This window comes from Rhinolophus hipposideros (genome assembly GCF_964194185.1).
Source record: "Rhinolophus hipposideros genome assembly, chromosome: 10".
NCBI lineage: Eukaryota > Metazoa > Chordata > Mammalia > Chiroptera > Rhinolophidae > Rhinolophus > Rhinolophus hipposideros.
In genome coordinates this window covers 87,604,375-87,747,032 of record NC_138056.1, presented here as the reverse complement: position 1 = coordinate 87,747,032, position 142,658 = coordinate 87,604,375, and the positions used below count along the sequence as shown (strand labels likewise).

General features: G+C 43.6%; 1 protein-coding gene and 1 pseudogene across 2 annotated transcripts; both read right to left on the bottom strand.

Annotated features, from left to right (window-relative positions):
• Nucleotides 1-21,283: 21,283 nt before the first annotated feature.
• LOC308503479 (large ribosomal subunit protein eL29-like) lies at nt 21,284-74,591 on the bottom strand (annotated as a pseudogene). Its single transcript has 2 exons — nt 74,284-74,591; nt 21,284-21,776 (listed from the first exon to the last, which is right to left on the bottom strand). The product of its transcript is annotated as a large ribosomal subunit protein eL29-like (transcript).
• Nucleotides 74,592-96,221: 21,630 nt separating this feature from the next.
• Nucleotides 96,222-123,299, bottom strand: OAF (out at first homolog). The gene is made up of 4 exons (XM_081063028.1): nt 122,574-123,299; nt 106,141-106,275; nt 105,043-105,223; nt 96,222-97,300 (listed from the first exon to the last, which is right to left on the bottom strand). The coding sequence occupies exons 1-4, from the start codon at nt 122,835-122,837 to the stop codon at nt 97,035-97,037; spliced, it is 846 nt and encodes a 281-aa protein (XP_080919154.1). The 5' UTR covers nt 122,838-123,299; the 3' UTR covers nt 96,222-97,034.
• Between the last annotated feature and the right edge of the window lie 19,359 nt (nt 123,300-142,658).

The following is a 142,658-nucleotide window of genomic DNA, read 5'->3' as shown; positions in this document are numbered from 1 at the left end:
AAGGTCTCATGGATGATTATCTTTTCTAATCCAAGTGAACTCTGTGACATCCCTGCTTTAGATAGCAGTAGCCTCATTCTGGAAAGAGAGAGCCCCTTCTAAGGATCTGGAAGCCCTTCACACTTTCTTTACTTGGCTTTATCTCCCAACCAGGAGGTGTGGGGACAAGTGTTTACCTTTCTATCTCATGGAGGCCCAGAGAGCTTAAAAGATGGGTATAAAGTTATATAACTAAACACTGGCAAAACTATGACAAAGGAATGGTCCTCTGACCCTCCCTTGGTGCTTTTTCTGCAAAACAATACTGTAAACATTCCAGATAGAAGAGAAAATAGATCACACAAGATGAAGAAAATGGTGTTCTGGCCCCCGCATACACCTGGACTTACTAACCTACTGTTTTAGGGTCATGCGATTGGGTATGAGGGGACTGGGTATCATCCTTAGCCCCTTCCCCATGACATTTTTACATAGCTCTCTCTGGGGGGCAAACAGCCCTACACTAATGAATATATAACTGGTGATGAAAATGATCAAAGCTGCTGTCCCAGTTGCGTAATTCGTTTGTGGAAAATGTTTCATAAACATTTCACAAGAAGGAGGATTTCAAAGCATGAACATCTCTCAACCTGCCTTCAATTACAGGCAAGTTTTTTTTCTTTTCTTTCTCTTCCCCCCATAGTCCCCCCCCACACACACACACACACATTTCTGCCTAGCAGTGAGGAAGAGTTTCTGTTTTGTAATTGATCTATAAATGGTTGGAAAACGTGTTGCTCATGAAAATATCCTAAAAATTTATCTCAAGTGGTGGAATGGGGAGGCAGGTAACTCATCTCAGGTGAAGAAGGCTGAAAACTATCCAAGCCAAGTGTTGGCTGGATTTTCCTTTGGAGGACTCTCCTTGCTCCGTGGCTTGTGGCTGTTCCCTGTGACCAAGGTTCCTGCCTCTTTAGATACCTCTGGAAGTATCTGGGTGTGATGGCCTCAGCCTGTCCCTGGTCTCTAGACAGACCTATGACAGACCAACCTAGATGCACCTTTACCCATGCACACTGGGACCTTCTCCCCGACAGCACCAAATTTCTAGACAAAGGAGTGATGCACGACGGGAGACATGGACGCTTTAATAAACTAAAGGCTCCTCAGGAGGCTGGGCCCACTTGGAGTTGCTACCTCCTGAAAAGAAACTTCCCAGAAAAAGCATCCTTGTTTTTCCTGCTTGCACCTACTCTGGAATTGCAACAAGTTTATAAGTCATGCTATTTAATGCTTTGGCTTCAGTTCTTAGGACATAGCATTGCTAGTGCTAACACATATGAGAAAAATCCCATTATTTTAAGCCAATAAAAGTTTTCTTCTCCTTCTGGCATGTAAGTCCATGAATTCAAGTTTTAAAATTCTAGGAAAGGGGTTGTGCCCTCATCGAGGACGCATCCTCACAAATATTTCATGGTGTAGAGAAACTGAACAACTTTAACCACTGTATTACTTCACGGCACTCCTGAGATTCCAGCAGCAACCCCTGCAGTTAGGAGGTGGACTGATGGGAGTTCTCTCTTTTGATCCTGATCCCCTTTGAATCAGAGTCTTCTGATTCTTCTAGTAGAGCACAGAACTACTACTGTCTTGGGAGGAGTATCACATAGAACTGTCGATTTACCCTCAGAGAGGGCTGTTCTGGCCTCTCTGTAAGAGTAAGTAAGTGAAATGGCAGGAAGTAGCGGGTACAGTGGGGGGACAAAAGGCTGAGCATGGTCTTTGAATCAAACTCTGAAAACCATTTCTGAGTCCAGTGGCTATTCTTGGGAAGTGTCTGGTGTATGAATGCAGTTTGTCCTCACAGTGGGTTCTTCTGCATACACCTGGGCTGCCTATCATGGAAGGACTCTGCTGTCCTTTTCAGAGCAAGGGATGATTAAAAGAAAAGAAGTGACACCCAGGAACAAGCACAAAGCTCAGAATCAACAAGGAGACCTGACTTTGGGTTGCATCCCTGCTTCTAACTAGTTGCATGATCTAATATTAAGTTACTTCACTCATTTCTCTAGGCCTAGATCACTCCTCTATATTAGGAAGGAAATGGACTAGGTGGAATCTACTCGAGAAATTTATAATGTGTAAAAGAGAGAGTAGGAGCAGACTTGTGAGTATGTAAGTATGCTTATTGTATCACTAGATGAAAAGACAGGCTTGGAGATGTTAGGGAACTTGCTTAAAGTCACACTACTGGTGAATAATAGAACTGAGATTTCAATCCAAATCTATCTGTACATAGTTCTACATAAACCTAACTCACTTACTGTTTGTGATGGAATCACAGAATCATAGACTCTTCAAGGTAGCTTAGTGCGGATTGTGCCAGGTGCATGGCAGACATTCAACAAGTGTTCATTCTCTTCCTTCCCCATTAGAACTGGAATGAAATGTAGTTATCACCTGGTCCAAATGGTTAATTCTACAACTATGACTCCTAAAGACCAGAGTGGGGAAATAACTTGCTCAGGACAACACAGCTAAAATTGCAGCCAAGTCAAGCCTGGAGACCAAACCAGGGCCAATTAGGACAGATCTCCTAACAACCCACCCAGTATTTAGTCCATTCCATTGCACTGCAGCTTGGCTTCTACCTTTTCTAACACTTCAATGTTATTGCCTACTCGGACTCCTATAATAACTCTAATCACATTGCTCTCATGAGATTTAATCTCAGTCAAGAGAAAAGTCCCCACTCAGAGTTCTCAATTACACAGGGTAAGGTTTAGTTACAGTCGAAAGACACATCTATTTGATTTGATAACATAATGTACTTGTCTTGGGAACCAGCATCGTGTATTTCCTTGACTCTCACATGTATGCATTAACTCCAGTGGTTGATATTTGTTCTTTCCCTCCTTTGTTATGAGGAAAATCAGTGGGGAAGGAAAAAAGAAAAAACTCAGTCATGCCATGAAATCCCCATCTCAGTGTATATTTTATTAATGAAAATTTCTAAAGGAAACTTATGAAAGAAAGGGCAGATGCCCTGCTCATCCTGGGCACAAACACACACCCACCCACAGCCCCAACTTGTGGTTGTGAAGCACTACACAGGTTAGTTCCATGAGCATCAGCTCAAGAAAGAGAGAAAGTAATATTTTTTTAGCACTTTAGAGATTAAAAAGCACTTTCAAATGTATAGTCATTTATTTTTCATGATAATTCAATGTGAGAAATAATCTTATCAAACTGTTTTTATAGATGTAAGAACCAAGACTAGCAGGATTTAAGTAACATGTCCACTGTTGCACAGCCAAAAGGAGCAGAGCCTGACTTTCCACTTGGGTCTTTCGTCTTCAGACTCTCCCCTCTTCTGCCTATACCACTTGGTGATGTAGTCCCTCTGGGCTCCCACCCAGAATTTCCCACCCAGAAACGTGCTCCTGACACATTTCTCCTCTGTGTGCCATTTGTTTCCACATATGGTGCACACTTGGTGTAAACATTTCCACACGTGTAGTATGGGAATTTCACATGCCTGTGAGGCCTACATAATTATTGAAAAGTCAAGTTTGCAACAAATCTGAAGAGGATTCTCTTTGGCATTTCCTGGGTGACTGCTTGTGACCTGGAAGCCTGTCCCTGAAAGTCTGAGAATTGGTTATAAATGCAAGTAAACAATTTTCTCTGGTAATTTTCATCTTTGGGAACAGTCTTTTAGTAAGGGTAAGGTCCTTTTTTGTATTCCCACGGCACCCCAAAGTGAGACACCTCTTATGGTCCTATGACCCCACGTCTGCTCTGACAGCAGTGGGATAGACAGTTTCCCACGTAGCATGCTTTAAACATAGATTCCTTCCCCATAAAGGTCCCCTTCCCAGTTCAGTTCAGTTCAACAAACATTTAGTATGCACTTGTTGTAAACCAAGAGGAACAAGGTACACAAAGATGAATAGGGACCTCCCAGATCAATTACGAGATGGCAAGTAAAAAAGTAATCACCTAATAAGCAATACTTACAGCGACCAGAAGTATGTACAGTGGTAGCATGGAAAGACTGTGATTCTCTTAATCAGGGGAGAGGATAGCTAGAAAACGGGGAATGAGATAAGGAAATCTCCAAAGAAGAAAAGTCCTTCTGAGCAGCCCAGGGAAAGGCAAAGAACGGCATGCCACACAATGAGATATCACCTCACCCCAGTCAGAATGGCTACATCAACAAGACAAATAGTAACAAGTGTTGGAGAGGCTGTGGAGAAAAAGGAACCCTCATACACTGTTGGTGGGAATGCAGACTGGTGCAGCCCTTATGGAAGGCAGTGTGGAGATTTCTCAAAAAATTAAAAACAGAATACCCATGTGACCCAGCAATCCCACTCCTGGGTATCTACCCAAAATATCTGAAAACATTTATCTGTAAAGATATATGTGCTCAGATGTTCATAGCAGCTTTATTTATTATTATTATTATTATTTTTTATTTATTGTGGTGACAATTGTTAGTGAAATTACATAGACTTCAGGTGTACAATTTTGTATTACATCATCTATAAATCCCATTGTGTGTTCACCACCCAGAGTCAGTTCTCCTTCCATCACCATATATTTGATCCCCCTTACCCTCATCTCCCGCCCCCCACTCCCCTTACCCTCTGGTAACCACTAAACTATTGTCTGTGTCTATGAGTTTTTGTTTCTCATTTGTTTGTCTTGTACTCTTGCTGTTTTTGGTTTATATACCACATATCAGTGAAATTATATGGTTCTCTGCTTTTTCTGTCTGACTTATTTCGCTTAGCATTATACTCTCAAGATCCATCCATGTTGTCACAAATGGTCCTATATCATCTTTTCTTACCGCCGAATAGTATTCCATTGTGTATATATACCACAACTTCTTTATCCATTCATCTATCGAAGAACATTTTGGTTGTTTCCATGTCTTGGCCACCGTAAACAAAGCTACAATGAACATTGGAGCACACATGTCTTTATGGATAAATGTTTTCAGATTTTTTGGGTAGATACCCAGGAGAGGGATTGCTGGGTCATATGGTAATTCTATTCGTAATTTTTTGAGGAACCTCCACACCGCCTTCCATAACGGCTGCACCAGTCTGCATTCCCACCAACAGTGTATGAGGGTTCCTTTTTCTCCACAGCCTCTCCAACACTTGTTACTATTTGTCTTGTTGATGATAGCCATTCTGACTGGGGTGAGGTGATATCTCATTGTGGTTTTTATTTGCATTTCTCTGATGATTAGTGATGTTGAGTATTTTTTCATATGTCTATTTGCCATTTGTATGTCCTCTTTGGAGAAATGTCTCTTCATGTTGTCTGCCCATTTTTCAATTGGGTTGTTTGTTTTTTTGTTGTTGAGTTTCATGAGTTCCTTGTATATTTTGAATATTAGCCCCTTATCGAAGGCACTGTTTGCAAAAAAGTCAAGAACCATATGATTTCACTGATATATAGTATATAAAACTGAAAACAACAAAAGAACAAGTCAAACAAATGAAGAAACAAAAACTTATAGACACAGACAATAGTTTAGTGGTTACCAGAGGGTAAGGCGGGGAGGGTGGTGGTAGATGAGGGTAAAAGGGATCAAATATATGGTGATGGAAGGAGAACTGACTCTGGGTAGTGAACACACAATGTGATATATAGATGATGTATTACAGAATTGTACATCTGAAACCTATGTAACTTTACTAATAATTGTCACCCCAATAAACTTTAATTTAAAAAAAAGAAGAAGGGCATGCCAGGAAGTAGGAGCAGCTTGTTCAAAGTCATACAGGGCAAAACAGTGCTTCATGTTCAGGAGTGACAAATGGCTCAGCACTTCTGCAGCATGCGGTGGGAGAGGCCTGGGCCAGCTGCCAGGGCCCGACGACTGAAGCCTTGTGTGCCTTACAAAGAGTTTAGACTAGACTCTGGGGGCACAGTGTAACTAGAGTAAAGGGGAGTGACATGCTGAGATTTTCATTTAGTTCAATTATGCTAACAGTGGTGTGGAATATGGATTTGAAGGAGCACAAGGTATGTTAAAAATATACAGTGAATACTGCTGCCAAGTGCCATCCAACGGAAAGGCAGGGATCTTCAATACAGGAAGTGGTGCATCGAGCCTTAGTAATAGTGTGTAAAAAGTTTCAATTTGTTCGGTGCATTCAGTCAGATATGAGCTACGGTTGAGAGAAGGTGTGTTTTAAAGTGTGCCATAAATCATCCTCCAATCATGACAACGCTCTATGTCACACATCGCTTCTGCTATATACAATTTCTGTCAAATAAAAACATTAAGGAGTGCCCTCATCCACCTTATCCACTGTATCTGGCACTATGTGACTTTTGGCTCTTTCCCAAAGTCAAAATTATTAAGGACATCAAGGCAGACATGACAACACAACTGTCATGGATAGCAGTTTCCAGAACTGCTTCAGAAAGTGGCAAGAACGATGGGATAAGTGTTCGAAGAGAGGGAGAGTGTTTTGAGTGGAATTAATGGCAATGTGTCTTTTATCATAAGATATTTTTTTATTTAAACATTCACCGTATTTTTTGATCATACCTCATATAACTATGAACAGGGCAACTAGTTAAAAAGCTGTTTATTGCAGTCGTCTAGGTAAGAACTAATGAGGACATGACTAAAGTCAAAATAGCAAGAATGGAGCAGAGGAGACAGATGAAGAGTTTTTAGGATAGAAAATGTATTTCCAAGCCTAAAGATTTATCCTTTATAACAAAGGACTATTTATTTCAGGAATTCTCTGTTGAATGCCTGCAGGACTAAAAGAACATAGAAAGAAATCTGAAAGATCATAGCCAACCAAATTGCTAATAATAGATGGAGTGGAGGGTACTTGGGGATCTAGAAAGCATTCACTTTCTAAATTACATATTTCTGCAATGTTCAATTTTTAAAAAGCTAATTATTTCGCTTAGCATTATACTCTCAAGATCTATCTATTTTACTAACAATTGTCATCCCAATAATTTTTTTTAAAAAGCTAATTATTAATTTTAAATTAAAAAAATTTAAGATTAAAAATAGCAAACACTCGAAATTTCATATATATGTACTGAACTTTTTAGTTTACAAGGTGTTGTAGAGTTTTCCTTTTGCCGGGTGAAAGGGAAGTCTTGAAAAGTTTAGGGGCACATTATCTAAATAAACAAACACATTTATATAGATATGTGTGGTATGTGTATATATGTATGTGACTTTTTAAAAAAGCAATCCATCTCATTCTCTCACTGCATCTTGAGTCACTGTGGCCTGCAGACCTTACTTATGTATTTTCAGATGTTCTACAGTTTACAGAGCATTTTCAAACCTATCGTTTTAGTTGATTTTCAGAATATTCCCATGAGATTCAAAAGGCAGGTAATGTTATTCCCATTTTACAGTGGAGGAAAACAAAATTCATGAAAGGTAAAAGATTCATCCAAGGTACATGGCTGAGATGTGGTTTGAACCCGAATCATCTGATTTAAAGTTTAACACATCTTTCAAATTCCTAGGATTTTTCTGAGGAAGGTTTCCCAAATAAGTGGAATTTCAAAGTCACTGAAATCTCTCCCAAAGCCTTTGTTTTAGTTTTGGATAGATATTTTTTGGGTTTCATTTTGAATAGATATCAACCCTATTTTCTCTTAAAGAGTACCTAAAAGATAATTTAGTCAATGACCCGAGTCATAATTGTGAACTCCTTTTAAAAGCAATCATGCAGTTGGGGATACTGAAATGTTTGGCCTCTGTTGGCTGTGTCGCTAAATTGCTTTTTTTGTAGCTCTGCTTTTTCAAGGATTTTACTTCTTTCTCATAACCAGGTTTTTATCTGCTACTCTTGGTATGCTTGTTTCTAGCAGGCCTCTATTCCAGCTCAAATTTGCAGCTTTTATTTGCTAAGGGCTAGAACAACCAGATAAGTAAGCTTTTTACAACTATTTCTAAAATAAAAGTTTAAGACTCTGAGAAAGGGCCTGGCTTGAGGTCTCATTTTACTTCTTTCGGATTCTCAGCTGGGTTCTAAATAGGTGGAGCGGCTAGCTCTCTGGATAAGTGAGGCACTGCAGAAGCTCTATGTAGCTCTCTGTAACAATGGGCTTCTGGTTTAATTTCTAATTAGTACATTATCTATCCTATTAGCCTGGGACAGGGCTCCATTTTGTGAAACCCACACAATGGACAGTGTAAGCTACATTATCTAAGACTGGGAAGCAGTTAACAAATTTGTTACCTAAAGGCTGAATGAACTTGAGCCAAGGGACTCTCTAAAAGTGTATCTATTCCTTTGTTTATAAAAGGGAAATAACTTCTGATTCTTACCTAGGTCTCAATGGTTAGTGTTAAATGTCTGTAAAACCTACTCCACAGAGGGCTTTCCTTTTTCTGTCACCAAAACAATATGACAATAATGATTCTGCACATTTATTACCCGGTAGACCTATCTTACTATGGCCTGCCTAGCACAGAGCATAATGCCTGTCACTTAGAAAGTGCTTATTAACTATATGGGGAATTAATGCATACTTTCAACAATCCTAGAATATAAGAAACTGACTCTCAGAGAAATCAAATGATTTCCCAAAGACCATACAGCTAGGAAGTGACAGAGCTACAATTCGAACCTGGGTCTGCCTGAATTCAAAATCAATCCTCCTTCCACTATGCACAACTGACTTAAAAAGTCATGTGAAACTAAACTCATTACCTTTTATACAGGGTTCCTAGAAATGAAATCAGGTGAATGCTGTCGTGTGTGTGTGTGTGTGTGTGTGTGTGTGTGTGTGTGTGTGTGTGTATTGTCCCTAGACGTCAAAATGGGGTCATATGGGATGAGAGAGAGTTGATTAACAATGGCTCACTGTGGTCCATGAGGGACATCTGTAATGTAATGGCATGCCACAGGACTCTGCTTATGATCCAGTCTTGCTAAGAATGTTATCAGTAACTTGGGTGAAGATGTAGTGTATGTACTTATTAAATCTCTTTATGAGGAGCAGGGCTAGTTAGTACCTTGAAGAAAGACATCAAGATTTAAAAAAATTTTTTTTGAAAATATAAATGGAAGGGAAGTGATAAGATAGAACATAAAAGCAAATGTAAAACTCCTTTACTTAGAATATGAAAATTAACTGTACAAGTTGAGACAACAGTTTATATTTAAAAAGACTTGGGAAGTGTAAACTGACTCTAAGAGCATGTAAGTTGACAGTCTAAAACAATCTGTAGGGTAGGTGTACTAATAGGAGTAGAGTATCAGGGGAAGTTCCCCTACTTGACCATGTAAGTGCCATGAGGACAGGCCTACTACTGTCTTATCTGTTCCTGGCATGACTGGAATCAGGGCACAATAAAGACATAGTGCATGCTCAATAAAAATTTATTGAATGAGTAAACAGATGAATGAAGGAACAAATGGTCCCACTGTACTCTGGCCTAGATAAATGTCATCTGAGTATTGAATGTTGTACACTGGTGGATATTAAAGAGGTTGGTTGGCAAACTGAAACATATATACATAAAGGCATCAAGGTACAAACAAGTTCAAGGAGTTCATCATAGTATTGTTAAAAAAATATTTGAAGCAACCTAATACCTATCAATAGGGCAATGGAAAAGTAAAATTACATTAAAACCTTAGACTCTTATGTGGCCTTTAACAAAAATCATACAACTCTATATTTACTGCCATTAAACAACCTATAAATTTTATTTGGAAATTTAAAACGAAAGTTGTACACGGTATTATTTATACCTATATACATATATGCACATAAATATACATATATGTGCATTTTAAAAACTCCACATTTATATGTTTCTATTTGTACCCATATCCATGTAAGTGCAGAGAAAAAAGTCTTTTAGACACACACACACATACACACACACTCACACTCCCCACTGATAACAGGAGTTGCCTCTGAGGAGAGTGCGGAGACTGAACAGGGATCAAAAGTCTTCTTTTTTATGTCTACTATTAAACTTTTGTACAACAAGAAAGTATTCATGTATTATGTATATACTTGCATTAAGTAAGGCAATCAGAAACTTGATATGTGGAATCATTTATGGAACTCTGGATATTTACATAGAAAGGGGAAGATTTCAGGGTGATAGCTCTTCCCAAATATTGAAGGGCTGTGGGTGAAGGGGATAGACTCAGGCCCTCAGGCAGTGACCACCACAGGAAAGTCAATCATGGGTCTAATAGGAGAAAAAATGGCATAATATTGCAACTCACTGAATCCTGAAGTAGGCTGCATTCTGGGTGGTGAGTCTGAAATTCCTGGGAGAGACTGGGGCCATCTGACAGGGGTGTCAGCAGTAGAATGTATGCGCCAGGAGACAGGTTAGGCTGGAACCACTAGGCTTTTGAGGTTCCTGACAAATAAATCATTTTTTCTCTTTCTTTTTTTGGGGGGAGAGTTCTGATAGTTTATTTTGCCAAATAAGAATATTAAAATAACTAATATTATCTATTCAGATTATCATTTCATTATATACAATTAACATTTTAACATAAAAAATGCAAAATCTCAGACTGTAAAAATTGAATATATTTAGCCTTATAAAAATTTGCTACATTTTCTTCTTTTAAAATGTCACTGCAGACAGTGAAACTTAAGTTGTAAGACATTATATTATGAATAAATAAGTATATTAACACAGGATAGAAGGAAGAAAGCCTTTGTGTCAGATAGCAGAGATCTGTGGAGCCCTTATGGTTACAGGGGACAGATGATTTGAGGGACACTTTAGCCCTAAAAGTTGATGTGTCTCTGACTCACCCCAGGGTTAGAAGCTCAACCCAAATTTGTTCCCATAGTTCATGAAAAACAAAGTCATGGTGCTATCAGGAGTCACTGGATACTAACAAACACACTGTTTCCATTTAAATGGCCAGAAGAGGGTAGACCCAGGAATACCACACTACTCCCTAAGGGCCCTTTTTTGGCTTTGGATGAGTAGCTTGGTGCTGAACTCCCAACCTCAAAGACTTTCAAAAACTGGGCTGGTCAGAGTCCTAGATGCAAAAGCTGGATCAGTAGACAGCAGGCCCTAGCGCCTAGTGACCACTGAGCAAACGGCAAAGATGCTTCACCCAACAGTTCCTGGGTCCCAACCAGAAGTGGCAGAGTTGGGAAATACTTACGTGACCTGACTGGATGGAGCCCACTGCATTTTTTTTGCATAAACCCAACAAGCTCACCTTCTTGAGAAAGGGGTGAGTGTACATCACTGGCTGAGAGAAAGACAACAGGGAATAGAGCAGCATAAGAACAGAGGCCCTGCAAAGCAGAGATGGGAGTTCATGGCACCCAGGATGGAGGGATGGGTGGGTAGGCGGATAGGTTCATTCCAACTATCAATCAATTCATCTGCTTAGGAAACCCTTATTGAATGTTTACTCTGTGCCAGGCACGGCTGCACTATAATAATAAAAACATAGATTCTTCCCTCAAATATTTCAGTCTGGTAGGGGAGGCAGACACACACACAGCAGAAGCTTGTCAATGTAAAGAAGGCGGAGGAGATAGTCCCAGAGGGCTACCTGGAGAAGAAGACACTGGAGCTGAGTTTGGAAAGAAGAATGAGAACCTGACAGTAAGATGGGGAGTAAGGGGGAGAGCAGGGGAGATGCCAGGGCTCATTCAAAACAGAATCAAGATGCCTGTCTATTCCTCTTGTTCCTCCTTACCTTCAGGACATCCAGTCATTTCAAAGAGGATTCTCACTGTTTCCTATAAGCACCCAGGCAGTACTTGGAAGTCCTTAGGACCTGGGAAAGAGGGGACCTGGGGGCCTCTTATGAAGTTGGATTCCCTAGATCTTATTACCTGAAAGGCCTGCCTAAGCAGGATGGGGCAGCCCACCCTAAGAACGCTGGGTCCTTGCCAAGTTCCCAGGTCCTAGGCAAAGTCCCGAATCCCAGGACCTGCCAAAACCCACCTTGCTTTATGCCAGAAAAGTGTCTGTCCCTCCCAGGCCCCTGGGCAAGGCCACGCTCTGGCAAGTACCCCACTAGCCAGGAAACTGCCCTCTCTGTTCTGCCAGGCCCAGCGTAAGGGGAAGCACCAAATCCTCAGAAAGGAAGTTGGTTCTGGTTCACATCAGAGAGGAAGAGAGGAAGGGACTCCTTGTCTTTGAGCAGCTGCACTGCTTCCCCCTCCAGACAGAGTGATGTTAACCCTTTCTGGCCTGGTGGCTCTTGCCCTAGCAGCTCCATTGCTCCTCTCAACCTAACTCAGAGCTAGGGCCACAGAAGTACTCCACCACTGGCCCCTGCAGGAATCAATGCTTACCCCACATTGACTGGGTGTTCAAATCTTTCCGGGCCTGATTATCAGCAACATAAGTGGCCTAAAAACCCATTTCCCCTCAGATAAATATATTCACAGTGATGGGGTAAAGTTTAAAAACGTCCTTGTTAGGATCACACACTTTCTTTGAGAAGATGTCATCAAGGAAAGCAAGATTAATATATAATTCACTTTAAGCAAACCCCATGGATGATGTGTGGCTCTAACTGACCATAAAAGGACATTCTTTATTCTATGAAAAGGTTCAGACTAATATTCATTTAAATTGCAGACTCTCTTGGTAAAGAAAAATAAAATTTAGTTTACACAATTTTGACTTATGTACAGTATTTCAGGAACCACTCTTTTAGGTATAGTGAGGCATGCTTGTGTTTACCTGGAACAGAGCAAGTCTGGCATATTTTTATTTTTTTATTATTAGTTTCAGGTGCACAAAACAACATAATGATTAGACATTTACACCCCTCACAAAGTGATAACCCCAACAAGTCTACTACCCATCTGACACCATATATAGCTACTACAATACCACTGATTATATTCCCTATGTTGTATTTTACATCCTGTGACTATATATATATAATTATAGTTGACATTCAATATTATTTTATATTTGTCTCAGGTATACAGCCCAGTGGTTAGGCGTTTATATAATTTCTGACCTGATCACCTCGGTAAGTCTAGTGTCCATCTGACACCATATATAGTTTTTATAACATTATTAAGTATATTCCCCATACTGTACTTGCAGCATATTTTGCTAATTATTGCTCTAATAATAAGCTGAGTCAGGTGAAAGGGCACAGGTAAGAACACTCAAAGGAAGGAAGGACAGCATTTAGGGGAGTCTAAGTAGAACACCATCTGGAAAAAGACCTCAGGAACCTCCCAGGGGCAGAGCTAAGAAGAAGGGGCAAATAGGAGCCAGGCTGATGTGAAAAGGGACAGCCAGAAACAGTACTGTTGCAACAGCAACAATAACTCGTGCTGCTTGAGCGCTTACGATGTCCCCGTCACTTTCCATTCAAGATCTCAGTTAATACCCTCCTAATAACTCTATAAGGTTGATGCTATTATTTCTCCCCCATTTTACAGAGGCAGAAACTGAGGTGTAGAAGTGAGTGATGAGGTCACACAGCTCCTGTTGGTAAAGCCAAAAGTCAAACCCATGTCTGTGTGATGCCAAAGCTGGACCTCTGACCACTACACTGCCATCTGCAAGCCTAAAACTAGGGACATCCTATAAGCAGCCCATGCCAATGAAGTCTGTGGAGAAAATATTAGAAGATACCAGCGCAGGGGAGGGGCTGCCAAGCGAGAAAACTAAAGCAGGCTGTGAACCAAGGATTCTGGAGGTGTGGAAGCCGGGGGCTTTTAGTGGCCACACAGGGGACAGGGAGAGGCGTCTTGACGCCTGATCTGGACACAAACAGCAGAGTCCAGGAGGCTCTGGGGGTGAGGAGGGCAGCTGCAAGTAACAGCATAGGCTGGGCTTGGGGACAACAGACCAGCACTGCATAAAGTGCCTATTATCATGTAGACATTGGAAAAGTAAATCAAATAAATCCCAGCTCTGCCACTTAGTCACTTTCCCATTTTGAGCCTCTATTCCTTTATTTGTGAAATGAGAATAATACCTGCTTTACATAGTTATTGTGAGAGGGAAATCCTATTGGCTTAATGGAGTCCTCTGTAGGTTGTTAGCAGAGAGGGACATGAAATGGGAAGTGATCTTGTAGGGAAGAAAACAGGTACATAGAAACGGCTCCTGTGCCCTGAGAGTAGCCTCCAAAGCCACTCTTGGTCTGGACATTTTTGAGGTAAAAAAAAGTTTATTTTCAGCAGCAGCTGTTATTCCGGGAGAAGGAGAATCTCCTGGTTACGAGGCTGCCTTGACAGCCCTCTGAGTGAGGGGGCAAAGGGACAGCCAGGTTCTACCCCCTGCCCTGCAGGCATACACACAAGCAAACACTCTTCTCCTTTCACCCTTCTCACGCACAGGCCCAGGGAGGTACTTTTCATGGGGCCAGGGGAACCCTCTGGGTGGGAACCCTTCTTTACCCCACCCTTTACTTGGCAACTTTCCCTGAGCCTGCAGATACTATCTCTGACATTCCAGCTGGCAAGCTCCAGCCATGAAAGGTCTGATCTGCAGGAGTCGGTATGGGTGAGAGGGCTCGGAAATGTGGAAATGTACTGTACAAATGTCAAATGAGGGGCTCTGGGTAACTTTAGATCATTTCTCATTTGCAGGAGTGTGCTTTCTTTCCCCAAAGCAGCCTGGTACATGTAGTCAGACAGGCCTGTTGTATATCTGAGCTCCACCTTGGGTAAGTTACTTAACCTCTCTGAGCTATAGTTTCCCCAGCTATATAATGGGAATAATAATGCTTACCTCACTGGGCTGTCATAAGGATTAAGTAATATCAAATAAGATATAACTTTATGTAAAGAGCCTGGCACATCCCATCATTCTTGGTTTGAATCCTGGCTTTAAGCAAGTCCCTTGACCTTTGCCAGCCTCAGTTTCCTCTTCTGTAAAATGGGGATTATAAAAGTTCCTGTTTGAATAATGGCCTTCGAAGATGTCCATCTTGTAATGTCTGGAACCTGTGAATATATTCCCTTATGTGGCAAAAGAGACTTTGCAAATGTGATTAAGGTTAAGGACACTGAGATGGGGAAATATTCTGAATTATCCAGGTGGGCCCAATCTAATCACATGAGTCTTTAAAAGTGGAGTCTTTTCTGGCTATAGTCAGAAAGCGGCGACAACAGAAAGGTCATAGAGATAGGCAAGGAAACGAACTTTCCCATACGGCCTTCAGGAGGAATGTAGCCCTGCTGACACTGAGTTTACCCCAGGGAGATCCATGTCTGACTTCCAATCTCCAGAACTATTAAGATAATAAATTTATATTGTTAAACCACCAAACATATAAACAAACTACTACTCTGGGTTGCTGAAAGATTTAAGTGAGATACTGCTTGGGAAGGGCTCAGCCCACCAAGAACCTGTTAAACTAAGGGTATTAGCTTTTTCTGGATTGTCTGGGGCCAAATCCACCTTCCCTTTCAAGATTCCTGCTCCAGACTCTTGTGTGACAGGGGGAAGAGCTGGCCCTGCTTTTAGTCTCACCAGCGTCTGCATCTACCAAAGGCAACTCCTGAAATCTCCAAAGAAAACCCCCTCTTGCATTCCTGCAGATCAAGGAAAGGGTTCAGACACTGTCCTCTCCCATGGCTCTCCAGCCCACACATGAGGAACAGTCCATTTCCACTCCCCATCCGGTTGCACCCATAGGCTTGTGTCAATGCTGGAGTCTGAATGAGCTGGACACCAGGCCCAGGAACCCAGAAGGGTTTTGTGGTGGTGTTTGGGTTGTCTGGTAAACAGGGTTTACCAGGGAGAGGTCTCTGAAGAGCCCACAACTATTCCCATTCCTATCTGCTCTTCACTGTCCTATTCTCAATAAGGCTTGGTCCATCCAGTACTGCGGCTGTTGCCAAGGCCACAAACAAGCAAGCAAGAAACAAATGATTTCTGAGCCTCAGGCCAAAGAGCCAAGCATGGCTTGCAAAGAAGGACAAATTCTCACCTCTCCAAAGGCAGAGACACTTATCAACTGCTTCCCACCCAAGCTTGGGTGGTGTGTGTGTGTGTTTGGGATGGAGGGGAGGACTTAAATTTAGAGATCATGAATCTCAGAAAAAATTACCTTGCTAGTAACATCCACAGCCCATTTAAGCTTGTCCAAGCCCAGCTCAGCAGCCACACAGGGAGAGAAGAGGAAGAACAAATTATGGGTTCTCATTCATCAGAAAATAATAGGAGCTAATGTTTATTGGTTGATTACTATATATTAGAGACTATACTAAGTCATGTATCTTAACTATAATTAATTCTTACAACATGCCTAGGAAGTAGACACTATTACTGTTCCCATCTCCAGAAGAGGACATGAGGCACAGAGACAGACAGAGGCAATCGGCTCAGTCACTACACAGGACTGACTCCTCTAGGAACGGCAGGGCCATGGAGTGGGAGAAGCATGCAGTCTGGAGTCTGGCAGGCCTGGCTTTAAATTCTCCACTTCTGGGCAGTGAGATTGTGGGAAAATTCCTTAACCTTTTACTGTTTCAGTTTCCTCATCTGTACAATTGGAATAATCACAAGTACCTCACAGGGTTGATGTAAGTATTAAAGGGAATAGTGGATATAAAGCATTTTGTACTCAGTGCCTGCACATAGGCAGGATCATTGTCTTAATGATTATTTTTTTTATCGTCTTAACTACAATAAGTAAATGATTTTGCAGAAGGGAGGCATTTAATCTCACCAATTATCTCCCACTTGAAAATGCTTCTCTGTATCTACCTAGTCACTCAACTTATTCCCTATTGAAACAACAATGGTTCACATATCCCTTGTTCTAACATTTTTAGGAAATTTTCAGATCTTTCTCCCTCATTGGATAGCAATTAAGTTCTCTGAGATCAGGGCTGTGTGTGTTGTTTCTGGGGTGCCTCTTCTCAGGGCCAGGGGAGCCTCCATTTGCCACTGCCTTGTATTTCTACATGGAAAGACTGCAGCTAGAGGAACATCTCACTCTCTGCCTCCTGGTAGAAGTGACCTATCTCCATGGTTTGTCTAGGTCAGGTTTCCTTACTGGGGATGATAGCTAGCCAGGAAGTCATTTTCTGAAATCTGTGGGGTGGTTTTTCTGGCAGTCTTAATAATTAGGAGGCTCGATTTGCATTTACTTGGCAGAGGTATTCTAGGCATCCTGTAACGAAGAAGAGAGCACAAAACAAGAAACACTTATGCCCCATACAATTTTCATATGACTTTCAAATGAGCCATCAGACATTTGTGTCAGTAAATACCTGCCTATAATCATATGAGCCTAGGACCCTATTCCATTTTTTATGCAAGCACAAAGTATCTTTTGTACACTTTTAATATGTATTGACTTTTTCCATGAATGCCTTTTTCTGCATAAATCAAAGAAACATTATATTTTGTTTGAAGGTTTACCAAGAGTGAACATTTAGGAAAATGAGCTGCCAATACGGCATATCAACATCAGTCTGTATTTGTGTCTGTCACATTCGTACAGGCATAAGCATGCTACTATCACGTTAAACCTTCTAAGGGAGTGTGCCCAAGGACTTACTTGCTGAAATACGTATTATTTTATTATAAATTGCTTTTCATTCTCCTTTTATTCAACTTTGAGTATGTCACTAATTTTTATTTTGTTTTCTCTAAATTTTATTCTAGGATATTAAAGGGGCTTTACAGAATCCTTGTTACATAGGACATTGGGTCCGATAAGGCTGAGAACCACAGGTTTAGAAGGAAGTCGGTGTGTGTAGCTTGGGCCCTTTCTAGGACCTGCCTGTTGGCTTGGAGAGTACTTTAAGGTCTGTTCTCCACCAGCTGTATCTGTGCCTGGTGGATGTATTTAATTCTGGAATGAAGTCTTTGAAAGCCCACTGTGGACTTATATCAAAACCATGTCTCCACTGCAGCTCTATCTGTCAGGCTACTGTATCTATTTTTTCAACTGTGTTGGTGCTTTGGAGGAGGTAAAAACAAGAGGGATATTATGCATCCACACTCTAAAACCCAATCCCACTGCTGAGGGTTGAACAAAATATGGTTTGCTGGTTCCTCATCCTCTTCTCTCTCTTAGTCTGCCTGTTCCCCAATAATCCTTCCTCTATCTGAAGTATGGAACAAAAAGCTGGATCCTGCAGCAGAGGGAAAGAAGCCTCAGAAGACCAGAGTCTCAAATCCTTAATTTTCATCTTTCAAAGTCTTTCACAGGGATGTGTCAGAGTCTTTCTCTGGCTTATTGAGACCACTACCCCAGCTCTTTTCACCTGCCTAGCTTTCTTAGACTCACTGAACCAGCGCATGGGCTTTATCACAATGTGGTGGTTGGGGGGAGCCCTCCCTGTTCACCACAGCGTCTGCTTCATTTTCTTCCCACCGGATGGGAGCTCCTGTGAGCAGGGATGTATTCTACGCCCCTCTGACTCCTCAATACCCAGCTAAGTACAGGTTTACGGAACTAAGCAAAAACACAGTCAGTTAATTTACTCCCTTGCCCTCTCCCACACAATTGCTCTGGTGTAGCTCTGAGGCTGAGGTGGAGGTATGGTGGGGGGGGTAGGGAAAGGGGACTTAGTATGCCATCACTGCAGATCCTCACTCGCCAGCTTGAGAGTCTGGTCCTGCCTGCCCTTTATCTCCCTCATGGGCCTCCCTGGAGAAGCATCTCCAACATTCTGAATCCTCAGAGACCTTCCTTTCCTTAGGCTGAATTTTGTAGATTTTTATAGAAGATGCTCCATTGAGCCAATTAAACACTGCAAATCAACATATACCAGGAGCAGCCAGAGAACCACAATAGTTCACATTCAAGAAAAGAAGGAAAATCCCATCTGATTTAAAGCTAAATACTATATGGGGCATACTAGGACAACTGCTCTGGACTAGCTGGCATGCGGTCCAGAGAGAGGCACAGGAAGTAAGATATTGGTATATTGGTGCAGGTGAGCTGAGAATGCTGCCAAGCCTACGACTGAGCTTGGCTACGATTAGGCTACTGATTCTCAGCTTTGGGGCAGGAAGCTAACAAGGACACCTGCTCACTTACTTCAGATTTTCTTCTGGCCTCAGAGAACTTTCAGGCGGTCTTCTATCAAGATGGCATTCAACAACATAGATGGAAATACTGCTATGATCATGGCCCTGGATAATGAGGGGTCCAGAAGTCACTAGAATAAAACAGCATGAGGCTCCCCAGATGTAAACCTGTCATTGTGGACTCTCCAAGCCCCCTCAAGCCAATTCTACCTCCCAATGTCCTTCTGAAGCTAGATATTGGTCCAAAGAGCAGGAAATGAAAGTGGAGAAACTCCGTGACCAGGAGAGCTGTCCCCTGGGCTCCTAAACTCATCAACAGGGCACTCAGCCCTGTCTCCCTCTCCAAGGAACTTTTCTCCTCTTCTAGGCTAAACCCTCCCCTTGGCACACCCTTTGTCCGTGTTCTCGCATTCCTGTCTCCTATACTGTATCTTCTATCTCTTCCCTGGCCCACATCCACCAAAGTCTCCCTCATCCCCCAAAGGTTTCTCTTCACACTGTCTCCATTTCAGGCCCACACTTCATCATGGGTAATTACAAAATCTGACAATTAAGTTCGCGAACTTGTTGCACCGATGTTGCTAACTTTTTTTGATACAAGAGGGATTATTCATTATGAATTTGTACCAACTAGACAAACAGTTAACCGAGTTTACCATTTGGAAGTGCTGAAAAGGCTGCGTGAAAAGTTAGATGACCTGAACTTTTCACCAACAATTTATGGCTCTTGCATCACGACAATGCACCAGCTCACACGGCACTGGCTAAGAGGGAGTTTTTAGCCAGTAAACAAATAACTGTATTGGAACACCCTCCTACTCACCTGATCTGGCCCCCAATGACTTCTTTCTTTACCCGAAGATAAAGGAAACATTGAAAGGAAGACATTTTGATGACATTCAGGACATCAAGGGTAATATGATGACAGCTCTGATGGCCATTCCAGAAATAGAGTTCCAAAATTGCTTTGAAGGGTGGACTAGGCCCTGGAATCAGTACATAGCTTCCCAAGGGGAACTTGGAAGGTGACCGTAGTGATATTCAGCAATGCGGTATAGAGCACTTTTTCTAGGATGAGTTCGCGAACTTAATTGTCTGAACATGTATGCAGTTCTTGTCTCCATCATTTCATTAACCCCTATTTAATCCTCAACTGTAGCAATTTTGCATCTGCTCTCACCATAGACACTATAGACACTAGGATAAGGCCATCACTGTTCCCCTCACTGCCAAACCATCGCTCACTTTCAGGCTTTGGGCTCTACAGTACCTCTGCATGATCTGATGCTGTTAGCTATCCCCACCTTTATGAAAATCTCTCTTTTGTGAGTGTGGTTCTACTCCCCATCCCTCTGACAATTCCTTTTTAGTCTCATCTATAGGCACCACTCCTAAGCCTGCCCCTTATGTGTTCCTTCTCCAGGTCTGTCCTTGGTTCTCATCCCATTCTGCACACCCTTCCTAGTTGACCTCATTCCTCCCATAACTTCAGTTAACATTGTTCAATGGTGACTCCTCACTCTGAATCCTGACCAGTCTCCTGGGCTGTAGATCCAAATTTCTCACCATCTATAGCTCATTATCTGCCCTTCTTCTTCCTTTAATCATCTGGACAAATTCACTCCACCTCTTGACCTCTTGATCTCTGGTTGCAGTACAAGTTAGAAATCTAAGAATCGTGCTAGACCATTTTCTTTCTTTTATTCCCATATTCAAACTGTTGCCAAAATTCTCTTGATCTTATACCAGAAATATCTCTCAAATCTGAGTCTCTCCACGCCTACTGACACAGTAATAATAATAGCAAAGACTTACACAGTATATATATTCTAGACACTTGTCTATGAGGTACACACACAACAACAACCCTGTGAGATAGATACCATTATTCCCCCCATTTTATAGATGAGAATAAGGAACGCAGGAGTTGAAGCACTTGCCCAAGCCCGTACAGTCAGGTAATGCCAAGCCCAGGATCCACCCCAGGCAGCCTGGCTCTGTGTTTGTGTGGCTAACACCTTTGCTGTAATCCCTCTCCTTAGGGTTCCCTACACCTTCCTACCATAACAGCATTTCATCAGGCCTCTCTTGCATCAGTCCATCATTCACCCTTCCTTCTACTCGTGCTTGAAAATACCTAGTGGCTCCCTACTGCCCACAGGATAAAATTCTTTTTTTTTTTGGACAGATCCTGCCTCAGCTTTATTTGTCCAAATAGCACAGGAAGACATCAGCCCCATGCAGACAGCAGCCCAGGGGTCACACCAGTACTTCCATCCTCACATTGGCAGACAGAGGCCTCTACTCTGGAACCTTTGTGGGGGCCTAGGAACCTTTGGGAGCCAGAGCCTGAGCTGGTGGCAGAGCTTCAGCTGCAGGCGCGGGTAGGGCCATAGTTTAAGCCTTGGCCTTGGCCTTTGGCTGGCAGAGCCTGAGACCCTTGGCAATGTGGGCTTGAGCACATTTCCCAAGCTTGTGGTGGGCAATGTAGGCAAGACAATTGAGCTTGTGGCTGCTGCCTTTTGTGATCTTGGGCTTGACCTCCTTGGGCTTTCCGAGGGCCTTGATGGCCTCAGCCTGTGAACTCAAGGCCTTACCATTGTTGGCCTGCATCTTCTTCAGGCCCTTCTTGTTGTGCTTCCTGGCAAAGCACATGTTCCTCAGGAACTAGGGATCCACCCCCTTAAGAGATTCATATCTTTGTGATCGGGGTTTCTTGATGCCGTTTCGGTGCCATTTTCAGGACTGGTTGTGTGTGGTATTGGACTTGGCCACGTCTGCACCCAAGCCCACATTTCCCACAGGATAAAATTATTTGCTGGGCATTCAAAGTTCTTCATAATCTGGCCCGACCCATAGCTCCAGCCTCATCTTCCACCATCTCATCCCATGCTGATCTTTTTTACAGTTCCCCTGAAGCTATGCTCTTTTATAACAGTGAGCCTTCCCACTCACTCTCTCCTATGCCTGGAATATTTTTGCTGCCCCTCTCTGCGAGTTCAAGACCCCTACTTTTCTGCTGTCACCTACTTCAGACATCATCTCTTTGGTGATAATCTCAGGCAGAATCACAAAGCTCAGCACTCTTACATTTATCATAGAACTCATTGCATAGTATTGCAATTTATCTTCTTACAAATGGCACCCTCTATCTAGAGCTTAGGAATAATTAGATATTCAAAGAATGAGTGGTCAGCTCCAGACCCAGCCTGCTAGGTCCTTCTGTCTCTGCCCCTAAATTTTAAGTGATACTTTTCACTGGATCACACAAGAGCATAATGGCTGGAAAGAATCCATATTACATATTTCCCCTCACTCTCTACATTTCAGGGTGTAGAAATAGACACTCTCTTCCTCATTCTCTTCAAAGTAAAAATAAAAGGAGAGTGCAAGTTAAACTAACCAGTTAGAACATGGCATGAGAAAAATGATGGGGCCATAACATGCAGACTACAGGGCCTTCGAGATCATCTAATGCAAACTTCTTCATTTTATTCTTGAGGAAACTGAGGCCCAAAAAGATAAAGGCAGCAACTAGTGAGTGGCAGAAACAGCATTTGACACCCAGGACTTCTGACTTCTTGTCCAGAGATCTGGCCTTATTTTGTTGCCTCACAACTTTGTCTTAACTTTCCTAGAGACTGATGGGAGGCCTTGTTTCTGAATCCCTGGGTCTTCCCACAATTACCCCCACACAGTCTCAGGAAGTTAACAGTCACAGCATGAAACTGCCTGATGAGCCAACATCTCTTGCTCATGTAACTTCAGGACTGCAGTTTATCCAGCACATGGCTGCAACTCCCAGTCGTACCAATTAGCTTGGGGACTTCTAACAGGAGCTTCACCAAGGGTCGTGGCTCATCCTTTGCACTCCTGTGGCTGTATCACACAACGAGGCAGTTACTACACAAGGACTCTTTCTTCACCGCCCCACTGTTCTACTTCCCATTTCCTCCCAGTTAGTCATGGTGAGGTCATCATGCTTAGCCTCTGGCTCCTAGGCCACTCCCTAAGGATGGTGTATATGTACAGGAAGAGGGGAGTTGAGAGACTGCAGAGGAGGATGTGGCAAGGCATCATGGGAAAAACAGACTCTGGAGTCAAAGAGACATGGGTTCAAATCCTGACTGCCAGCTGGCCAGTAGTGTGACCTTCAGCAAATTACTTAATCTCTCAAATCCTTCGCCGAAAAAGGTGGGGCACCTGGGAAGCAGTTTCTTTACTTGTATAATGGGGATAGTAACACTTGGTTTATAGTGAGAATTAATGAGATAAAGTACCAAAAGCACAAAGCCTTGCAGTCAGAAAATGTTTTATTTACATTTTACAAAACAATGGTTTATTTCCCTTGTTTTGAAGTATGAGGGAGTGACTGTCACTGAGAAATCCTGTAAGCTTGTAGGTGGTGAGTTCATGTGAATGTGAGCATGTGGGTGTCAGTATCTGATGGCATCTGTAGGACAGAGTGAGAGGGAGCAAGGAGGAACCTTAAGGAGGGCATGGATGTGTGTGGTTATGAGCAGAGAAGAGCTCCAGTCTAAGGGTGTAAATAAGTGTGGCCTGGCTGAGACTTTCTTCCTCAAAAATTCCCCCTCTTTAAAGAAAAAAATCTGACATGTCTGTTCTTGTCAGTAACAAGAAATTCAAAATCCCTTCCCAGGGTGGAAGGGAATGACTCCAACCACGAGGCTCATCCAAGGAAAGCAAACGTACGGGAGGCCCACTCCTGTGAGAAGCCAGGCAACTTTCTCTCAGCTGGTGGGGAACCATACCCCAAAAGATGTTCAAAGGGTCAGGACCCTCTGTAGACTGCCCCAGGCCAGAGAGGCTGCCCCCAGCCTTGTCCTAAGCATGAGGGTTTCCCAAGCTTCAGAAAGATCACACAGGTAGCCAAACCCACTGGGCCTGTGGAGTGGGTCACCTCTGGCTGGGCTGGTGGCGTCATATATTGGTGTGGGAGGGCTCCTCCACATACATCTTGTCCAAGAACCTAGGACAGTGAGTAGTAGACCCTAGGCTAGAATCCTCAGACCTCAGAACAGAAAGCACAGGGCACAAGCCATATCCCAACCTGTTTACAACTCTCCCTCAGGATCACAGAATCCTTGGGAATTGCCTCCATTCTCCTGCCCTTGAAGAAAACCTGGCCCAACTATCCCTTAGATAAGAATCTGTCTCATTTAAAGACTTTGAATGAGAAGCTGATTCTACATTCTTCCTCCTTTGGTAGCTGTTACAGTGTTTTATAAACCCCATTGGTTGCAAGTCCTTTCTCATAGCCAACCAAGATGACTCCTTAACTAAAACCTATCTCTGTTTTAGGTTTTGAGTGTAAAAGGAGAATAATTGGCTTCCATTTGTTAGCAAACTTCCCCAATGAACGAAATTGCAGGAGTTGCCTGCCTAAGAGGTTTTGGCTTAGGACTCAAGATTATTCCTCTCTGACTATGAAGAATGTACTCAGAGTTAACTGCCTTGTAGGAAATGTTAATAGTGACATCAAACCACTCTACAGATAAAGGAGAAGAACATACTTGTATGTCTGAGTGTCACCCCCAGCCCACCCCAGACTTCCACGTAAACCTGGGCTCAGATGATCAGAGTGGGAAGGAACCCTCGTGGTTACCCAATGCACCAGCACACTGGGACTATCTACCCTTGCCCATGGCTATCTCCCTCTCCAGCCCTCTTTTCTCTGCCTGACTAACTCTGACTCACCCTTTAAAGCTAGATGCAAATATCACCTCCTCCATGAAGCTTGCCCTGAGATCCCTGGAAGAATGAACTGTTCCATTTCTGTTTGACACCATGCTTTTTACATACCTCTCGTAAGGCATGAATGAGATTGTACTATAAGCATTCAGTTAAGAGTCTCTCTATCTCTCTCCCTTACTTTCCTTCTATCTCTACCCCCCCCACTTCATACTAGACTGTGAGTTCCTCCAGTGCAGAAACCATGTCTTAATTTTCTTTGTATTCCCACAAATGGCATAGTACATGTTTTCCCCAATCCATGCCCCACATTTGTGAAATTTTTCAGCTGTGAAAATTCAGACCAAAAATATTAACTTGACCAAAGTTATATAACTGATTAGTGACAAAAACAGGACCAAAACCCAGGCTTTCTGATTTTGTATCTAATTCTCACCTCTCTGCCTCACTCTGGGGATCACCCCCCGTTATTGTTTCCTGCTTTCTCCATCTTAGACTTCCTCCTCCCAACAAAATCTCCCACCTTCTGCTTCTGACATCACACCCTGTCGCAGCTTTCACCCCCACACTTCTCATCATCCTCTAAACTTAAGAGTAAAGTCTTCTTCCTGCACTTCACCCTTCTTTTTACATATCCATCCTGCAGTCCATCCAGCACTGCCTTATTGCACCCGAAACCCTCCCTGATTAACTCCAACACACCCAACTTGATTTCCTTCATAGGCAACCAGTTTGTTTCTACATTGTCTCACTGAGCTGGGTCATGTACTCCTTCCTGAGCGCTTTTTGTTCTGTTTCCCCTGTTTTGTCCCTCATCTTCTTTCTGTAAATCAGGACTCCCATGAAGAATCCAGATATTCCATTCTTTGTACCTCCATAAATTACTCTACACACAGTCAGTCCACATAAACAGACTTGCCCAAAAAGCAACTCAGGTTGAGCTTTGACAGGAAAAGAGTTGTTTCTTATATTCTAGACCACATCTGGCATGTAGTTGATCCTAAATAGGTACTGCATTTGTCAGTACTCTTTTGAGGGGATAGTGAAGAGGAGACTCAGATATAGGATCGTGGGTTGGGGGAAGGGTTGAAGGCAAAGGTCCTTTAAAGGCCCTTTCTAATCCCAAATGGTATGAGTCTCTGAATAAACACCCTCAAACTTTACTTAATCATTGTATCTCCCTCACCTGACACAGTATAAATGATCCCCAAAATTTATAGAATAAAGGATTTCTTCTGAAAGTCCTTACCTGCCTGTTGAAATCTAGGCCATTTCGATCATTTCCTGTAAGAAATAAAAAAGAAAATATTAGTTGCTAGCAGGATTAGAAGAGACTAAAAGTTAGAGGGAAAATAGGATGTTGGGAGAAGCTTGTCTTTACTTTGAAAAAGAACACCTGCTTTCCCTATGGTTAGGATTCTCCTGCTTATCCTGTTTTCTGGAAAGGTCTTTGGAAAATCTCTTCCAGGGATACAGATAACCAGAGAAAGGGCACACTGACTTCTCCAAGGTCACAAAGAGTCGAGTGGGATTAGAATTTGCCATACCAGAGTGTGACTTCTGTGGCTCTCTCTCAGAAAAAAGCTATTACAGACACTTTCATGGGTAAGCAAGAAATGACCAGCTATCGTGTTTCCCTGAAAATAAGACCTAGCTGGACAATCAGCTCTAATGAATCTTTTGGAGCAAAAATTAATGTAAGACCCAGTATTACTTTACTATAAGACCCGGTCTTATATTAATTTTTGCTCCAAAAGATTCATCAGAGCTGACGGTCCAGCTAGGTCTTATTTTTGGGAAACACGGCATGCATTCTAAAGGAATTGTCTCAAGGCAAGAAGTCCTCCCACTTCCTAGCCCTCCAGTGGTAATGACACCTAAATCATGTCAGGTAGATAGGAGTCAGTCCTTTCCCCCCCACCCCCCGCAACTTTCTTGTTCTGTTCATCTTTTTATTTTTATAATAAACATTGGGTTGAAAAAGTAAATATGTGCTTAATAAACTTTTGTACAGAAAAAGTATAAAGTAGCAGAAAAATCATTCTGCTAAAAGGCAACTATAATTAATATTTTATGGTCCTTTTTAGTTTTGTTTTTCCTCATTGATATATACCACTCTGTATAGATTTTTTTAATTAAAATTTATTGGGTGGCAGTGAATAGTAAAATTACATAAATTTCAAGTGTACAATTATGTAATATGGCATCTATATATCACATTGTGTGTTCACCACCCAGAGTCAGGTCTGTATAGATTTTTATCATGATTTTTCCAGTAAGCATCATAAATATTTCTCCTATACTATTATGGAGGATCAAAAATCTTACTCCTATGGGTGCAAACATAATTTTTAATGTCTACCTAAAATTCCACTCTATGGACACATCATGATTTGCTTAAATATGAAACTATTGTTTGGGAAATTGTTTCCATTTTTGCTATAATAAAGTTTTCTATTATGATAGCTCACTACGGCAAGGGCTGACAAACAACCTTCCTTTGGGCCCCATGGATTGTTGGCTCTATAATAGCAAGGAAAATGATTATTTATCCCAGACAATAAAAAGCTAAAGAAGTTCACCACCATCTAGCCAGTATTAAAAGAAATGTTAAAGGGACTCCTTTTTTAAAATCATCTTTATTAAATGTATTGGGGTGACACTGATTAGTAAAATTAAGTAGATTTCACGTGCACATTTCTATGATATGTCATCTATATATTGCACTGTGTGTTCACCACCCAGAGTCAGTTCTCCTTCTATCACCATATACTTGACCATCCTCTTCTATCACCCCCCGACCCCCGTTACCCTCTGGTAACCACTAATTTTTTTTCTGTGTCTATGAGTTTTGTTTGTGTGTTTGTTTTATTGCTTTCAATTTTATATGCCATGTATGACTGAAGTCATATGGTTCTCGACTTTTCCTGTCTGACTTATTTTGCTTAGCATAATAATATCAAGATCAATCCATATTGCTGCAAATGGCAGTATTTCATCTTTTTTTATGGCGGAGCATTCCACTGTCTATGTATACCATATCTCCTTTATCCAATCATTTATTGAAGGACATTTTCGTTGTTTCCATGTTTGGTCACTGTGAATAATGCTGCACTAAACCTAGGGGTACATATCTTTATGGATAAATGTTTTCAGATATTTCAGATATCTTCTGGTAGATACCCAGAAGAAGGATTACTGGATCATATGGTAATTTGATTCTTAAGTTTTTGAGGAAACTTCATACTGTTTTCCATAGTGGCTATACCAATTTATATCCCCACCAGCAGTGTATGAGGGTTCCTTTTTCTCCACAACCTCTACAACACTTGTTATTATTTGTCTTGTTGATAAGTGCCATTAAAACATGTGTAAGGTGGTATCTTATTGTGGTTTTGATTTGCAATTCTCTAATAGCTAGTGAAGTTGAGCATTATTTTCATATATCTGTTGGCTGTTTGTATGTCTTCTTGGGAGAAGGGTCTGTTCAGGTTCTCTGCCCATTTTTAAATTGGATTGTTTGTTTTTTTTTGTTGTTGAGTTACACAAGTTATTTATATAATTTGGACATCAGCCCATTATTGGAAGTGTTGTTTGCAAATATCTTCTTCCATTTGATTGGCTGCCTCTTTGTTTTGTTGATGGTTTCTTTTGCTGTGCAGAAGAATTTTAGTTTAGTAGTTTTATTCATTTATTATTGCTTTTACTTTAAAGAGACTTCTTGAAAAAGAAAAAGAAGATGAAGAAGAAGAAGGAGGAGGAGGAAGATGAGGAGGAAGAGGAAGGATAAAAAACATGAATAATAAATGGCAATAACTGTGCACCTGTTAATAATTACTTCAAATGTAAATAGATTAAATGCTCCCATCAAAAGATATAGAGTGGCGGGATGGCTCAGTTGGTTACTGCATGAGCTCTGAACAACAGGGTTGCCAGTTCGATTCCCACATGGGCCGGTGAGCTGTGCCCTCCACAACTAAATTGAAGACAATGAGCTGCCACTGAGATTCTAGAGGGGTGGCCGGATGGCTCAGTTCACTAGAGTGTGAGCTCTCGACAACAAGGTTGCTGGTTCAATTCTCGCATGGGATGGTGGGCTGTGCCCCCTGCAACTAAAGATTGAAAATGGTGACTGGCCTGAGAGCTGAACTGCGCCCTCCACAACAAGATTGAAGGACAACTACTTGGAGCTGATGGGCCCTGGAGAAACACACTGTTCCCCAATATTCCCCAATAAAATATATTAAAAAATAAAAGACATAGTGTAGCTGAAGGAATAAGAAAACAAGACCCATACATATGATGTCTACAAGAGACAAAATTCAGCCCAAAAGACACAAACAGCCTGAAAGTATAGGGATGGAAAAATATATTTCATGCAAATAGAAACAAACAAACAAACAAAAGCTGAGGTAGCAATAAGACAAAATAGACTTTATAACAAAGGCCATAGCAACAGATAAGGACATTTCACAGTAATTAAGGGATCATTACAAAAAGAGGATATAACCCTCGTGAACACTAATGCACCCAACATAGGAGTACCCAAATATGTAAAACAACTATTCATGGACCTAAAGGGACAAATCAACAGTGATACAGTAATAATAGCAGAAGACTTTAACACCTCACTGACATCAATGGATAGATTCTCCAGACAGAAAGTCAACAAGGAAACTTAAAAGCTTAAATAATTGGCCTTAAATGGCAATTAGACAAGATGGATTTAATTAATATTCTTAGAACATTTTATCACCAAAGCAGCAGAATATCATTCTTTTCAAGCACACATAGAACAATCTCTGGGATAGACTATATGTTAGGCCACAAAAGAAGTCTCAGCAAATTTGAGATTGAAATCATATCAAGCATCTTCTCTGATCACAATGGTATGAAAGTAGAAATCAATTATAAGAAGAAAACTGAAAAAACACACAAATACACAAACACATAAATAACATGATACTAGACAATGAATGGGTTAACAATGAGACCAAGGAAAACATCAAAATGTACTTTGAGACAAATAATGATGAAAATATAGCAACCAAAAATCTACGGGACACAACCAAAGCAGTTCTAAGAAGGAAAGTCATAGCAATATAGGCTTATCTCACAAAACAAGAAAAGTCTCAAAGAAACAATCTAACCTTACACCTGAAGGAACTAGAAAAAGAAGAACAAACAAAGACCAAAGTGAGTAGAAGGAGAAAAATGATACAGATCAGAGTGGAAATAAATGAAAAACAAATAAAAAACAATACAAAAGATCAATAAGGGCTGGTTCTTTGAAAAGAAAATGATAAACCTTTAGCCAGACTAATAAATAAAAGAGTGTCCAAATAAATAAAATGAGAAATGAAAGCAAAGAAGTGATTACCAACATCACAAAAACACAAAGGATCATTAAGAATATTATGAATAATGATGTTATCAAAACAGACAATCTGGAAGGGGCTAAATTCCTAGAAACATACAATCTTCCAAGACTGAATCAAGAAGAAAGAGAAAATCTGAACAGACCGATAACTACTAATAAAAATGAATCAGGGAATGGGCGTCATCAAAATGGTGGCGTGAGGTGAACCTCTGTAAAGCTCCCCTAAAATTTACAACTAATTGAACAACAATAACTCCACAAAGGACTCCCTGCACAGCAGACAGGCAAGACGAACAAGCCCACTACTGAATTCACCTAAAGGTGGGAGAATCCCGCGAGCGGGGGAGGAGGGAAGGGAGAAGTGCGGAGATGGAGCCGAGCGGGCACAGTACGCAAACCTGGCTTAGTGCTCCGAGCTTGCTGCATCCTGGAACTACCTCAGCTGTGGGAAAGGGAAGAACTCGGACTGCTAGGGCTCTGCTTATGGCCCACAGGGCTAGGGGGCAGCATATAACACAGCTGAACCCAAAGCTCACGACAGAGACCTCGGAGAAAAGACTGAGGGAAGAAGGCTGAAAATGGTGGTTTAAGCCCTCACTGCCGAGCAGAGAACGGAAGCCTTAGGCACTGAGACTAGCGGCCCCCTCCTTACCCTCCCAGAGCTCGCCCCACCCCCACCGACCCGGTGCTAGAAGCAGAACAGTAGCAGTGTCAGATCAAAAGAACAGAATATTTGGTGTTCTGAGAACTGTGGACCCCAGACACAGATTCACAGCCTATCTAGTTCCCACAAAGGGGAGGGAGCTGTGGAAGCGGGACTGGCTATGGTGGTGGTCGCCGCCATTGCTCTTGGCCACCTCTCACAACTCACCCTGAACCCAGCCCCACCTATCTAGACAGATCCCTGCCAGGGGTAAACAGAACTGCTGAAACATACGGGCTCTGACTCTGGTGCAGAAAGAGCTTTGCAACTTCAAAAGCTCTCCTCATCCCCACAGGGACGTGGCGCCCTATGACCCAGGCGAACTGTTAACAGAGGAGAAGCCTGTTTCCCAGGGAATCCTCCCATTGTGTGAGACACTGGAATAGTGCAGAGAAAACTACACAATAGTGCACTACTGTGTGAGAGAGGAAAAAAAAGGATGCAGTCGGAGAGAAAATAAAACATTCTACCAACAAGTATTGGTATATGTGCTGCCGAAGCGAGCACGACCAACAAGTATTGGAAAACAAAAGAAAGACCTCTTCCTATGAACCTGTTGCAGAACCCACTCCTATTGATGTCTAGGAAGAGAAATAATAAATCAATAATTGCCATCAATAACCAAGGCAACAAGAAAGAAAGTGAAAAGTCTCCAGAAAAAGAACTGAAAGATATGGAAATACGTGACTTAAATGACAGAGAATTCAATTTTGCAGTTCTGAAAAAATACTCAACGAGATGCAAGAAAACACAGAAAGCCAGTTTAATGAACTCAGAAACGCAATCAAACAACAACATGAGCATTTTACGAAAGAGATTGAAATTTTAAAAAAGGAACCAAATGGAATTCCTGGAGATTAAGAAATCAATAGAAGAAATTAAAAATAAATAACCAGCTTAGGTAGTAGGGTTGACCAGATGGAGGAAAGAATCAGAGACATCGAAGATAGAAACCTGGAAATTACACAGATGGAAGAAGAAAGAGACTTGAGAATTAAAAGAAATGAAAGAACTCTACAAGAACTTTCTGACTCCATCAGAAAGAGCAATATAAGAATAATGGGCATACCAGAAGGAGAAGAAAGAGGGAAGGGAACAGAGAATATATTCAAACAAATTGTTGATGAGAACTTCCCAAACTTGTGGACAGAACTGGATCCTCATATGCAAGAAGCAAATAGAACACTTAATTACCTCAATCCCAACAGGCCTTCTCCAAGACACATTGTATTGAAGCTGTCTAAAATCATCGACAAAGAAAGTTTTCTCAAGGCAGCCAGGGAAAAGAAGATGTTAACTTACAAAGGGAAGCCCATTAGATTATCATCAGATTTTTCATCAGAAACTCTACAAGCCAGGAGGGAGTGGAACCAAATATATAACTATTGAAAGAGAGAAATTATGAGCCAAGAATAATGTATCCCGCAAAGATATCCTTTACATATGAACGAGGAATAAAGACATTTGCAGACATACAGAAGCTGAGGGAATTTTCTAATACACGACCTGCACTACAAGAAATACTAAAGGAGGCTATTTGACAACCATCAACAGGGACAATTTGTGGCAACATAAAAAAGAGGAGAGTAAAGACCTGAACCGGAATATGGGAATGGAGAAAGTAACAGTGCTGAAGAAACTGGAATACTCTAAATATCAAACTTTCTTTTACATAAACTTAAGGTAAACCACTCAAAAAAAATCCAGAACTGAAATACATACTGTAATAAAAGAAGAAACAGAGAGAAACATCATAGAATATCTCCACACAGAAATAATAGACAACAACAAAAAGGCAAAGAAACAATGGAGACACAGCCTTACCAGAAAACTAAAAATAGAATGACAGGAAATCCTCATGTATCAATAATCACCCTATATGAAAATAGACTGAACTCACCAATAAAGAGTCACATGTATCAGACTGGATCAGAAAACTAAACCTAGCCATATGCTGTCTCGAGAGACACATCTCAGATACAAAGACAAGCACAGACTCAAAGTGAAAGAGTGGAAATTGACACTCCAAGCAAATGGTATCCAGAGAAAATCAGGTGTAGCCATACTGACATCAGATGAAACCGACTTCAGGGTGAAAAAGGTAACAAGAGACAAAGATGGACATTTCATAATGGTAAAGGGGACTATACAACAAGAAGACATAACAGTCATCAATATTTATGCCCCAATCAGGGAGCACCAAAATATACCAAGCAACTACTAACAGAACTAAAGGGAGGAATTGACCAAAACACAATTATACTAGGGGACTTAAATACATCATTGACAGCTATGGATAGATCATCCAAACAGGAAATAAATAATGAAATAGCAGCCCTAAATGACACATTAGATGAAATGAACATCATTGACATATATAGAGCACTTCATCCTAAAACATCAGACTATACATTCTTTTCTACTGTACATGGAACATTCTCAAGGATAGATCATATATTGGGACACAAAATCAGCCTCAGCAAATTTAAGAAGATTGAAATCATACCAAGCATATTCTCTGATCACAAGGCTTTGAAATTCGATATCATCTGCAAAAAGAAAGCAGGAAAAAACACAAATACATGGAGATTAAACCACATATTTTTAAAGAACGACTGGGTCAAAGAGGAAATTAGAGGAGAGATCAAAAGATACATAGAAACAAATGACAATGAAAATACATGCTACCAAAATTTTTAAGATGCAGCAAAAGCAGTTTTAAGAGGGAAATTTATATCATTACAGGCCTATCTCAAGAAACAAGAAAATACCAAATAAATAACCTCATGTTACACCTCAAAGAACTAGAAAAAGAAGAACAAGTGAAACCCAAGGTCAGCAGAAGAAAGCAAACATCAGAAACAAAAATCAGAGTAGAACTCCATGAAATAGTGAACAAAAAGACAATAGAAAAAATTAATATGACAAAGAGCTGGTTATTTGAAAAGATTCACAAAATGGACAAACCCTTGGCTAGATTCACTAAGATAAAAAGAGAGAAGACACTAATTAACAAAAACAGAAATGAAAAAGGGGAAGTTATCATGGACAACACAGAAATACAAAGGATCATCCAAGAATACTATGAAGGACTATATGACACCAAATTCAATAACCTAGAAAAAATGGAAAAGTTCTTAGAAACATATAGCCTTCCAATGCTGAACCATGAAGAACTGGAAAATCTAAACAGACTGATCACCAGTAACGAAACTGAATCAGTCATCCAAAACCTTCCCAAAAGCAAAAGTCCGGGACCAAATGGCTTCACTAATAATTCTACCAAACCTTCAAAGAGGATCTACTACCAATCCTGCTCAAACTCTTCCAAACAATTGAAGAAGGGACAGTACTCCCGAACTCATTTTATGAGGCCAACATTACCATGATACCACAACCTGGTAAGGACAACACAAAAAAAGAAAACTACAGACCTATATCTCTGATGAATACAGATGCTAAAATCCTAAACAAAATTCTAGCAAATCGAATACAACAATGCATTAAAAAGATTATTCATCACGACCAAATGGGGTTCATCCCCGGGGCACAAGGATGGTTCAACATCTGCAAATCCATCAATGTGATACATCGCATAAACAAAATAAAGGACAAAAATCATATGATTCTATCAATTAATGCAGAAAAAGCATTTACAAGACACAACATCCATTTATGATTAAAACACTTAATAAAATAGGTACAGAATGAAAATACGTTAACATAATAAAGGCCATATATGACAAGCCCTCAGCTAATCTCATAATGAATGGTGAAAAACTGAAGCCCTTTGCTCTACATTCAGGAACACGACAGGGCTGTCCCCTATCACCTCTGCTTTTCAACATAGTGTTGGAAGTCCTTGCCAGAGCCATAAGGCAAGAGAAAGAAATAAAAGGCATCCAAATTGGGAAAGAAGAAGTTAAATTATCACTCTTTGCAGACAACATGATGCTATATATAGAAAACCCTAAAGACTCCACCGAAAAGCTGTTAGAAACAATCAACGAATACAGTAAAGTTGCCAGCTACAAAATCAACGTACAAAAGTCCATTGCATTCCTATATACTAACAATGAAATCTCAGAAAAAGAAATACAAAAAGCAATTCTCTTTGAAATTGCAGCAAACAGAATAAAATACCTAGGAATAAACTTAACCAAGGATAAGAAGGACCTATATGCTGAAAACTATGAGACAGTTTTTAAAAAAATTGAAGAAGACACAAAGAAATGGAAAGACATTCCATGCTCATGGATTGGAACAATCAACATAATTAAAATGGCCATATTACCCAAAGCAATATACAGATTTAATGCAATCCCCATCAAAATCCCAATGGCATTTTTTAAAGAAATAGAACAAAAAATTGTGAGATTTGTTTGGAACCACAAAAGACCCCGAATAGCCAAAGCAATCTTAAGAAAAAGGAACAATGCTGGAGGTATCGTACTCCCTGACTTTTGCTTGTACTAGAGGGCTAGAATAATCAAAACAGCATGGTATTGGCAGAAAAACAGACACATAGAACAATGGAATAGAATTGAGAACCCAGAAATTAAACCCCATAAATATGGACAGATAAATTTTGACATAGAAGCTAAAAACATACAATGGAGGAAAGACAGACTCTTCAATAAACGGTGCTGGGAGAATTGGATAGCCACGGGCAAAAGAATGAAACTGGACTGCTATCTGTCACCATGTACCAAAATTAATTCAAAATGGATCAAAGACTTAAGCATAAGACCTGACACAATAAACTGCATAGAAGAAAACATTGGTACTAAACTTATGGACCTTGGGTTCAAAGAGCATTTTATGAATTTGACTGCAAAGGCAAGGGAAGTAAAAGCTAAAATAAACAAACGGGACTATATGAAACTTAAAAGATTCTGCACAGCAAAAAAACCATCAACAAAATAAAGAAGCAACCGACTGAATGGGAGAAGATTTTTGCAAACAAGGAACTCATGAAAGTCAACAACAAAAAAACAAACAACCCAACTGAAAAATGGGCAGACAACCTGAAGAGACATTTCTACAAAGAGGACATACAAATAGCAAATACATATATGAAAAAATGCTCAACATCACGAATCATCAGAGAAATCAAATTAAAACCACAATGAGATATCACCTCACCCCAGTCAGAATGGCTGTCATCAACAAGACAAATAGTAACAAGTGTTGGAGAGGCTGTGGAGAAAAAGGAACCCTGATACACTGTTGGTGGGAATGCAGTCTGGTGCAGCCGCTATGGAAGGCAGTGTGGAGGTTCCTCAAGAAATTAGTAATAGAATTACCATATGACCCAGCAATCCCTCTCTTGGGTATCTACCCAAAAAATCAGAAAACATTTATCCATAAAGACAGGTGTGCTCCGATGTTCATTGTAGCTTTGTTTACGGTGGCCAAGACATGGAAACCAAAATGTCCTTCCATAGATGAATGGATAAAGAAGTTGTGGTATATATACACAATGGAATACTATTCGACATTAAGAAAAGATGATATAGGAACATTTGTGACAACATGGATGTATCTTGAGCGTATAATGCTAAGAGAAATAAGTCAGACAGAAAAAGCAGAGAACCCTACAATTTCACTGATATGTGGTATGTAAAACTGAAAACAACAAAAGAACAAGACAAACAAATGAGAAACAAAAACTCATAGACACAGACAATAGTTTAGTGGTTACCAGAGGGTAAGGGGGGTGGGTGGTGGAAGATGAGGGTAAGGGGGATCAAATATATGGTGATGGAAGGAGAACTGACTCTGGGTGGTGAACACACAATGGGATTTATAGATGATGTAATACAGAATTGTACACCTGAAATTTATGTAATTTCACTAACAATTGTCACCCCAATAAATTTTTAAAAAAAGTAAAAAAAAAGAAAATGAATCAGTAATCAAAAAACTCCCAACAAACAAAAGTCCTGACCAGGTATCTTCATTGTTGAATTTCCCCAAACATTCAAAGAATTGACATCTATCTTTCCCAACTATTCCAAAAGACTCAAAAGGGGGGAAGGTTCCCAAGCTCATTTTATGAGGCCACCATTACCCTGATTCCAAAACTAGACAAAGATATAACAAAAATATAAATTATAGGCCAATATCCCTGAAGAACATAGATTAAATATCTTCAACAAAATATTAGGAAACTGACTCAGGAATACATGAACAAGATCATACACCACAATCAAGTGGGATTTATTCCTGGGATGCAAAGTAGGATCAATATCCACAATTCAATTAACGTGATACACCACATAAAAAAATGAGGGACAAAAATCATATAACCATATCAGTAGATGCAGAAGCATTTGACAAAATCCAGCATCCATTTATGATAAAAACTCTCAGTGAAGTGGGAAGACAGGGAACATATCTCAACATAATAAATACCATATATGATAAATCCACGGCTAACACCACACTCAAGAGTGAGAAAAACTAAAAGCATTTTTCTCAAGGACAAGACAAGGATGTCCACTATCACCACTGTTATTTTAGTTTTTCCTAAGAAGGAAATTCATAGCAATATAGGCCTACCTCAAAGAACAAGAAAAGTCTGTTTCTCCTTGATTCAGTCTTGGAAGTTTATGTTTCTAGGAATGTATCCACTTCTGTCATTGAGGTGTTAAAGTCCCCTGCTGTTATTACTGTATCACTGTTGATCTCTCCCTTTAGGTCCATGAATAGTTGTTTTACATATTTAGGTACTCCTATGTTGGGTGCATTAGTGTTCATGAGGGTTATGTCCTCTTTATTTATTTGTTTATTGGGATGACAATTGTTATTGAAATTACACAGATTTTAGATGTACACATCTGTATTACATCATCTATAAATCCCATTGTGTGTTCACCACCTAGAGTCAGTTCTCCTTCCATCACCATATATTTGATCCCCCTTACCCTCATCACCCACCCCCCACCCCCTTACCCTCTGGTAACCACTAAATTATTGTCTGTGTCTATGAGTTTTTGTTTCTCATTTGTTTGTCTTGTTCTTTTGTTGTTTTTGGTTTATATACCACATATCAGTGAAATCATAGGGTTCTCTGCTTTTTCTCTCTGACTTATTTTACTCAGCACTATACTCTCAAGATCCATCCATGTTGTCACAAATTGTCCTATTTCATCTTTTCTTACCACTGAATAGTATTCCATCGTGTACATATACCACACCTTCTTTATCCATTCATCTATCGAAGGACATTTTGGTTGTTTCCATGTCTTGGCCACCGTAAACAAAGCTACAGTGAACATTGGAGCACACATGTCTTTATGTACAAATGTTTTCAGATTTTTTGGGTAGATACCCAGGAGAGGGATTGCTGGGTCATATGGTAATTCTATTCTTAATTTTTTGAGGACCCTCCACACTGCCTTCCATAATGGCTGCACCAGTCTGCATTCCCACCAACAGTGTATGAGGGTTCCTTTTTCTCCACAGCCTCTCCAGCATTTGTTACTATTTGTCTTGTTGTTGACAGCCATTCTGACTGGGGTGAGGTGATATCTCATTGTGGTTTTTATTTGCATTTCTCTGATGATTAGTGATGTTGAGCATTTTTTCATATGTCTATCTGCCATTTGTATGTCCTCTTTGGAGCATTGTCTCTTCAGGTCCTCTGCCCATTTTTCAATAGGGTTGTTTGTTTTTTTGTTGTTGAGTTTCATGAGTTCCTTGTATATTTTGGGTATTAGACCCTTATCGGAGGCACTGTTTGCAAAAATCTTCTCCCATTCAGTTGGTTGCCTCTTTATTTAATCGATGGTTTCTTTTGCTGTGCAGAAGCTATTAAGTTTCATATGGTCTCATTCGTTTATTTTAGCTTTTACTTCCTTCCCTTTGGAATCAAATTCATAAAGTGCTCATTGAACCCAAGGTCCATAAGTTTAGTACCAATGTTTTCTTCTATGCAGTTTATTGTGTCAGGTCTTATGCTTAAGTCTTTGATCCATTTTGAATTAATTTTGGTCCATGGTGACAGATAGTAGTCGTTTCATTCTTTTGCCCGTGGCTATCCAAAGCTCCCAGCACCGTTTATTGAAGAGTCTGTCTTTCCTCCATTGTATGTTTTTAGCTTCTATGTCAAAAATTTTCTGGTTTTATTTCTGGGTTCTCAATTCTATTCCATTGGTCTATGTGTCTGTTTTTCTACCAATACCATGCTGTTTTGATTATTGTAGCCCTGTAGTACAAGCAAAAATCAGGGCGTGTGATACCTCCAGTACTGTTCTTTTTTGTTAAGATTGCTTTGGCTATTCGGGGTCTTTTGTGGTTCCAAACAAATCTGATGATTTTTTTTTTCTATTTCTTTAAAAAATGTCATTGGGATTTTAATGGGTATTGCAATAAATCGGTATATTGCTTTGGGTAATATGGCCATTTTAATTATGTTGATTGTTCCAATCCATGACCATGGAATGTCTTTCCATTTCTTTGTGTCTTCTTCAATTTCTTTAAAAAATGTCTTATAGTTTTCAGCATATATGTCTTTCACATCCTTCATTAAGTTTATTCCTAGGTATTTTATTCTTTTTCATGCAATTGCAAAAGGAATTGTTTTTTGTATTTCTTTTTCTGAGATTTCATTGTTAGTATACAGGAATGCAATGGACATGTGTACGTTAGTTTTGTAGCCAGCATCTTTACTGTATTTGTTGATTGTTTCTAACAGCTTTTTTCAATCTTCTTAAATTGGCTGAGGCTGATTTTATGTTCCAACATATGGTCTAACCTTCAGAATGCTACATGTACATTAAAAAAAATGTACAGTCTGATGTTTTAACATGAAGTGCTCTATATATTCAATTATGTCCACGTGTCATTTAGGGCTGCTATTTTGTTATTTATATTCTGTTTGGATGATCTATCCATAGCTGTCAATGATTTGTTTAAGTCCCCTAGTATAACTGTGTTTTGGTCAGTTTCTCCCTTTAGTTCTGTTAGTAGTTGCTTGGTATATTTCGGTCCCCCCCTGATTGGGGGCATAAATACTAATGACTGTTATGTCTTCTTGTACAGTCTTGTATAGTCCCCATTACCATTATGAAATGTGCATCTTTGTCTCTTGTTATCTTTTTTACCCTGAAGTCTCTTTCACCTGATATCAGAATGGCTACACCTGATTTTCTCTGGATACCATTTGCTTGGAGTGTCAATTTCCACTCTTTCATTTTGAGTCTATGCTTGTCCTTGTAGCTGAGATGTGTCTCTTAGAGACAGCACATGGTTGTGTTTACTTTTGTGATCCAGTCTGCTACACTGTGCCTTTTTATTGGTGAGTTCAGTCCATTTACATTTAGGATGACTATTGATACATGAGGATTTCATGTCATTCTATATTTAGTTTTCTGGTAGGCTGTGTCTCCATTGTTTCTTTGCCTTTTTGTTGTTGTCTATTATTTCTGTGTGGAGATATTCTATGATGTTTCCCTCTGTTTCTTCTTTTATCACAGTATGTATTTCAGTTTTGGATTTTTTTTGAGTGGTTTACCTTAAGTTTATGTAAAAGAAAGTTTGACATTTAGAGTGTTCAATTTTCTTCAGCACGCTTATTTTCTCCATTCTCATGTTCCGGTTCAGGCCTTTACTTTCTCCCTTTTTATGTTTTGGTTGCCACAAATTGTCCCTGTTGATGGTGGTCGAACAGCCTCCTTTAGTATTTCTTGTAGTGCAGGTCGTGTATTAGAAAATTCCCTCAGCTTCAGTATGTCTGCAAAGGTCTTTATTCCTCCTTCATATCTAAAAAATATCTTTGCTGGATATATTATTCTTGGCTCATAATTTCTTTCAATAGTTTGAATATTTGGTTCTACTCCCTCCTGGCTTGTAGAGTTTCTGCTGAATAATCTGATGATAATCTAATGGGCCTTCCTTTGTAGGTTAACATCTTCTTTTCTCTGTCTGCCTTAAGGATTCTTTTTTTGTCATTGATTTTAGACAGCTTCAATACAATGTGCCTTGGTGAAGGCCTGTTGGGATTGAGGTAATTAGTTGTTGTATTTGCTTCTTGGATTTGAGGATCCAGTTCTGTCCACAAGTTTGGGAAGTTCTCATCAACAATTTGTTTGAATATATTCTCTGTTCCCCTCTGTCTTTCTTCTCCTTCTGGTATGCCCATTATTCTTATATTGCTCTTTCTGATGGAGTCATAATGTTCTTGTAGATTTATTTCATTTCTTTTAAGTCTCAAGTCTCTTTCTTCTTCCATCCGTGTTATTTCCAGGTTTCTACCTTCGATGTCACTGATTCTTTCCTCCATCTGATCAACTCTACTACCTAAGCTGACTATTTCATTCTTCATTTCTTTTATTGAGTTCTTAATCTCCAGAAATTCTATTTGGTTCTTTTTTAAAATTTCAATCTCTTTCGTACAATGCTCATATTTTTTTGTAATTGTGTTTTTGAGTTCATTAAACTGCCTTTCTGTGTTTTCTTGTATCTCGTTGAGTTTTTTCAGAACTGCAGTCTTGAATTCTCTGTCATTTAAGTCACATGTTTCCATATCTTTAAGTTCCTTTTCTGGAGACTTTTCACTTTCTTTCTGAGCTGTCTTGTTGCCTTGGTTATTGATGGCAATTACTGCTTTATTATTTCTCTTCCTAGATATCAACAGGATTGGCTTCTGCAACAGGTTGATAGGAAGAGGTCTTTCTTTTGTTTTCCAGTACTTTTTGGTAGAATTTTTTATTTTCTCTCCAACTGCAGTCTTTTTTTCTCTCTCACTTGGTAGTGCCATGTTTTCTCTGCATTATGCCAGCTTCTCATGCAATAGGGTAATTACGTGGGAGACGGGGTTCTCTTCTGTTAATAGTTTGCCTGGGTCACAGGGAGCAGTCCATGTGGGTATGCGGAGAGCTGTTGAAGTTCCAAAGCTGTTCCTGCACCAGATTCAGAGCCCGTATGTTTCAGCAGTTCTGTTTACTCCTGCAGGTATTGACCCAGATAGGTGGGTCCAGGGTGGGGTGAGCTGTGAGAGGTTTCCCAGAGCAATTGCGATGACCTCCACCACATCCGGTCCTGCTTCCACAGCTCCCTCCCCTTTGCCGGAACTAGTAGGGCTGCGAATCTGTGTCTGCGGTCCACAGTTCTCAGAACAGCAAATATTCTGTTCTTTTGATCTGACACTGCTACTGTTCTGCTTCTAGCACAGCGCAGGTGGGGTGGGGCAAGCTGTGGAGGGTGGTAGGGGCAGCTAGTCTCAGTTTCTATAGCTTCTGTTCTCTGCTCGGCAGTGAGGGCTTAAACCACCGTTTTCAGCGTTCTTCCCTCAGTCTTTGCTCCGAGGTGTCTGCCGTGAGCGTTGGGTTCAGCCATGTTATATGCTGTCCCCTCAGCCCTCTGGGCCATAAGCGGAGCCCTAGCAGTCTGAGTCCTTCCCTTTCCCACAGTTGCATTAATTCTGGGATGCAGCAAGCTCGGAGCACTGAGGTAGGTCTGCATCCTGCGCCCACGGCTCCATCTCTGCACTTCTCCCTTCCCTCCTCCCTCGCTCGTGTGATTCGCCCACCTTTAGGTGAATTCAGTAGTGGGACTCTATGTCTTGCTTGTCAGCTGTAGAGGGAGTCCTTTGTGGAGTTATTGTTGTTCGATTAGTTGTAAATTCCAGGGGAGATTTACAGAGGCTCACCTCATGCTGCCATTTTGATGACGTTTCCATGTTCTCTTTTTGGATTGAGCCCTTTATCACTATGAAATGTCCTTTGTCTCTGGTCATCGCCTTTGTTTTAAAGTCTATTATGTCTTATATAAGTATTGCTACCTCTGCTTTTGTTTGTTTCTTTGTTTACATTTGCATGAAATATCTTTTTCCGTCCCTTACTTTCAGTCTGTTTGTGTCTTTTGGGCTGAATTCTGTCTCTTGTAGGCATCATATATATGGGTCTTCTTTTGTTATTCCATCATCTACACTATGTCCTTTGATTGGAGCATTTAATCTGTTTATATTTGAAGTGATTGTTGATAGGTGCACAGTTATTGCCACTTTATTATTCATATTTATATTCTTTTTTTCTCCTCCCCTCCTGATTGTTCTTCTTAAGAAGACCCTTTAACATTTCTTGTAATACTGGTTTGGTGGTGAACTCCTTTAACTTTTTCTTGTTTAGGAAGATCTTTATCTCGTTTTCAAATTTAAGTGATTACCTTGCTGGGTAGAGTAGTCTTGGCTTTAGGACTTTGCTTTTCATCAGTTTGAATATTTCACACAAATCCCTCTGGCCTGCAAAGTTTCTGTTGAGAATTCAGCTGGCAGTTTTATGGGAGCTCGCTTGTACGTAACTAACCACCTTTCTCTTGCTACTTTGAAGATTCTCTCTTTGTCTTTCACTTTTGTCATTTTAATTATGATGTGTCTTGGTCTGGGCCTCTTTGGGTTCCTCCTGTCAGGGACTCTCTGTACTTCCTCAACTTGTATGTCTATTTTCCTTTGCCAGGTTAGGGAAGTTTTCTGTCATTATTTTTTCAAATAGCTTCTCAATCCCTTTCTGTCTCTCTTCTTTTTCTGGTACTCCAATGTTATGCTTGATGTTGTCACAGAGGTCTCTTAAACTACCCTCATTTTTTTAAAATTCTTTTTTCTTTTTGTTGTTCTGATTGGGTGTTTTCTACTATCTTGTCTTCCAAACCACTGTTTTGATCGTCTGATGTATCTAATCTGCTGTTGATTGTGTATTGTGTATTCTTCATTTCTGAGTGGTTGTTTTTAATGATTTCTATGTTCTTTTCATGCTTAGCATGTCTTTGTTGAAGTTCTCACTAAGTTTCTTGATTATCCTTATAACCAGTTCTTTGAACTCTGTATCTGGTCTATTGCTTGCCTACATTTCGTTTGGTCCTTTTTTGTAGTTTCATTCTTTTCTTTCATTTGGGACATGTTTTTTTTTTCTCTCATTTTGGCTGCCTCTCTGTGTTTGTTTCTATGTATTGAGTGGATCTGCTATATTTTCCAATCTTCGCAGAGTAGTCTTATGTAGTAGGTGTCCAATGGGACCCAGTGGCGCAGTCTCACTGGTCACCTGAGTTGGATGCTTCCAGGAGTGTCCCTTGTGTGTGTTGTGTGTGTCCTCTTGTTGTAGTTGAGCCTGAATTGCTCTTGGAACATGAGTCAGTGGGATTTACCCTCAGGTTTATGAGCTGTGAGGACTGGCCATAACCACAGTGTATGTACCGGGGCTGACCCCACGGAGAGGGATTCACCCCAGAAGGCTCTGGTACTTGCTGAGATCACCCTTTGGGTGTGCTGTTTGTGGGACTAATTGGGTGGTGCTCTGTTGTGGTCTGAGGCTGGCCACTAAGTGTATTCATTTTGGGCCTCTTGGGAGTGGCTCCTATGCAGGGCAAGTTCAGCTGCTGCTTGTGACCAGTTCAGGGTTAGTTGTTAGGAGCAACAAAGTGATTCAAATTTGGTTGCTGCCTGTGCTGAAACTGGAGCCACATGGCAGAGACCATGTTGGGATCCAAGGCTGGCTGCCACCAGTACCAAGCTTGCGGCAGCTCAGAAAAAGGCCCAGGGCATCCTGAGTCCTGCTACTACCTGCTGGCTGTCTGTAAGGCTCAGGCATTGGAAGAGCCTCAGGTAGTAGGTGATTTGCATAAGTGGTGTATCAGGGAATCACCAGGGTCTGGCAAGTAGTGTTCACCGGGTTAATTCCAATTTATATTCGGTGCCAGTGGACCACTCAGCAAAGGCCATAGAGCACACCACATCCAGTTGCCATGTGCCTGGGACTTGAGGTCACCAAGAGTTGTCGATGAAGACTACAGCATGGGGCAATGTCAGCTGCCTGCCACCAAAGAAATCTCAGGTCCTGTGTGTGTGTTGAGTGGGGCAGGGTCCCAGGCAGTCACCAGGTGGAATGAGTGGAGTTCACCAAGCCAATATTGATTCAGAGTTAGAGCTGTGTCATGCAGATTCAGATTTATCCGTGTCAGGGGAGGGGTCAAAACAGGAAAGATGCCTTTTGTTCACAGTCTGTACAGGAGACTGGCTCAACACAGGGACAATGGCAGCTGTCCCTGCAGCCCTCATCCTGGAGCCATACCACTCAGTTTCTCCCTGTATGTCTCTGGCACTTTCCGACCTGCTGTCTCTCTGCCAGAGCTGAGGGTTAGTGTCTGGGAGCAACAGAGTCTGTGTGCAGGCCCTTTAAGAGCACACCTGGGTATCCAGCAGCCTTCTTTCTCACCCCCATGGATGGAATCTTCACTGATTTTTCACAGCCAGATGTCGTGTGGTCTCTTCTTCCTGGCACTGGTCCTCAGGGCTAAGGAGCTTGCTGTGGGGCTGGGATCCCTCACTCCTCAAGGGAGATCTCTGCAGCTGAGACATCCCTCCCAATTCTCAACCACCACACACGGGTATGGGGCTGACACATTTACCTCTCTGCCCCTACTACCAGTCTCAACATTGCTTCTTCTTTATATCTTTGGTTATAGGACTTTTGTTCAGTTAGTCTCCAGATGCTTCTCCAGGTTGACTGTTCTGTAATTCAGTTGTAATTTTATTGTGGACATGGGAGGAAGCAAGCACAGCACTTACCTACTGTGCCATCTTGACCAGAACCCCCAGGACCCAAACTTTGAGAGTCTATGGAAGATCATTGCAAAAGAGGGCTCGGGACCTAAGGCTAGAATAGGCTTGTATGCTGAGGAACAGAAATGGGGCCAGTATGGCCAGAGAGAGTAGATGGGGTAACCAGTCATGAGATGATGTGGATCTAATAGATCAGTCATGGTAAAGATTTCAGCTTTCATGCCAAGGATATGGGAAGCGATGAAGGGTTTGGGCAGAGGAATAACATGATCTAAGTGTTTAAACCTGCAGTTATCCACTGTAGGGGATAAGAGAGTAGTAAGGAAGACCAATTGGGAGGCTGTTGCAGTGGCTCAGGTGAGAGAGGGCCATAGACTGGCTGGAAGGGTAGCAGAGAAGGTAGTGAGAAGGGCCTAGATTTAGAATATGTTTTGAATTAATAGCTGACAGTACCAGCTGATGGATGGGAGGTAGGGTGCAAGGGAAAGAGAGGAATCAAGAATGATTCCTAGGGTTTGGGCTTTCTCGGTAGAGTGAGTGGTGGTGCCATTCCCTGAGATGTGGGTGACTCGAGGACTACTAAGCTGGTAGTAGAAAATCAAAAGCTACCTTTTGTGGGTGAGTTAAGCTTGAGATGACAATTAGATACCCCAGGGGAGGCAGAGAAATGAGTTTGGACTCAGGAGAGGTTTCAGGTCAGAAGTACAAATTGGGCAGTTATGAGCTTATAGGTGGTATATAAAGCCACAGGACTGAGTGAGGTTATAAAGGAACTGAGTCTAGATGAAGAAGAAAATAGGTTAATGTTGGGATGATGATGAGGAGCCAACCAAGAAGTTGGCACCAAAGTAGGAGGAAGACGAGACAAGTATGGTGTCTGGAAGGCAAGAGGAGAAGGTGTTTCCAGAAGGTGGAAATGATATGCACATGAACAAGACTTAGAAAGTGAGAGAAACACTGCAGAGCCGAAACAGTTTGACTTGGGGGGAGTCATCATGTTTGCAGACAAAAAAGGTCTTCACTTTTATTTTTGTGAATGCCATTATGTTGGTTGTGAGACCCACAAAATGAAAAAATGAGGAAACAGAATTCAGAGATTAATTTTAAAATTCACCAGCCAACAGAATGAACAATTTCTTATGTCCAAAAGTTTTTCGATGGCCTTTTTCAAGAGGCCGCTCATCTTGAGGATGTACCTACTGCACTTGGAGCCTGGTGATGGAGTTTCCCTTTCTCATAAAATTCATTCTGCACTGGTATCTGCCGAATTTTACTTGAATCCTGGGTTAATTGAATGGTTGGGTTGGAGGTGCCTGGGCCAGCCAGGGCTTCCCAGGAGACTGACCCCATGATACTCGAAGAGAGCAGAGGTGGCACAGAGCTCAATGCTGGGCACTTAGTAAGGACTAATCCACAAAGCAATTCCTATTCTGATTCCGCTCCTAAGCAGGTAAGAGTGTTCTCAGGAGACATGGCTTTCTTCATGGCCTACAGTCCATGAGAAGGTGCATTTGAGGGTCTAGTTTGAGACTGGGTGATATACTCTAGTAGAGGCATTAGTTAATATTCGATAACACTGTTGATTCTATCTCCAGATCTGGCTGAGGGGGAACTGCCTCAGCCCTCATTTTACTTCCAGTCTCGTTCCTGCTTTTGTCCCATGGTCCACTGGACTTGTTTGACCTGGCACCCCTCCCAACCCAGCCTACAGAAAAGGCCTAGGAGGCGGTACCTGGGAACTTCATGCCAAGATCTGGGGTTCTCTGCTGCTCACTGGGGTTCTGCTGCTGCCCTAATGCCCTAATAGAAAGGTGACTAGAGAGTCATTACAAGGACTCAATTTATTCATCTTTGAAACAGTGAGGAAGGTGCTCTTTTTTCCCAGAGAAACAAAGGGATACAATTAGTATATTGTGTGAAATACTGGTTCACAATCACCAAACTACTTTTCTGCCCCTTTAAGATGCTATATGGAGGAGCAGCGGGGTATACGGGAAAGAATCCTGGACTTGAAGTCACAGGACTAGGGTTCAAGCGTTGGCTCACCACTCCCAACCTGTGTGACCTTGGTCAAGACAGGAAGTTCCAGAGCCTCAGGTCTCTCAATGGCAAAATAAGGTCATAATTCCCATTCCAGCCACTTTCCAGGAATACAGGAAAGCTCAATGAGATAAAGCTGATGACTGTGCTTTGGAGGCTGGGAAGCACTATCCAGTTGCAGAGCTGGACTCCAGACATCCTGGACTATTTTTCAAACATGGTGAGCCTGTCCTATGTTAGGGACACTTTACACTCTGTTACCTTGACTGGAATGTCCCTCTCTCCCTAGAAAACCTGCACTCATCATCCAAAACCCAACTTGAATGTCACATCCTCCATGAAGCTTACTCAAAGCAAAATAAGGGATTTCCTCCTCTGTTTCCACATCTTTTATTTATATCTCTTATGGCACATACCCCATTTTTTAGAGTGTGTCTGTTTCCCTCATGTAAGTGTGAGACCCTAGGGGCCAGGGTTATTATATTCATCTTTGTACCTTGAATGCCTAAAAGTGTCCAACACATAGTAGGTGCTTAATGACTATGTGTTTGACCCAAATTACTAAGACACTGCTACAAAAATGAATCTTCTATTCAGAGCTTAAAAATTGCAAGTACCACCATTTGCAGAAACCTGAACACATTCTATTTCCAAGCCCTGGCTCCCTCTTTGGAAGGCAGTAGCCACTTGCAGAAAAAACAAAGCAGGACACACACACATATGGGGCAGGAACCTTATTTTTAGAGTTGGAAGGACACTGTAGTTCAACCTCAGAGGGTAAGAAATTTGCTAAGGTCACACAGACTCAGAGAACCTGAATCAGGACCAAAGCTCGGATTTTTCAACTCCTATGCTTACACAGTTTTCTCAATAAATGCACTGCATCCAGTGTTCAACACAGAGAAAACTGAGTATTAGACTTTAATCAACAGCTTAGATATATAAACAGGATAAACAATGATTGAATTTGGAAGTGATTCAAAGCAGAGAGGGAAATTAATACAGAGAACTGGATAATGAATCAGGATTAGAAAATATTTTGATAGGTTCTAATAGGAAGCCAAAACCAACAAAATAAAATATTAATGGGAATTGATGTAAAGCTCTGCATTTAGGTTAAAAAAATCAACTGTATAATAAAAGATAGGGGAGGGTAAACCATACACTTAGAAATTAAGATGGTAAATTTTGTGTTTAATTTTTATTCTATGTGTTTTCTATTCCCAATAAAAATTAGAAAAAAATAAACTGAACTTGTTTTTTAAATTAGGCAATTCTTTTTTGACAAATACTCTAACCCAGAAATCTACTTTTCTAATTCACATTGTATAGTAAACTAAAGCAATCAAATTGCCCAAAAATATGCAGTACATTTAAGATTATCTGCTATGTGTGATGCAGCAATCCTACTTCCGGGCGTATATCCAAAGGAAACGAAAACAGGGATATTGAAGAGCTACCTGAACTTCCCTGTTCACTGTAGCATTGTCCAAATAGCCAACGTATGGGTACCACCTAAGTGTCCATAATCAGATGACTGGATGAATAAAATGTGGTATAGTATATATACAATGAAATATTATTCAGCCAAAACAAAGAAGGAAATCCTGCTATTTGCAACAACATGGAGGGATCTTGATGGCATGCTAAGTGCAGCGAGCCGGACAGAGAAAGACAACACTGCATACATGCACGTTATGTACCACTTGTGGAATCTAAACGATAAAAACAAAAGTGAAACTCATAGAGACAGAGTAGAAAAGAGGTTACCAGGGGCTAGGGGTGGCGAAATAGAGAGAGGTTGCTAAGAGCGTACAAACTTTCAGCTGTAAGCTGAATAAGGGCTGAGGATCTAATGTAAAACACGGTGACTGTCTAGTTGATAACACTGTGTTGTATATATAACTGAAATATGCTAAGAGAGAACCTAAATGTTCTCACCGAAAAGAAAAAAGAAAGATAAACATGTGTGGTGATGGAGGTGTTAATTAACTAGATAGCGGTAACCCTTTCACAGTGTATACATATAGTTCTGCCAATTAAGTTCACGAACTTGCCACCGTGCGCTTACATTGGCAGCCCTGTACAAACAGCTCGGTAAAGTTTCATAACCTTGGTCTATCAGTGTCTCACAGCTGTGTTCCTGTCGATGTGTGGTGGTGTCTTGCTGAGTAGCGTTCATTATTGTTATTGCTTGTTTTTGTGTGTCGTCAGGAGAATATCTGAGCTTGAATTAGAGCAATGAACAAACATTAAATTTCTTGTTAAACTTGGCAAGAGTGGAAGTGAAATCAGGGACATGTTAGTCCAAGTTTATGGGGATAATGCCACGAAGAAAACGGCAGTGTACAAATAGATTAAACAGTTTTCTGAGGGGAGACAACACGTCACTGAAGAAGAGAAGTCAAGGTGGACAGTAGCAAGCAGAACTGACAAAAACATGGCAAAGATTTGTCGAATTGAGTGTTAACATCGTCGGCTGTGAGAAGCATAGCAGACCAAGTAAACATTGATAGAGAAACAGGAAAATCTTAACTGAAAATCTTGGCATAAGAAAGGTGTGTGCAAAAATGGTCCCGAAGTAGCTCACCGATGAACTAAAGCAAAAGAGAGTTGAAGTTTACCACGACCGTTTGGAGAGGCATGATGATGTTTTGGGTCGTGTTATCACTGCTGATGAAACATGGGTGTACCAATACAACCCTGAAACAAAGTGTCAAAGTGCACAATGGAAGTCAACCAATTATCCATGACCATAAAAGTTTCCATCAGTCCAAATCGAGAGTTAAAACAATGTTGCTAACCTCTTTTGATATTAGAGGGATTATTCATTATAAATTTGTACCAACTGGACAAACAGTTAACCAAGTTTACTATTTGGAAGTGCTGAAAAGGCTGCGTGAAAAAGTCAGATGAAAATGACCTGAACTTTCTGCCAACAATTCATGGCTCTTGCATCAAGACAATGTACGAGTTCACACGGCACTGTCTGTGAGAGAGTTTTTACACAGTAAACAAATAACTGTATTGGAACACCCCCCTACTCACCTGATCTGGCCCCCAGTGACTTCTTTCTTTACCCAAAGATAAAGAAAATATTGAAAGGGAGACATTTTGATGACATTAAGGACATAAAGGGTACTATGATGACAGCTCTGACGGCCATTCCAGAAAGAGTTCCAAAATTGCTTTGGAGGGTGGACTAGGCACTGGTGTTGGTGCATAGCCTCCCAAGGGGAGTACTTCGAAGGTGACCATAGTGATATTCAGCAATGAGGCATGTAGCTCTTTTTCTAGGATGAGTTCACAAACTTAATTGTCATACCTTGTAAATCAAATCACCACAATATACACATCTTATGATTTTATTTGTCAATTATACCTCAATAAAGCTGAAAAAAATCTATCTGCTACAATGTGAAGCCTAATAAAGAGTTTTATCGCCAATACCAATAACCAACCTCAAAGTGAAACTAGCAATAGAAATAATCACAACTAATACATAAGGTGATTAAGAATTCAAGTGTGTAGAGTTTAAGATACTTGACCATCTAAATATCTATACTCTGCATTTTACATTTTTAAAGAGGCTAAATCTCCCAAAGAAATCTAATATACCTCCCCAACCAAAAAAAAGAAAAAAATGATTCTCATCTGTTTATTGGCAGAGATGATTTGGAAAGAAGCATACTGCAGTTTCTAGCGGGTAAAGGAAGATAGTTGGTGTCAGAGTATCTCATGTGAAAAAAAAAAAAAACAATAAAAGAGATTTTATTGACAGAATCTCAGTATTAGCCCAAAATGTGTTGCACATGGGTGATTTAAAAAGCTAACACTGTCCTATGCATTAGCAGACATACAGATCACTGAAGAACTCTGACTGAGAGCATCATGCCCAGTTCAAGTTGCCATTTTTAAAAAGGGACCTCAATGAGTGTGAGGACACAGATGGTATGGAGTCCAGATATCACACCAGATGAAGAAAGGATATTTAGCATAGAGAACACATGCCTTCAGATAAAGCCTTTTTCATAGCATTGCCATGAGAATTAAATGAGAGATTTATATTTTTAAGTGTGATAATGGCATTTTGGCTAAAGAAGGAAAACAGAATTCTTCCTTATAGTGACATGAAACCTACTTCCCAGCAGCTTCCACCATTGGCCCTTGTTCTGCTCTTTGGAGCTGCGGGCTAAACCTGCTTCGCTTCCATGCTAATATTTGGGGAGGAAGGGAAAGTCCACTGACATTTATTTAGCACTTACTATGTACCAGGCACTGTGCCAAGTACTTTCAAATATTTCCTCACTGAATTGGTTTTTAAAACTTTTATTATATTTTATTTTAATTTTATGTTTTAGACATGCATACTGCCATGTTTAGGATTGAAATGTTATAATGTCTAGACTTTACAAGAAAATATTCCAGCAACAAGAATGCCAGAAATGGGGGCTCACTATATTTGTCTTTACTTTTGCATGTGTTTGAAAATGTCCACAATAAAAAGTTAAAAATAAAATTTCAGAAAAAAGTGAATGAAACAAATATGACAAAATGTTAGTAATTATTAAATCCAGGTTGTTTATTAAACTGTTTTCTCTCTTTTCTGCATATTTGAAGGTTTTCAAAATAAAAGTTTTAAAAACCAATTCAATGAGGAAATATTTGAAAGTACTTGGCACAGTGCCTGGTACATAGTAAGTGCTAAATAAATGTCAGTGGACTTTCCCTTCCTCCCCAAATATTAGCATGGAAGCGAAGCAGGCTTAGCCTGCAGCTCCAAAGAGCAGAACAAGAGCCAATGGTGGAAGCTGCTGGGAAGTAGGTTTCATCTCACTATAAGGAAGAATTCTGTAACAAATAGAATTGTACAGCAGTAAAACCTGTAGTTTCTCCATCGACAGAGCTCCTTCCCCATATCTAGAAATATTTGAGCAAAGGCTGTTTATTTCAGGGATGTTACAGAAGTGGTTTTTGAATTAAGGGGCAATTTGTTAGCATCAAGGGGAGATCAAGTGACCTCTACAATCCCTTCCATCTCTGAAGTCTGAGGGTTTAATGCAAATGATTGCAGTGGACCAGGGTATTTTCTTCCCCTCCCAGAAGTTGGGCGTTGTCTGTAGTGTGTATATAGAGGGGCACAGGAAGAACTCTCCTCACCTTTTCTCTCTGTCCTGTTTGTTCTGCACACAAATAAAAGGTAAGGACACAAAGGGGAAAGGTAGGGCAGAAAGGGCTCACAAAAGAAGTTTCAGAATCCCCTAATTGGAGGTCTTAGGGGCAAATGGGTGAGATATGTACCAAGCATGAAGCCAGTTGGGGTTTCTTCAGGCCTCTTTGATTCTCATGGTCCACTTGGAATCTCTAGGCCATGAGGTCCCAGCAAGAAAGCAGGAGGAGAGCCAACACATTGGCACCCTGGCTCATAGGGCTGGGAGGGAACTCAGGAGATCATGAGGGCAAGTTCCCTGCCTTTGGAAAGATGAAGCATTATTATTCACCCCATTTTACAGGTGAAGGAACTGAGTCTCGACAAAGTGGTATGTACAAAGTAACAGAAATTTTAAAGTATGGGCCTGTATTGGGAATGATCCTCAGGTGTAAACAAAACCCAGGTCTCTAACCCCAATGTGGTGTATTCTTCCCACTCTAGCATGAATCCACTGTTAGTATCTAAGGACTCCATCCAAACCCCAATTTAGCTTCCCCAACTCCAGCATCTCCCTGGTCCCACACAGTACCCAGACCTGTTCATTTAGACCAAAGAGCTCCCCATAAAGTAAGAATCCAGAATTGCAGGTAGAAGGCGTTGGGTTAAATATGAAGACCATATCCCCGTCCATAGGAACTGAGACTAAGTGATCAAAAGAGGGTAAACGGCACACTGAATGAGTGCGGAGCCCCAGGATTCTGGATAGAGACTCCAGAATACCCAGTGGAGTTCTGAAGAGGAAGGCCAAGAATAGGTCTGTGGGAGGCGCCTGGGAGTCAAGAGCAACTTCCGCCTTTGCCTGTCCTCCTATGACATCTGGTGGGCACCAGGTCAGCAGTGCTAAGCTGCTTGGCCAGGACCCCTGCCTGACAATAGATGATAGGAGTCTTTCTGAGCCAACCCTCTGCTTTCCCATCTCTGAGTCTGTAGCCTCACAGGCCCCACTGATTTGCATAGCTTTGGCAGCACTGGGATGTGAGTTTGCCTGGGGAGTAATTCTCTGGGTGAGGGAGGTGGAAGCACAAGAATGGAGAACTGTTCGAGCAGGATTTTTCACTTCTGCCTGGTAAACAATGCAGAGAGCATTCAGCAATGAGGCTGAACCTCTCCCATTACTGGACTGCTTCTCTACTCACCAGCTCCACTCCCAGTATAACCTAGTAAGACTTCCAGTGATACTTTATGACCACTTGGCAACTTGCTGGCACTTCCTCAGATAGCAATTATTAAAGTCACCGGTACCTTGGAATCGCTCCCGGGCAGACAGTCAGCAGAGCAAACCAAGTGACTTCCCAGTGCAGTCATTTAAACCAGTCAAAACAGTTTTTTCCAGGACTCTGCAGACATACCGTGCCTACCTTTTTTTTCTTACTTGAGATTCCTCCAAAGAACTGGAAAGTGTTTCCTAATGGTTGGAGTTCTATACAGAGAACACGTAGTAAATTGATTTTGTGAATTACTTCAAAGGCTGTTTTAGACTGGACTTTGGGCAAGTGGGTTAAAGTCCATAGCTTTCAATTTCCCTTAAATATTAAAACAAAAAGTTTCTGTCTGCATTCCTGCCACCTCCTTTGTAGCAGTGAGGAAATATCCGGGTGGCACCTGAGGACACTCCTGAGACTATCTGAAGAACAGGACACAGGAGGACCTGGGATAGACTGTAGGAAGAACACTGGCTTAGGAGCCGGGAGATCTGAGTTTCAGTTCAGTAGACAAGCAACAGCAAAACTGCAGTGGGCATGCATACCACGCCCAGGGCAGACATCACGACTGGACCCCGGAATCCTTTTCCTTTTCCTAAACTCAGCACTCAGTGACCGCCACCGATGATCAGGATTAGCTCTCCTGAAGAAATCCATTTGGTACCCTAGGACAGGATGCTCTCTCAGGTTCCCTCTACCTCTAACAGTCCATGGATTTGGGGACTTTCATGATTTAAAGCTTTTTCCTCTCTACTCCAAGGGAGAGAACAGCAGAATAAACATGACTGACCTCAAGGTTTCCTTGAAACGTGTCTCATGGGAGCATCCTGATGACTTTCCTTACATGCACAATCATGAGATTGAACCCTGAGGCCTTGCTTTCCAGTCCCTTCCCACAGATATCAGGAACCTGGGGCCATATCATAGAGGACAGAGGCACTCCAGGCACCCTTGACTAAAAGAAGCCCAGCATCCTCTCAGCTTCCCTCTGCAATTTGTCATGTCATTCTTTGATAAATGAAAGACTCCTCAGCAAATTCTCCTAATTTTTTAGGAAATAGAATCCCCATTTCTTCTGTATGAGCTACAGATGGGACTTTCTGAGCTTCCCTGCTTTGCCTTCTTATCTCTTGCTGGACACACAATGATGCTACAGTCATCACCACAGGGGTCCAAAGGGGGCAGCATGGTCAACAGCTAAGCTGAGGAAGCATCCTGGGAAGTCGTGACAGGTTTCAGAAAAAGAAGCCAGCTGAGTCAGGCCACTGCAGCAAGGAATGGGGCCAGAAGAGCCAGATTCCCTAACAAAATCTTGACTCATAGTCCCCTGACCCTGGAAAAACAACACAAATCCAACTGCAAAGGAAGAGCTTTGTTAAATAAACCCAAAGTTCTGGTCACACCGAATACACACATCCTAGAGAAGCACCAGCTACTATTTTTCCATCAGAACTTTTTCACACTTGACCTCAGAGATTCCTGTCACTGCACATGTCATTTACAGGTGAGGAAACTTCAGTTCCGCAGAGGAGAAGTGAGTAGCTAAAGGTCACACAAACCCACAAACCTCCATGTCCAGAACTGACTCTCACCCCAACAACCTACAAGGTTTTTTAATGGTCAACTCCACATCTGCACCCTTTCCACACCTCACAGCCTTGAGAGGGGAAGAGGGTGCAAGGGGTTTAAGGTCAGTGAGAGACAAGTGCATCTATCTTTCCCTTCTCCCCAGGGTGGAGATGAAGCAAAGTGAGAAGGGGTGGGAGAGAAGATGGAGAGGGTGGCGGGGGAGGAGGTGGCTACCAGATTTTTCATGCATTTCGGCTCTGATTCTCATGTAAGCACACAAATGTCCTCTGTACAGCTCAGAGGGATACATGTATAGTAAGAAAGATTAGATGGAGATGTTATCTCACATTTGTAAAACAACTCACACTTTTGAAAGCTACCACAGACATATTCTCATTTCATTCTTCACAAACTCGTTTACAGCTAAGGAAACTGAGACGAGTAGTGGCACCAGAGCTGGAGGGAAGGAACTCAGATCTCAATGCCCTGGATTCCGGTCCAGTGTCCCTCTCAAACTGCAGGGGCTGTGGTGACATGCACAGGGTTTATTCCTTTGCTTTGCTGTGTACTTTCATATCCAGTTCTTATTTGATTCTCACCCAATCTGTGAGGTCTACAGAGCTGGAGTTATAGAACTCCTGTTTTGCCAGTGAGTAAACTGAGGCCCAAAGAAAGGGCGGCTTGTTAGACATCACACAGCTGTCTTCTGAGTCCAGACACCATGTCCTTTCCCTCAAGCAGTATAATGCTGTCAGGGTCATGTTTTCCTCTCCTCTATGGGGCCCATGCTCCTGGTGCTGGACAAGCCACTACTGAGGGATTGGTGGTGGGAAAAGAGAAGGCTTTGTCCAACAAAACAACAAAACAAAAACAAAGGATGGAGGACTTGCCTCTGAGGTGGGGAAAGGGCTCCTAGAGAAACATCAGTCTTAAACCCCCACTGTGACCTTGGGAAAGTCATCTCCCTTTTCTGACCTCAGTCTCCTCCCTACAAAATAGGAGAATAGGACTAGATCAGATAATTTTAAAACATTTTGCAGCAAAACATTGTTTTCAAATAATAAGGATTAATTAACAGCTGACATTTATTGAGCATTTACTATACACCAAGCTCTGTAGTAAACATTTATGCAGTAAACATGATAATATTTAATTGTCACAACCATCCTAGAGTAGGTGCTCTTATTAACCCCATTTTACAGATGAGGATACTTGAGTCTCAAGGAGGTTAACCAACTTACCCAACATTACTGATTAGTAAATCACTGAGTACAAACTGAAACCCATATCCATCCACCAAACAAGGCTGTCCACACTACACCATGTTATCTCCAAATAAACCTCATATTGAGTTGCTAGGGAAATTCTAGGAAAAAAAGGACCTTTAGATTTTCCAGAACTATAAATATCCTCTAATCTCAGTGAATCTGTCCCATCTCAGCGGGGTCCTGGGAGGAGGGGTCATCCTACCAGCTCCCTCCCCTTCTTCCTGCCATTTCCATACTTCCTGAGAAGTGAAAACAAACTTGAGTCAGGATGGACACCAGGAGCCCACATTGGGTTGAGGTGACAGCCACCTCTACCTGGGTGGGGTCTCAGTGAAGTGACCACTAAACTTTGATACCTGCTCCTGGGGCCCTTCAGTGAAGCATGCTGAACAAGCAAATACGGTAGTGTATTGGCCAGAAGTGAATGAATTCACAGGCGGGTCAAACCTGGGGATGGTTCATAGTCCTGAGTTTTCCTGGATTAGCTAACTACTGGGTCACTGCCCCATCATGTATACACTTTGTCCTCTTGATACTGATAGTAGCAAGTAGCTTTACTCTGTGGCAGGCCCTGTTCTAATGCTTTATAAATGTTGACTCCTTTAATCCTCACAGCAACCCTAAGACATGGGTACTATGATTATTCCCATTTTACAGACAGGAAACTGAGCAGTGAGTCTGGAAGTAAGCAGTCAAAGATCATATAAGCAGTAGAGAGAAACTGAGATCCAAATATAGACTCTAGCTCCAAAGCGTATGGTCTCAATGACTACACCTTGGTAAGCTAAGGAGCAGGGCTGCCCTTCCTAACACACTAGAGGAAGCGAGGGGTATAGCAATTCACATCATTCAAGGTGTCTTACAAATAACTGGTGTGTGCAAAGGTTCAGAGTGTGCTCACAGGTCACAGCATCTTGGAGCTGGAAGTGATGTTAGAGACCCTCAAGTTCAGACCCTTCACCCAATGCCCAAACTCAGGCCAAAAGATAGGAAGTTTACTTGTCACAGATTGGTGGTAGAGATGAGTCCAGAATCCACCTGTCTTCACACCTCTTCAGCCAAACAAAAAGGTGCAAACTATCTTGCCAATTTCACGGATAGAAAAACTGAGATGACAAGTCCACAGTCACTAGAGAGAGGTAGGCCTGAGCCCAGAATTAGAACTTGCTCATTGGTCCTCCTGAGCTCAAGCATCCTCAGGACACTGGGAGGTAATCCAGAGGCAGGAGGGGATAGAGACACATCCAGTTTCCCCCTAACACCCAGCCTAGCTGGACCGCCAGCAGGTTTCCAGGGGCCTTCGAAGCCAAGCTGAAGCCGGTGATGTGTGGGAGCCACCTTAATCATCCTCATTTGAATTTCAAACGACCTCTCCCCATTCTCTGCCCCAACAGACTTTGAGGCAGGGATATGGAAATTTACCCTGCAGTAAGGAAATCATTGCCCTATGCAAATCGAGCACCCAGACCCCATCTTCATAGCAACCTCTGGGTTTCCTCTCCTTTCATCACCTCTCTGTGCTCTCTGGCTTACATTTTTTATTTCTCTTCCCAGGGGTCTGGGAGGCGGGACAAGCCCCCTGCTGGGGGCGCCTCACTGTAGCCAACAGCAGGCAGGGAGGGTACCCCAGAGGTGCCCAGAGGAGCACAGACATGCCAGGCCGCCAGCCAGCACCTCTCTGGCAAACCTGGATCAGACACACCCGAGCAAGACCAACCCTTGTCTTCCCTCACATCCCCGCCGGATAATCCAAGGATGGGCTAGGGGAAGTTCTGGAGTCTGGAGGACAAGAAGGCAACATCCCCAGAGTGGGGGCGGAAGAGAGACCTGGAGGGCTTTGGTGGCACCCTTGATAGGAGACAAAAAGCACAGCATGGAACCTGTATGTAAAATGTCATGCAAATTAATACCTATTATTTTTTGAGTCAACAGTACTGGTACTTTTGAGGAGATGCCTGCAGCTCAGATTCCCATGCTCTTGACTTGGTACAAAGGCCTGCCCTCCCTGAGTATCCCAGGGCCCCGCAGTTTCCCAAGGAGCTCCCCACACTGAGCACTAGCCCATGGTGAAGCCAGGAGGGAACTTTGAAGGGTCAGTGGCTGAAGTCCCTAGAAATGAAATGCAGCTGCCTTTGACGGCTCTGCTCATTCTCTGACCATGCCTTCCCTGCCAGACCCTTATGTTCCAGTGAGAGGGAAGTAGCCCCAGCTGGGATGAGCTCACAGAGCTTCCTTTTGAAGGACACTCAGCATTCTCCTCCCAAAATGAAGGCTGTGGGGAATGGAGATGAGAGGGAAGCTGGACCTGCTTTTCCCCTTAGCAACTCTTCCTAATGGTGGGTCATCCTAGACAATGCCCTTTCCTGAGGGAGGGATTTTAATGCAAGAGACCCACCATCAAATGTTGGCTGAGGCTCCAATTTCCATTGCCCTGTCCCTACTTTATTTAGTTTCCCAAACCCCCTAAAGGACCCAAACCTACCTTTGAAAGAGCAGCCTAGACCAGAAAGGAAGACTGCCAGTGGGTGTACCCCTCAGCCCACACTGAGGGTTTTGAGATGAGGATTTTGGGAGTGTAAATTTGTCTGCCAGTGCTTGTAGATGGAGAGGAACAAAACGTAACTGCATTTCACTTGCCTGAATTTGGGCTGTTTCTCAGGTCCCTACGACTTATCCTAATTCGGTTGCTCATTTCACATTAAATTCTTTTTCCACTTGTTCAGCACTTTTTCACACCAAGTGTTCATTGCCCTAACTGTTTCTTGAGGAGGAGGGTGGACCCAGAAAATCAAAAGCATTTACTCGCAGCTTTGCAGTGGTCGGGTGGGGGGGAACAATTCTGGGTGCCTTAGAGAAGGGCCGAAGCCCAGAAAGTTGCAGTGGCCTGAGTCTCTGGATGTTGCTCAGTACCGTCTCTCAGCTTGTGTGTGTGTGGGGGGGTGGGGGGTGGGTAGGTGGAAGTTGTCATTCCACTCCTGCCAGCAAAGGACAGCCTGGGACCTACCTCTCCTGCTGAACCTCCCCTCATCATCCCCACGATGCCCACAGTGGGAGAAGAGGAATGTTAAGAAGGTCATAAGGTATACCGGGGGTCAGATGTATCCATTGCTCATAGAATGCCAAAGGAAAGGGACATTCTCATACACACTGCACACTCCTCTAAGGCAAAGGACTTCAGTGTGCTCCAACAGCCAGGGCTGGTCTGTGAAATGTTCATTAAGGTCTGAGAACAGATAAATACAGACACAGGGAGTAAGAATTTAGAAATGTTAATAGTACCACAAGCACGTGATTAGTGGGCTCTCCTTGTAGACACAGCTAGAGACTAGTATGGGTCCTGTTGAACATGTGTGGTGGGTGCGAGCTATATACCCGTCCTGCACTGGTTTGTGATAGACTGGAAGTAATAAAAACTGGTCCTGCACCCCAGATTGTTCGAGAAGCAGTGCTCTAAGGAATGACCACTAGTGAAACTAAGTGGACCGCCATGTGGTAAAAGACAGTTTCCACCAGTCTCCCTTACTTTGTTCCCTCTTAGGCTGCAGAGAGAAAGGAGGTAGGTCCATGTTCTCCTGGGGGTGCAGAGATGGCAGCAGAGGGGCATTTCCTTCAAGAGCCCTCCAAAAGGAACAGGAACCGTTGCCAGGCAGGACCGAACCAGCCACCCACAGCTCATTTGGGCATCATGGTCCTGACTTCTTTACCCTGTGGGCTTGGGTTTGGGAATCTATGAACGAGAATGTAAAGTGTCTGTGAGCTGTAAGGTGTCATACAGGTGTGAGTGGCTGTTGTAGCTATTTTATTTGCTAAGGTTCTCTGAACGCTAGAAGAGACAGGAGATTCCTGATATCACAGGCTGCTCTTCCGATATCTTGGGCACATGGAGCCACAGTATGGAGCCTGGGCAGTGAATGAATACCTTCTAATCTTCCTGTCACAGAAACTGGAAACAAGGTGGGATGAAAGCCACTCTGGTTTGAGAAGGCTAAAAGAAGAGGCAATGGGCTTATGCTACAATATGAGGGTCTTAGGCAAGAGATAAGAAAGGATTTCCAGGGAAGAGGATTATATCCTACAAGAATAGGTGGCCAAGAGAAATTGTAGGGTTAGTTTTTCTTATGGATGGAGGATAGATGAGGAAGAAAAGAAAATTCCTATGTTCTTAGTCCACGTACTAAGAACAGGAGATTCTTTCATTTTCCAGGCAAGGCTTTGAAATGTCTCCAAACGAAAAGGGAGGTATTGACAAGATGTCCTTTCAGAATCCTTACATTCTCAGGAATTCATATCAGTTCCCCCTGGACTTCGGAAGGGTTGTGTCTCCATTTTTCTCTTCCTGAGAGTGATGGACAGAACAGGTACAGACTGAGGCCCAGGACCATAGTCGCCAGGCTCAAATCCTAGAGACCACCTAGCCCAACCCTTTCATTTTACTCCAGCAGCACTCTTCTCCCCTATCACAATGTGGAAACTCAAGCCCAGGGCATAAGCAGAATTGTCCCAGATCATTCAGTGACAGAGCTTTGTCTTGTCTCCTGATCATGAGAGAGAGAGAGAGAGAGAGAGAGAGAGAGAGAGAGAGAGAGAGAGAGAGAGAGAGAACGCGCGCGCATAGGTGCCTCACTTAGAAAGAGCTGTCAATAGGAGACTCTTCTGCAATTCCCATCAGTCTCACTTCACCCCAAGTACTTTCTAGATTTCTCCTGTCTTTTCTGTTCTGGAAAGAATGGTTTTATTCAATAAGCATTTGGATTGAAAACCACACTCATTTCTAGTGTATTCTGCCTGGATCCTTGCCTCTGGGTCATGATGAAACACCGATTCTTTATTCTCAGCTTATTTTCTTGGGGACTCAGTAGGGTAGAGACAGCAAGGCCCCAGGAATGAACTGACTGAGAAGGAATTTCTAGTCTTGGGTCAAATACTCATTCTTTCTCTGGGACCTTATGGGAAATCACTAGCCTTCTGGGCTGTGCTACAGAATCATGTCCATTCCTTAAAACCATGTTGAAAGCTCCCAGGGCTAAGTGAGGAGATTTTCTACAAGGGTTCCCAAACAGCTAACTCACCTTGGTGGTCCTTCTGGAGGGTGGGACAGATGTTAGTCATTCCACCTCACACACAGGACAATGGAAGCTGAAGAGGAAGGGCAACAGGGACACTGCCAAAGCCCAGCCCCCCCACCCCCTTATCTCTAGCTCTTCTTTTCTTCCTGTGTTCACCTCATGAGTCCTTTCTTCCCAGATCTCTGAGCTGGACAAGTGTGCCAAGGCATTTGGTCCATTGTCACCTGTGTTTGCAACACCATCCCACAGTCACTGTCAAATGGGGTGGGAGCTGGTACATTGGTGAGGCTAGTTCAGGATGAAAGAAGGGTAGGAGAAAGTTCTCTCAAAGGCTAGATTCTCACCCTCTGCAGTTCACCACAAGGGACTGATGTGACCTCAACCCTTTCCGTCTCTTCCCCAACAAGCGTGTTTTGGCCCCAGACAGAGCTTTTGCTCCTTGAACTAGACCAACTCACCTTCCAGGGGCTTGGCTCCCCTCTAGCTCCTTTTGCCAGTGCCACCTCCATAATCTTGTCATCTTCCCTACTGCTGCCACTCTCTTGTATCCTCTGTCCCTGTTTCCCCATGTGGGTCCTCAGTCTTCCCACAACCATCTTTGGATAGAAACTTACTAGAAAGACCCAGGTTTAGTTCTGTCATTTGCTAGGTATGGGAGCTCGGGAAAATCAGTAAACATTCTTTCTCATCACCAGCCTCAATTTCCTCATCTGCAAAGTGGGATGTCGACATCTACCCTTACAGAATTGTTGTGAAGGCCAAATGCACTGTTTGAGGGTGCTCTTCCAGATACTGTTGACACTGTTATCTACTCCACCATGGAATTCCTGCATTAGGAGAAAAGCCCCTTGAAGAGAGAAATTGTTTCTTTGTCTTTCTGAGCCCAGGGTCTGACCCAAGTGTGCTCCATAGATGTTGCTTAGGTGACTACCAGCCAGGTCAGAGAAGAGGATTAGAGACAGAACAGAGCAAGGCAGCTGAAGGTGTCAGAAGAGAGAAGGCTGAGAGGGAAGCCGGAAAGAAGGGAATGTGAGGAACTGAAGGAGATGGGGTGGAAAGGTTGGGGTGGAGAAGGAGAGGGAGAGGTTGGCCCAGAGGAAGCTTACACACAAATACAGGGCATGGAAACTCATGGGAGAGAATTTGGAAGAGTGGAACCACATACACATCTTTTAAAATTCAGCCCTTAGAGATCCAGCCCAAATGTCTCCTTTGTGGGGAGAAAAATAAAGGTCCAGGTAGGGAAACACTTGCCCAATAATTTGCAGAGAGTTCATGGCACAGACTGGAGTTAGCCCTGAGTTTGATTCCTGCTTAGAACTTTGTGACCCTGGGTGAGTTAGTTTCTCATTCTGAGCCACAATTGCCTCACTGATGAAAATGGGGATTGTTAAGAATGAAATGAGATGATGTATGTAAAGGTTTGGGTACATATACATGGGTATGGGAAAGAAGCCCTATGAATGTGACTGCCCTTTCCCTCCTTTCTCCTGAGTTTAAAGCTATGCTGTGACCAGTGAGGTCAAAAGACACAGGGTTAGCTGCATGGGGGTTGTCAGTTATAGACCTGGAGACTTTTGAAATGTGGGTTGGGTATATCCTTAACCAGCCAGCTGAAAACAGAAAAAACTGTCATCAGCTTCCAAAATGAAGGAAAAGTAACAACAGGTAGGGAGGTAAAAGGAATGACAGAAAAGCTGAGAGTTCAAAAATCTAGAAACAGCTTGCCTCCAGTCCTCTGGAGGATGTGTTAAGAGCACTGGACAGGGGATTGGGAGCCTCCTCTGGTTCCTAGTGCTGTCACACTCTGAGGCCTTGGGCAGTTTATTCTCTGTCCATGCCTCGACTTCTTCATAGGCAGAAAGAAAGAGAAAAATGACCTGCCTTGTAGGTCTCTACCAACCAGGAGGTCTGTGTCTGAACCTGAAAATGCTCTCCTTTGCAGTCTGGGCCAGTGTGGATGGGGAAAGTCACCTCCTTTTCCCACCCCTTGTGTCTCTTGGGGATTTCATACAATACAGAGGGTGCTCTCAGGGAGCGGGGGCTTTCTAGGTCACCTTTGTTTATAGTTCCTTTAAACCCAAAGACAAACCACCCCTTAATTCTTGTACTGCTGGGAAGGAGAATCTGCCTTTTAAACATCCAAAGGAAGCCATTAAACCAAGTTGGTAACCACTGTGACTCATAATAAGCTCTCCTCTGTAAAAAAATGAGTCAGAACAACTTTCCAGGAAGTTTGGTTACTTTAATTAGCTACCTCTTTTTTCTTGCCCTAAAAAATATGCAGTAATTTGATGATCACCTAAGTATAAATACTACCAGCCACTGAGCTGAGCTCCTCCAGGTAAAAGACCAGGGGTAGAGAAGTTCCAGACAACATGAATTTCATGGTCTCCTTATAGTCAAGGAGCCACACAGAATCCTTTCCTGAATGGTGAAAGCAGAAAAAATCAATCTCCAGTGTTGATCCACTTGGCATGAGTGAAGGGCAGAAGGGCATTCAGCTACCTGTAGCCCCAAAGCACTAAGCAGTGATGATCATTTTGTATATTACAAAATCACAGAATCTTGATGCCATTAGAGGTAATGATGATCACAGCTGCCATGTGCCAAGCACTGTGCTAAGGCCTTTAAATATAATCTCAGCTAACTCTAAACCCACTCTTGAAGATGGACAGTAATTGTCCCGCTTTACAGAAGAGGCAAGGCTAAATTAACTTACTAAATCATACAACCAGTAAGCAGCAGAGCTGTCATTTTTATCCCAGGTCTGTTTGATTCTAAATTGACTCTTCAAAGGCCATCTGTTCCTGCCTCCTAAAGAGGCAGTAACCCTGGGAGAACAGTCAGATTTCAAAAGTCCCAGCTTATGTCTGGATTCTTTCTCCTTCAACCTAGTTGGTACATAACTCCCAGTCCCAGATACTGTGTTTTCCTGAAAATAAGACTCGCCGGACAATCAGCTCTAATGCATCTTTTGGAGCAAAAATTAATATAAGACCCGGTCTTATTTTACTATAAGACTGGGAATATAATATAAATAATATAATATAATATAATATAATATAATATAATATAATATAATATAATATAATATAATTGTGGGGACAAAGCCCCAAAAAGCAGTTTTTAGGCTCTCGGCCTCACATAGAAAGGTGCTGGCTCGGGTAGTAAATGGCCATCAACTGTGATCAGATGGCCATCATCTGTGGCTAGTTGGCCGTCAGCTGTAACCCGTAAGCCATTGGCCACTACTATAACTACTGTGGCTACGCTAGCAGAAAAAATGGGGGCTAGCAAGGAGACGGTGGCTGGCAAGCGCGGACTGCTGTTAGGACAGCGGGTTGCAGATTATGTAGATCCTGCTTCCTGTGTCTCGCCCGGCCGCCAGCAAGAATATAATGGTATGACTCCCCTACTTATGGCTCCATGGGTGTTCCTTTTTGGCCTCACCATGTCCTGCGTTCTTATGTGGGGAGCGGGAGCTGAGACGCTGCAGGACGCCCCGCACGACAATAATATAATATAATATAATATAATATAATATAATATAATATAATATAATATAAAATATAATATATTATAATATAATATAATACCGGGTCTTATGTTAATTTTGCTCCAAAAGACGCATTAGAGCTGATTATTCGGCTAGGTCTTATTTTCAGGGAAACAGGGTAGGAGGCCAGAACTCGCTTACACCAGAACTTGATAACACCTTAACCTTCCTAACCCCCACTGCGGGGACAAAGCCCCAGAGGGCATTTTCCAGGCTCTTGGCCTCACGTGGAAAGATGCTGGCTCGGGTAGTAAATGTCCATCAACTGTGATTGGATGGCCATCAGCTGTGGCTAGTTGGCCTTCAGCTGTAGCCAGTGAGCCATTGGCCACTAATATAACTGCCATGGCTGCACTTGAGAGATGACAGTCAAGTTGGTCGTTTGGCAGAAAAGCGGACAGTAGGTTGCACATCAGGTGACTCCAGCCTCCAGTGAGACTATAGTGGTGTGACTCCCCTACCTATGGCTCCGTGGGTGTTCCTTTTTGGCCTCACCACATCCTGCATTCTTATGTGGGGAGTGGGAGCAGAGACCCCACTGGCTGCCCTGCACGATACCCACCCAAGATCTGAACTCTCTCTCCTGGTTCCCTTTTCAGGTTTCTATGTATCTCTTTCTCACTTCCAACATGGTTGCCCTGACTTGGTCAAGTAACTAATAACAGAGCACAAGTGCCAGCCTGCAAAGCATGGTCTTCTTCCACATCGATACTCTCTTAGCTGTGTCCCCATGTACCTGGGCAATATATCTGGTCCAGGTGTACAAAGGTGTACAAAGGTGTACAAAGTTGGCTCCAGCCAGTCTGCTACCAGGAAAGGGTGACCCAACTTCTGAATCATGGCTTCTGGACTCGGATTTTTCTCTAGGGCAGAGTGTCAAAGCCGAGACTGTGACTATCAGTCTCCAGATGAACTGATTTTAAAGCCTTGCTGGAGTTCTTGAGGTTGGTGAGAATTTTCTTTTCAACTGGGAGGAACAGGTGTCCCGTGCCACAGATCCCTAGGAAAACATGCTCAGCTAATAAATTGACTGCAAAATGGGTGCAACTGATCCATACTCTCCTAATTCAGCTGTCCATATAAAGCAGGGATGTCCAAACTTTTTTCAACGTTTTTTACCATATGCGGTAAAATACACAAACAGCCGGGCCACTCACTCGAGGTGAAGTACGTATTGCTCACCTGGTTTATTTAAGTAAACTAAATATATTTTTGGAATTTGCTGCGGGCCAATTAACAATGGATTGTGGACCGCAGTTGGCCCGTGGGCCTCAGTTTTGACACCTCTGATATAAAGAAAGCAAAATACAAAGCCTGTCACTCCACCTGTGCAAATAGACACTGTTTCAATATTAAACTGGGTGCAGAAAAGTTTATGGTAAATGCATCCTGCAGCTGCCCCCCACAAGACCCCAATTACTTTGTTCCTTATCTCAAGTTTTTAGCTTCAAGAATAAAATTAGACTGCATCTGAAGCCCTGGGAAAATATTTTAGCTTTGGGGGACATTGATTCTCTTCCACTTCTAATTTTTATGTCTCCAATGATCCAGATGAAAGACTAATTGAGGTCTTGTTAAGATGCTATTAAAGTTATTTGGTGGTGTTACAATTTATACTCATCTTCTTTAAGTTTTTTTATTATAATTATATGGAGCTTTCAAAGCAAAGCTTGGACTATGGAGTTAAAAGCAGACAGGTTAGAAAGGTTTTCCTCAATTCTTCCCTATGCTGTTTCTGTGCTTCACAAAGCATAGTCATCTCTAGGCACCAGTCCTTCCTCTCTGAGTCCATTTACCACCCACATGCACGCAATTTGGAAAAGGAACACTTGCACACAGGCCTTTTTGGTTTAAGTAGGACTCTGAGAAATCTGGAGTTAAAAGGCTGTAGTCCCCATCTACTAAAGACAGTCAGCAGCAGCTGGGCACACAGCCTGCTTCTTCTAGGGGTGTTGTTGGAATGGCACATCAAGAAGTGAATCTCCTCCCTAACTTTTTTGTTTTGTTTTTAAGGATCAGGCCATTTCCTAGCCTAGTTCCAGAGGTTTTATTCCATTGTAGACCAATATGTACTGTTCGAAGGCTTCAGGGTCATATCCCACTTCTCTAGGGAATTCTTTCATTTCCTATGACCCAGCTTTGGGGTCTGATTGGATAAAGGACGAAATGAGATGAGATACCACATTATTTGAAGAATCCCAACACCTCTCTCCCACCAGGGGCTTTCTTGTTCCATTCCCTGGAAGAGAAGACCCTTACCTGTCTCCACAAGGCTGAGAGTACTGCGAGAATCCGTGGAATCTGCTACATCTCCACTCATCTTGATATCTGCAGGGAAATCAACTGATTTTAATAACAGGTCACAATTTTTCTTGCTGTAACACATGTGCTTTTAACTAAACAGCAACGACCAATTTGTAATTACAACAACCATCAGACTTTCAAATTCCTGACCCCTTAACACACACCATTGGAATATTCATAAGCCGGGGCACACATCCCCTTCTCCAACGCTTGCCTCCTCTCCTCTGCCTTTCTTAGCCCCTTTCTCCCATGCTACTGCAGGGTTTCTCACCCTTTGTATCATTCATTGCCAGTTTTTTCTATCACCAGTCTCAGCTAGTAATAATTTAACAAGGGGAGGGGTACTGTCGGGGGTGGAGGAGAATGCTTCCCATTCTTAACCCTCATTTCTTTTTGGATTTGGGAAACTATTTCACTTTTACAAAATAGCATAAGAAATATCTGTCTCCTCTCTTCCCCCCAAATTAATAATCCTGGAAGGTAAGAATACACCTGAACCAAGGCTTCACCTTCTCAAGTTTCTTTTCCAATTCCTGCCTCTCTTCTTTGGTTCTTAGAGGTCAGCGCATAGTCTGGGGAATCAACCCCTAGCTCCGGTGTGGTCCTCCTTGGAGATCTTCTCCTTGGGGGATCCTCACCTTCTCTCCTGCACTTCCAACATGCTCAATGAAAAAGGGATGGTAGGCAGGTCGGTGCCCCGCAGAGAGAGAAGACTTAGGTAAGGCCAGTCTCAGCCCCCAAGTGCTGTGGGTTGGGCCTCTCTGCCTTGCTTCATTTCAATAAATTAAACATTTACCCACGACAGACAGCTGCCGCAACCTAAGAGTCCCCTAAGTCTCCTCCAGAGTCAGAAGAGAGAAAGAAAGAGGCAACTTTGAACTAACTCAACTTTCTTGGCTACTCTCCTTATTAAGCTACCCAAATACCGAAGTCCTTAAAGACAGATGAATATTTTATTCAAATTGTATTGACCCTCACCCCCATCCCCACCCTCTTCTCTGGGGCAACCCTTTAACTCTTATAAACTAAATAAAGTCTTGGTGAACAATTTGCATACCAGTCTCACTGGCCAATCCCAGTTAAGCAGGCAATTTTAATTTGCATCAGGTAATCAGGCTGTTGGCAGTCTGGAAGCCTGAGATCTGGAGATGATGAGGATGGAGTTGGGGGAGGGTGGACCTCTGCCCCAGGAAAAGTGGGGAGAAACCTATACATTATTTTTTTAGGGCAATGATGTGTGTGACTCTGGCAGAGATTTAATATTGTGGCCTCTGGGGGTGTCGTGACTGCAGGGCAGAGGGGTGACTGCCTTGCCAAGCAAGACAGAAACGGGGAGTCCAGAGACTCTTCAGCCCTCAGAGCACTCTAGAGCAGGGATGGGAATAAGCAATCTTGAGAGCCACTGTGCTTTGAGGAATATTTTTGAGACCTGCCAAAGTGACAGTAAATACTTGGAGTCCTGTACAGACCTCCCCAGACCTCCACACCATCCTGTATGGTCACAGACCTCTGGGGTAAACCCTACAGCCACACCCCAACACCTATTCCAGTGTACTACATTTAGGAAGGCATTTCTTGAGCCTAACCTAAGTCCTTCTTGCTGAAGTTTGAAACTCTTTGTATAGTCTGTCATGCATGAATAAGCAGAGTAACTAGTGTGGGCCACCTGGACATATCTGCAAAGGGCTTCTACTGCTGCTCATCTTCACTCCAATGGATAAATAGGCTTTGCTTCGTTCCATCCTTGAGTACTATCCCTGGAGCTGGGCATGGCCTAACACAGACCTGCTCAGCAATCACTTCCCCACAAGGATTCTTCAGCAGTGCTGAGGAAAAGTTGGAGATTGCTGAGAAAGGGTAGGAGGAGGAGAGTTCTCCCATTCCCTTCATGATTTGTAAAATCTGCTTCAGTAGTGCCTGGAATTAATAGCATGGGTTTTGGTAGCAGACAGCCCTGGATTTAATTCCAGTGCCATCAGTGACAATCTGGGGGACCCTGGCCACATATTTGAACCTCAGTTTTCTCAACTAAAAAAGAAGATAGGAATAATGATACTTCCCAGAGTTATTGTGAGAAGCAAATGAAATATTGAATGAAAACTGCCCGGCATAAAGTAAGCACGTGATAAACGAATTAAGTAAACAGATACTTAGGCTTCCATGTTAGTTCTCTTCTCCCATTACAACAAACAGCTTCACTTTTCTGTCTCAGCTCTATTATAATTTGTCCTTTACCTGGGGAACCATCAGCATTCTCCAAATTTTGATTTCATATGAAAAACGATCATAGGGACAGGAAGAGTTCAAGAAGCAGTAAGGCTGGGATGATGACCAGATTCTCTGAATCAGCTTATTTCAAACTCATGACATTTAAAAAGGGTAACTCTTTAAATCATAATTTTATGCCTGATACCCCAACTCTCTTCCAACACCCATACCCTGCATTTTCTTTAAATATACCCCAAAGCCATCTCTCTCATCCTTTAAATGAGCTTAAAAGGTAGTCCTAATCATGTCTAAAAATAACCTTTGAGGGAGTCAAAGGCCCCACACTCTGCCAGGACACCCACTAATTTGAGTACCCATAATGAGTGCAACACTGTGACACTTCCATTTGAATCTGAATGGAAGGGCAGGCTGAGATGCTCTGCAGAAGCTCTTCTGAAGTCCCATAGGGTGCTAAGATACTGAGAACCTGTTCCTGTTGGGCAGGAGGCTGATGGGTGGGCCGAGCTCTTGGGTCTCAGCCTAAGAATGGGCCAACACCGAAACTCCACAAGATGCCATAACCCTTTGCCTGTAGCGTAGCACTTGTGGGGCCGAGTGAGAGAAGCGTAGGGTGGAGCCAAGCTTTCTGGCATTCTTATCTCAGCCCCAATTGAGTAGGCTCTTTGCCATCACTCCCTTCCCTGGGGAGGCTCAGCTGCTCTGTGTAAGAGCCCAGATACCAGACACAGACCTTCATCTGCCTCACTGGCATCATCATTCTCTGAAGCTGGGGTAAGATGTTGGCAGCTGGCCTTGCCCCTCCCTGTGCCTCCGCATGACCCAGGAACAGCCCCTCCTAACACATTTGTGAACCAACATGTGTACATGAGCCCACAGCAGCAAAGTCCAGGGGGCAGCATTTCTCCCAGGCTGTAGACTGAGTGCCCACATTGTCCTGGGGAGTCCAGGCTATTCAGGGAAAGCAGAGGGCCCACCCCTTTATCTCCTACAGTCCATTTTTATCTCATTGGAAGGGACTGGAGCTCCCTCCTTACTTCTTCCTCACACACCCACTAATGGGGGCATTTGTATCAGAGGGAACTCAAGGGACCCAGCAGGCCTACCTCTGAGCCAGTCATGGCTCCCACTCTCCCCTGCAGGAGACTTCTCTCATCTTTTCTTCAAGAGAAATCTACTTCCTCTCACAATGAGGCCTTCCAACCAAAATAGTATTCCTGAGCTATAACTGGTTTAGTCTGTGAGACTTGACCTCTTTCCCAGCCCTGATGGGGAACAGCTTACAATGAGAAAAAAAAAAGATACCTGGGGCCAGCGAGGTGTCCTCCTCTGACTGGCTTTCCAGTTTTCCTCTAATCTCTCCCTCCCCATCTATCTCTCTGACTGCCGTTTTCTATCCCTCTGCCTGTTTTGGGCCTGAAAAGGAGAGCCCTTCCTTGGCTGGGATGCCCCAGTGTCTGGTGACCTTATACCTGCTCAGGTGTTCCTGCGCCGGCATGAGAGACGCTCTGTGAAGTACAAAGTGCCGAGGCCCCAGGTCGACCTCATTATGGCTTACACCCAGGTTATCAGAGCAAAACGATAGGCTGACTCAGGGGCCACAGTACTTGTGCAGCCGAGTGGGGGGACCCTACACCTTGCTTTGTGTGCTCCTGCTCTCCCTCCTCCCACCACCAAAACTGTTACAGTACATCAACTGAGGAGGAGTCCCAAAGAGCCAATGACTTGGAATTTATAGTGGAAGTGCTGTTTATAAAGAATCCACAGGTTATAGGATTACTGTGAGGGGAAAAATAGGACCCAAAATAGGAGCCATTGGCCACTAATATAACTGCCGTGGCTACGCTAGCAGCAAATGGGGGCTAGCAAGATGGTGGCTGAGCTAGCAAGCGGTGGAGTGTGGATTGTGGATTGCAGAGAGGCAGATTGCAGTTAGCAAGTGACGTTGGTTGGCAAAGAAGCAGATAGCAGGTTGCAGATCGTGTGGCTCCTGCTTCCTCTGTGTCCAACCCAGCCACCAGCATGACTATAGTGTTAGGACTCCTCTATCTATGGCTCCATGGGTGTTCCTTTTTGGCCTCACCATGTCCTGCATTCTTATGTGGGAGCAGGACCAGACATCCCGTGTGGCACCCTGCATGACACCCCATGTCACTGTACCTTAGGTTTAGCTCACTTTCCCCCTTTTTGGCTGGAACCCCTGACTACAGGGGACAGGAGTGAGGGAGGTATCTGGGCTTCTGAGAAGCATCAGCCTGGAGCTTCCTCCAGGCCAAGGCAGGGAGGATTCGCCTTCTGTCATGCCGGGTCCCATGTGGGGTCTCGGGTCCCGCTCCCCACATAAGAATGCAGGACATGGTGAGGCCAAAAAGGAACACCCACGGAGCCATAGACAGGGGAGTCATAACACCAGAGTCACTCTGGCGCTTGGGTTGGAGACACAGGAAGCAGGAGCCACAGGATCCACAACCTGCCATCTGCTTCTCTCTCTGCCAACCAACCCACCTTGCCAGCCACCATCTTCTTGCTAGCCCCCAATTTCTGCTAGCGTAGCCACAGCAGTTATATTAGTGGCCAATCGCTCACTGGTTACAGCTGACAGCCAACTAGCCACAGCTGATGGCCATTTAATCACAGTTGATGGCCATTTACTACCTGAGTGAGCACCTTTCCACATGAGGGCGAAAGCCTAGAAACCGCACTCCTGGCTCTGTCCCCACACCCTCTCACATCAAACCTCACTCTTTCTCCTGCTCTTTGCTAGATGCTTTTAACTTCTAGGCTGCTTCCCTGCTGGGTCCAGATGTGCCACCTCCTCCCACTTCCCCCAGAGCAGGAGCCTCCTTCCCTAGACAGTGAGATACAAAAGCCTCAGGAAATCTCTGATCTTGGCCCTAAAGAACTTGCCACTGAGCCCCATCTTTCCCAATTCTTGCTTCCACTCAAACCAAGTCCTTCTTGGTGGGAAGGGAAGGAAAGAGAGCAAGAGATCGGCCCCTAGGTATGCCCAGTCCCATGTTGGTACCACAGGGTCTGGAAACAGAGTTGCCCCAAACATTGGATGAAACCAGCGGATGGTTCCTTTTGCCTCAGTTAGCCTTTCCTGCCAGGTCCTGGCATCTGCGTATCCACTCAGAATCAAAACCTCTCTGTTAGCCTGCCCTTCACTCAGCATTGTCAGGACTGTGTCTGGAGAACTATGGACTCTCGGGCTCCCTGTGCACCCACTGCTGCTTGTTTACAGGATTGGTGGGCCCCAGGAAGGGCCAAAGCCTCCAGCCTGCTCTGCTCCTTGAGGTGGGTAGGGAAAATTGCCTCCCCCTTTTCTTCTCTACTCCGCCAGAAAGGAGAGCAAGTAACAAAAGGAGAGCAGGAATTTTGAAATGAGTGCTGTCCCATTTCAAAGGCACATTTCCAGTTTGAAATGGCCAAATCAGGTTTAGTTTTTTTCACCTTGAGACTGTTCTCTGCTCAGGCCCTCAGACCTCCAGAAGGCCTACCCTAACATAGGCCCAACCCTTAAGGAATAGTAGCTGCCGCCTTAACCCAGCTGTGGAAGGAGTGATCAGCAGGGTGAATAGAGGGCCCTTGGTTAACTCCATGCCCACATACCTTTCACGGAGGAGAAACTGACTTCCGAAAAAGTATTTCCATCTCCTAGGTTCCCACCTCTGAGGAAAGGAGGGCTAGGTATCTGAATCCGTGGACATGGAACACAAAGGAAGTATCTCTACCCACCACCCTCTCAGATGGAAGCGCTTATCTCAAGCTCCTATGCTTCTCCTGTGGGGTCCCACAGAGCTCCGACCAGCACCTGGCCCCAGTATGCATTGAGCCTATAGCATTGCCAAGACTCGCAGAGCATGTGGGTGGAGCAGAGGTGTCTGCTCCACCACCTATCCCAACTCACATGGGAACAGGTAGACTTACCTCTGATACACAGGGACACATGCTTCCACAATCCCTAATCGATACATGTGTGGCATGGCACCTGACCCAGGTATGCCTCTGTAATCGCCCAGCCCCACTCCTTCTAAGCACCCCCATCCCCAGCCCACCCCTAGACCTCACAGATGCTCACATTGTCTCCACATAAATGCCTGGGACACCAAACACATAACATGTGGATACACGTATTTTCCTCACTTATGCACACTCCCAGGTCCACACCCCTGGCTGAGCGAGTGAGCCGTCCGTCTGCAATCAGTGAACAGGGCAACTTAATTGGGAGACAACAGTTAAGCACAACCAAGGCCCACACATCTGCCACTCTCCAAGGCCTCCGAAGCCCTGCCACCTCTCAAACACATAGATCCCACCTTCGTTCTTCTCCAAGGTCCCCCAAACATCTACCTGCCCACGCCAGCCCCCGGGTGACCCGCTATCCACACTGCCCTCTTCTGGCCGCCGGGGAGTAAGACCCCTGAGAACGGTGACCCTCTCCTCCACCCCTTTCTGCGCCCAGTGACACCTGTCAGAGCTCAATCCCTTCACCCTCACCTGTGTGCATGAGTTCTAGATTCACCATCCTGCCCCAGGCGGGGCCAAAACCAGCGCCCCCCCAGGTCCCTCGCGTCGGCCCCAGCCGGGCCCCCTGGGAAGCCAGGGTCTCCTTCCTTCCGCCGCCGCCACGGGAGGCACTCCCGGAGCTGTCGCCGCCACCGTCCCGCGCTCCGCTGCTCCAGCCTGGGCAGCACTCGGCGCCGCCAGGATTGCCACACGCCCCAGGTGAGCACGAGGCGCGGCGCGGGGCGGGGGCCGTCGGCCACGCCCCCTGGCTGGGCCGCAGCACCTGGCCCCCGGCCCATGCAAAACAGCGATTTGCATACGGGGAGCTAGGAGCGTGGGGCAGGGGCAGGGGCTGCTACCGGGGCGGGTCCAGACCCTGCGGAACACCTGTCTGCCCCAACCTGGCCTGGCGGCCTCTCCCCACCGCGCCCGCTGTGACCCAGACTCTTGGTCCAGCTCACCCTTTTTAGGAACCCTTTTTAGGAATCCTTTTTAGGAAGATTACCCAGGTGGGGCCGAGCTTCTGTCTGGACAGACTCCCGAAGTGTAAGTGCTGGAGCCTGGAGTGTTTGGAGAAGCCATGGGAAGTACAGGAAAGAATCTGGTTTTGGAATCCTGTCTCTCAACCGTTTACCAGTCGTGTGACAGGAGACAAGGCTCTTCACCTCCCTGAACTCCTTTTCCTCATCTGTAAAATGGAGCAGGTGCGAATCCTAATGGGTATGTGTCTATGTGGAGCTAGCAGGTGGCCAAGCTCACCAGTTCCTATACATCCTCACAATATCCTGGGACCTAGATGGGGCCTAGCTTATTATCACATTTTCTCAGGTGAAGACACTGCCCTTTGCCTGTTCCACCCAGGTCCCAAGTTGCTTTGAGGCTCTATGACATGATGATGTGAAAGTTATTAACCAATGTCAGGGGTTGTGAGGACAGCCACCTCCCTCATCTACAGAGCTGGGAGGCGACAAAATCACACAATTCCCTGGTGACAGATGGTGCCTGGCTGGAATCAGGTCTCTGGACTCCCTTTCCAGTGCTCTTTGCAGCTCCCACCGTAGATCTGAGCTCTTATCCGCACCCTTCTCCACACTTGAGGTTGCAGTAAGTGGGGCCAAGGGCAAGGGACCACTTGTCTTGTAAGCACAGAAAGCCATATGCCAACAGGAGGGCAGAGCCTTGACTTTCTTTCCAGACATGTCTTCCTATCAACCTACCTTAGTTTCAAGACCTATTTTCTGCTCACAGAACAGGTCCTGGGCTTTTCTGCATGTTCTTTCCACCTGGTATGTTCACCCACCATCCACCCCAATAATCCCTATTATAATTTCCAGCATTTATTGAACTTTCACTATGTGCCAGGCACTGTACTAACACTTAAAGCATCCATCTTGTTTAGTCCTCATAACAACTCATAAATTGGACTGTCATTTCCATTTTACAGATGGGAAAAATGAGGCTCAGCGAGTTTAACTTGTCTAATGATACCTGTAAGTAAAGCGTTAGGGCTCCTATTCTGAAGCACTGCATTCTACTCCCTCTATGCACAATTCAAATACCATTTTCTTTCTGAAGTCAGACGTTATCTGATCTTTTACTAAATTACCATAACATTTCAATTTCTTTAATAGCCCTTGTGGTGGGTTCTGTGGGACTTTTCTTCTCCTACCTTCTGATGGTTAACCAATTGGTGCCTCCACAGCACTGAGCACAGTGCTGGTACACAACAGGCATCAGAAAGGGCTTAGTGGGTGCCACAGTGGCACTGGAGGAATAGGAAATGCTTAATAAGGGCATCTTCAGTTTCATACAAACCACCCTCCCGCGGCCACATTGTCCTCTCTTCCCCCCTTTCAGCAAGAAGAGAGGGGACTTTCTTCCTGTGTTTTCTGCCTGGGGGAAGAGATCAGTCAAGGTTTCTTGGAGGCCTAGTGAACCCAACCCAGTTCCCCCCCATCCCCACAACTCAGGCTGTCTCTCTCTTCCCTCCTTTTCCTTCCTTTCCCTCCCCTCTTTCATTTCAGGCTTGGCCCCTTTCCTGAGCTCTGTATCTTATCTACAAATGCACATCACCTGCCATCATTCTAGAAAAATACCTGCACATAATTTATAAACCCCTGTGTGGCTGTGCTTTTTATAGCTCTATTTGCATATCATTTGCATGGCTGTGTGCACCAAGGGTCTCATTCTCTGTTTTCTTTTCCATGTTACATTTTTTCCTCTCAGCTTTAGTTTTCCAGAAGCCAGAGGAGCTTGTACCTAATGATTTCCAAAGGCTTTCCAGCTCCAGCAGCCTAGGATTCTGGGGTCCTGGGGATGAGGTAATGGTGGAGTTCTTGGAGATGGTGCCCATTGGGGCAGAGATGGGACCCTGGAGGTTCACAGTTGGAAGCACAGTTTTGGGTTCCAGACATGGGGTGAGAGGATGAGAGGGTAGCAGGCTGTGGGGAGAGGAGGAGTGTGGCAAACATTTTCTTACCTTCATTCATTTACTTATTCCTTTAGTCGTTTTTCAATAAATATTGACTGAGTGCTTCCTATCTGCCAGGAAAGGTGCTACATGACATGCTCGTTCTTATTTAATCAGCACAACTTTAGAAGGAAGATATACTTTTTAGGTTCCTCTAATAGAAAAAACTAAGGTGCAGGGAGGTAAATGCAGCCAGTAGATGACAGAGTTGGGATTTAAACCAGGTCTCCCTGACTCCAAAGCTTGTTATTTTAATCCTGCTTCCTGTGCCTGAGCCTGAGTCTCTCATTCTCTTCTCTTCCCTTTCATGACCTTGTAACTTGAGATGGATATCATTCATATGAAGAACAGGAGATTCACAGGGAAGGGATGTGCCCAAGGTCACACAGCAAGGAAAGGCAGAGCAGAAACCCTCCCACATTTTCTGCTCCTTCTTCATATGTTCTTCCGGGGTCTTCGAAGGTTGGATGGGTTTGTGACATCTGTGTATGGGAAAAGGGTCAAGGTGGGACAATTTTTATTTCTTCCATATCTGACTTGCTTGGTGATAATTTCAAGTAGATGAACTAGAATAGGATCTCAAAAGATCCCTTTATCCCACCCTCCTTCTCCGCACTCATAGTCTCCATGAAATCAGTGTTTTGAGTTCTGGGCAGATGGGAGGTGATGGAGAAGGTGCCAATTCCCTGGGCCTAATACTCCATATGTTTTTAGCCTGGGATAGGGGATTGCCTGGAGGTTAGAAAGGAACAGAGGAAAGAAAGGGAAAAAGAAGCAAGGCAGGAAATTTCAGTGCCTTTGGACCTCAATAGAGCCATATGCAAATAAAATGCAAATGAAACACAAATTATCTCTCCCTGCCTCCCTTACCCTCCCTCTCTCTCAACAGCCAGAGGATTTTTTAAGGCAGTAGCCAAAGCCTTACTCCAGAATGCTATGGTCTCAAAACTGTGATCAACTTTGATCCCTAACCGGGTCCTCCTGGTTCTCCAGGGGTGACATTTGAGCCTCTTCGGTGCAACTCTAGGAAGTCACTAGCTCCCCAGGTCCCATTTCTAGAAATCACTAGGAATCAAGCTTTGCGTTTCAGACATGTTGCTGAATGGGCTATAATGCTGGAGAAGGCGATCAGGGGAGGGAAGACCCTCCACCAGCTGCGTTTCCCACTTCAGCAAGGGAAAATGGCCTTCTTGGCTGCAGGCCCTCCTGCTCATTCTCATTTCCTGTCACGTCAGCTAGATTCAGTTGTCAGGGCTGGAAGAAGGGTGGAGAGCAGCAAGTCCCTTCTAGCTCCTGCAGTCTGCCAGGTGGACTATTGAGCCCAGAGCATGGGGTGTATGGTGGGGGTCAGCTCTCTGTCTTGGGGTACCCGTAGAGAATGATTCTAAGCTCAGGCTTCTCAAAAGGACTGATGGAAAGAAGATAGAGGCCAGGAAGAACTCCTAGTCTTCTGTTAAAATCACACCTCAGAGTCCATCTTATGGCACCATTGCAGAGTGGGGGTAGAGGAGGTTAGTATCAGTGTGACAAAGTGAGAGGTGCTCTGGGAACCAGGATAAAGCAACTGTTTCTGGAGATTCGACTGGAGAGGACATGGGAGTCAGGATACAAAGCTATTCCCTGCCCTGATAGCCCTAATGTTGAGCCCTTAAACCTGGACATCCCACCCCATCCACTATCCAGCCTTTACTCACATCTAAGGGGAGTACACACAAACTCATTGCGCATTTTGCACTTGAAAGTTCTGAATAATAGATAATAGTAATATGTCTTTAATTTTAAAACAGCATAACAACTGTTTTCCAATGAATTTTTTGACCTTGGGGCCAGCATTGAGTCTGTGTCTGACCACTCTAATTGCACCTTAAACAGAGTTATGTCTCAGTCAGCCCTTTCCTGGCTCTCCCCGCCTACCTCAGGCTAGGTAAACTTCCTGGTTCACCAGCACGTTCAGGGCAAGTTTAAGCCCAACACGCCCTCTTGTGGTAATGGGGATGGGTGACCCAGACTTGAGCATTCCTACCTGCAAGACAGGAAAGGTTTCACCAAGGTCCTACACTGAGTGCCTGTCTATGTCTAGGGGAATTGCAGGTGAGGGCCTCAGTTCCAGGCAAGGTGGAGATAGTGAATTTTAGCACCAGAGTGCTGTTAGGTCTTCTAGCCCATGCTCCCCATCAAAGGCCAGACTTTACCATTGAATTCCAACTGGAGTCAGCCAGCCTCAGCACAATCAGCACAGTGACAGGAGTCCTGGCCTTATTGATCTGTCTGTCCTATTTCTGGACAGCTCTGCTGTTTAAAATGTCCTACCTCCCACACTGCCCCCTGGATCTTCTGAAGTACATGACAATCCCACACACCCATAATGTAGGAGGTCAGTGGCCATTTGTCCATTCATCCATTCAGAGCATGTATTGAGTACCCACTGAAGCTATGCATCGGGCTAAAAGCTGGAAGTAGAATGGAGACCAGACACTGTCCTTGCCCTCAGGAAGATTACAGTACGGTGATGTTTGTAGACCAACGAAGAAGCAAGTCCCTTATACTGTGGCATGAGCTCTAACAGGGAAATAAAGGGTATTATGGGGGCCTGCTGTGGGCATGCCTTACTTGAATTTGGCCATGGGCCTCAAGAAAGGCTTCTTAGAGGAAGGGACATCTAAGCAGAGATTGCCCAGCAAGGAGGTAGGAGGTGAGTGTGGGCTTAAGAAGTATAAGTAAAAGAAACAGCATATGCCAGGAGGGTATGTGGAACATTGGAGGCTTTCAAGCAGTACAGGCTGGTCAGATCACAGAGCACAAGAGATGGAAAAATACAAATGAGTGAGGGTGATGATATTTGTATAGGGAGGGAGCTTGGCTGGGGAGGTAGAAGACTCTCGTAAGAAGTTTCACTGCAAAGGAACAGGTACAAATAGGGCAAAGGTACAGAGGGACTTTGGTTTGAGGTACTTTTTGTTTTGTTTTTTAGATGGGAAAGATTTAAATACTCTCAGGGCTGAAGGTAAGGAGGCAGGAAAGAGAGAAGAGGAAGAGAGGAGACAATTTCTCTAGAGAGGAAGGGAGAGGGGTTGGGATTCAGAGCCCTGGGGTCAGGGTCAGGGAAGAAAGGACACCTTTGTCACCATTATGACAGCAGGGAATCCTGAAAGGCAGGCATGAATGGAGGTTGGATAGAGATGTGTCTGCTTCCTGTGATGTCGTTGGGGAGGGAGCCATGAGTGTATTGTCACTTCATCCTGCTTCTCCCTGCTTAGGAGTAAGAACATTCTCTCGGCATGACACAGGAGCCAAAGCCAAGGCGGAGCAGGTCACCTCATAGAATGTGGGTACTAACTCCCTCCCCAAAAGGCTCCACAGGTCTAGGTCCTGAAGTAGCTTGTGACCTGCCTTCTTTCCCTTGCTGATGGAAGCCTCCTGAGGTCAGCATTTTCTCCCAGAGATGTGCACTGAGTCCCTGAGAAGGGAGACAGTGTTTTCCACCTCACTTTGCCCTCTTCTCTTCCACTGTCCATTTTCTGAGTCCCTAGCTGGGACTGCTGTTGTTGTGAATCACAGTCTCTGCAGGAAAATAGCATCAACTTGACTTGCAATGCCTTTAATTAAACTATTGCTTATTTACAGAGGTGCCAGCCAAACCAAGTGAACCAGAGAGTAATGACACTGAAAAGCTAGGGCTGAAGAGGCAAGAGGAGAAATAGTGTTCCAGGAGCCCATGGAGGTCTGGAGCCTTGGGAGAAAGAAGCTAGTGCCAGAGGTGTGGAACTGAGGGAGCAAGGAACAGGGAATGCATATCTTGAACTGTCTCTCAGCCGGCCCTCAGATCTCTGATGCTTCTCACTGGCCAATCCTAAAGTGAGGAAGCCCAGGTGGTGTCCAGAGATCGGTATCCATGGGCACAGAGCAGGGCAGAGGAGGGTAGAGAATGAGGTAGGGGTGGAAGGGGGGGGGCAAGTGGGGAACAACCAACATAGCCATTACCTGACTATAGTCATTAGCTGATATATGAGAATAAACCCTAGAATGCTTTAATATTTCTTAGTCAAAATGGCACTTTATGATAATATCAAGTGATGCAGGGGTGATGGTTAATCTTATGTGTTAGCTTGGCTACGCTATGGAGTCCAGTTTGGTCTAATACTAGTCTAGATGTTGCTGTGAAGGTATTTCATAGATGTGATTAACATCTACAATCAGCTGACTTTAAATAAAGGAGATTATCCTTGACAATGTGGGTGGGATTCATCCAACCAGTTGAAGGCCTTAAGAGCAAAAACTGAGGTTTCCTGAAGGAGAAGGAATTCTGCCTCGAGACTGTACATAGTGGGTTCCAGTCAAGATGGTAGAGTAGGTAAATGCTGTGCTTGCCTCCTCCCATGAGCACAATAAAATTACAACTAAATTATAGAACAGTCAACCTGGGGAACCATCTGAAAACTAGCTGAACAGAAGTCCTATAACTAAGGATATAGAGAAGAAGCCACATGGAGACTGGTAGGAGGGGCAGAGACATAAATGGGCTGGTCCCTCACCCATGTGTGGTGGTTGAGAATTGGAAGGGATACCTCAGCTGCAGAGGATCCCCTGAAGAGCAACAGGTCCCAGGCCCACACCAGAGTCCTCAGCCCAGAGGACCAGTGCTGGGGAAAGAAGCCCCACAACATCTGGCTGTGAAAATCAGTGGAAATTCTGTCCATTCAAGTGAGACAGAAGGCTTCAGGAAACCCAGGGATTTCTCTCAAAGAGCCTGTGCACAGACTCAGTCACTTGCAACCACATACCCTGGGCTCTGGGGAAAGGATAGCAGCTTGGGAGGCACCAGAGACATACAGGGACAGACTAAATTGGGTGGTGTCAGGGTGAGGTCTGGAAAGACAGCTGCTATTGTCCCTGTGTTGAGTCCTCCTCCTGTGCAGCCAAAGGGCAGATGCTGTCTTTACTGTATTGAGCGCTCCCCCAACATGGCCAAATCTGAATTTTTATTGGCTTGGTGAATCCACTGGCTCCACCCCCTTGAATCCCTGGGACACTGTCTCATCCAACTCCCATATCGCTGGAGGCTTTATCAGTAGCTAGTGGGCAGCCAGTGTGGGCCCACACTGCAGACATTCTTGGACAACTCTTAGGGGTCCACAGGCCCCAGGTGGGCAGCAGCTGGGCTCAGTGTGCTCTGAACATTTTGAATGGTCCCAGGCTCAGCACTGGTGCCAACTCTGAATCTGCACTAACCTGGTAAATGAAGAAATAATGTTTACTATCTCTTTGTTGAAGTTCTCACTGTTTCCTGATCATCCTTATAACCAGTTCTTTGAACTCCATATCTGGTAGATTGTTTGCCTCCGTTTTGTTTAGTTATTTTTCTGGCATTTTCTCCCATTCTTCTATTTGGGACATGTTTCTTTGTTTTCTCATTTTGAAATGAAGAATGAAATAGCCAGCTTAGGTAGTAGAGTTGGCCAGATGGAGGAAAGAATCAGTGACATTGAAGATAGAAACCTGGAAATTACACGGATGGAAGAAGAAAGAGACTTGAGACTTAAAATAAATGAAAGAACTCTACAAGAACTTTCTGACTCCATCAGAAAGAGCAATGTAAGAATAATGTGCATACCAGAAGGAGAAGACAGAGAGAAGGGAACAGAGAGTATATTCAAACAAATTGTTGATGAGAACTTTCCAAACTTGTGGAAAGAACTGCATCTTCGAATCCAAGAAGCAAATAGAACACCTAATTATCTCAACCCCAACAGGCCTTCTCCAAGGCACATTGTACTGAAGCTGTCAAAAATTAGCAATAAAGAGAGAATCCTCAAGGCAACCAGAGAAAAGAAGACAGTAACCTACAAAAGAAAGCCCATTAGATTATCATCAGATTTTTCAGCAGAATCTCTATGAGCCAGGAGGGAGTGGAACCCAATATTCAAACTATTAAAAGAGAGAAATTATGAGCCAAGAACAATATATCCAACAAAGATATCCTTTAGATATGAAGGAGGAATAAACACCTTTCCAGACATACAGAAGCTGAATGTATTTTCTAACACATGAACTGCACTACAAGAAATACTGAAGGAGGCTATTCGACCTGAAACAAAAAAGCAAAATAATACAAACCATGAGTAGTATTACGAACAGACAGACAGAAGCAGGAACTGACACCCCTACACCAAATAAGACAGTACACACTTAAATATAACATACAGGGTAAAAAACACACACACACACACACACACAAAAACCACTTAAATAAAAAAGAGGAAAAAGACAACTTGCTACTGCAGTGCAGAAATCAACTCACAGCATAAATAGGGATATTTTCTGACAACAAAAACATAAAAGGGGAGAGAATAAATGTTTAAGCTGGCATAATGGAATGGGAAAAGAAAGCATGCTGAAGGAAATAGAATACTCTAAATATCAAAATTTCTTTTACATAAACTTAACAGTAACCACTAAAAAAAACAAAAAAAAAATTAGAACTGAAGGAGAAGTGGACACAAAAACGAAGAAACAGAGGGAAAATCATAAAATACCACCACACTGAAATAATAGACAGCAACAAAAAGGCAAAGAAACAATGGAGACACCATCCTACCAGAAAACCAAAATAGAATGATAGGAAATCCTCATATATGTAAATGGTCTGAATTCACCAATAAAACAAACAAACAGAGTAGCAGATTGGATCAAAAAAACTAATCCCAACCATGTGCTGCCTACAAGCGAAACATCTCAGCTACAAGGACAAGCATAGACTAAAAGTGAAATTGTGGAAATTGACACTCCAAGCAAATGGTATTCAGAGAAAAACAGGTGTAGCTATACTGATATCATATGAAACAGAATTCAGGATAAAAAAGGTAACAAGAGACAAAGATGAACATTTCATAATGGTAAAGGGGACTATACAACAAAAAGACATAATAGTCATCAATATTTATGCCCCCAATCAGGGAGCACCGAAATATACAAAGCAAGCACTAACAGAACTAGTGGGAGAAATTGATCAAAACACAATTTGTTAATAAACACATAGTTGACAGCTGTGGATAGATCATTCAAACAGAAAATAAATAAAGAAAATCAGCCCTAAATGACACATTAGGTGAAGTGGACATAATCGACATTTATAGAGCACTTCATCCTAGAACATCAGATTATACATTCTTTTCTAGTGTATTGGAATATTCTCAAGGATAGACCATAATTGGGACCTTAAACTAGCCTCAGCAAATGTAAGAAGATCATAAACATACCAAGCATATTTTCTGATCACAAGTCTTTGAAATGGGATATCAACTGCAAAAATAAAGCAGGAAAAACCACAAATATGTGAAGATTAAACAACATACTTTTAAAGAATGACTTCGTCAAAGAAGAAATAAGAGATAAAAAGATACATAGAAATAAATGAGAATAAAAATACATCCTACCAAAATTTGGGGGATACAGCAAAAGCAGTTTTAAGAGGGAAATTTATATCATTACAGGCCTATCTCAAGAAACAAGAAAAATCCCAGATAAATAACCTCACGTTACACCTTAAAGAACTAGAAAAAGAAACAAATGAAACCCAAAGTCAGCAGAAGGAAGGAAATAATAAAAATCAGAGCAGAACTAAATGAAATAGAGAACAAAAGATAATAGAAAAAAATAATGCAACAAAAATTAATTGGCTGGAAAAACCCTTGGCTAGACTCACTAAGATATAAATAGAAAAGACACAAATAAACAAAATCAGAAATGAAAGAGGGGAAGTTACCACAGATGCCACAGATATACAAAGGATTATCCAAGAATACTATGAAGGACTATATGCCACCCAATTCAATAACAGAATAAATGGACATGTTCTTAGAAACATGTAGCCTTCTTAGGCTGAATCACTAAGAACTAGAAAATCTAAATAGACTGATCACCAGTAAGGAAATTGAATCAGTGATCTGAAAGCTCCCCAAAAGCAAAGTCCAGGACCAGGTGGCTTCACTAGTGAATTCTACCAAACATTCAAAGAGAATCAAATACTTGTCCTACTCAAACTCTTCCAAAAAATTGAAGAAGTGACAATAGTCCCTAACTCATTTTATGAGGCCAACATTACCCTGACAAAAAAGATGATGATAACACACAAAAAAGAAATTACAGACCAATATCTCTCATGAATACAAATGCAAAAATCCTAAACAAAATTCTAGCAAATTGAATGCAACAATGCATTAAAAAGATTATACATCACTACCAAGTTTGGTTCATCTTAGGCACATAAGGATGGTTCAACACACACAAATCGATCAATGTAACCACATAAACAAAATATAGGACAAAAATCATATGATTATATCAATTGATGCAGAAAAAGAGTCTGACAAGATAAAACACCCATTTATGACAAAAACAATTAATAAAATGGTTGTAGGAGCAATATACCTGAACATAATAAAGACCATATATGACAAACCCTCAGCTAAAATCACAGTTAATGGTGAAAAACTGAAGCCCTTCACTCTATGTTCAGGAAAATGATAGGGCTGTCCCCTATCACGTATGCTTTTCAACACAGATTTGGAAGCAATCATAGCAATCAGGCAAGTAAAAGAAATAAAAGGCATCCACATAGGGAATGAAGAAGTTAAATTGTAACTTTTTGCAGATTACATGATACTATAGATAGAAAAACCATAAAGACTCCACCAAAACGCTATTAGAAAAAATAAACGAATACAGTAAAGTGGCCGGTTACAAAATCAACATACAAAAGTCCTTTGCATTCCTATATACTAACAATGAACCCTCAGAAAAAGAAATTTTTTAAAAATTGCTTTTGGAATTGCAACAAAAACAATAATATACCTAGGAATAAACTTAACCAAGGATATGAAAGACCTATACGCTGAAATCTATAAGATATTTTTAAAAGAAATTGAAGAAGACACAAAGACATGGAAAGATATTCCGTGTTCATGAATTGGAAGAATCAACAAGTTAAAATGGTCATATTACCCAAAGCAATATACAGATTTAATGTAATCCCCATTAAAACCCAAAAGCATTTTTTGAATAAATAGAACAAAAAATCATCAGATTTTTATGAAACCACAAAAGACCCCAAATAGCCAAAGCAATCCGAAGAATAAAGAACAATGCTGGCGGTATCATACTTCCTGACTTCAGCTTCTACTACAGAACAATAATCAAAACAGCATGATATTGGCAGGAAAACAGAAACACAGACCAATGGAATAGAATTGAGAACCCAGAAATAAACCCACATAAATGTGGACCGATAATTTTTGACAAAGAAACCAAAAACATGCAACGGAGAAAAGACATTTATCTTCAATAAATGGTGCTGGGAGAATTGGAAAGTCACATGCAAAAGAATGAAATTAGACTGCTATCTGTCACCATGTACCAAAATTAATTCAAAATGGATCAAAGACTTAAGCATAAGACCTGACACAATAAACTGCATTGAAGAAAACATAGGTACTAAACTTATGGACCTTGGGTTCACAGAGCATTTTATGAATTTGACTCCAAAGGCAAGGGAAGTAAAAGCTGAAATAAATGAATGGGAGTATTTCAAACTTAAGTTTCTGTGCAGGAAAAAAAAATCATTGACAAAAGAAAGAGGCAACCAACTGAACGGGAGAAGATTTTTGCAAACAGTGCCTCCGATAAGGGGCTAGTATCCAAAATATACAAGGAACTCATGAAACTCAACAACAAAAAAACAAACAACCCAATTGGAAAATGGGCAGACAACATGAAGAGACATTTCTCCAAAGAGGACATACAAATGGCAAATAGACATATGAAAAAATACTCAACATCACTAATCATCAGAGAAATGCAAATAAAAACCACAATGAGATATCACCTCACCCCAGTCAGAATGGCTATCATCAACAAGACAAATAGTAACAAGTGTTGGAGAGGCTGTGGAGAAAAAGGAACCCTCATACACTGTTGGTGGGAATGCAGAATGGTGCAGCTGCCATGGAATGCAGTGTGGAGGTTCCTCAAAAAATTACAAATAGAATTACCATATGACCCAACAATCCCTCTCCTGGGTATCTACCCCAAAAATCTGAAGACATTTATCCATAAAGACACGTGTGCTCCAATGTTCATTGCAGCTTTGTTTACGGTGGCCAAGACATGGAAACAAGCAAAATGTCCTTCGATAGATGAATGGATAAAGAAGTTGTGGTATATATACACAATGGAATACTATTCGGCGGTAAGAAAAGATGATATATCAACATTTGTGACAACATGGATGGATCTCGAGAGTATAATGCTAAGCGAAATAAGCCAGACAGAAAAAGCGGAGAACCCTATGATTTCACTGATATGTGGTATATGAACCAAAAACAACAAAAGAACAAGACAAACAAATGAGAAACAAAAACTCATAGACACAGACAATAGTTTAGTGGTTACCAGCGGGTAAGGGTGGAGGGGGATAGTTGATGAGGGTAAAGGGGGATCAAATATATGGTGATGGAAGGAGAACTCACTCTGGGTGGTAAACACATAATGAAATTTATAGATGATATAATACAGAATTGTACACCTGAAATCTGTGTAATTTTACTAACAATTGTCACCCCAGTAAATTTTAAAAAATATGTCAAAAGAACTTCTTTAAGACCAAAAGGGAAAGAAACAGAATCTAAATACTAAGGTTGCCAAAAAAAATGTATACATATTTTAAGAAAGGAATAAACTATTAAAATTGTAATACTCAATATATACTGATAACAAAAGATGAATACAAGTCACGTTTCACTTCTGCAATTACAAGAGGTGCTCAAAGTGGTTACCATCAGTGTCTGTACACTTCTGATTACAACGAACTATTGCTTGGCAACACTGACCAAAATGTCCATTTGTATACATTTTTGGCACCCCAAGTATGCATAATGAACTGGCAATAAGTATCCACTTATCAATATCACATCAAATGCTCTAATCAAATGACATAGGGTAGCTGAATGGATAAGAAAACAAGACCCATACATATGTTCTCTATACAAGACCCACTTCAGATAGAAAGACAAACACAGACTGAAAGTAAAGGGATGGAGAAAAGATATTTCATGTATTGGAAATGAAAAAAGCAACAATAAAACAACTAGAGTAGCAATACTTAGATCACACAAAACAGACTTTAAAACAAAGGCTATGATTCGAGACAAAGAAGGACATTTTGCAATGATAAAGAGATCAATCCAACAAGAGGATATAACTAACCCTTGTTAAAATTTTATGCACCCAACATAGGAGTAACTAAATCCATAAAGCAAAATTAACTGATATAAAGGGGAGATTGACAGTAATACAGTCATACTAGGGGACTTTAACACCCCATTGACATGAATAAATAGACCTTCCAAACAGATAATCAATAAGAAAACACCAGCTTTAAATGACACATTAGAGCAAAATGGATTGATATTTTTAGAGCATTTCACCCCAAAGCAGCAGAATATACATTCTTTTCGAGTGCACATGGAATATTTCCCATATGTTAGGCCATAAAGCAAACCTCAATAAATTTAAGAAGATTGAAATCATATCAAGCATCTTCTCTGAGTGTAATGGTATCAAATTAGAAATCAATTACAAAAACAAAAAGAAAACCTCAAAGACACAAACACATGGAAGTTAAATTACATGCTACTAAACAATGAATGGAATAACAATGAGTTCAAGGAAGACATCAAAAGATACCTTGGGACAAATGAAAATGAAAACACAGTGACCCAAAATCTATGGGACACAAGCAAAAGCCATCCTAAGAAGGAAATTCATAGCAATACGGGCCTACCTCAAGAAAGAACAAAAATCTCAAAGAAACAATCTAACCTTATATCTAAAGGAACTAGAAAAAGAAGAACAACATAATCCAAAGTAAGCAGAAGGTAATAAATAATAAAGATCAGATTGGAAATATATGAAATAGAGTTCAATAAAACAACACAAAAGATCAATGAAACCAAGAGCTTGTTCTTTAAAAAAAGAAACAAAATTGATAAACTTTTAACCAGACTCATCAAGAAAAAATGAGAGAGGACCCAAATAAATAAAATCAGAAATGAAAGAGGAGAAGTGACAACTAACACCACAGAAATACGAAGGATTATAAGAAAATACTATGAACAAGCATATGCCAACAAACTTGACAATCTGGAGAAAATGGTTAACTTACTAGAAACATAAAATCTTCCAATACTGAATCAAGAAGAAGCAGAAAATATGAACAGGCCAATTACTACTAACAATATCAAAACAGTAATACAAAAAACTACCAACAAATAAAGGTCCTTGACCAATGGCTTCACAGGTGAATTTTACCAAATATTCAAAGAAGAGTTAACACCTATTCTCCTCAAACTATTCCAAAAGATTCAAGAGGAGGGGAAGGTCCCAAGCTCATTTTATGAGGCCATTACCCTGATTCAGAACAGACGAAGACATTACAAAAAAAGAAAATTATAGGCCAATATCCCTCACGAACATAGAGGCAAAAATTTTCAACAAAATATTAGCAAACCAGATTCAATAATACATGAAATAGATCATACACCACGATCAAGTGGGATTTATTATCGGGATGCAAGGTGGAATCAATATCCACAAATCAATTAACGTGATACAACACATAAACAAAATGAAAGACAAAAAACATATGATCATGTCAGTAGATGCAGAAAAAGCATTTGACAAAACCCAGCATCCGCTTGTGATAAAAACTCTCTGCAAAGTGGAAAGACAGGGAACATACCTCAACATAATAAAGGCCAATATATGACAAACCCACGGCTAACACCATACTCAACGGTGAAAAGCTAAAAGCATTTCCTTAAGACCAGGAACAGGACAAAGATGTCCACTTTCACCATGGTTAATCAACATAGTATTGGAAGTCCTAGCCACAGCAATTAGACAAGAAAAAGAAATAGCCACCTAAACTGGAAAGGAGGAAATAAAACTGTCATTATTTGCAGATGACATGATACTATATAAAGAGAACCCTAAAAATGCCAACAAAATCTATTAGAACTGATAAATGAATTCAGTAAAGTAGCAGGATACAAAATTAATACTCAGATTAAAATCGATTGCATTTTTATACATTGATAATAAACTATCAGAAAGAGAAATTAAGAAAACAATCTCATTTTCATCATCAAAAATAATAAAATACCTAGGAATAAATTTAACCAAAGAGGTAAAAGACCTGTACTTGGGAAATTATGACATTAAAGAAAGAATTGAAGAAGATACACATAAATGAAAGCACATACTGTGTTCCTTGATAGGAATAATATCGTTAAAATGTCCATAGTACCCAAAGCAATCTATAACTTAATGCAATCCCTATCAAAATACCAATGGCATTTTTCACAAAACTAGAACAAATAATTCTAAAATTTATATGGAACCATAAAAGACCCCGCATAACTGCAGCAATCTTTACAATGAACAAAGTTGGAAGTCTCGTGCTACCTGATTTCTAATTACACTACAAGGCTACCATAATCAAAACAGCATGGTACTGGCATAAAAACAGACACATAGGTCAATGGAACAGAATAAAGAGCCCAGAAATAAACCCATGCCTATATGGTCAATTAAGATGATGAAAGAGGCAAGAATATACAGTGGGGTAAAGACAGTCTATTCAATAAACAGTGTTGGGAAAACTGGACAGATACATAGAAAAGAATGAAACGACCACCTTCTTACACCATATACCTATAACAATAAACTCAAAAAGGATTAAACACTTGAATGTAAGACCCCAAACCATAAAACTCCTAAAAAAAACCATTGGCAGTAAACTCTCTGACATTGCTCTTGGTAATATATATTTTTTGATACATCTCCTTGGGGAAGGTAAACAAAAGAAAAAAATAAACAAATGGGACTACATCAAACTAAAAGTTTTTTTCACAGCAAAGGAAACCATCAAAAAAATTAAAAGACAACCTACTGAATGGAAAAAGATATTTGCCAATGATACATCTGATAAGAAATTAATATCCAAAATTAATAAAGAACTCATGCAACTCAACACCAAAAATCTAACAATCCAATTAAAAAATTAGCAGAGGACCTAAATAGACATTTCTCCAAAGAGGACATACATATAGCTGATAGACATATGAAAAGATTTCAACATCACTATTCATCAGAGAAATGCAAATTAAAAGCACAATTAGATATCACCTCACACCTGTCAGACTGGCTATCTTCAATAAATCAACAAAGAACAAGTGTTGATGAAGATATGGAGAAAAGGGAACCTTTGTATTGGTAGGATTGCAAATTGGTGCAGCCACTATGGAAAACAATATGGAGGTTCCTCAAAAAATTAAAAATAGAACTACCATATGACCCAGCAGTCCCATGTCTGGGTATTTATCCAAAGAAATCCAAAACACTAATTTGAAAAGACATATGCCTTCAGGTGTACAATTCTGTATTACATCATCTATAAATCCCACTGTGTGTTCACCACGCAGAGTCAGTTCTCCTTCCATCACCATATATTTGATCCCCCTTACCCTCATCACCCACCCCCCACCCCCTTACCCTCTGGTAACCACTAAACTATTGTCTGTGTCTATGAGTTTTTGATTCTCATTTGTTTGTCTTGTTCTTTTGTTGTTTTTGGTTTATACCACATATCAGTGAAATTTATGTAATTTTACTAACAATTGTCACCCCAATAAATTTAAAAAAGACATACGCCCCCTTAGTGTTTATTGCAGCATTATGTAGAATAGAATTTCCAAGATATGGAAGCTAAGTGCCCATTAATAAATGATTGGATAAAGAAGATGTGGTACATATATACAATAGAATATTACTCGGCCATAAAAAAGAATGAAATCTTACCATTTGCAACAACATAGAAAGACCTGGAAGGTATTATGCTGAGTGAAATAAGTCAGACAAAGAAAGACAAATACCATATGATACCACTTATATGTGTACTCTAAGAACAAAATAAATGAATAAACAAAACAGAAATAGACTCATAGATACAAAGAACAAATTGATGGTTGCTGGATGGATGGGGATTTGGGGGCCTGGGTGAAAAAGGCGAAGGGATTAAAAAGTACAATTGGTAGTTATGAAATAGTCATGGGGATGTAAAGTACAGCATAGAGGATATAGTCAATAATGTTGCAACAACTATGTATATTGCCAGTTGGGTACTAGACTAGTCAGGGGGGATCACTTAATAAATTATATAAATGTTTAACCATTATGCTATAAACCTGAAACTAATATAATAGTGAATGTCAACTGTAATTGAAAAAAGTTCAAGAGATAACTGCTGATGAGGAGAAAAGGGAAACCTTGTGTACTCTTGGTGGGAATGTAGACTGGTATAGCCACTATATAAAACAGTATGGTTCCTCAAGAAATTAAAAATAGAACTACCGGAAGATACAACATTCCACTTCTGGATATTTATCCAAAGAAAACATAACCACTGAATCGAAAAGACATATGCATACCTATGTTCATCATAGTATCAGTTATGATAACCAAGAAATGGAAAGAAAATGTAGTATATACGTATAATGGAATATTATTCAGCCACAACAAAGGAGGAAATCATACCATTTGTGAAAACATGGATGGACTTTGAGGGCATTATGCTAAGTGAAATAAGTCAGCCAGAGAAAGATAAATACTGTATGATCTCAATTACATGTGAAATCTTAAAAACAGAAAAAAACAAACTGAAGTATAAAGAACAGAATGGTGGTTGCCAGAGGTGAGGGGTGAAGGGTAAGCAAAATGGGTGCAGGTGGTTAAAAGGTACAAACTTCCAGTTAAAAAATAAATAAATCATGGAAATGTAATGTACAGTATGGTGACTATAGTTAACAGTAATGTATGTTTGAAAGTTGCTGAGAAAATAGATCTTAAAAGTTCTCATCACACACAAAAAAACTTTGTAACTATGTGGTGATGGATATTAATGACTTATTGTGGTGATCATTTCTCAATATATATGGATATCCAATCATTATACTGTACTTCTAAAACTAATGTTATATGTCAATAATATCTCAATTAAAAAAACAGAACTACCATATGATCCAGGAATCCCACTTCTGGATATACATATCCAAAGGAAATAAAATCATTATCTTAAAGAAATATATGTACTTCTACGTTCATAGCAGCATTGTTCACAACAGCCAAGGTATGGAAACAATCTAAGTGTCTGTTGACAGATGAATGGATAAAGAAAATGACATATACATATATAATAAAATATTATTCAGACTTTTTTTTAAAAAAAAGACTGTAACATAGAAATCCTGTCTAAATTTCCAGTTGCTGGCCTGCTCTACAGATTTCAGACTCAAAACTGCAATATCAACTTTTGCCTAAGCTGCCTGCCTGCCAGGATTTTGGACTTGTCAAACCCCACAATCGCATGAGCTAATTCCTTAAAATCTCTCTCTCTGTCTCTGTCTCTGTCTCTGTCTCTCTCTCTCTCTGTCTCTCTCTCTCTCTCTCTCTCTTCTCTTCTCTTTCTCTGGAGAACCCCTACTGGTACAGCAGAAATGTGTGTGTGTTTGTGTGTATGTGTGAAACAGGACTTTGGGACAGGTGCATTTGGAGGGCAATTTGATGGTAGCTACCAAATATCACCATTATTGTTTTCCCTTTTTACCATTTCTCTATAGTGTGCCTTGAAAAAGCAAGTCACAGTAGACAATTCAATTATCCATCAGTAGCTAAATGGCTAATAATCTGAGGTAGGTGGCAATTACACATTCGATGTCAATGTCAGGGAAGACCTTAGAGGTGATCTAGCTAGGCCGTCTCTTATTGGATGAGGGAACTAGGGGCTTATAATGGGGAGACCCACCCAGGTCACACAGGGCTGGGACTAGCCCGGCATCCACATTCCTCACATGCATTGTTCACCTCAAGCTTTGCTTCTTGGGAGTGGTCCTTGCCCTGCTTTTTGCCAGACTTCTGGGCAGCCCCACCTACCACTTTACAGGTCCTGTGAACACCCTTGGCAGAGGTGCCCCAATTGTGGGGCTCCACAGTTCTTCCACCTAAACCTTCCTTGGCTAACAACACTGCAGGGAAAGGAGCCTGAGGAAAATCCATGAAAACTATAGTAAGGCCCAGTCCAGGTCGGGGTGATCCTGTCTGGGGATGCATGGCACCACTTTTACTTCCTCTGGCTTGAAGAGGCACTGGTGAGGTCTGAACTCTTGGTCTCCCCCTCAAGAAACTTGCTTACCTTGGCAAAGGGGACCAATCAGGAGCCCGTTCCCTTCAACACTAGTCCCAGGGGAGCTTTGAGCACCTCCCTCACTCCCTCCCTCCAAATGCTCAGTGATTGCTACTTACAGGACTGGCCCAAGCCTGCATTCCAAACCTCACATTGCTCCTCGTCCAGCCTTCCTCCTTCCAGTAATTGCACTGTGCTCTCTGAAGTTCCAGCTGGCCAATCTGATAAACCCATTTGGGTTAGTAAGTGCGTATAGAATAAGAAGGCAGGGGGTTGGACCCAGCTCTGCTCTAACTAGCTATCTGACCTTGGGTGAGTCACAATTTTGTAGATGAGCCCCATCCATAAAATGTCACAGAATCGTTATAAGGAACCAATGAAGCTAATTTATATGAAGGCAGTTTGTAAACCCTAAAGTGCCAGAGAAATGAGGACTTACTGTAGGTAGATTACCTCTCCCAGGTGTCTTCACATATCCACAAAAGACTTTGGAGGAAAGTAAAGCCTTATCTCAGTGTTTCTCAAATAGTTGACCACCTACATTTATTTAACAAATTCCTGAGGGATTCTGATGCATAATGAAATGCTAAAACTTTTTGGCAGAGAAGTGACTGTAATGGTGGAAATGAGGCACTGTGACAGCATGGGGTTGGAGGTCAGGAGAGTTGTTTGGAAGGATGGCAGGTGTGGACTTTGTCTGTGTGTAGGGTCAACCCCAAGTCTTAAGGGATCTTAATTCTCATCCCCATCCCCTAAGATCAAGAAGGGGCCACAGGCAGGGTGGTGTTCAGTGACAGTGTCCAGAAGCCCCCTTACTGCAGGGAACAGGCAGGCTTGGAGATGCTAGTCACTCCCAAGAAGATGGGAAAAACACTCCAAGTCTGGAAAACATTGCTTTTTAAAAAAGCATTATTTTTGGCTATTTGGGAGTAGGGAAGGTATATGATTTGGGGACCCCACCCCCAATAATAAAGGCAAACACATAGGCTGGGAGGTAGCTTCTCCAAGTAATTACCTCCCCCACCCAGAGAAGGTGGGGCTTAGGACCCAGGCCCCACATTAGGCGGGAGGAGGAGGGAAAGGCCTGAGGAGAAATATCTTCCTTTCCTGCCCCAGCATGACTGAAACTGATCCTTGTAAACAGGTTCAGAAAGAGGCATGCCCACCTGAAAAGGAGGTCCCCCCACTGACCCCTACCTTGACCATGGCCAGGCAAGCCTGGCTCCCACCACAACCCTCTCGCCTGCACAGGTTCAAGGGGCAGCAGCAGCCAACTCTGGGAATACTGGAGAACAAAGTAAGGGAGACTGCCTTACAAGCCCCTTTACTTCTCTAACGCCTTTGAGGAAGGATCTGATTCTCCCAGTCCCCTCTTTCCTAAGGAATTGGGTCTCTTGTGGGACTCCTGAGACTTTCCAACTCCCTGAAATACATAGTTCCCTCCACCTTGCCAAATTCTTATCCTTCAGCCTCAACTGATGTTTGTCTCATCCAGGAAACTTTCTGCAATAAATTCAGCTTGTGTACCCGTCTTTCTCCAGCATCTGGCCCAGCATTTCATATTGCAGCCTCTTTATACTGGAAGATACTTTTGAAGTGAAGAGGGCTTCAAGATGTCTGTTTTAGTTGTCTCACGTTTATAGAAAATGTCTTCTCTTTTCACTAATAGTAACTATATAGTAATAGCTAACACAGTGAACACTCGCTATGTGCTGGGCACTTGACATGTGTGAATTCACGTAAGTCTCGCAATTTAGCTCATTTTATAGCTGAAAGAGCTGAAGCACAGAGAGATAAAATAACTTGACCCAAGATTGCCAGCAAATAAGAAGTAAGGCCTGGATTTGAACCCTGGAAATCTGGTTCCAGAATTTTCACCTTATTTATTGCTTGACTTAATATATCTCTTGCTATTTACTACTGTCTGGCTTGCTCATCTATGTATGTCTCCTTTTCTTAAGTGCAGAAGTTTTGTCTTATTCTTCCCCTCGTAACATCCCCCCACCCATGTCCTCTCCCCACCACACAGTGGCTGAGCAGCACACAGTAGGTGCTTTAGAAGTTTTCCCAAGAATGGTCACCAACAGAGTACGGAACACTTCTCCTAACACCAGGTGACAGCATTGGCCAAAAGTTCTCTGAGACCTCCATGTCTAGAGCTGTCGGTCAAGTAAAAATTTAAACTTTTATTTCTGGTAGAAATGATAAATACTTTGCATTAAAAATCTGAAATTCAAGTTTTCCTCATACTTCATGCTCCCTCCCTGCCCCAGAAACCTACAAACACATTTCTGTTTAGAGTAGGAAACGTGGTGCCTGCTCTCGCAGTCACGTCCAGGTCTGGGGAAAGGCACAGGCGGTCTGTCTCAGAGCTGGGAGGTCCCCACCTATCCCAGTGAAGTCCTCGGAGGCCAGTTATGAAAAGGAAGCATTGTGATCTGGTGTAGGGTCAATGACATTAGTCCCAACAACCATCTCTCTGGGGCAATGATCCCCTCCTTGTTGGGCAGTTGAAAGTACAGAGGGGCCAGCTCCTCCCAGATGGTTGAGGGGGTAGGGTGGTTGTATGTGGGGAGGTGGGTATAACAGGCAAAGATACCTTTCAGGGTCTAAACTTTCAAAGAGTTAAACAGGAGAATCATAGGCCATGACATTTTGGTTGTTTGGAAAGGAGCACTTCGTGGGGGATGAAGAAGAGGAAGGGTGCGGTGTGGAGAACCCTTATTTCCTGTCGGTCCTCAAGGAAGGCACAGGGTGGGAGTGGAAGCTGCCTTCATGAGTTAACCCGTCATGCCACATCCCTTTTTCACAGTTATGAGTGATGGGACCAAAAGCAATAGGGTTAGGGGAAGGGAAAGGAAAGGAAGAGAAGGAAGGGAAATAAGGCCACATTGTGGGTTGCCACACCATCTAGTGGCTGAGGGAGGAGTGGTGAGCCCATAGCAGCCTCCTGGGGACCACCCCACCACCCTAGCCTGACTAGGGGTCCTCATCCCAGAGACACAGCTGTTTCTGGGGCACGAAGAAGTTGAAGCTGTAGCTCTTCTGGCAACTGCGGATGCCACATTTGTAGGGAGCCGGCCGGTCACGGCTGTGGCAGTACTTGAGCATGCAGGGGTACCAGGCCAGGCTCAGGCCATAGTGGCAGACACAGGGCTTCCCTCGGTCCTCCACCTGCCTGCAGTGAGGCAGCAAAGACTGTTCTGTGTCCTTAGGCAGAGTCTTGAACACGGCGCTGTCCACACCTATGGGAGAGAGCAAAGGTCAAGGAGGGGAATGGTGGTGGCAGGGGCAGTGGCTCCCCTAACCAGGGGGAAGGGCAGTTCCCTGTATGGCCTCTTTAGGCATCCCACCATCGCTACGATCTAAGTATTCTCATCCCTGTCTTACAGATGAGAAAACCAGCCAAGAAAAGTTTAACAATCTAGCTGAGGTCACACAGTAAGTAATGGAGTCAGGACTGGAAACCAAGTCTCTCTGACTTGAAAGCCTTCACTCAGTCATCAAATAAAAACATCAATGTACTGGATTGTGATAAAACACAGGCAGGGGGAGACTAAGTAGGAAATCAAGGAATGCTTTTTTTTTTTTAATTTATTGGGGTGACAATTGTTAGTGAAATTACATAGATTTCAGGTGCACAATTCTGTATTACATCATCTATAAATCCCACTGTGTGTTCACCACCCAGAGCCAGTTATCCTTCCATCACCATATATTTAATCCCCTTACCCTCAACTCCCACCCCCCACCCCCCTTACCCTCTGGTAACCACTAAACTATTGTCTGTGTCTATGAGATTTTGTTTCTCATTTGTTTGTCTTGTTCTTTTGTTGTTTTTGGATTATATACCACATATCAGTGAAATCATAGGGTTCTCAGCTTTTTCTGTCTGACTTATTTCGCTTAGCATTATACTCTCAAGATCCATCCATGTTGTCACAAATGGTCCTATTTCATCTTTTCTTACCACTGAATAGTATTCCATTGTGTATATATACCACAACTTCTTTATCCATTCATCTATCGAAGGACATTTTGGTTGTTTCCATGTCTTGGCCACCGTAAACAAAGCTGCAATGAACATTGGAACACATGTGTCTTTATGGATAAATGTTTTCAAATTTTTGGGGTAGATACCCAGGAGAGGGATTGCTGGGTCATATGGTAATTCTATTCGTAATTTTATTTTATTTTTGAGAAACCTCCACACTGCCTTCCATAATGGCTGCACCAGTCTGCATTCCCACCAACAGTGTATGAGGTTTTTCTCCACAGCCTCTCCAACACTTGTTACTATTTGTCTTGTTGATGATAGCCATTCTGACTGGGGTGAGGTGATATCTCGTTGTGGTTTTCATTTGCATTTCTCTGATGATTAGTGATGTTGAGCATTTTTTCATATGTCTATTTGCCATTTGTATGTCCTCTTTGGAGAAATGTCTCTTCAGGTCGTCTGCCCATTTTTCAATTGGGTTGTTTGTTTTTTTGTTGTTGAGTTTCATGAGTTCCTTGTATATTTGGATATTAGCCCCTTATAAGAGGCACTGTTTGCAAAAATCTTCTCCCATTCACTTGGTTGCCTCTTTATTTTGTTGACGGTTTCTTTTGCTATGCAGAAGATTTTAAGTTTGATACAGTCCCATTTATTTATATTAGCTTTTAGTCCCTTGCCTTTGGAGTCAAATTCATAAAATGCTCTTTGAACCCAAGGTCCATAAGTTTAGTACCTATGTTTTCTTCTATGCAGTTTATTGTTTCAGGTCTTATGCTTAAGTCTTTGATCCATTTTGAATTAATTTTGGTACATGGTGACAGATAGCCGTCCAGTTTCATTCTTTTGCACGTGGTTATCCAATTCTCCCAGCACCATTTATTGAAGAGGCTGTCTTTCCGCCATTGTATGTTTTTAGCTTCTATGTCAAAAATTATCTGTCCATATTTATGTGGTTTTATTTCTGGGTTCTCAATTCTATTCCATTGGTCTATGTGTCTGTTTTTCTGCCAATACCATGCTGTGTTGATTATTGTAGCCCTGTAGTACAAGCAAAAGTCAGGGAGTGTGATACCTCCAGTATAGTTCTTTTTTTTTTAAATATTGCTTTGGCTATTCAGGGTCTTTTGTGGTTCCAAACAAATCTGATGATTTTTTGTTCTATTTTTTAAAAAAATGACATTGGGATTTTGATCGGGATTGCATTAAATCTGTATATTGCTTTGGGTAACATGGCCATTTTATCTATGTTGATTCTTCCAATCCATGAGCACGGAATGTCTTTCCATTTCTTTGTATCTTCTTCAATTTCTTTAAAAAATGTCTTATAGTTTGTAGCACATAGGTCCTTAACATCCCTGGTTAAGTTTATTCCTAGGTATTTTATTCTTTTTGCTGCAATTGCAAAAGGAGTTGTTTTTCGTATTTCTTTTTGTGAGATTTCATTGTTAATATATAGGAATGCAATGGACTTTTGTACGTTGATTTTGTAGCCAACAACTTGACTGTATTCGTTGATTGTTTCTAATAGCTTTTTGGTGAAATCTTTAGGGTTTTCTATATAAAGCATCAGGTGGCTGCAAAGAGTGAGAATTTAACTTCTTCATTCCCAACTTAAATGCCTTTGATTTCTTTCTCTTGCCTGATTGCTCTGGCAAGGACTTCCAACACTATGTTGAAAAGCAGAATTGATAGGGGACAATCCTGTCGTATTCCTGAATGTAGAGCAAAGGGCTTCACTTTTTCACCATTAATTATGAGGGTAGCTGAGGGTCTGTCATATATGGCCTTTATTTTATTAAGGAATTTTACTTCTATACCAATTTATCTGGCCCATGTGGGAATCGAACCGGCAGCCTTCGGAGTTAGGAGCATGGAGTTCTAACCGCCTGCGCCACTGGACCGACCCCAATTTTATTGTTTTAATCATAAATGGATGTTGTATCTTGACAAATGTTTTTTCTGCATCAATTAATATAATCATATAATTTTTGTCCTTTATTTTGTTTATGTGATGTATCACATTGATGGATTTGGGTATGTTGAACCATCCTTGTGCCCCGGGGATGAACCCCGCTTGGTCGTCATGAATAATCTTTTTAATGCATTATTGTATTCGATTTGCTAGAATTTTGTTTAGGAATTTTGCATCAGTATTCATCAGAGATATTTGTCTGTAGTTTTCTTTTTTTGTTGTTGTCCTTACCAGGTTTTGGTATCAAGGTAACGTTGGCCTCATAAAATGAGTTAGGGAGTACTGTCTCTTCTTCAATTTTTTGGAAGAGTTTGAGCAGGATTGGTAGTAGATCCTCTTTGAAGGTTTGGTAGAATTCACTAGTGAAGCCATCTGGTCCAGGACTTTTGATTTTGGGAAGGTTTTGGATGACTGATTCAATTTAATTACTGGTGATCGGTCTGTTTAGATTTTCCAGTTCTTCATGGTTCAGCATTGGAAGGCTATATGTTTCTAAGAACTGTCCATTTCTTCTAGGTTATTGAATTTGGTGGCATATAGTCCTTCATAGTATTCTTGGATGATCCTTTGTATTTCTGTGGTGTCCGTGATAACTTCCACTTTTTCATTTCTGATTTTGCTAATTAGTGTCTTCTCTCTTTTTATCTTAGTGAGTCTAGCCAAGGGTTTGTCGATTTTGCTAATCTTTTCAAAGAACCAGCTCATTGTTACTTTAATTTTCTATTGTCTTTTTGTTCTCTATTTAACGCAGTTCTGCTCTGATTTTTGTTATTTCCTTTCTTCTGCTGACCCTGGGTTTCACTTGTTCTTCTTTTTCTAGTTCTTTAAGGTGTAACATGAGGTTATTTATTTGGGATTTTTCTTGTTTCTTGAGATAGGCCTGTAATGTTATAAATTTCCCTCTTAAAACTGCTTTCGTTGCATCCCCAAAATTTTGGTAGGATGTATTTTCATTGTCATCTGTTTCTATGTATCTCTTGATCTCTCCTCTAATTTCTTCTTTGACCCAGTCGTTCTTTAAAAGTATATTGTTTAATCTCCATGTGTTTGTGTTTTTTCCTGCTTTCTTTTCACAGTTGATATCCCATTTCAAAGTCTTGTGATCAGAGAATATGCTTGGTATGATTGCAATCTTCTTAAATTTGCTGAGGCTGATTTTATTCCCAATATATGGTGTATCCTTGAGAATGCTACATGTACACTAGAAAAGAATGTATAGTTTAACGTTTTAGGATGAAGTGCTCTATATTTGTCAATTACGTCCATTTCATCTAATGTGTCTTTTAGGGCTGCTATTTCGCTATTTATTTTCTGTTTGGATGATCTATCCATAGCTGTCAATGATGTATTTAAATCCCCTAGTATAATTGTGTTTTGGTCAATTTCTCCCTTCAGTTCTGTTGTAGTTGCTTGGTATATTTCAGTGCTCACTGATTGGGGGCATAAATATTGATGACTGGTATGTCTTCTTGTTGTATAGTCCCCTTTACCATTATGTAATGTCCATCTTTGTCTGTTGTTATCTTTTTCACCCTGAAGTCTGTTTCATCTGATATCATTATGGCTACACCTGACTTTCTTTGGGTACCAGTTGCTTGTAGTGCCAATTTCCAACCTTTCACTCTGAGTGTATGCTTGTCCTTGTAGCTGAGATGTGTCTCTTGTAGACAGGATATGGTTGGGTTTAGTTTTTTGATCCAATCTGCTATACTGTGCCTTTTTATTGGTGAGTTCAGTCCATTTACATTTAGGGTGATTATTGATATGTGATGATTTCCTGTCATTCTATCTTCAGTTTTCTGGTAAGGCTGTGTATCCATTGTGTGTTTGCCTTTTTGTTGTTGTCTATTATTTCTGTGTTGTGGTATTCTATCATGTTTCCTTTGTTTCTTCTTTTATTACAGTATGTATTTCAGTTCTGGATTTTTTTTGAGTGGTTACCCTTAAGTTTATGTAAAAGAAAGTTTGATATTTAGAGTATTCCTTTTTCTTCAGCACGCTTACTTTCTCCATTCCCATATTCCGGTTCAGGCCTTTAGTGTCCTCCTTTTTATGTTTTGGTTGCCACAAATTGTCCCTGTTGATGGTGGTCAAATAGTCTCCTTTAGTATTTCTTGTAGTGCAGGTTGTGTATTAGAAAATTCCCTCAGCTTCTGTATGTCTGGAAAGGTCTTTATTCCTTCTTCATATCTAAAGGATATCTGTGCTGGATATATTATTCTTGGCTCATAATTTCTCTCTTTCAATAGTTTCAATATTTGGTTCCATTCCCTCCTGGCTTTTAGAGTTTCTGTTGAAAAATCTGATGATAATCTAATGGGCTTTCCTTTGTAGGTTACCATCTTCTTTTCCCTGGCTGCTTTGAAGATTCTTTCTTTGTCGTTGATTTTGGACAGCTTTAACACAATGTGCCTTGGAGAAGGTCTGTTGGGATTGAGGTGATCAGGTGGTCTATTTGCTTCTTGGATTTGAGGATCCAGTTCTGTCCACAAGTTTGGGAAGTTCTCATCAACAATTTGTTTGAATATATTCTCTGTTCCCTTCTCTCTTTCTTCTCCTTCTGGTATGCCCATTATTCTTATATGGCTCTTTCTGATAGAGTCAGAAAGTTTTCATAGAGTTCTTTCATTTCTTTTAAGTCTCAAGTCTCTTTCTTCTTTCATCTATGCAATTTCCAGGTTTCTATCTTCGATGTCACTGATGCTTTCCTCCATCAGTTCAACTCTACTACCTAAGCTGGTTATTTCATTCTTCTTTTCTTTTATTGAGTTCTTAAACTCCAGAAATTCCAATTGGTTCTTTTTTAAAATTTCAATCTCTTTCGTAAAATGCTCATGTTCTTTGTGTTTCTGAGTTCATTAAACTGCCTTTCTGTGTGTTCTTGCATCTCGTTGAGTTTTTTCAGAACTGCAATCTTGAATTCTCTGTCATTTAAGTCACATGTTTCCATATCTTTAAGTTCCTTTTCTGGAGACTTTTCACTTTCTTTCTGAGCTGTCTTGTTGCCTTGGTTATTGATGGCAATTACTGATTTATTATTTCTCTTCCTAGAAATCTACAGGAGTGGCTTCTGCAACAGGTTGATAGGAAGAGGTCTTTTTTTGTTTTTCAGTACTTGTTGGTAGAATGTTTTATTTTCTCTCTGACTGCAGCCTTTTTTCTCTCTCTCACACGGTAGTGCTATGTTTTCTCTGCACTATTCCAGCTTGTCACACAATGGGGGGATTCCCTGGGAGATGGGCTTCTCCTCTGTTAACAGTTCGCCTGTGTCACAGGGCGCAGTGTCCGTGTGGGTATGTAGAGAGCTTTTGAAGTTCCAAAGCTCTTTCTGCACCAGATTCAGCGCCCGTATGTTTCAGCAGTTCTGTTTACTCCTGCAGGGATCCTCCGAGATAGGTGGGGACAGGGGCGGGGTGAGTTGTGAGAGGTGGCCCAGAGCAATGGCGGTGACCACCACCACAGCAGGTCCTGCTTCCACAGTTCCCTCCCCTCTGCCAGAACTAGTTGGGCTGCGAATCTGTGTCTGAAGTCCACAGTTCTCAGAACAGCAAATATTCTGTTCTTTTGATCTGACACTGCTAGTATTCCGCTTCTAGCACCGGGTAGATGGGAGCAGGGTGAGCTCTGGGAGGGTAGGGAGAGGGCGGCTAGTCTCAGTGCCTAAGGCTTCCATTCTCTGCTCGGCAGTGAGGGCTTAAACCACCTTTTTCAGCCTTCTTCCCTCAGTCTTTTCTCCGAGGTCTCTGCCATGAGCATTGGGTTCAGCTGTGTTATATGCTGCCCACTCAGCCCTGTGGGACATAAGCGGAACCCTAGCAGTCAGAGTTATTCCCTGTCTCGCAGCTGAAGTAGTTCCGGGATGCATCGAGCTCAGAGCATTGAGCTCGGTCTGTGTCCTGAGCCCGCGTGGCTCTGTCTCTGCACTTCTCCGTTTCCTCCTAACCCGCTCACGCAATTGCCCTCCTTTAGGTGAATTCAGTTGTGGGCCTCTTCATCTTGCCTCTCTGCTGTGCAGGGAGTCCTTTGTGGAGTTACTGTTGTTCGATTAGTTGTAAATTCCAGGGGAGCTTTACAGAGGCTCACCTCATGCCGCCATTTTCATGACATCTCTAAGGAAAGCTTCTTAAAGGAGATGATATGTGAGTAGGGCCAAGCAGGGAAGTGCTAGCACAAATACACTGGGGAGTTAGCATGGCCACGTTGTGTGTTAGATGGTAGTGTGCACATGAGGAGTGCTGGAGGAGATGACAGGGTCCTGGGTCCTGGCTGGGCTCAGTAGCCACAGAAGAGACCAGCTTCTGGGGGACAGTATGAGGTCTGTACCTTAGTTTGAGGTACAGCCCACTGAGGAAGGGTATGTGTGGAAGGTGCGACCACAGCTCTTTTGGGCATTTGTCAATCCAGTGCAGCACTGGAAGGGGGAGGCATTTCTCTAGTGTGTAGCCAGCTGGGCAAAGGGACCAGGCATCTTGAGGTGAAATGGTGACATCTTCCTTTCCCCTATACACAGAGGACCTGGGGACAGCCCTGGGAAAAGTACTAGGAGGTGGCCCAGAGGTGAGGTCACACAGGCCAGAAGGCAAGTGTTATGCAGAGATGAGAGGAGGCCTGAAGGATTTTGGGGGAGAGATGTGGGCATCAGAGAGGTGTGAAGAAGAGGAGTAGATCACTAAAAGGTGGGCAGGTGGGAAAGGGTATCTTCAGCGCCACCCAGGCCCTGGTGTCTGTGCACTCCTCACATGACAGAAGGTCCCATCTGTGTTGTCACTAAGGTCAGAGGTGAGGTGGGAGTAGCCTGGGAATGTCCCTCCGCAGGGTCCAGCAGTCCCAGTTTCTGTGTGTCTCTTCCTGGAATGGGTCCCTTTCACCTGGCTGACTCCTCTCCCTGAAAGGCCACACCAGTACCCCTTCCTGAGCCCACCCCAGCACGGTTTGTAGGCCCCTGCCCTGGACTGCTGCCGCCCATTGTTGTACTCCATGATGTATGCGATGGCACAGCAGTAGGCAGCAGCGCTGACCTTGCTGCAGCCAGAAGCGGACGTCCTCCCGGCGGGTGTAGATGGCATCCACAGCCTCAGCACACACATTGCGCAGATGGGGGCTCAGCAGGCCCCCCTGGCTGAAGTTGATGGCGATGTCCATGTGCAGGTGCTCCAGGCCCCGCACCTCCTCAGCCTGACGCACTGCCCGTGGGTTTTTCTGTGTGGAGGAGAAGAGTTTCAGAATGCTCCCTAATCATTTTCCCCTGATCACTTAGGGTCAGACAAGCCCAGGCTGGTTGCCTTCAGAACCTTGGGACCATCTGCAGGGTGGTAGTCAGGGGCACCCAGCCCCCACTCCAACTGGCAGAGAAACTGATACCCAGAGGTCAGTCAGGCTTTTCAGCTGGCCACTGGGCTGCCCTCTGCAGCCCGATGGAGAATTCTGATACCTGGGAAGTGGTGTTAGAGGTGGGCAGGCCAAGGAAGCTGTCCCAGGGTAAATGACCCCTGGGGTCCCACACTTTCCAACATTCAGGGAACTGAATCTCTCTGGGAAGGGCAGGCACAGGGGAGGGGCCTATGGCAAGCCCTGCTGGATAGTATAGGAAACTTAGATGAGGCTGCGGAGAGACCCAGAGCCCAGGAAGTGAGTGGGAGCAAGTCAACAGGCTGAACTGCTTTGAACATTGCATTGAACGCTTTACACACATCATCTCATTTAATTCTTACTATAACCATTTCTCAATAAGAAAACAGAGGCTTTTAAAGTCACGCAACTTGTCCATTGTCAAGTTACTAATGAGGTAGGTACTGGGTCTGAAGGCAGATCTAATTTTAGAGTCCAAGCTCCTAGCCTCCATCATAAAAGGGAAGGGGCTGGAGGAATATGGGAGTTGGGGGTTAAGTCCAGATTAGAGATCTGGGGCTATGGGGTCAGGTTTGGCCTGGGGCAAAATCAGGGGATTGAGGACTACAGGGTGAGAGGGAGGTGCCAGGGATGAGGGCTAAGGTGGGTCAGGTGCTGGGTGGGAGACTGAGGTTGGGTTTGTGTCCAGGCTTAGGGCCAGGCTAGTTGCAGTGGTGGGGGCTCTGGAGCAGAAGCTGGGCCAGGGCAGGCCTGGAGCAGGCACTTACCTGTCGAAGCTTGGCCATGGCCTCACTGGGGATGATCTCATTGTGGTGCAGCCGGGTGACAAAGCAGAGGGCCTGGAACTGACTCTGACCCTTCTCCAGCTCCCCCAGGATCAGGGCCCGGAAGATCTTCACATACTGACGGAAAAGGGCAGAAGGATAGGGACCAGCTGGAGAGGAGTGGGGTATCCCCACCAGCCCACCCAACTCAGCTCAGGTCCTGGAGAGGACACATGCCTGGACACTGCCCTACAGTGTCCTGCTGCTCTAGGAATTTTTCTCTTTCCCATTTAAAGTCATGACTTAAAAGAAAGAACACACCGCAGATGTTTCAAACTGTAAAATTCACATAGTGAACTGCTAGAAAGATTTCCAAAACTATTTAAAAGCATAGAACTTCACTTTGAAGGGAACAGCACCTGGTTCATTCACAGCTGACACTTCCCCTTGGTGGCAGCCCTGTGTCACTCTGATCAGGGTGGGTCAGGATCACCAGGGCCTCATGGGGGCGGGGCTACACTTTTTGCAAATACGGATTCCAGAGTTTCTCTCGCTGACATTCCTGTTTAGTGTTTTCGGGAAAGACCTAGAAATTAGTGCTCTTCAAAATGCCTCCCATGCTTCTAATCAGCCAGACTCCTGACCCCCATCTCGATGGAGGTTGTGGGGGCAGGATGGGGTTAAGGGTAGATGCAGCACAAGCTCGCTACAGCTGTTGCTGCCTTCTGGCCTGAGGGAGCTGGGATGGCTCAGCTTTCCCTTCCCTCTCCACTTCCCCTTTCCTCACAAGGTTACTAATGGCATTACCAGCAGGCTCCTTCCTGTTACTGACTCACTGTGTGAACAGGGGAGGCTGGAGAGAGGCCATAGGCTGGGGTCCCCTTCCCAATTTGGCTGCTGGAACACAGTCCTCTGACCCACCTGCACCTGAGGTGCCCCCTCCTCTCACCTATCTCTGTGCCTTGCCTAACTGCTCCCAGTGAGAAGTTAGTAGGCCCCAGTCAGACCTGCCTGCCTGGGAGGTACCTTGGTGACAATGACAGTTCTCTCCTAGGAACCCCAATGGCCCTGCAGTGGTACTGAGAGTATAAAACCCTGTGTCGCTGTTCATCTTTCACTGTATGTGCCCTGGCCTCATACAGTACATACTCAGTGAGATTCTCCATTCAGTGATGCTCACTGTATGCCTGCCAGAGTGTAAGTGCTTTGCAATAGGGTCTAGGGTCCCCCTTGGGTTTCCAGTATAGGCAGGGCCCATTCTGCAATGTATTAGCTGGCACCCAGGCATATCTCCCAGTTTCTCTAAGCCTCATGTGTAAAATGGGGATGATAACTCATTTACCTGACAGGGTTGTGGTGAGGACTAAATGAGTTAGTGTGGAGGGCAGAGAAGGATGCCTGCCCAGAATACTAGCTGTGGTGATTACCATCATTGCAGGTGATCAGCAAATTTTACAGGTGATCTGAACAAATGAGTGCTGTCATTCCATAAATCCTCATGCACTTCTGAAGTCCTTTGACTTTAAAAGGACGTTTCTCTTAGTTCCTTTTACTGCAAATAAGCTCTGGAACAATGAAGTGTGGGTGTGTATGGGGAGATTTTCCATTAATATAGCAGAAAGGGAAACTGAGACCCAGCTGGTGAGAAATGTCCCATTAGGTTCCTTATGATCCCAGACTTGTGGGGAAGATGAATCGGAGCTTGAATTAATCTCAGCTTCCTCTCAACAGGAAATCCATTCTTGGGCCCCAATTACTTAGCCATCCGATCTTTCAATTCCCTCAGGTTGGCTGAGGAAAGGTTGGAGGCTGGTCTACTTGTGTACTTTTCACTCTGGGCTCAATTCCTGCTAGGTGAGACTTGACACCAGACTTCTCTTCCTAGGGTATTTTCAGCAGTGTACCTTTAAAAGAACTCTATCTGGAATATTCACAGCATCTTCTCCAATACCACAGGCATGTCCAATACCCTGCAGTCTGAGGGCTGCTGACTGGTCTCAGTGCTTGGGGACATCACCCGCCCACCATTAACAGGAGCATTTATTTGATTTCTTGGAACACCAGAGAATGAAAGAAATCTGTTTTCCCCCTGAATCTATATTAAATAACAATGTCAATAACAACAACAAAATGCTACCAAAATGGGAACGTGACTGGGGGTGAAGAGAGGGAATAAAGATTTCTCATTGAGATAGATTTCCTCTGTACTTCCTATTTATCTGTGTAGGACAAAGATTTATTGAAGTTTATAACAGGGAGGGACAAGTCACTGTTACTAGGAGTCAAAAAGAGTATACTATGCCATTTAAAATCTTTACAACAATGGAGGTGGGCTGATTACTGTGTTTCCCCGAGAATAAGACCTAGCCAGACAATCAGCTCCAATGCGTCCTTTGGAGCAAAAATTAATATAAGACTTGGTATTGTATTATATTATATTGTATTATATTATATAAACCTGTTCTTATAGTAAAATAAGATTGGGTCTTATATTAATTTTTGCTCCAAAAGACACAGTAGAGCTTATTGTCCGGCTAGGTCTTATTTTCAGGGAAACACAGTACTACTGAGTCTGGAATGGGTAACTTGCTCAAGGTCATGGGACTAAAATTCCGTAGCAGGAATTTTTTTTTTATTTTAGATTTTTTTTTTTAATTAAATTTATTGGGGTGACAATTGTAGCAGGAATTTTAACCCAGACAGTCTGACTCCAAAGTCTGAGCTCTTTTAACAACAGAGCACAGTTGCCTCATATATCAACTAGTCCAATTTCCTTGATGCTCAGCGAAAGAAACTGCAGCTCAGGCCCAGAGAGGAAGTGCAGTCTGCCCCTGGCCACACAGCTTATGAGTGGCAGAGCCAGGATGAGATGCCTCTTCCAGCTGTGCCCATCCATCTGGTGATGGTATGTGAGTCTTCTGTAGACCTATCTGGGGAATGTGGCAGCTCCTTCTCATGGTTCCGCGTAACTAATGAACATTAGCATTTGACACAAATATCATAGTACAGTGAAGCAGGACATCCTTCTAACCTGTCTGTCTGCCTGTCCTTCCCAGAGCCTCTTTAAACCCTGAATTGTCCAGTCTTCTTAGTCCTATTTCTCCAGTAAACCATATTCCACATGCTGATCCTTGGGAGGGAGTGGGCAGCCCTAGTTTCTGGATCTCTTTGGCTCCACCCTCCTGACAGGTGCCCCTACTACCTTCTACTCCCTACACCTCAGACTCACTACTAAGGTTCAAGGTCCCTTTCCCTCCAGCACAGAGGGAAGGGCAGGGGGAGAGACCATGCTGCTTCAGGGAACATCTGGCCAGATGCTAAGCCCAGGCCAGATGGAAGCCTGACTTCCAGGCTTCCTCCTCACTGTAGAGTGCCCTGGGATGATTTACCCAGATGTAGTGCCCAAGACAGATGGCATAGCTGGGGAAAAGCCCATGGCAGGGGACTGGAGGCAAGTTCTCAGACCCAGGACTAAGGCTAGGGTTCCTAAGATGGGAGGTTTCTATAAGTCTCCTTCTCCCAAGAACTCTCAGAACCTGCAGCCCACCAGGAGTAGGACACCAGGAAGAAGTGGAACATAGTACCAGAAATGAAATCTGGGCCATGCAGAGGGTGTGGCAAGTGTGTCATGGAGAGAGAGAGCATCTGCTAAAGTCCCCTGTGGTTTTTAGTAAGGAACGGAGTAGGTATGTCCTAGGAGAGCACAATAGTTAATAATAAAGTCTCTGGAATCAGTACTATCAGCACTTAAACCCTAGTTTTTCTGACACAAGCCAGGTAACCTTGGGGGATTTACTTAATCTCTCTGCACCTCAGTTTCTACATCTGTGAAATGACTAAAACTAATAGTACCTACCTCAAGGGATTATTATGAGGAAAAACTGAGTGAAAGGTTTCAGAACCTAGTGGGCTGACCTCTTTAACTTTCCCTATTATTGTTTCAACTTCGGTCTTGCTCCAACTGTGATCTATTCCATATCTGCAGAGGTAGGAATAAAGATTTTTGTCTTACAGATACACCTGAGACCCACAGAGATCAGGTGACTGCTGTGGGGCTTGCAAGTAATCAGCAAATCAGTAGGAGAGCATTGACTGGCATTACCCGGGACAGGGACCTCACAGCCACTAGGCTGGGTAGGGGTTGAACAAGACTGAGGCAAAGGACCCTGTTTTCAAAAGGCTCATGGGAAGCCTGATCTACAACCAAAGTCAGTGCATTATAATAAGGCTTAGGGTTGAGGTTTATGCTATGTGTTATGGGGCAAAGGATGGATGAAGGAATGTGTGTTGTCCCTTTAATTATGGGGCTTGAAGTGGGGGAAGAAGGGAAGACTTCCCAGAATGAGGGACATTTCAGTGGTCCTTGACAGTCAAAAGATGAGGGGCTTTCTAGCAAAGAGAGAGGCATTTACAGAAGACAGGGAGGTGTGAGTGTGTTGATGCCCCCACCCAAACCATCCCTCCACTCTACTATCATCTGATCTGCCTAATGCCCTTCAAAGGCTCCTTTCATCCTCTCCATAAAGTGTACCTCCCAGAGGCTGGCATCCATATATTTGCAGACAGTTCCTCTTGCACTCCCTAAGTACTGAACCAAAAAGCTGGCGGTTGCCAGAATGAGAGATGCCTTATACCTTTCCATGAACTGATTCCACTGCCAGCAATGGACTATCCCCATTTGCCTACCATGCTTCAGGACTCAGTTCAAATGCATCATCTCTGCTATCCTCCCAATGCTGCCCTCACCAACCCTCCATCCAAGTCAGCCAGACCCAACCCCTGACCTCTACAGCACCAATCCCACTGTGTTTGCAATAATCGTTTTACTTGTCTTTCTTTCCAGACTCAACTACTTGAGGCTGGGATAGTATCTTATTTTCAATATATCCCCATCTAAGAACACAACAGGTGCTCAATAAGTATCTGATAATAAATCAACAAATGAGTGAACAAACAAGAGCATGGAAGGGTTCTGAGAAAAATGAATGTATATGGGATGGCCGGAGGGCAGTGAGTGCTTGAAGGAAGAGTCTGGCAAGAGGCGCAGGGCACAGGATCTGCGAGCCCAGCCAAGGAGTGTGAGCTTAATCTAATAGATCAGTGAAAGTCATTGGTGGGTTTTGAGCCTGGATGCAACATGAACAGATCTGTGGTTTAGAGCCGAATCAGAAACTTGAATTACGCCAGGCTACTGTGCACCTGATTAAAATGTCTCAGTAGAGGGCCCCAGTCCTCACGTGGCATCTTCTGCCCAGGAAGTCTTCCAGGCCCTCTAGCATCTGCCCCTGATTCAAAGACAGCAACTAGCCCTTATTTATGCAGTATCCTCAAGGTCTAGCACAGAGATGGAGTTCAACACTTATCAGCAGAGTGAATGAACAAATGCTCTGGGGCCTCCATCAAACCCCTTGCCTCCCACAAACAGATGGCTTTCTTCTTGGGCTTTCTTGTAGCAGGGCACCTGCAGGCTGATAGTCCTACAACTGCTATTTTGGCTTCTAGAAAGTTTAGGGGATCATTTAGTTTATGATCCAGTGGGTTCCAGCAGGAGACGTGACCTTCACAAGTTACACAGCTGCAGAGGCAGAACCAGAAGCCCAACTCTACTGGCTCTCAGTCCAAGCGAGCCTCTTAGCCCTTGTCCAGACATTCTACCCTTCTCTGTGTACATTGCCTGCCTTTTTTTTTTTTATGCACTGTATCACTGCATTGGCTTATCTGTGCTGGGGCGCCAGGTGAACACCCGAGACTGTAGAGAGCTGCTCCGGGAAAAGCAGGGGGCCCAGCCCTCTGCATTTTGACAAAAGACATTTTGTGCCAGGCCCTTGCTGCAGCCCTGCTGGGGAGCGGCCCAGGTAAAGCTTAATATTGAGGATGGGAAGCAAGACTACAGACAGAGCCTGCTGTAGCTCTGATGATTGTGGAGCTGTCACACTAGTCAACTGCGAACTTCCAGCCTTAGGTAAAACTAGAGAGAGGGAAACAAACTTCTCTTTTGCTTCAGCCACTGTTGAGATTTTATGTTACTTGCAGCCAAGTCAAATCTTAACTGACACATGTAGACACACATCTGCTTTTCCCATTCACAGACCGACATCTTCATGATCTTTGCTGTTTCTCAAACCATTTCTATCACATGCAGCTGCTCCTAATCTCTCACCAGCAGCATCCAGGCTCCTCCAATGCCTTCTTCTGCTTCAGGCTCACACTGAGGCCTACGGCACATTCCCACTTTCCCTCACACAAAGTTGCTCATAAGAATGTATTTTCTCCCTCACAGTCTCTCCTATGGATGCTCCACCTCACTCCTTTCTCTCAAGAGTCCCAGGCCCCATCTCTCACAGTCTCACAAACCTCTTACCCCTCAGTCTTCCACACCCTCTCTCATTAAATTCCTCCAGTCTCAGAAACATTGTCTCACGCTCCATTTCACACACACCCGTTTCTCACCACAGTCTAACAACCTCCTCACAAGTGATATCACATGTACCTCCCTGTAGTCACACACACCCTCATACGTGGCCTCTCTGCTGACACTGATTCACACACATCCGCTCATAGGCTCATCACCTCAGCTCCAGCCCAGCAGATCTCTTCTCCTCTTCTACTCCTTCACGCCCTCTTACTCCCTGCTGTCTTCCCCATCGCCAGCTCCCAGCTTCCTACCCACTCTCTAAGCACCCTTCTCCAGAAAGCCCATTCTGGGTAAGGGTGGTGAGGCCCAGATTGTACAGCCTATGCTGGCAGCCACCTCTCTGGGCTTCTCATGAAGCAGGTTGCCCCCCAGCCACTCTGAAATTCCTCTTTGCTCTTGGACAGTTGGCACTCTCCCCTGGGACTTTCCTCTGCCATCTTGGTCTCCTTCCCATCACACCACAGCATGTGATTCTGAGGCCAATATAAATATTTATTCCTCTGCTCTTGGCTAGAGAAGGGGCCATCTTCATTGGGCTGGGGAGGCAAGGGGTCGGCCTGGAGAGCCAGCCAGGAATCAATGCCTTCCGAGCCTCATGCTGGCTGCCATGTGGCAGACACAGGGGCATGTGGCTGCTCTGCCCAGTCTCCTTGAGCAGGAACAGAGCTAGATGGAGTCAACTCAAAGCTGGCCAAGCACATCTTAAGGCTGGTGCCCAGGGACTTAGGCCACCCCCATTATGAGGTGTCTGTACACCCTCAGCATTAGGCCCAGGATAAAAACTTCTTGTTACAGGGCATTAGTGCAATCACCAGTCTGAAGCAGTGCCTCTGCCCCCGTACCCTCTTCCTCAAACTCCCAGCTCCTAGTGCTCTGTCAGCCAAATCCCAAATGTCACCACTGTCCTCACTGCCCCTGGAACAATGTAAGGCTCTATGTGGGTCATCTGCGCCCCACTGTCCTGCTGACCCAGGACTCCTGAGATGGAGCTCATGCCTCCCTCTCACCCAGATTACCAGCCCTGATGCTTTCCTTGACCCCTGCCCTTTATCAGAATCCCAGTGGCAGGTGATTAAACACTTGCCAATTTAAGGACAGAAGCTCCTAAGGATGCTTCAGTGCCTACAGCATAGAAAAGCTGAAAACAATCTGCTTAATAGGGCAAGGAAAGAGAGTGGGGGAGGAGGGCCCTGCTCAGGACCTGGCTGGCACCGCTATTTCACTTTTTAAATGCATTTCACTTTTTCACTTTTGCTTTGCAAAGGCCTCTTATTCCCTTTTCACAATAAACCTGGAGGCACCATACTATTGTCCCTGCTGTGTTTCTGTCATGTCTGAGCTTGGGGCTCAGAGAGGTTAAGTGACTTGTGAAGTCACACAGCTGGTAAAGAGCAGAAAAATGTACACAGTAAGTGCTTAGTAGTATCCATGAGATCTTTAAAAAATGGTCCCCTCCCCCGGATAGCCTCAGCAATCTTGAGAAATAAGAACAAAGTGGGAGGTATAACAATACCTGACATCAAATTATACTACAAGGCTACAGTAATCAAAGCAGCATGGTACTGGCATAAAAACAGACACATAGATCAATGGAACAGAATAGAGAGCCCAGAAATAAATCCATGCCTATATGGTCATTTAATCTACGACAATGGAAGCAAGAATATATGATGGGGTAAAGGCAGTCTATTCAATAAATGGTGCTGGGAAACCTGGACAGACACATGCAAAAAAAATGAAGCTGGACCACCTCCTTACACCATATACAAAAATAAATTCAAAATGGCTTAAAGACTTAAATGTAAGATCTGAAACCATAAAATACCTAGAAGAAAATATAGGAAGAAACTTCATGGACATTACCCAGAGTAGGATTTTTACTTATATATCCTCTCATGCAAGGGAAGTAAGAGAAAAAATAAACATGTGGGATTACATCAAACTAAAAAGATTTTTCACAGCAAAGGAAACCATCAATAAAACAAAAAGGGATCCCAATGAATGGGAAAAGATATTTGCCAACGATATATCTGATAAGGGGTTAATATCACAAATCTATAAAAAACTCACTCAACTCAACTCCAAAAAAACAAACAACCCAATGTCCTAGGCAGAGGGCATGAAGAGACATTTTTCTAAAAAGGACATACAAATGGCAAACAGACATATGAAGAAATGCTCAACCTCACTAACCATCAGAGAAATGCAAATGAAACCCACAATGAGAAACCAGCTCACCCCAGTCAAAATGGCTATCATCAATAAATCAACAAAAAACAAGTGCTGGCGCGGATGTGGAGAAAAGGGAACGATGTGCACTGTTGGTGGGATTGCAAATTGGTGCAGCCACTGTGGAAAACAGTATGGAGGTATCTCAAAAATCTGAAAATGGAACTATTTTATAATCCAGCAATTCCACTCTAGGTATCTATTCGGAGAAATCCAAAACTCTAATTCAAAAATCTTTATGCACTCCTATGTTTATTGCAGCACAATAGTCAAGACATGGAAACAACCGAAATACCCATCGGTAGACAACTGGATTAAGAAACTGTGGTACATTTATACAATGGAGTATTACGCAGCCATAAAGAAGAAAGAAATCTTACCATTTGCAACAACATGGATGGATCTAGAGAACATTATGTTAAGTGAAATAAGTCAGACAGAGAAAGACAAATGCCATATGATCTCACTTATATGTGGAATCTAAAGAAAAAAATAAATGAATGAACTGATCAGAAACAGTTTTGGAGACAAAGAGGAAAAACTGAGGGTTGCTAGATGGGCAGGTGGGTGAGGATAAGGGGGAAGGTGAGGGGATTAGAAAACAGTCGGTAACCACAAGATGGCCACGGGGTTTTGAAAATTAATTTGGGGAACGTAATCAACAATGTTGTAAAGATTTTGTAGGGTATCCGATGGACATGTGTCCCATTTTGGAGACCACCTCAGGGAAGATGTAGATGCCTGATCACTGCAATGTACACCTGAAGCTGAACAATAATGAATGCCAACTATAATTTTATATATATTTGTACATATATGTATGTATATACTTACAAGAAGTGGAGTACAGCATTAGTGATAGAGACAGTGGAAATGTAATGGCTGTGTGCGATGTCAGAGGGATAGTGGATGGGGGGAGAAGGGTTCACACAGTGTGAGGGATATAAATGATAAACGTCTAAGTATTACTTTGTCTTGTGCACCTGAAACTAATAAAAAAAAAGAAAAAGAATAAAAATGGTCCCCTCATCCCTACCCCCCCCCAAAGGTCATGGAAGGAAAGAGGAAGGGAGGAAAGAGTCTCAGGCACAAAGCTGCTAAGGAGTCAATACTCAAAATTCATCAGGGGTTATGCATTTGTGATGAAGGGACTCAGCCCAAGTCTGTACAGAGGAAGGTTTCTCTGTGGATTTGTTCTTCTGGACCAAGGCTTTTTTCAGCCTCCTTCTTTCCTTTCCCCTCCCCTATTTAGGTTTCTTCAGCCTTCTGGAAGGAGCCTGCACAATGCCATGGTACACACAGTCAACTGGGATACAGTGGAAGGATCCCTGGGCCCTAATCCTAATCGTTAGCTACAGGATCTTGTCAAAGTCACTTCACAGCTCTGAGCCTCAGTACGTACATCTGCAAAAGGAAGGCAATACCTGCCTCACAATACAATGGTGAGGATCAAATGAGGCCAAGTGTGTGACAGGAACTAACTGTGTGTGATGTGAGTGGCTACTCAATGTGAGGTCCAGATACACACAATCCTTACCTCAAGGCTAGACCTCTGTCTTCCTGTGGAAGAGGAATCTGTCCTGAGTTTTCGTCCTCCTCCTCCTCCTTCTCCTCCTCCCTTTCCTCTTCTTCCACCAGCACCACCTCATCTCTGTAGCTTGGGAAGCCTAGCAGGGAACCCTACTTCTACCTCTCCCTACCTCCTTTCCAGCTGTCCCCTCATTTGTTCCTAGGTGGCAATTTTCACTGCCTGATTGGGATCTTTTGCTAGGACTCCCCCTGGACATAGGCATTCAGGAGTGAGAGATACTTGCCAAGCTCCAGGGAGCACATCTGAACCTTTGGGCAGGGCTGATAGTGGAAGAATTCCTCATACATGGCACAGGGACTGCTCTTAGACCCAAGGGCCCCATGGAAATGACCGGGGTCATTTTTCTCGGGCCTTCTCTTAAGCTCCCGAGAGGAAATGCTCCGCACTCTAAAAAGGTTAGGCCTCTTTTGAAAGTGTCTCTACTGCCCTCTGTTCCCCAAGAAGACACTCTATCTAGCACAGCCCTCTATGACAAATTGTGGGGACCTAAAAGACAGCGTAGGGGGAGATCTCCCATCCCTGTGATGTGATGTTTTGTTAGAACAGCCTCAGGCAGTAACATGGCCATCCGCACCTTCCACAGTTTCACAGACTACAGGACTGTATCTCACAGATGTGAAGCTTCCTAGGTTGCTCTGCAGAACAGAAGCCCCCAAGGCAGGGACTCTGGTGCACTCTGTGCTATTCCTTCCTCTGGCTTCCACTCACCCATCAGTGCCCAGAGCAGGGCTCAAGATCCAATGTCTTTGGGTCCTTCAGAGAGACCTTGAGCTGACCCATACTGCCATATGGCTCCCCTTATCTTGGCTCCAGCCCATGGCCCTCACAATCACTCCATTCACACTTTTGGAGTCTGTGGCTCCTTCCTCCCTGCTCCCATTGCACCCACCACACTGAAGCAGTTGCACATGACTTTTTCATATCTTTCAGCCCCATCCTCCACATCTGGTCAGCACCAAACCGTGCCCAGAACATGACTCATCACCTCCCCCAGCTTTTGGACACGCAGACTGGGGGACAAAGGAGAAAGAGAGCTTGCACAAGGACAGCAGCTGGGGGAGGGGGACCATGAAGGCTGTCATATAAAAAGTCAGGTTAGAGACTGGAGATGGTGACATGCCTGCTATTAGATATGCCCAGTGAGTATGTACATGTGGGTATAATTACATATATAGATTTGCATTATAAAGAAGAGCACTGCCTATTGAGTGTGTATTATGAATTGGAGTTCTGTCCTGAGGGCATGTAGAATTAGGCCTAAAATCTATATGTTGCTTAAACACATTAGGGTTATTATTAGTAGAATGATAGGCTTCAAATAGGTGACTGACTTTGGGATCTGCTTTGATTTGACAGTCTAACTAACATGTGCTTCCAAGTACCCTCCCCTTTCCTGGAGCAGCCAGGCCAAGTTCCCAAACTTCACTGCCCATTGGAATCACCAGAGCCTCTAAAAAAAATACTGCTGCTTGGCTCCTATCCTCAGGCATTCTGAGTTAATTGGTATGGACAGTAGCCCAGGCACTGGGATTTTCCAAGCTCCCTCGGTGATTCTACTGTGCAGCAAAGTTTGGGAGCCACTGAGCTATGGCTTGTCTTTTAGAGCCACAGATCAATCTGCCTGATGGTCAGCAGCCTGTGGGAAGACATACAGTAATGCACAATGGCCATTTGATAGCTCCAAGCTACTTGTGGGGTTTGTAGTTCTCATCTGGGCTCCAGGCTGTGTGTCCTACAGCAGGCAAATTACTGCTACTGCTTCACCAGCTTCAGGTCGAGTGCGGCAGTGTGGGGAGTGCCAGACCCTGATCTTGGCAGAAGCAAACGGAGAGGGTGGGAGAGGCCATAGAGAGGGGCTGGGCGGGGGCGGTAAGGTCAGCCAGACACAAGGCTGTGATGCACCCAGCACAAGGGGCTCAATGCCACGCTGGGTAGAATGGCAGGACAAAGAGCACTGTTCCACGCTGAGGGGCTGGCCAGCAATTTTGGAGTTTGAAGATTAATTTTATTTGTCAACTTGATCAGGTTAAGGGATGCCTAGAGAGCTGAGAAAACATTACTTCTGGGTATATCTGTGAATGTGTCCCCAAAGAGACATTTGAATCAGTAGACTGAGTAAAGATCACCCTCACTAATGTGGGTGGGCATCATCCAATCCGCTGAGGGTGTGGATAGAACAAAAAGGTGGAGAAAGGATGAAATTGCTCTCTGCTTGAGCTGGGACATGCATCTTCTCCTGCTCTCAGACACTGGTACACCTGATTCTCAGGCCTTCTGACTAAGACTGGAACTATACCAATGGTTTTCCTTTTCCTGGGTTCCCAGCTATCAAATAGCAGATAGTGGGACTTCTCAGCCTCCAAAATTGTGGAAGCCAGTTCCTCATGTTAAATCTCTTTCTATATATCTACATATGTTTGTGTGTTTGTTTGTTTTTTTAATTGGGGAACAGTGTGTACTTCCGGGACTTTTCCAAGTCAAGTTGTTGTCCTTTCAGTCTTAGTTGTGGAGGGCGCAGCTCAGCTCCAGGTCCAGTTGCCGTTGTTAATTGCAGGGGCCGTAGCCCACCATCCCTTGCGGGAGTCCAACCTGCAACCTTGTGGTTGAGAGGATGTGCTCCAACCAACTGAGCCATCCGGGAGCTCAGCGGCAGCTCAGCTCAAGGTGCCGTGTTCACTCTTAGTTGCAGGGGGTGCAGCCCATCCCTTGCCAGTGTCAAAGAGTCGAACTGGCAACCTTGTGATTGAGAGCCCACTGGCCCATGTGGGAATCGAACCGGCAGCCGGTTGCCCAGAGCTCGCACTCTAACCAACAGAGCCACCCATCCACTCTGTGTTTGTTTCTATGTATGTTTCTATTGTTTCTGTTTCTCTGGAGAACTCTAATATATAGCACTTAGAAGAGAAGGTTACTGTGAGGGGACTTGAGGCTCCTCCAGGCTCAGTGCTGACTTGCTGTATGACTTTGGCTCCATTATTCAACCTCTTTGAGCCCAAGCTTAGCAGGGAGGGTCCATGATGAGATGTTATGTGAGCCACAATTATAAAAGTTAATGGCTTCTATTTCTTGAACACTTAGCATAATAGCTAACACACAGTGAGTATTTCACATGCATTCCCATTTAGTTCTTACAATAACTGTGGGATTGGTACTATTATTAAACCCATTTCGCAAATGAAGAAATGAAGGTTTACAGAGATCAAGCAAGTTGTTTGCCCAGGATTAAACCAGGTCTGTCTCATTTCTGTCTGGACTGCCACCCAAATGTGATAAAATGGTAAATGTCACTATTCCCAAGCAGATTAAGGACTTTTCCCAAACTACCCCTAAATGGATTTGGTACATGAAACAAAAGAAACGCTACATCCAGACCTGAGAATTGAGTGGGCAACAAATGGGGAGCTCCGCTTCGGGAGGATTTGGATTGGGTTGGGAGTGAAGACTATTCCACCCCACCTAGGCATTCCCCAACTCTACCCTGCCCCAGGCTAACTGAGAAACAGGGAGCTGGAGGGACCTTGGAGAGCTGGTTCCCTTTCTGTGCCTTCCACTCCCAATTCCCGCCCTTGCTGATGAAATTGGAGATGCCAGGGGCGGGTGTGAAACACCAGCTTCTGGGTCAGAGGCTAACTTGAAAAGCAGTCTTCAGAAATCTGGATTGAGGTTTGAGCCGCTGTGGGGCTCTTGCAATCAGCAACAAATGGAGTCTCTAACTGGGCAGTCAGCCCTCCCACTATACCCTCAGCCCCAATCCCCAGTCCTCCACCCCACTGCCACCTGACCTCTCCCCTCACCTTGCCATCAGGGTAGAGCAATAAAATGTTTCATCTTGCAGCTAGACTCTGTACCAGCTTAGCTCTACCTCTTGCCTCTTTCATTGATGTCCTAGCCACAGCCTCGGCCGCTGGAGAGGTCCCCGGGATGCTGGAGTCTTCTCTCCAGGGTTCCGACCCACAGAACAGTGGGCAGTGGGCAGAAAGGAGGGAGGTCCGGCCTACCCAGAGGCTCACTCTCAAGGGAAAAGGATTTCAGTGGGAGGTTAGAGGGAAGACTAGATGACTGCCTCCTGAGAGATCCAGCTACTATTTGGATTTTCTGGGACAAGAACATACTTGACAAAATTCCCCTGGAGTGTAGGTGGGAAAGCAGGAGGTGTTGTGGCCCCATCAGCTTCCATCCCGTCACACACAAACTTACCTAGCCCTACCTGTATCTGAGAACCTAGCTGGGGCCTGCTGAGTAAGGAAGGGCCACAAAGTCTTCCCATCTGTAACCATTCACCCTCCTTCCACCTCCCATATCCACCTATGAGGTATGACACTTAAGTTCGCGAACTCATCCTAGAAAAAGTGCTACATACCTCATTGCTAAATATTACTACAATCACCTTCAAAGTCCTCCCCTTAAGAACTATGCACTGATGCCAGTGCCTAGGCCACCCTCCAAAGCAATTTTGGAACTCTTTTTCTTGAATGGCTATCAGAGTTGTTGTCTGATTATCCTTGATGTCCTGAATGTCATCAAAATGCCTTCCTTTCAATATTTCCTTTATCCTCCGGTAAAGAAAGAAGTCACTGGGGGCCAGCTCAGGTGAGTAGGGAGGGTGTTTCAACACAGTTATTTGTTTACTGGCTAAAAACTCCCTCCCAGACAGTGCCGTGTGAGCTGGTGCATTGTCGTGATGCAAGAGCCATGAAATGTTGGTGAAAAGTTCAGGTCGTCTAACTTTTCACGCAGCCTTTTCAGCACTTCCAAATAGTAAACTTGGTTAACTGTTTGTCCAATTGGTACAAATTCACAATGAAGAATCCCTCTGATATCTAAAAAGGTTAGCAACATCGTTGCAACAAGTTTGCGAACTTAACTATCAGACCTCTTATGTCCCATGTCAATGACAACTCAGTAGTCCTGGGACAGAGCAATAATCAAGCCCTCCCTCACTGTCCATTGGATTCCCCCACCCCCCACCTCCATGCTATCTATGGCAGTTTTGCTAGGTCCCTAGCTGCCTCCCCAAACTCTACCCCCTCTCCTATCAAGTTCCAAAACTCTAACAGGGAGGAGAGAGACGCGGCTCCTCTGCCAATGGTCCCATAGCCCGGGCCCCTCCCAGCTGCCCAGCTATCTTATGGGCCTCGTCTCTCCACTCCCCCAGAGACAGAGCCTCTTTAACAAGAGGGGCTGGTGCTATGGTGTAGGAGGTCTGGAAACTCCCTCTGAGTACCTACACTTCACCTACCCTCTTTACCTCCAGGATTCCTGCTGCAGGGTCACTGTTAGTCACTGACCACCCTTCCAGGCCCATGTGCTGATAAACCCCCAGCATCTCCACTCTCCGTTCCCTCCAACCTTGAGGTCCAGGTCCACCTTCTGGTTCCCTCCACAACATACACACACACTGAATAGAGGCTGATTTCTGCCCCTTTCCCACAATCTGAGCCAAAATGTGGAGATTGGCTAGCCTTCCTTCCTGGTAGCGTAAGGGTTGACATTTCAGAGCATGGGGACCTCATCTGGGGCCTCTCCCCAGGTCCTTCTGCTGCAAGCTTCCCAGCTTTCCAGACCAGAAAGGAGAGGTAGCTTCTCCCCAGCTTGGGAGAGACCAGGGATAGTCAGCTCTGCCCAGCACCCTCTCCCCCCAGCACAGGAAAGTGAAATAGAAGGAGAAGGGGCTCACAGACTCCAAGATGTCAGAGCTGCAAAGCCTAGAGCCACTTCATTGTTCTGTACAGAGGTGAGCAAAGAGGCCCAGAGAAGGAAAGGGACTTGCCCTAGATCACTCAGCGAGAACCCGGATCTCTGATTCCTAGCCCTGTAGTTTTTTCTTAAAGAGCAGACATAAATGACTGCATGAGGAAGTCAGGGTCATTATTAATATTGGGTTTTGAAGGAGTGGCTGCACCTGGAGGCTCTGGAGAGTTGAAAGACGAAGCGAGGAAAGGGCTGGTCAGGGAGTGAGATGAAGCCTGGGCACCCAGCGCAGAGGTGACAGGCTGGAAGGGGGACACGAAGGGGACAGCAGAGGACTTCCTTGGAGAATGGCGGGGCCGGGTCTGGGCGCTGAAGAGAGGAGCAGAGTTGTAGAGAAGAGCCCGGAGTGACCCTGGGTCAGTCGCGTCCTCGTCCTGGCCTCAGTCTACTGTCTGTAGGCCTGAGCACTCAGGCTCCAAGGTCCCAGCCTGGAAAGGGAGGGCGCCTCACCTTCTTGAAGTCCGCGGTGAAGGAGACGAGCGTGCCGTCGGGTTTGCGCAGCTCCAGACTGATGCTGTCGCGGTCGCTGTCCGCCTGCAGGCTCTCCTCCGTCACCTGGCCGTCGAGCAGCCGAACGCGGACCCGCAGCTCGGCGGGCGCGCCTGCCCCCGCGCCCACGCCGCGCGGCGCCCCCAGGAGCTGGACCAGCAGAGGAAGCAGCAGCAGCGGCGCGCCGGACGCCGCGGGGACCCCGGGGCAGCCGGGCAGGCGCATCCCGCTGTGCCACCGCCGCCCTGTGCGGCCCCTGCTCGCCGCGTGCGGGCGGGGGGGGGCGCTGCCAAACTTCCTTCGAAGTTAGTGGCTGGTGGGGGCGCCCAGGAGCAGCTCCGGGAGGCGCAGCCCCGGTCGCCGCAAGTGGCGTGGACGCACGTGAGCTGCGCTGCGCGGCGGGCCGGCTGCCCGGGGGCGGACACTGCGTTCCCGGGGCTCCCGAGGCCCCCGACTCCGGCGCTGAGACTCGGTCTTGCACTTTTCATTCAATCCCACCCCGTCACTTCCTTCAGAAAACAGAAACCACCCGGACCTGCCTTAAAGAGACCGCGCACCTCTCGGCCCTTAAAGGGCCCGCGGCGGCTCCCTGCACTCCTGCGACAGGCGGGGGAACCGGGCGGGGAGAGGGGACCGCTGCACAGCGGCTTTGTGGGAAAAGGGCTTCCTCAATCTCCCTCCCTCCCTGCCGCGTCCCGTCAGCAACGGGCTTTGTCGGGGGTTGGCTCTCCCGGCAAGTCCCTTCCTCCCAGCAGGGGCGGGACGGGTCACTCTTACCCCGCCCCCCTTTTTGGCTTTTTCTTGTGCCACGTGGATCAAATAATTGGGCTTGGTGTTTTAGGGGTTTTGTTTGGTCTTTTAGTTTCTCTGACAAAGCGGATTTCTAAAAAGCTTCTGCAAAATTAGACCTCACCTCGCACTCTGCCTTTTGACTTCCCTAGTCTGGAGAGGGGAGCTGAGGTTGTTGCTTGCTTTGACATCCCTCTTGTAGGAGATCTTGGTAACTCAGGACACCCTCTGGTTGCAGCCCTCGAAACGCCCACATTTTCTGAGCCCCCTGTGCAGCTACCCTTTTCAGTCTAGTCTCCCTCTCTTCCCCCATTCATGGCCTTTCCTCAGCCCTGTCCATCTCTCCAGATCCCCAGTTTTCTCTCCCCATTCTCGGTAACAGGATGAGCAAATCCAGGGAAATGCTAGATTCCAGGCCATTCAGGCGAATATTCAAGGACTCAGGACACTGGAGCTTGACCATCATGGGCTTTCCAGAAGCTCCAAGAAAACAGGACTGCCCTGCCATTCACCCAACAATGAACTGGGTGAAGGCAGGGGGATCTGGATTCCTGCTTCCTCTGATTAGCTGTGTGCTTTGGCCACGTTTTAAAAATTCTTTGGGCCTAAGTGTCACCCTGTGTATAGTGGGAGTTGTTGACACCTACCTTGTCTTGCTAATGCTATGTAGGAGAAAGCCCCATGGTGATCCTTGGAACCTATTGTTCCCTGATGTCCATTTATCATTTCTGTTTAATCTAGTCCCCCTAATTTTTTTCCTGAGGTCTCGATTGCAGACAGATGAATACTTTCCTCTATGCTGCAGGTCCCTTCTCTTCTAAGATCTTCCCCAGCACAGAGGTTTTATCAGTACCAAAGATGATAACAAGTACCCAGGCATGCAGGTACTGTCACGGCACCAATAATAGAGCCAAACTCCCATGAACTGCAGGGTTAGGGTTGGGCCAAAATCTGCCTCCTACTGCTAAGAACTCAGGGTTCTTCCTACTAAAGTCCACTGCCTAAATTTAGGACTGAAAAGGATTCAAAGGACTATCTAACTCAGTGTTTTTCCAATTTGCCTTGCCAAAAGAATCACCTGGGTGCTTGTTATAAACACATACCTGGTCCCTATATCTAGCCATTCAGACTCCCTAGGGAAAAAAACATGAAAATTTGCATTTTTTAACAAAGGCCCAGTGATACTTGATATAAGAGGTTGATAGTTGGTACTTGACAGAGCCTTAAGCATAGAGGGTCTAAAACAAATAGCATCTTTCCTTGAGAACTATCCTGGCCCCTATGGAGTTTATCTTCACATCAGGGAGATAAACAGGCTGTCAGAGAATAATGGATTAGCACAAAACAGTCTGTGCTCCCAGAGGGCCTCCTACTCTGAGCTAGCAGGACTGAAGAAGAGAGATGCCCAAGGTCTCAAAACTGGCCCTCTGTCTGACAGGATACCCATGTCAATCCAGCTTTAAAGTTAGGTCTTCCCACGTGAGATCACCCACACAACCATCAGGGCCTTACCCACATTTCCTAATTTCCCTGTTTCAGGTTCTGTCCCTCATCCATCATCAGCTCTGCCTCCAGCCATATTCCCACGTCCCTTCCCCTTCACCCCAATGAGATCTCAGAAGAAGGAAGCAAAGAATCCTGTGTGCCTGATTTCTTTTATAGTTCTCTGAAGCTATCTCTATTTCTATTCAAATTCTGGCTTTGTTAACAAGCATAGAAGAACTTTCATCTCTTTCCACCACCTCATCCCCCATAATTCAACTTCCTTCTTTAGTTCAAGCATAGAGTAAACTAGGTTTTTTTTTTAAGATAGAAAATTTGAAGTCTTACTCCACTATGTGAGCCCTACCTCTGACCCTATCCCCTTCTTTTGATTTTACCTGACCAGCTCTTCATGATCCAGAACGAAATTCAAATTTCTCAGGAAGACTTTCTCAGCTACCGAGTGATGTACAGCTCTCCTCAGCACAGCTCTCTCCCACCTCTGGACTCCAACAATAACAATTATTATGGCACCCACCATTCCTTGTATCCTTATTATGTCCAAGTTCTGGGCCAATCACTTTACATGTATCATCTTTTTAAAATTTTCATGGCAACCCTCCAAAGTAGGTTCTAGTCTTAGCTTCTTTACTAAGAAACCTATGGTTAGAGAGGTTAAGTAACGTGCCCAAGGCCATACAAGCAGGAGAGCCAGCAGGGACTCAAACACAAGTCCCCCTGAATACAAAGCTCTCGCTTCTAACCACAGTGGCATCTGCCCCCCACAGCCCTTGCTTTCTCGCAGCCCCATTTGGCACACATCCTGTGCTATCTTCTCCTGTAATTTAATGGTTTCATGTGTGGCAATTGTGTACACCAGTGAAGCTGTGATTTCAAACAGGCCAGCCTCACGCTGGGAACACAGAGTGCTTCCCTTAACCCAGCCAGGCATAGAAGCATTTATTCATCTTAAATGTAAAGGCCCTCAGAAGAAGAGTTCTAACAAGCCTAATTACCCTGACTACAACCAAATGGCTCTCATTGTCAGAACATTATTTATGTCTAATCCCAAGCCCTCTGCCACCCCATAAACCAATTTCCTATCCTTTCTGATCTCTAGACCTAGGAAAGCAGTTTTGAATACTGTTTCAAAGCATGGGCATCAAGACTTCAATCCTGGAGCTTGGACACTCATGAGCTGTGTGATTCAGTGAGCCTGTCTCCCATCTGTAAAATGGGCACCTAAATGCTTATCTCACTGGGTTGTTTCAAAAATTAAATGAAATACTGAATACAAAACACTTCATAGCATGTTTGGCACATAATAAAGGACCAATAAATGATGGTGATTATTATTTAATACTATTTATTTTTTCCCATTGTATCAAATATTGAATCCTGTGTGATCTGAACATGTTCCTCTCCTCCTCTCGCCCACCTCCCACACATACATACACACATACTCATTCAGGAAGACTTTTCCATTTTAGGTCTTCCAGTTTTATGCTGCTTGATACCTCCAAATCTGGAAAGTGGGCAGCCAAACCGTGGAAGGCACCTCCCGTTTGCTTTTTGGTCTTAGTGTGCCTCAAGTTGGCAGAAAGAAAAATGCTACACCATCTCTCAGTCTGTTACCAAAAAAAAAAAAGGTGCTGACAGAGTCCTGTGAAAGGTGGAAAGGGAAACTGAGCCAGCGAACTCTATCAGAAGATGGGGAAAATGCAATAGGGAACTTGTCCTTACACAGTGGAAAATTTTTTCTTTCAGTTTCTTTCTATGGCTGGCATTTGGCTTAGGTTCTATTATAGCCCTGTGTTACTGGACCTTGCAGATAGGGCTAGCTCCTTGTTTGAGTCTGAGGGAGCTGGGAATGGGTGGGGGTACTGTGCTCTGCCTCTCAAGGCCAACTGCAAAGCTCCAGTCACTTTACTGCCCAACCAGAAGGGCAAATTATTAGGTTGGTGCAAAAGTAATTGCGGTTTAAAAGGTTAAACACAATTGCAAAAACTGCAATTACTTTTGCACCAACCTAATAATTTTATAGCATCACACAATTACTCAGTTACATCCAAGGGTATGGAGGGGCAGCAGGTCTGGATGGAGAGTGGAACAGAAAGAGAGTCTGGGACAAGTGGGTGAGCAGCCATTCTCCCCAGGCAGAAAACCAGGCTGAGGGGAAGTTTAGATGGATTTGGGTTACATCAATGACTTTTAGTAAGGAAACTGAAGCCTGAATGATCAGGACTATAAGGTACAGGATACATCTCAGCTCATTTCCAGGCCCTGTGACTCTTGAAGTTTCCAAGCATAACCATCTCCTCTCCATGCTAATTCTACTAGGAGACATTTCCTGCTCCCCTGCCTGGGCATTTCATTCATTCATTCATTCATTCATTCATTCATTCATTCATCTATAGTCAGACACTATACTACTATAGACGCTGTGGTTACAACACTGGAACAAAGCATATGTAGCAAATCCTTATCTAGACATGAAATCTACAGCTGCAAAGGGAGAAAGCATTAAAAAAAAGTGCAAAAGCAAATATTTAAAGTACAATTGTTGTAACTGGTACCACATAGAATTAGAGGAGACTCTAGCCTAGCAGGAGAGGACTAGGAAGGCAGCAATATCCAGGCTGAATTAAAAGATGAATCAGGATTGATCATCAAAGATGATGTCCCAGGTAAAGGGAACAGCTTGTGTAAGTGGCCTGAGTCTGGTGGGCTCCCCATAAACTTTGCTAACTACCTGAGGCATGATGTAGGTGGAGAACTGCTTGAAATAATGCAGGAGAGTTTGGCAGGGGCCAAGTAATGCAGGGCCTTGCAGGCAATATGAGGATGTGGGTTTTGTTTTGTTTTGTTATCCTAAGAGCAATGGGCAGTCAGTGAAGTTATTTTGTAAGAGAGTAGCGTGATCAGACTTGTATTTTTAATAGATCACTCTGGAAGTAGATTGCAGCAGTCTAGAAGAGAAATAATGGTGGCTTGGACCAAGGTGGTGGCAGTGGGAATATAGAGAGGGGTTAGACTTCAGCTGCATTTTGGAAGTAGGATTTCATATGTCTTTGGACTTGGGGGTGAGTGAGAGGGAGCAGTCAAGGACAAGTCCCTGGTTCTGGCTTTGGCAATTTGATGGCACTATGAATTGAGATTGGGAAGCCTGGGGGAGGAGCTCTTACAATTTTGGTAGCTCTTTAGGTAATTTTCACTCTCTGACTTTTGCTATAATGATTTCACAGCGTTTGTGTTTGAGACAGAAGGTACAAAAGAACTAAAGCCAGCTGAGTGGCACCACTCAGATTAGAAGTTTAGTATTCTGAAGGGAGGCGTACCTTTCTTCTGTGGCACCACGTAGGGCTTCCATTTTATCGCTGTAGGTGTGGTATACTGGATCTGGCCCATCTTTTTATTTGCCTTGAGCCCAGCATAGCACTGTGGTACACAGAGGGTGTTTATTAATGAGGTTTTCTATAGCCTGTGTACCTGGCACTGTGCTATGGGGGAGAGAATTTGAGGCACGCTCCCTCCTCTTAAGAATCTTATTGGTTGTGTGGTCCATGGAGAACAGGACCCTCCAGGTAGCAAGCTGGGCCAGCTCATCTACAGAGACCTTCAGGCCATTTCCAGGAGCCATTTCCAGCTCCTGGAAAACCACAAAAGTTACAGAGCATATTACAGACCATGGGAGACACACAGATGTCTGTCCTTGATAGTATCCCCCTGTCCCCTCGTGGTCCAGCCATTCCATTACCGGGCAACACTCAGAGAAAAGAGGCCTTGCCCCTACTCTGCGGAGCTGCACCCTTAGCTCCAGCAGAGACCTTAGTTCTCTTGCAGCAAGAGGAGGGGAACTGGCAGGATTCGGTGCCTTGTGTTTATTACATTTTGCATGGGTAATTATCCTTTCCTTTATGTAAAACCCTGAAGGGAATTTACAACTAAAAAAAAATCAGTTGGATTTTTAGCCCAACTTTTACTGCTCTTACAAAATGAATGTACGTTTTATAATTTGGGATGAGAAGTCTTGCCTTCTCATCAGGGAGCTGAGTATGAGCAAGTTGCATGTTCACAGGGGCCATTTCTAACCAGAGCCATCAGCTTTTCCTGCCACAGTTGCTGCTGCGGTCTTTTATCATCTCCATTTTTCTGACTCCTATTTGGTAGGTGGCATTAGGACTTAGACAGGTGACTCTAGGAAGAGCCTAGCATTGCCCAGAGAGGGAGGGAGAAGTCCCAGTTGGGGCCAGGACTGGGGGGCACATCTCTTCCTTATCTAATAGAAAAGGAAACACCTATTATCAACAAGACCAGAAGTGATAAATGTGGAGAGGATGGGGAAAAAAAAAGGAACCCTCATATACTGCTGTTGGGAATGTAAATTGGTATAGCCGCTATGGAAAACAGTATGGAGTTTCCTCAAAAAAATTAAGAACAGAACTACCATATGACAGAGTGATCCTTCTTCTGGGTATATACCTGAAAAATTTGAAAACATTTAACCATAAAGATATATGTACCCCTATCTTCATTGCAGCATTATTCATAGTAGTCAAGACGTGGAAATAATCCAAGTGTCCTTAGAGGGATGATTGGATAAAGAAGATGTGGTATATATTTTTTTCAATGCACATAATGGCCTTAGGCTACATGAGAGAAAATAAAACTTGATTAATATTTATTCTAAATTATCTTCTGAGCTTTGTGGCTTTTATGACGTTATCACTTCACTTTGTTTTTTGTTCTGCTTTTTTTCAACAGTTTTTCATACATGTATTTCCACATATTGACATAATTACGTGTCGTTCTTAAATAATTATAGAGCGTGCCATGGTATAAACAGTTGATAGCTTCCTCTAATCATTCATTGTTATTTTTTTCCTATATGCTTTTGTAGAAAAGATTTAAAAGGAGACATGAATATGATTCTAATATGAGTTGATATAATATGAATAATAACAATGCTTTTTGCAAAGGTCGACCCCCCCATCCCAGACATAAACTTTAATTCATGCCTCCAGTCAGGGGCCACGGTCCCTAAGACAGAGTGTTTCATCCCTCTTTTAATGTTTGTGAAGGGAAAGCACCCCATATTGTCCTGAGGGGACTTAATTACTACTGTGCAAGTACAGGATCTTAGCCAGCTTTCATCTAGAAAGTTCTTTCCTAATGTTCTACACAAATCTTCTTGATTTGAATTTAAGCTTTCCACCTTTTCCTCAGTGTGGACAATTTCTCAGATCTGCATAGGTGTCCCTATGCAAATCAGAAGAGTGATCAATAATAGGAATCATTTATATGCGCTAATATTCTTCTAGGGAAGCTCGGAGACTTTTCATGCATTCTCATCACATCCTGAACAACACTTTGAGGTAGGTACTAGCAAGATTTCCATTTTATAGATGAGAAAAGAAGATGATTCAACCAACTCCCAGCTTTTAAAATAATTATTTTCATTTTATTTGTTTCCTATTTGGAATTTCAAATTATTTCCCCTAAATACCCCACTTATTAAAAATGAAGTGGTGGGAAGCTGGTGACTATTCGACTTTTCATCAGTTGCTTACTGTGAGCCTGGGAACTTTGGATTCATTCTCTTAATTCCACACCCTCCAATTTTGGGTGACTATATGGGTATTTATATTCATCTCTATATTTTCAATTAAATATATTTTTTCCTAAAAAGTGAAGCAGTAAAGTACTGAAGTATCTTATTAGAGCAATATAAAAAGTTCTATGCACTCATCAATCCCAAATTATTGACCAGGTACCCTTTTAGAGAATGAAGGCATTGTGTAAAGATTCAGAAACTGGCACCCAGGAGACGTGGGTTAAAGTTTTGAGTCTTGAACTAATTAGCTGCGTGACCCTGGGTAAGCAAATTCTCCCTTAGTTTTCTAAAGTATAGTTGACATTTTCTTACTTAATTCTTATAATGTCTCTGGGAGGCTGGTATTATTACTTATTTAATAGGTGAAGAAATTGGAGCTCAGAGAAGTGAATGTACTTGCCCAAGGTCATACCAGAAAGTGGTAAGGCTAGACCTAGAACCCAACTGTAACCCCAAGGTCTTGGGCTTCTGGCTCTGCCTACTGTTCCCTAAATGTCTCAGTATCTGTGTCATGTACACAGAGACTAGCCCTTAATTTTAAAATATAATTTTTTGCTTCCTCCTGGAAGCCAGGGACCTGAAAGTCCCTTGTAGTGCTTATAGTTGCATTGATCGTTTTGAACAAGTGGAGACCAGAGCAGCTTTCAAACCAAAGACCTTGAGTGGGGTGGGGGTAGAGGGATGTGTTCCAGGCCATCAGGGTGAGGGCAGAGGGGAAGGGATCTAATCCTCACTGCCCATTCAGAAACTCTTCATTTCCTGCAAATAATAATAGGAGGGATCCTATGAAGAAGCTATTGATAGCAGCAGAGGAAGACAGAGAGCAGGAACGGTCTCTGGGAGGGAGTGGATTTGCAGACATTGAGCCCATTTCAGTCCCATAGATTAGAGGGGATTTTGGCTTTGGTATTTGTTGGGCCTGGTTTTAAAATCTTGGCTCTGCCATTTACTGGCTGTGTAAAATTGGGTCCATGATGTCCCTCCCCTCACAGTGAGTCTCTGCTCCCTCACTTGTGAAAAGGGATGTTAATTCCTACTGCAGTGGGTTATAACGAGGACGAATGTGATGTTATATACAATTAACAGGGTGCCTGCACCAGCTGGAGTTTAGTAAAACTTCTTTTTCTCCCCTTCCTTTGTTGCCTTCCCTGTCCTCTGGGTCCTGGAGTGAGTGCGGAGTCTCACTTTGGGACACTCTTGGGACACTTCAGCTGCTTCCTGCCCCATGTCGCTAAGGCCCCCAGCTTTGATCCTCTTGTCCAATTGCCCCTTAGCTCTCCCAGAGAACAGAGAAGGGAGCGAAAATAATCAAAGCGCCAAACCTTGGCTTTTTACCTCAGAAGGCAGAACACTTGCTGCCCTTCTGCCCAGACCCTCCTCCTGATTTCCCCCTCCTCTTTGTTCAGTTACCTGTTGTGAACACTGACTCACAGACGAAAGAACACCTCAGCAGGGATCTTTATTCTTGGATAGCTTCAGGGTCCAGACCTCTAGAAATTATAAGCAAACCTTTGTATATAATTGCATTTTTCTGAAAATAGAATCCTGAAGGATCCCTGACCTTTCTGGATAGATTTGAGGTAGAAGAGGGACTCTGTGGGGTTTCTCCTGTGTGGACTAGAACTTCCCTTAGAACTCCAGAGCAACTTTAAATTTCAGTAGTAAAGTCTGGTCCCAACCACACAAGGAAGTGAACTGGTGATGAAGGCCCACCTCTTCTCTGCGGGAGGGAATTCCTAGAGGAAGGAGATCTTTTGCTCAAACACTACAGAACCATTCATAATAGAAATAGTCTTTCTATTCTGCTCACTCACTCACTCCATCGATCAGTATTCATTGTACACCCATGGTGCCTAGCTTTGCATTAACTACGTAATGTTGGCCATATAACATCCGTCCAGTGTTCTTCAAAATACGGTCCTGCACACCAGCCTCAGTAACCCTCTGGGTGCTTGTTAAAAATATTGGTCTCTGGATCTCCACTACTGAGGGCATTGCCTGGGACTACACATTTCAAACAGGCTCCCTGAGCACACTAAATAAGTTGGGAACCACTGCTGGAGAGTGGTATCTCTCACAGTCCTTGGCATTGGTATGCCTGAAGTGCCTGCATTATGATTGCACTCAAAGAGTGTTGGTTAGCTTGAGAATATGGTCCCGACCCTCTACTAGGAGATGGTAGCACATCCCTCCCACTTCCCTGCCTTGCTCCTGCCCATCTTACATGCTGGGCCCTGTGAGGATGAGGATGGGGAGGAGCTGCCTGACTATCCACCCACCACAGCTGCTCTGGGGTGCAGTCTTGGGCAGATTGTGAACCCCAAGGGCAGAGACGCTGTTGTAGCCTGCACTGCTCCATCCTGACCGGGCAAAGATCTGATAGTACCAATTAACGTCAACTAGACTCCCTCACCGCCTGGGCCTGTCCTGAGGCTTTGCTAATTAATGCCTCTATGGTCCCTTGGTCTCTGGAATGAGAGGTTTGGAGAGATGTGGGTAACAATGTTGTCATTCAAAACGACCTTTCTACCCATGATGAGCATGAGGAGACAAGCTGGAATTGGTAGTCACATAGGAAATGGAATCTAAAACAATAATAGCTAACATTTCTTGAGCACTCACTACATAGCAGGCACTGGCCCAGATGCTTTAAGTACATCTTACTTAATACCCACTTGTACTGCAGGAGATAGGGACTCTGACTTCCCTACTTTACAGAGAGGCACAGTATTCTATCCAACGTCACACAGCTAGTGTGGCAGAACGAGGGCCATACTCAGGCCACCTGACTCCACAGTCTGAATACTCATGTTCTCCAGGGACGTTTGCACTCACACAGCCCAGGGTCCCCACCCTAGCCATGGCCTTTTGCCCAGGGCCAGGTGTTCACTCTACATTGGATTCCACAGAGGGGCTGGCCAAGGAAGGTGTCCATGCTGCTGCAGACCTTGGCTCCCTCTCCCAGCTATTCCTTTGGACCTGAACATGAACTTCCTGATCCTGGGAAGGATGAGTCCACAGGGAAGTGGGGTAAGGCAGGGACAGGCCCTTCTCTTCTCCAGGTTCAACAGCCGCTAGGAGCATCTACACCCTGAGTCCTCCTGGATAGTGCTAGCCTCTCTCTCTACAGCTACTGGGGAGATGACTCCCACCTCCCAGTAGGCCATGGGGGAGGATGATACTATCTGGGACATTGTATATACATGGCCAAGGTCTTGCCCCCAGTAGTCTGCCCTGGGTCCTCCCATTCATGATTATGGGGCAACTTTGAGCTGACTTCAGATATCTAGGTCTTTGGCCATTTGATGGTATCAGCCAGCCTCCCTGAAACTTCTCACTTGCTTGAAAATGAGCAAATGCCATAGCTCCAAAATGGGTAGTATAGCATGGGCAGTGGAGTCAGACAACCCCAAGTCTGAATGGGCTCTGAGACTTTCTAGCTGTGTGACGTTGCACAAATGACTGAACCTTTAAAATATAGAGCCTCAGTTCTTTGTCAGTTAAATGGATTAACAATTTCTATCTCATCAGGTTGATGTGATAATTAAATAAATTACTGTGTTCAATGTCCTGGGACCCATGTTACACCCCTGTCTCTTGTTCAGGGCCAGGCATTCGCCTCCACAGTTGGGTCTGCAGCAGAGGTGCTAGGCAGATGGAAAATTCACATAACTGGAAGACTTGGCTGCATAGTAAGAGGTACCTAATACAAATGGTAGCAGTTTGCCCGTAGGTGCTTGAGCCATTGGCAAGACCACCTCATATTTATTAATTAGAGACAATGGAGGCCAATTTGGGCTGACAGTTTTAGGCCCTAATCAGAGGACACTGAAATCCAGAAATGATTCTAGGCATCTTTGGCACTCCTGCTGGGAGTTATGCTTTCCCAGTTCCCCTCCTCCCTCTAGGCCTGCTTCCAGCCTCCCTCTCTTCCTCCCACATCTGGATTTAACTAGAGAACGACAGGCGGTCTGTGAATGCCTCCACCTTCCTCTGCCCTGGGTCCTTCCATTCAGAACTTTGCTTTTCACAGGGGTGCACGTGGGAGAAGGAATCGGGAAAACTGAGAGATCTCTGTGCACACATGTAGCCTCACCCAGCTCCCCATTGTCCCAATTCTTAATATTCCTTGTTGCCTCAATTCTTCTTGTTCCTGTTGCTCAGGATCTATTGAGGATCGTGAAGTCCTAGTCAGAGCTGGGCTGGCTGTTTCCAGGCATAAGGAGGACACTGAAGTTTTCCACCCTCTACTCCAATCACAGGCCAGGGAGCAGGGCCTCCCCTCCATGCCAGAGAGAAGTCCTGCTGGGCTGCTGGAGGCCAGGCAGTAAATTGGAATGCAGCAGTCACAGTTGAAGGCAGCTGTAACTCTCATAAAGTGACATCAACCCCACTGCAGGAGGATGCTGTAAATTCAGGGAAAGGGGGCATTCATCCAGGGAGAACTGCAGAAGCAAAGAAAAAAAAAACGTAAACAGAGTGGACGTGATGTCTGGAAATAATGGGGCTGTGCTTAACTAGAAGTGGGAGAGACTACAGATCTGAGGAGAGGGTAGGGGTCCTGAGGCAGGTCCTCAGCCGAGTGAAGTGTCCCACCCCTCCCACCCCACCAGTTGATTCTCTGACCTTTCTGCATATTCTTGGGCTTGCGCTGGGAGCAGAGCTAGGTTGTGTCCCTGGGGGAATTGTTGGCGACATAGCTCTGTCCATGGGCTTTTCCAAGGACAAGAGGAGCTGTTGGTATTGGCCATGAGAAATCAGCTGTGGGTCAAACTCTGTGCTTATAGCTGGCCACATGGATTCAAACCCTGAGTCCGCTACTTGCTTCCAAGCTGTGAACCATGGGAGAATGACTTCACCTTTGGAAGCCTCCATTAGAAAAATGGAAACAATCCTCCCACTGGCTTGGTGTAGATAAACATGTGACAGTGTCTGGCAGTCTGTAGGTGCTGTTTGTCGAATGACTAAGTGAGTCAACAAATCCCTGTAACCCCAGAAGCTGGGACATTTTTTTCAGATCGATTCCCTTATGCCTGAGTCTGAGTTCAGCCACCAATTTTCTGAGAGACTTTTGGCAAGTGACTTTTCCAGCGCTTTGGTTTTTTTTTTTCTTGAGAAATGAAGCATTTATAGAAGGCTGACTCTGAGGTGGATGGTGGTACATATAGTAGAAGAAACACCCCTTTGCCTTGGGGTCTATGGAGTGGCCTGGGCCTCAAGGTCCCTACGAACATTGGGCTGCGTTCCAGAACCTCCAGCCTGGGGTCCTTCTGGACTCCCTCCTTGCCACCTACCCAGGACACTCTACCTGGGGGCCACACCCACTTTTACTCTCTAGACCTGGGGGCAGTGATGTTAGTGCTAGCCTGTTCTGAGGAAGGGTCAAGGCCAACCATACTGTCCTGAAGGATGAATGAAGAATTCCTGCATGCTCTTCTTTAGTGTACATCAGAATCGCCCGGAAGGCTTGTTAAATTGCAGATGGCTGGGTCCCCACCACCAGAGTTCTGTTTCAGTAGGTTTGAGGTAGGACATGAGAATTTGCATTTTAACAAGTTCTTAGGTGATGCTTCTGCTCCTGGCTGGAGTGATCTTGCCAGAATTCAGACTTCCTTTCCTCTGTTTCAGACCTGCAGCTGAAGCAAATGGGTGGCTTAGGCAGGCCACAAGATGCTGGTGTCCAGACTTCCAAGTCACCTGGGACACTCAGAGGCCAACATTTACAATTGTGCTTAGCACTGGTATGGGAACCTTAGTGGAATGCCAATTCTGTACTTTAACAAGCTCCTCAGCCATAGAGAGCACTGATATTGGAAATTCAATTTCCCTTGCGGGGCTCCCCCCTTTCTCTTCTCCACCAAAAAGACTTAAGAGTAAAGGAGTGTGGGAAGGAAAAAAAGGAATTAATTTGGGTGAAATGGTCTAGGCAGAGGAGTCCAACAAAATCAGTTGAAAAGAAAAGCAATATAACCAGGCTTCAAAACACCCAGAAATGATGCGCAACATTGGGCTTGAGGGAGGAAATATGACTGGCTTCTGTGGAGGACTGGCCAAACACAGTGTGAGTAGAAGCAGCCCTGCTAATTTAAAGAATGCTTCTGGGCACATATCACTGCCTGGGAGGGAGGCTAATGATGGATGAATGTAGCAGCTGAAACTTCCTAAGGGTCAGGAGCAGGAGTGGTGGTGAAGAGCTGGCCAGGACAGCCACCTGCTTCGCCATCAGTACATGGTTAAGCAACAAAGAAGGCACTGTAGTGCACTGCACCTGCCATCTCCTATTTGGGTACCCCAACACTGTTCTTCAACCTCTTGGAAAAGCTTTGCCTGAGCCCATCGCCCCTCAAAAGAAAGCATCCAGGGGCTCAGACACCTGCTGCCTGCACACCCAAGGCCCTTCCAGCCCTGTAAGCAGCAGCTTTCTCACAAGGCCTTGGAGCAGAGAATTTCAACATCCGCTGGGTGGCTATTGTGACCCATTTTTCTCACCTCACAAAGGACACACAGCCTAATAAGGAGGAGTGAAGTTATGGGGCATAAGAAAGAATAACTGGAATTAGGATTGACTGAATTTATGCCATGTAATAATAATGCCACAGGTTTCAGAACACTTCACAGTTTTTGTTATGGCATTTATGCCCCCCACAACCCTACCACACAGCTAAGTAAGAGTTTGGGTCCTAAGAGGAACGACAGCTTTCCCATTTCCAGTTGGCCTCTCTACTACAGTGAGTACCTGACTTATGATGGTTTAACTTACAATTTTTTGACTTTATAATGGTGCAAAAGCGATACACATTAAGTAGAAACTACTTTGAATTTTGATCTTTTCCTGGGCTATTGATATGGAGTATGATACTTTTTCATGATGTTGGGCAGTGGCTGTGAGCTGCAGCTTCCAGTCAGCCATGGGATCACCAGGGTGAACAGCAATACTCTACAGTGTGCTGTGTGGCCAGTATTGTTTGGATATTGTGTTTTGTGTTTTCACACCCCATTATGTCTACAAAATTGCCCTCCATGTCTCCTGCTTCCAGTGAGACGAGGATGGCAATTTCTCTTGAGATGAAACTCAAGGTAATTGCCCAACTGTAGGCTAATGTAAGTGTTGTGAACACATTTAAGATAGGCTAGGCTAAGCAATGATGTTCAGTAGGTTAGATGTACTAAATGTATTTTCAGCTTGCGATATTTTCAAGATCCAACGGGTTTATCAGGACATAACCCCCTCGTACGTTGAAGAGTATTTGTAGAGTGAATTTAACTCATTTCTTGGAAACTGGCATTAGGTTTAGGGTGGGATGAGAGAGACGAGAGCTCGTAGTAGTGGGTGCTGGGGTGCATGGCCTGAAACTCCGTTTAGGCTGGAGACACTCACTGCCCAGCTGCCCAGAGGTTGGCTGGGGAAGCGCACAGCACTGTCCCTGCAGAATCGCCCTCTGGAGGGAATGCAGCTGGAGAGATATGCACGGCCCAAGGTCATGCCCTGCCCTGCGGGGGGAGGGGGGATAGCCTGCATCCAATGCCTGGTTGGTGTGGGACACAAGGCCTGGCCCCCTTGCCTCAGAGTGGGACATCTCTGCAGGGCCACTCCAGCTCCAGAACTCCCCGTGGTGCTGGCTGAGGCCTTCTGCCTCTGAATCAAAATCTAATTCTCTTTCTACCCAATCCTGCTTCCTTCACTCCCCCCACAGAGCACCCCAATAAGGACGTACAAATCTCTTAGAGTCTGTTTCCTAGGATCTTAAGACAGAAAGAGAAGGGAGCTATCGTCAACAGGATGCTTTTTTCAAAGACTCATTTAATACAATAAATCTGTGTAATAAATATTTTTGCTATTTTATTATTGAGGAAAGATTAAAGAAGTCAGGACAAAATAGTTAGTATCTGGTAGAACTGGGACTTTAGTCCAGGTCCATGTTGACTTTGAGAGAGCTCTTCCCACTGTAAGAATGTGGAGGAGCCCGTGTGGGGTCTACAGTGGAAAAGAGCTGGCTGGCCAAACACTAGCCTATCACGTGTGCAAGTGAAAATGTAAACATCTATAAGCACGGTGCAAATGCAGCGGGAAGCAAAGACGAGAGAACAGCAGCCCCATGAGCCAATCTCTGATGACCAAGGGGGCAGTAGGAAGTTCTAGTTGAGGAAGACCTCTGGCTGACCACAGGTCCCAGAGCCAGAGCCCCAAACGCTGCCAGCCCATGCCAGTGGTTTGTGGTTTGGCACATTGGCAAACCCTGTACACTCTCCCCACAGGAGAGGTGAGGGACTGCTGGCTTTGCATTTTCCCTGGGCACACAAAGTGGGGTCCCCCTAGCTCAAGCTAGTTGGCAAAACCCAGGCGCAATCCTTTCCCAGGGAAGGGAAAGGAGCCCAGGCTTCTCTCGCTATATGATGCTCCAGCTGGTCCCTGCACAGCTGAAGATTCGCCCCTGCCTGGGTTCTGGAGTCTATGTAGTTTGTAGTCAAGGAAGGAAGAGGACTTCCAGCTTAGCAGCTGGGCGCTGCAGAGGCTTATACATTTTCCATCAGGCCCCAGCTCTTCAGCATTCTGTAGATGACAATGGAAAAAGGACCCTTCCTAAATTTTTGTCTCTTGAGGCTCATACCTGTTCTAGAGGGGAGCCTAATGTTAGAGCCACCGCCCACAGGGGCAATGCTCCTGGAATCACATCTGGGAAGCAAGACAGGCACCTTTGTTCTGGTGAGTTTTCTTAGCATTAATTGGCAGGTCATATCAAACTTTGGCATCAATTCAGAAAGTGCTGACTTGGGCTGGTCCTGCGGACTGAAGATTCTGAACATATTTACAGTTCATATAAGTAGAAACTTCCACTGTGAACATGAGCTGTAGACAATGCAATCTTCCCCAGGTAGATGGCATTCTCAGGGTTAGGAGGCAGGTGTCAGGAAGTAACACATGCTGAATGCACCTTATGGAACTAGAAATCTCTTGTTTCTTAAAATTCTCGACCGACGAGTATCTGCAGAAGTTCCCTTTGCCTCAGTAACTTAGATGAGTGCCTTGAAGTGAAATGGCAAGCTCGGTCAGGACCGGAGTGTGGGGTTTGTGTGCTGGCTCGGGCTTCCCTCAGTAAGGAGCTGCAGCAGTCCCTTCCCTGCCACTGGGCCTTGGTTTCCCTACCAAGCAGGGAATGTTCTTTCAGCCGTCATAGGAGGTATATCTGTGACTGCTATCTTTTCCTCTTCTTTTCTATTCTTTTCTATATCTTTGTGAGAAAAATCCCGTAGTTCCATTTGTTTTCTCCAAGCTGTTTTGTTAGTGGACATGTTTGCATACTGAGCAACACACACTTATATTTTCCTCCTTTGCAAAATATTAATTATCCTACCCAATAACCTTTCTCTCAGGCATTTTTTTCTCCACCACCCTCTAAACTGTTGGGCACCAAGCAATTTCTGTATTTTCCCATCATCTCCGCAAGCTGACTGTAATGTCTAAGAGAAAGCTGTCCCACTTGGCTGGGTGCAGGCCCTCCTCTTTGCCCCCCAAAACCCAGTGTGGGCTACTCTCCTAGCACTTCTCACACCGGGTAGTAATCATCTGTTTACATATCCTGCTGTCACCCATGAAGGTATGAACATAACTCATTTCTGTGTTCCCAAGCCCAAGATGGTGCCTAGCATGTAATAGTGGCTGTATAGATGTTTGCTGCAGAAGCAGGTGAATGAAGACTGAATAAAAAGTCTTTCTGTGAAGCATAAAAGCCAGGGTTACAAATGAGCCTCCACTTTGGCACCCCCAAGCCTCAATCTCTTGCCTATCTTTGTAACGAGGGATTGTAGACTCAATTTGAGTTCTTTGCTTTCCTTGCCACTTGGTGAGTCCCATCCTCTGTCCCCATCTGCAGCCATTATCAGTTGCCAGCCAGAGGATGCATTCACTGGGAGCCCAGTTTCCTCTTCTCCAGAATCCCTTTGGCTGAGAGTAAGATAGGACAGAAGGAGAATTCTGTAATCTGAGGATGGAGGGACCAGGGAACAAATGCAAAGCTTAGCAGTCATTTAGTAACAGCTCCTCCACTCAAAGTTTAGAGATAAGGCAACTAAGGCCCAGAGAACAGGGATGTCTGGTTCAAGGTTACCTAACTGGTGAATGGTGGAGCTGGAACTCAGACCCTGGGCAGCTGTTGAGAAATAAGAGGCTCCTGATTAATTCTGAGTGCAGGTCCTTTCTGTTCCCCCTGCTGCCACATCCTGTGCCTCAGGGAGAAGGGAATGGCCTCATTTCCCCCATATGTGCAGCACAAATTCCTTTCTTCTCCCACGACATTTGATCTCCATGGCATCCCTCTGAAGCAGGCAGAATGGTGACGACTGTCTCCATTTTACAGATGAGGAAATTGTGGTGTGGAAAGAAGAATTGATCTGCCCAAGATAGCAGAGGTGGCCAGTGGCAGAGTTGGGCTGAAGTTTTGTATCTCTGAGTCCAGAAGCCATACTTCCCTCCTCTCCATTCTGTCTTTCTGGGTCTGGTCCCTTCTGCTGTTCTGCCCCTTCTCTGCAGAAGTCTGAGATATCTGACTTCACCTGACTCCAACAGAGATTCAAGGTGCTCTGCTCCAGAGGGGGGTCCCTGGGAGTCAAGACCAGAATGCATGTTCCTTCCTTCCGACTCAGAGCCAGAGCCCTGCCTCTCCCTGCGGCCTCTCCATGCAACCCTGGAACTTTCAGCTCTAGAATTGTGAGTTGGGGGGCTGGTGAGTCTTCAGAGGGCTCCAGCTGGATCTTAGGGAGCTCAGCACACACAGTACAGCAGGCTAACAAGCTAAAGATGCCATGGCGTGCCCATAGGCACCTCCATGCCTTCCTGGGTGGTGTTTGCGGAAATAAAACTTCAGCAAACACCACCCAGGAAGGCACCTAATTATTACATTGTTTTGTACACCTGAAACTAACAAACAAACAAACAAACAAACAAAACAACAACAAAAACACAAACTTCCCTCCAATGGGAGAAAATTTAAAATGAAACCTCACCATGGCATTCATCCTGGCCAGCTAGGGGAAAGTAGGCAGGTAGATCACAAAAAGGGTTCCCTTTCAGCCCCACCTACCTCTTTTGCCCTAAAATCAAGTAAGCTGTCTCTAGTAAGAGTGAGATACTGATCACTTGCTGGGTCGACAATCTAAAGGGGAGAAGAGGGAACCCAGGACTGGATGAGTATTTAAGCCACTTTCCTGTCATGCATATTGTACTGTAGCTGCTCCATAGAAATCTGTTTTCTCAAAGCAAGACTTTTCATTATAACTTGTCTCTATCTAGGAGTGGTTCCTGTTGGCTGGTCTGAGGGTGAAGCTAAGGAGAGAAGACTTATCTGAGTCTATCTTGTTTATTTGATGATTTGTTTTTGTCCGCCCTACCCCTATAATGTGAGCTATTAAGTTGGGTCAAAAGTAATGGCAGTTTTTGCGATTATTTTTAACCTTTTAAACTGCAATTACTTTTGCACTAACATTATATTATGCCATAATAAGTTTATATTGTAAACCTATAATGCTAAAGGTCATACACTGGAATCCTGTTACTACATAGCGTTTACCTATCAGTTGGCTACATCTGAGACCCAGATGCCTCACAGGCAAAAGCCATTGGCATTCTCCATAGCTGGCCCTAGGTGCCCAGTGGTCTGTTCACATTGGAGCCCTCTCACAAACCTAATGAGTTTCTCTTAGGGGGATGTTGACAGTCCACCTTCCTCAGCCTGGCCTTCAAGGCCCACCACCGTCTTCCTCCTGCAAGACTGACCTCTATGTTCCCATACCCTAGCAGAGGGTAAGGAGGCTTTCTCCCTCCTTACTTACATGATTTAAGGGGCACCAGACCCTGTTCTAAGTGCAGCAGACTTGCTTTCAATAAGCTTACATTATAGGGGTGGAGACAGATAAAAACAGATATTCAAATAAGAAAGGTAAATTCAGATAAGTTCTATGAACACGATAAAATAGGGTGATATGCTAGAGAGTTCTGTGGAGTGGGAGTGAAGCCAAATTCTTCTGGCTTCACTCTCCCACAACCTGCACAGGTAAATGATGCCCAGGCCTGCCCACGTGCTTCTCCTCTGGGAAACCCATTTGCATTTGGGGCTGGCAGTGTCCTCTTCCACCTCTGGACTTCATTCCCCTTCCTGGCAGGCTGT

Bases quoted from the DNA above. Each gene is read 5' to 3' on its own strand.
- OAF (XM_081063028.1), bottom strand. From the start codon at position 122,837: ATGCGCCTGCCCGGCTGCCCCGGGGTCCCCGCGGCGTCCGGCGCGCCG. The intron at 106,276-122,573 runs GTGAGGCGCCCT...CTTTTCCGTCAG, and splicing joins TCACCGCGGACTTCAAGAAG to TATGTGAAGATCTTCCGGGC. The intron at 97,301-105,042 runs GTCAGCGCTGCT...TCTCTCCCATAG, and splicing joins CCGCTTCTGGCTGCAGCAAG to GTGTGGACAGCGCCGTGTTC.